Source organism: Panicum virgatum, chromosome 4N (assembly GCF_016808335.1).
Source record: "Panicum virgatum strain AP13 chromosome 4N, P.virgatum_v5, whole genome shotgun sequence".
In the NCBI taxonomy this organism is placed as follows: domain Eukaryota; kingdom Viridiplantae; phylum Streptophyta; class Magnoliopsida; order Poales; family Poaceae; genus Panicum; species Panicum virgatum.
Window position 1 is genome coordinate 22,542,835 of NC_053148.1, and position 143,470 is coordinate 22,686,304.

The 143,470-nt window shown below is 50.1% G+C and overlaps 5 protein-coding genes across 6 annotated transcripts; 4 read left to right on the forward strand and 1 right to left on the reverse strand.

Moving 5' to 3' along the window:
• Window positions 1-2,574: 2,574 nt before the first annotated feature.
• Window positions 2,575-82,911, forward strand: LOC120669239 (toMV resistance protein Tm-1(GCR237)-like). Its single transcript, XM_039949020.1, has 6 exons — window positions 2,575-2,718; window positions 2,804-3,006; window positions 81,724-81,971; window positions 82,051-82,229; window positions 82,386-82,479; window positions 82,906-82,911. The coding sequence occupies exons 2-6, from the start codon at window positions 2,913-2,915 to the stop codon at window positions 82,909-82,911; spliced, it is 621 nt and encodes a 206-aa protein (XP_039804954.1). The 5' UTR covers window positions 2,575-2,718; window positions 2,804-2,912.
• Window positions 82,912-116,783: 33,872 nt separating this feature from the next.
• Window positions 116,784-119,333, forward strand: LOC120669240. Its single transcript, XM_039949021.1, has 2 exons — window positions 116,784-117,399; window positions 117,616-119,333. The coding sequence occupies exons 1-2, from the start codon at window positions 116,784-116,786 to the stop codon at window positions 118,947-118,949; spliced, it is 1,950 nt and encodes a 649-aa protein (XP_039804955.1). The 3' UTR covers window positions 118,950-119,333.
• A 4,936-nt stretch (window positions 119,334-124,269) lies between these two features.
• LOC120671453 (protein POOR HOMOLOGOUS SYNAPSIS 1-like) lies at window positions 124,270-128,426 on the forward strand. Of its 2 annotated transcripts, none has more exons than XM_039951788.1 (10): window positions 124,270-124,630; window positions 124,961-125,077; window positions 125,228-125,293; window positions 126,373-126,476; window positions 126,550-126,743; window positions 126,830-126,879; window positions 126,956-126,983; window positions 127,065-127,165; window positions 127,257-127,284; window positions 127,817-128,426. In XM_039951788.1, exons 1-10 carry the CDS (start codon window positions 124,319-124,321, stop codon window positions 127,933-127,935), a joined length of 1,119 nt encoding a protein of 372 aa, XP_039807722.1. In that variant the 5' UTR covers window positions 124,270-124,318; the 3' UTR covers window positions 127,936-128,426. The 2 variants fall into 2 exon arrangements, with proteins under 2 accessions (XP_039807722.1, XP_039807723.1); XM_039951789.1 differs by lacking the exon at window positions 127,817-128,426 and adding an exon at window positions 127,456-127,782 and having other exon boundaries at window positions 124,272-124,630.
• On the reverse strand, window positions 128,420-129,971 carry LOC120671455 (peroxidase 5-like). Its single transcript, XM_039951790.1, has 2 exons — window positions 129,750-129,971; window positions 128,420-129,649 (listed from the first exon to the last, which is right to left on the reverse strand). Exons 1-2 carry the CDS (start codon window positions 129,969-129,971, stop codon window positions 128,696-128,698), a joined length of 1,176 nt encoding a protein of 391 aa, XP_039807724.1. The 3' UTR covers window positions 128,420-128,695.
• Window positions 129,972-136,810: 6,839 nt separating this feature from the next.
• On the forward strand, window positions 136,811-137,505 carry LOC120671142 (oleosin H2-like). The gene has a single exon (XM_039951398.1). The coding sequence runs from the start codon at window positions 136,824-136,826 to the stop codon at window positions 137,349-137,351; it is 528 nt and encodes a 175-aa protein (XP_039807332.1). The 5' UTR covers window positions 136,811-136,823; the 3' UTR covers window positions 137,352-137,505.
• Window positions 137,506-143,470: the final 5,965 nt, after the last annotated feature.

Below are 143,470 nucleotides of genomic sequence, written 5' to 3' on the forward strand. Positions count from 1 at the left end.
GGATCAGGAGGTCTCCTTGAACTGTACTAACTTGTCTCAAGACCTGGGCCAAGCCCCAGAAGCTTTTCTGCCTGACAGTGCCCAAGAAGGCAAGCCCCGGAGCATAATCCCACTATTTTCCGAATTATCATTCAGCTATCTATTTATTAATGTATGGTAATATTTTGTTTTCTGCATTTAAGTTTTCTAGGCGTTGATCGAAAACCTTAGATGCATGATCCCTAGGAAACCTATGTTTGATACCGGATCTTTTTATCGACTAGTTGCCATGCTAAATAGGTACGGTAGAAGTCGAGTGGTTCCCTGCCTCTCGCGAGCAAATAGGAATTGTACTGACTTTAATTCCTGTTGAAATGTAAGGACAACGGGCGGGGTTGTGTAGTTGTGATACCCCGCTGGTGTAGTCAAAAATGGCTAAGGTCGCGGTGTGTGGCTCATTTCGTTAAGCGTTTGAAAGTACTAGCCACATACCGAGAAATATGGTAATCGGTAAGCTGAAGTACCTGATTGGACCGGCGAGTGGAACGATCTCGCACCCTCCTGGTAGAAGTAGGGTTTATTTTTATGTCGCGACGTACGGGTACAGAGTGGTCGGACTCTGTAGTCGGGGAGGGTGTGCCGGATCCACGGACTGGAAAGAAAGGGGAAATGTTGTGTGGGTGACTTGGTTCCCATACGTGTGGTCTAGGTTCCCCTGGCCAGGTTGAAATTCGATTCGGAATCATCCGCCTCTCACGGCATGAGATTGCTTAATGATTTCGGTCACATAGAGTAACAAGTGGAACATGATGATGATAATACTGCTGGTTGATTAAATGATTGCTCTACCATGTTGGTGTAGAGTTAGTTGCAAATTTAGAATGGTTAATCCCACTAGAATCCAGCTAAGTAAAACCTGAAAGTAAGGATCAACACTTAGCGGCATTTTTGGCAAGCAAACCCCACCAACCAAAAAGCCTTGCATGTCTAGTTATCGGACTATGTTATATCCGGAGACGGGTCAGTCTTGCTGAGTATTAGTATACTCAGCCTTGCTTGTGGCACTATTTTTCAGGTACTAACTTTGAAGATCTGTTTGCAAGTCTTACTTGGCCTTGTACCTTGCCTCCGGGTTGGTCTGTTGAGTGGGATGGCCCTTCAGCTGGTGCTAATCGCCCTCCCGCTGAGTGACGCATTCGTACGGGCTTTATCGATGCGTCACTATATCTCGCTAGTTATCTTTTACTGCTTCCGCTGAACATGAGACTTGAATAATTGAGTAGTTGGAACTCCGTAGTACTTTGCTACTCTGAACATGGTTTGTAATAAATTTCCTTTCAACTGCAATCACTCTGAGATGTATGAAATATTCTGTGTTGTAATCTCTGGGCTCACCTTCAGTGTGAGTGTTGTCTGCTGATCCTGGAATAGCGTGGCTTTTATCGAGGCTTCACTCGAGGAACTACCGGTGAGTGCCAATTTGGGTCAGAGTTGCTTAGCAACAAAGATCAGTGCACCCGGGCCCAGTAGTTTTGGGTGGTTCCGCCACAACTAGGTCTGTCAAGGGGGTGTGTGGTGTGTGTGTCGGTCTATGTATGACTCTTTTCTTCTTCTATCAATACAATGATACGCAGTTCTCCTGCATGTTCGAGAAAAAAAAAGAACCATTCAAGAGAATTTGAGTCGAAGAGGAGGCAAGTAGACCACTAATAATGTCATGCCAAACAGGACCAAAAGCCTAGATATTGCAATACCTCTAAGAAAAAGGCCAGGAGACCGAATCAAAAGGTTTGGTGATTTACAACTTTTGGAGAATACGGGGTTGCTAGTCTAGCATGCCATAAGATACCGACTAGTCAAAGTATCTTATTGTAGGCTGTGTCAATGTCCTAATAGACTTATAGCTGGGGATTAGAGGAAGCATCTTCGAAATTTTTTCCCTGAAATTTCTATGTATGCTTGTGTTAGCGTGACAGTTTGGGCTGACCCTTTGGGCTGTGGGGCGCCGGCCTAATGGCAAGGCTGCAGTGGGCTTTGTGGTAGATTGATATGTATTAGGCAAGGATCATGGTTGATTGGGTGTGTTCTATAAACCCTAATCCTAGACGATCCTTGCCTATATAATGTACCCTGTACTCTCATTAATCAATCATCCAATTCCCAAGCCTTTCCCTGCTTTTATGTTGTATGTCAAAATAGTGCTCTGCCACCACAGGAGTATCTTTGGGGATTTGGCTATGCAGAATGATGTTAGATAAATCATAAGGGTGTTCTTGTTACAAATGCATGTCGGTTGTCTTAATGGCTCTCCTAGCTAGGTGCACTTTCTTAAGTAATTAATCTAAGACTTACAAGCACTGCCTTTAGAGCAACTGTTAAAACATAAAATGCGACTGACTGGCTAGACGATCTATGAACATAAACTTTCCTTTGCAATTCTATCTTCAGTTATTTCCAAGAACTTTGTAGTTTGTACATGTTCTATTTCTTGTACCATCACTAACAACCGTTTAACTATTGAAGGTTTCATTGATGCGGACGACTGTGGAAGAGAACAAGAAATTTGCTAAGTTCATTGCTGATAAGATAAACAGATCTTCATCCAAAGTTACTGTTTGCCTTCCCCAGAAGGGCATATCTGCACTAGATGCTCCAGGAATGCCATTCTATGATCCAGAAGCTACGTTGACACTATTGGGTGAATTAAAGACCCTTATACAGATAAATGACATCCGAGAGGTTAGTCCATGTTCCATAGTTATCAATGCCGATGCATCTTTAGGGTGTCTATAGATGAACTGAGTTTTTTTTGGCTTTTGGATAGGTTAAGCTGCTTCCTTATCACATAAATGATCCTGAATTTGCAAATGCATTGGTAGATGCATTCTTAGGTATGGATGTAAAGGCCTCTAGTAAGGCGCAACCTCAGCAAGATGGGAAGAGAAAAAAAATCCAGTTCAGGACAGAAAAGTTCAGATAGTTCCATTATATGGAGGCCTCCTGTCGATTTTCCAGATGCGAAACCAGGTTAGTTATGATTTAACCCCAGAGGATTGTGATTCTATTTACATCTCATATGCCCTCATTGTGAATATGACTGTCACTTAAAAATACTGTCAAGTGCATGGACAAATATGCACTAATTAATTGGTTTGAACCAATGAAATCACTAGCAAAACTCAGAAACCACACAGTAACCCCTAGTACATGATACTATAATAGGCATCTTCGTACTTCCATAAGTTTCTTATAATACCAATAATCAACCATGGCACAATAGATAATTACTAGATTCTTTTTGTGGCCTTGTCATCTGTTGTGGACACTATATTCGGCAAGAAGTACCAGCGCAGGAGCAAGACAAGGGTGTCCACAACAGAATAGGTGCTTAGTTTGGTTAATTCCGGTTTGTTAGGCTTAAGTTTAGGAGGTCTGTTAAGATAGAGTCTCTATATTCAGGGAATAGAGGTGAGTCTTGGCAAGTAGAAGGATAGCCTTTAGAACTCAGAGCCTCCTGCGTGAGGGCGAGTTAGGGTTCTATCCAACTACCGAACCTGTTATCTGTGATTTGGGATTGATTAATATAGCAGTCCGCATCATTTGGTATCCGCTAGGTCTTTCCTCCGCCTATTTCATCTACTATCGCCTGCCCACAACCCTCTCCCCTACGCGCCGCTAAACCCATCGCTCCACCGCCATGTTCGACAACGACGATCAAACGCCAGCCACCCAAGCCTCCATGGAATCCATGTTCGACAAGCTCGTCAAGATGGTCGGCGATCTTGGCAAACGTATGGACAGCGAAATCTCTGTCGTCTGCCAGGAAACAAGCCTCATCTCTGCATCCGTGAAGAACGTCCAGACCCAGATCCTGGACAAGCAAGGCCGCTTCGACACCCATGATGCATCCTCATCCGGCACGCCGCCGATGTCGGGCCACAAGCAGTGTTTCCCCAAGAACGATGGCGGCGATGATCCCATCACGTGGCTGCACAAGGGGGAGCAGTTCTTCTGCGCCTATGGTACACCGAAACATCTCATGGTTCCAACGGCGTCCTTCTACCTCGACGGCGCCGCCAGCCAATGGTACTATCGTTTGGAGAAGAACCAGGGCGTTCCATCTTGGACGCAATTCGTCGACGGCATCAACCGACGTTTCAGGCCACCGCTCCGCAGCAACCCCCTGGGCGAGCTCACCCAACTCCGCCGAACGTCGACCTATGACGACTATTAGGAGCAGTTCCTTGTGCTCCTGGCGCGCTGCGAAGACGTCACAGAGTCGCAGCAGATCTCCATCTTCATGGCGGGACTCCAGCAGCCCCTCAGCACGGACGTCGAGTTGCAAAAGCCGGCAACACTAGAGGACGCCATGGCTCTCGCCCGTACGTACGAGCGTCGTTAGCACGTGACCACGGAGCTGACCGCCGGTGGCGGCCGCCCGACGTCGCGCCCCCTCCCAACGCGCATCGGCCTCCTCGTCGCGGTCCACACCGGCAATGGCCACCACGGGTTCTTCATCAGCCCTGCCCGCAGCCGCGCCCAAACCACCATCGCCACCGGACGACCGTTTCAAGCGCCTCTCACCGGAGGAGATGGCGCAACACCATCTTGAAGGGCTTTGTTTCAACTGCCCAGAAAAGTTCTCCAAGGAACACGCCAAGATTTGCTCCGGCAAAGGGATCTACTACCTGGAACTTGACGACGGGGACGCAGCGGAGAACACCGAAGTGGACGACGACGTCACCATCTCGGTGCATGCCGTCACAGGGATCCGCATGAGCTCCACGCTACAACTCCGAGCCACGATCCGTGGCGCTACCATGGTCGCGTTGATCGACTCCGGGTCGACGCACTCCTTCATCTCCGACGCCGCGGCGTGTCGCGTCAGCCTCGTTCCCACCCCACGACCGGGTCTATCCGAGGGCATCGCGAATGGCGATCGCGTGGCCACATCCGGCGTCTATCGTGGCATGCCCATGACCATCGAGGATGAACAGTTCTCGGCCGACCTCTACGTCCCCCCGCTGGTCGACTACGACCTCATCCTAGGCTGCGAGTGGCTGCGCACCCTGGGACCTATCGTCTGGGACCTCTCCAAGCTCTCCAAGACGCTCTGGCGCCATGATCAAAAGGTGCACTGGACAGGAGTGAATGTCTCACCATCGCCACGCATGGCGGCCACGCAGGCCGTCAATCCCCTGACGGCCCTCCTCGCTGAGTTCGACGACTTGTTTACGACACCGTCCGGTTTGCCACTGCCTCGACAACTGGATCACCGGATCCATCTCCTCCCCAACACCCCTCCGGTGGCCGTCATACCATATCGGTACGCCCAAATGCTCAAGGATGAAATCGAGACCCAGTGCCAAGCAATACTGAAGCAAGGGATTATTCGGGCCAGCACCTCGGCGTTCTCGTCACCAGTGTTGCTAGTTCACAAGCGTGATGACTCTTGGCGCTTCTGTGTCACTATAGAGCGCTCAACAGCAAGACGGTCCGGGACAAGTTTCCAATTCCGATCGTGGAGGAGCTCCTAGACGAGCTTAAGGATGCTGTGTTCTTCACAAAGCTTGATCTACACAGCGGGTACCATCAGGTCAGGATGCATCCGGATGACATTGCCAAAACAGCGTTCCGAACTCACCATGGGCACTTTGAGTTCTTAGTGATGCCATTCGGCCTCACCAACGCACCATCGACATTCCAGGCCCTCATGAACGAGGTGCTGCAGCCGTTCCTCCGCCGGTGCGTATTGGTCTTCTTCGACGACATCCTCATATTCAGCCGCACTGAGACAGAACACTTGCAGCATGTTCGGGCGGTCCTCAGCACACTTCGACAGCACGGCCTCGTCCTCAAGCGTTCCAAGTGCTCCTTCGGTGCACGCCGGATCCACTACCTCGGCCATGTCATCGAGAACGGCGTGGTCGCCATGGACGTCGACAAGGTTCAGGCCATCCAGGATTGGCCGTTACCGCGCTCCATCAAGGCGCTCCGTGCGTTTCTTGGGCTCACGGGGTACTATCGGCGCTTCATCCACAACTACGACATCATCGCTGCGCCACTGACGGCCCTCCTCAAGAGGGATGCGTTCCAGTGTGTTGACGCGGCCACGGCGGCGTTCCACGACCTCAAGCGCGCGCTGACAACGGCTCCAGTTCTGCAGATACCCGACTTCACCAAGGCGTTCGTCGTGGACTGTGACGCATCGTGATCCGGCTTCGGCGCGGTGCTACATCAAGGGCATGGGCCAATAGCCTTCTTTAGCTGCACCGTCGCGCCATAGCATGCCAAGTTGGCAGCATATGAGCGTGAGCTTATTGGACTCGTGCAGGCCGTGCGCCACTGGCGGCCCTACCTGTGGACAGCGGAGTTCGTCGTGTGGACGGACCATTGCAGTCTCAAGCACCTCTTGGATCAGCGTCTCGACAATACCTCAGCACACCTGGGTAAGCAAACTCTTTGGGTATAGTTTTCAGGTGGAGTACAAACCTGGGAAGCAGAACGCGGCAGCTGACGCCTTGTCGCGGCGTGGCGAGCATGAGCTGGGCGCACGCGTTCATGCCCAGTCCATGTCGCGGCCGGAGTTTCCCCTCTTCGACGCATTTCGACGTGAGGCGCAGTCTCTCCCTGAGATAGTCGCCAAGTGCCAGGAGATCCACGACGGTGTCGCTGACGCGGTATGGTCTGAGGCCAACGGCTTCGTGCTACACCAAGGCTGCATCTACGTTCCGGCATCGTCCTCGCTCTGGCCGCAGCTGCTCGACCATGCGCATGGCGCCGGCCATGAGGGGATCCAGAAGACGCTCGGGCGTCTACGCTCCTACTTCTACTGCCCACAGGCGGCCAAGCTTGTCCGCGACTACATCCATGGGAGCCTCGTCTGTCAACGGAACAAGACGGAACATCTGCACCCGGCCGGTCTACTACAGCCCCTCAAAGTTCCATCGTCCGTGTAGAGCGACATCGCCATGGACTTCGTCGAGGGTTTTCCCAAGGTCGGCGGCAAGTCCGTTGTTCTTACGGTGGTGGAGCGTTTCTCCAAGATGGTCCACTTTGTTCCCCTCAGCCACCCCTACACGGCTCTCTCCGTTGCGCAGGCGTTCTTCGACAATATCGTACTCCTACATGGGTTCCCGTGCTCCATTGTGAGTGACAGGGATCCGGTGTTCACTAGCACACTGTGGACGGAGCTCTTCTCACTCGCTGGCGTGAAGCTACGCCTCAGTTCTACGTTCCGGCCGCAGACTGACGGCCAATCGGAGGTGGCCAACCGCGTTCTCGGCGTCTACCTGCGGTGCTTGGCTGGCGATCGGCCGCGCAGCTGGCTTCGCTGGTTGCCCTGGGCGGAGTACTGCTTCAACACATTGTACCAATCTGCTCTGCGCGCTACGCCGTTCGAGGTTGTCTATGGCTGGCCGCCCTCATCACTGGTGCAGTATGACCCTGGCATGGCGCGTGTTGTCGCGGTGGACAAGCAGCTTCAACATCGCGACATGTTCTGGGCGGAGATCCGAGAACGACTCCTTCAGGCACAGGATTATATGAACTCGTCCCATGACAAGCTTCACAAGGACCTTTCGTTCCAGGTGAATGATTGGGTGTGGCTGCGTTTGCATCAGTGCACCGCATCCGGCATCACAGATGGTTCCAAGTCCAAGCTTTCTCCACGTTCTACGGGCCATTCCAGGTGGTGGAGACGGCCATTCATGGTGATCCACCAACGGCCATGGGAGCGTTGCCGTCCATCGCAAATGGTCGTGCATTGCCAGTGCCTGCCAAGGTCCTTCGAGCGATGCCCAGCAGGAACTCTTGGGACTTGCTCGTTCAGTGGGACGGACGCAGTACTACAGAGCCTACCTGGGAGCCACTCCAGGAGTTCAAGGAGTGTCACCCTGATTTCAAGCTCGAGGACGAGCTTTTTGGTCGGGGGAAGTGTTGTGGACACTATATTCGGCAAGAAGTACCAGCGCAGGAGAAAGACAAGGGCGTCCACAACAGAATAGGCGCTTAGTTTGGTTAATTCCGGTTTGTTAGGCTTAAGTTTAGGAGGTCTGTTAAGATAGAGTCTTTATATTCAGGGAATAGAGGAGAGTCTTGGCAAGTAGAAGGATAGCCTTTAGAACTCAGAGCCTCCTGTGTGAGGGCGAGTTAGGGTTCTATCCAACTACCGAACCTATTATCTGTGATTTGGGATTGATTAATATAGCAATCCGCATCATCGTTGTCGGTACCCTGTAGCAGGGATACCCACTCTTACTGCGGCAAGGCAGGACCCGCGTAGTTATCCATAACTGCGCGGAAAGGGCAGAGTAGCCAGGCCCCACGGGTCAGGCTCTTCCCTCACCAGGCCAACGGCCTCGGACCCATTCCCTGCCTGGGGATGGGTCCGGAGAAACCACGTGTCTCTAATGAAGGGAAGCTCCGAGCTGACAACTGAGGCCTCGGACCCCCATAGGGGTCCAGGACCTCCTGCGTCCGTCCGGACCCCCCCTTTTACCGCGTGGGGGTCCGAAACCGCCACATGTCCCGGAGGCGCGGGCTCATGTGCGAGTCTTCCGCTGGGAGACTCGCCCACCCACCGCATTTAATGCGGATGGTTGCGGCGTGCTCTGTCGCCGCGGCACGCGGGACAGCCTTTGTCAGGCCTCACTGTGCATCGTGTATTACCAGGGTGCACAGTGCAGCCGCCTGTGCCGCACCCGCGCAGAGCCCGTCTGCAGCATTAAATAGATACGACGGCACGTCACTTTTCCATCATGCCGCCTACACCGCAAGCTACACAGCCCGTTAAGCTACGTGGCAGGCGACGCCACTAGCTGCGTCTGGCATCATCCCGACAAGACAGCGCCTGGACATGATGAACGAGGGACTCCAGGAGCAGGCAAGGGAATCCAGGAGAGAGATCTCCTTTGCCTGCGACGCCATAATGTATGAACAATACGTTATCTTATACTACATCGTTGGGCCCACCTGTCGGGGACCCAACAGCCATGTACGCGCCTCCCTTGAGATATAAAAGGGAGGCGCTCGCTGTGCACTACAAGCTCTCCGGACACACCAGCTCTCGCGAACTCTCTCTCTCTCTCTCGAGGGAAGGCAATACAACACACAGTGGATGTAGGGTATTACGCTCCGGCGGCCCGAACCACTCTAATCCCGCGGTGTTCATCGTGTTCTTGGGAGAGATCGAACTAGGACTAGCTAACCCCCGAGTATACACCCTCTGGGCTAGGGCGGGTGCCTTCCGCCACCCGGCTGTGGTTTGCAGCACCACGACATTTGGCGCGCCAGGTAGGGGAGCTTTAGCTGGTCGCAGCCCATCTCTTCCTCGTCTCGATGGTTCGTGTGGATGACGTGGAGATGACAGAGGGTGTGGCGTCCTCCACGCCACGTGCCTCTCGCATCCCTGCTCCAGGGGCAACTGTACCTGTGGAGCAGCCACCAGCGATGGCGGCGTGCGCTGCTCGGCAGCAAGAGTCAGGGCGCCCATCAAGGCCCCCCTCACAAGCTACGAGCGGCGGAGCGCTGACGGCAGCTAGGGAGTTGCTCCGCAACCCCCCGGCTGAGGCAGCCTCGCCAGACGCCCTGAGGCAGTGGCGGGATGACGTTGACCGTCTCCTCCACCTGGCTCAGGCCTCCCCCAGTTCTGCAAGGACTGGGCAACGACCTCCGCCCGGCAACGCGGTGGTACCTTACCGCCAGCGTCAGGGCGGTGCGTCGGCGTCCGTGCGCTCCCCCACCGTGAGGGGTGCACGAATGGAAGACCTGCGAGCGGAGCTCAACCGCCGGCACATGGGAGAGGATGCCCGCATCTCCGTCGAAAGGGCGCGAGAGCGCCGTCTTAACATTGAGGGCCGCAACCTCAACGCCGACTTGGATGTGGTGGTGACCAAGCCCCCAGTCAATGCCCGGATACAGTCAGGCGCACCGATGGCTGGGGTGGGCTGTGCTGCACTGGCAGAGCACCTCCGCGCCGTGGTATGGCCATCCAAGTTCCGCCCGCACCTACCGGAGAAGTACGACGGTACCACTAACCCGTCGGAATTCCTGCAGGTGTACGTTACCGCCATCACAGCTGCTGGTGGTAACGGTGCCGTCATGGCGAGCTACTTTCATGTAGCCTTGTCTGGGCCAGCCTGGACTTGGCTCATGAACCTTACACCTGGGACGATCCAGTCCTGGGAAGAGCTCTGTGCGAGGTTCACAGCGAACTTCGCCAGCGCATACCAGCAGCATGGTGTGGAGGCACACCTTCACGCCGTGAGGCAAAAACCTGGAGAAACGCTCCGGGCCTTCATCTCGCGCTTCACCAAGGTACGGGGTACCATTCCTCGTATCTCAGATGCATCTATTATCACTGCTTTCCGTCAGGGGGTACGTGACGAGAAGATGCTCGAGAAGCTAGCGACGCATGAGGTGGAAAGCATCACTACGCTTTTCTCCCTGGCAGACAAGTGTGCCAGGGCCGCTGAGGGCCGTGCATGGCACTCAGCCCCCCAAGACAGAGACACCAAGGCTGGTGGCTCCGGAGCTACCACTCAGGATGGTGGCAAGAAGAAGAAGAACAAGAACCGGAGCCGTGGGGAACTGCATTCTGGCAGACCAGTCGTTGCAGCAGCAGCGCAGCGGCGCCAGCTGCGGCAGCAGCGGCTGGGGGCCAGAATGCACATGGCAAACGCCCTCGCCCGCAAGGTGGAAGCGGAGGTTCATGCCCAGTGCATCCCACCGCTCGCCACAGCGCCGCTGACTGCCGTGAGATCCAGAAGCTCGCAAAGCGGGTCAGTGGGCGGCGTGAGCAGTCCTCCAAGGATGGTTCACCCCCTCCTCGCCAGCGGCCTGGCAAGGAGAAGGCCTCCGACAGCGGAGCCGCTGCTGGGGAGAAGGAGCTGGGGTACCAGTCCCTCGCTCGGGAGCTGAAGGGCGTCTACCACGACGATGACTACGATTCCGACAACGGCGGGAGCTGGGAGCTTGTCTCCCGACGGGACATGAAGACCCTTCGCCGAGAGGTCCTTTCGGTGAAGCCGGGGTCCCGAAGGCGGCGCCTCAACAGAGGTGGATGAACACCACCATCTCTTTCGGGCCATCCGACTGCCCGGAGAATATGGCCGGAGCTGGTGTACTACCCCTAGTCACCGCTCCTGTCATATCCAACGTGAGGCTCTACCACGTGCTGATCGACGGTGGGGCTGGCCTCAACGTCATCAGCTATGCAGCATTCAAGTAGCTGCAGATCCCGGAGTCCAAGCTAACTCCCTCTCGCCCATTCTCCGGAGTGGGCCCACATCCGGTGTTCCCTCTGGGGAGCATCACACTACCGGTCACGTTCGGGACCGAGGAGAACTTCAGCACAGAGAGCGTTCTGTTCGATGTTGCGGAAGTAAACCTCCCGTTCAACGCCATCATTGGCCGACTGGCACTCTACCGCTTCATGGCCATTGCTCATTACGGGTATTTGGTCTTGAAGATGCCTTCCCCTGCCGGAGTCCTCACCGTGCAGGGCGATCGCACCGCTGCTGTTGCGGCAGTTGAAAGACTGCATGCTCTGGCGGCGGAGGCTGCATGTTCCGAGGAGGATCCATCCACCTCGCAACCCAGGGTGCCTGCAAAGGCTCCTAAGGTCCAACCGTCCGATCCGGACCATGTTCCCGTGAAGACGGTGCAGATTGGAGCAGACTCCACCAGGACCACCCGCATTGCGGGGAACCTGGAGGAGAAATAGGAAGACACGCTCATCGCTTTCCTCCGGGCAAATGTCGACGTGTTTGCCTGGGAACCGTCACAGATGCCCGGGATCCCCAGGGAAGTGATCGAGCACAATATGAGGATCTACCCCGACGCCACGCCGGTGCGCCAAAAGCCTCGAAAGCAGTCCGTGGAGCGGCAGAACTTCATCCGCGAAGAAATCCGCAAGCTCCTTCACGCTGGCTTCATCGAGGAGGTCCACCACCCCGAGTGGTTGGCCAATCCGGTCGTCGTCCCAAAGGCCAACGGGAAGCTTCGGATGTGCATCGACTACACCAGCCTCAACAAGGCATGTCCTAGAGACCCCTATCCTCTTCCACGTATCGATCAAATCGTGGACTCCACCTCCGGGTGTGACCTTTTGTCTTTCCTAGATGCATACTCTGGTTTCCACCAAATTCAGATGTCTAGAGGGGATAGGAAGCATACTGCCTTTGTAACAGTAGATGGGCTTTATTACTACATTGTCATGCCATATGTTCTATGGAATGCCTTACCCACGTTTGTACGAGCTATGAACAAAACCTTCTGTAATCTAATTAGAGACATTGTTGAGGTTTATGTCGATGACATTGTGGTCAAGACTAAGGTAGGGTCAACACTAGTGGAGGACCTGTCCCTCGTCTTCGACCGGCTCCGCGCCACGCGCACGAAGCTGAACCCCGAGAAGTGCATCTTCGGCGTCTCAGCAGGGAAGCTGCTGGGTTTCCTGGTCTCACATCGAGGCATTGAGGCAAACCCAGCCAAAATCAAGGCAATCGAAGCAATGAGGCCTCCTGGCCGCATCAAGGACGTCCAGAAGCTTACTGGATCTCTCGCTGCTCTTAGCCGCTTCATATCGAGGCTGGCTGAGAGGGCCCTTCCCTTCTTCAAACTATTGAGGAGGACTGGTCCATTTTCTTGGACCAAAGAGGCTGAACAGGCCTTCTAGGAACTGAAGCAGCACCTCACCTTGCTGCCAGTATTGGTGGCTCCAGAGCCCGGTGAGCCGTTGTTTCTGTATCTTGCTGCATCTGCGGAGGCAGTCAGCATGGTGCTGGTCGCCGAAAGGACGGAGCAAGCTCGCCAGGGGAACACCAGGGTCTCCTCGGCCAAGGATGGTGAGCCGGACCTCGGACACGGGGGCCCGTCAGCCTCACCCCAGCTTGAAGGTCCAGACCCCGCACAAGCGGGTCCGGAGGATCCTCGTCCCAGTGGGAACCCAGAACTGCTGGGGGCCCAAGGGCTTGATGTGGTGGATAAGGGAGAGCCGGACCCGGTAACTAGGGTCCGGACCGTCCAAAAGCCAGTTTACTACGTCAGCGAAGTCCTCCACGAGGCGAAGGCCAGGTATCTTGAGACGCATAAGCTTATCTATGCGATACTTATTGCGTCCAGTAAACTGCGCCACTACTTTCAGGCACACCGAGTTGTCGTAGTGACCTCTTACCCGCTAAGAGCGATCCTACACAACTCCAACGCCACAGGCAATATCGCCAAGTGGGCGGCAGAGCTGGCTGAGTTCCAACTGGACTTCCAGCCTCGCCATGCAGTCAAGAGCCAGATCCTGGCTGATTTCATAGCAGAGTGGACTCCTTCCCCAAGCAATTCTGGGGGTCCGGACATCAACGCCGGACCCCCGGAGCCGGAAATCAGGACACCAGTCTTCACCGAGCCCTACTGGACACTCTTCTTCGACGGGCCCGCCCGCGAGAAGTGGGCCGGAGCTGGTGTGGTCCTCATCGACCCAACCGGAGATCAGCTGAAGTACATGGTGCACCTTGAGTTCAAGGCCACCAACAACATGGCGGAGTACGAAGCTCTGATCTTTGGCCTGACGCAAGCCCTCTCATTGGGGGTCTGGCAGCTTCTGGTGAAGGGGGATTCCCAGCTAATCATCAAGCAGGACCGAGGGGATTGTAGCTGCAACAATCCCCAGCTCGCGGCGTACCTCATGCACGTGAGGAAGCTCGAGAAGGACTTCGACGCCCTGGAACTGCAACATGTTCCCCGCGAACTCAACTCAGCAGCAGATGATCTCTCCGCGAGAGCATCTACCTGGGCATCCGTGCACGGGGGTGTCTTCGAAAGGCGGCTACTGAGACCTACCGCCCGGCCTGCCGAACTGGGTGAAGGGGATCAAGCTAGCACCTCGAAGCTAGCAATCCCGGCGGCATCCCACCTATGGTGCCCAGCCTGGGCTGTGTGCTCTGTTGAGGACCCTGGTGACCTCGCAGAGCCACTCCCACCTGCTCAGGAAGCTCCCGATGCATGGATCTCCGAGATCCGGGGCTACCTGAAAGATAACATCCTCCCTGATGACGATGTGTCCGCTGAGCGCATAGTCCGATTGGCTAAACGCTACGCGGTGGTAGAAGGGGATCTCTACCGCCGTGGCGCCAATGGTGTCCTCATGCGGTGCATTTCCCAGGGAGAGGGCCGCGAGTTGCTTGCGGAGATCCATGGAGGCGAGTGTGGAAGTCATTCCTCATCTCGCACACTTGTTGGCAAGGCCTTTCGGCATGGCTTCTACTGGCCAACAGCACTCCAGGATGCGGCTGAGCTGGTAAAGTCCTGCAAAGCATGCCAATTCCACGCGAAGCAAATACACACACCGGCTCATGCTCTGCAGATGATTCCGCCCTCATGGCCGTTCGCTGTGTGGGGTGTGGACATCCTGGGGCCATTCCCCCGGGCCGTCGGCGGGTACCGGTTCCTCTACGTCGCCATCGACAAGTTCACAAAGTGGCCGGAGGTTACCCCTGTGGTGAATATCACAAAGAAATCAGCAGTCGCATTCCTCAAGTCCATTGTGTGCAGATTCGGCGTCCCAAACCGCATCATCGCGGACAACGGGACCCAATTCAAAAGCAGACTCTTCCAAGAGTACTGCGAGGACATCGGCATCCAGCTATGCTTTGCATCCGTGGCACATCCCCGCAGCAATGGGTAGGTTGAGAGAGCGAATGCAGAAATCCTCAGGGGACTCAAGACCCGCACCTACAATTGCTTGAAGAAGCATGATACCAAATGGGTTGACGAGCTTCCGTGCGTACTATGGGGCAACTGGACGACACCCAACCGAGCCACCGGGGAGACTCCATTCTTCCTGGTCTACGGGGCTGAAGCATGCCTTCCCCCAAAAATTCACCTGTGCTCACCACGAGTCCAAGCTTTTGACGAATCCATGCAGGAGTAGCTGCGGCGAGACGACGTTGACATTGTTGACGAACGAAGATGGCAGGCAGCAATCCGAAACGCACGCTACAACCAGGCGCTCCGGCGCTATCACCAACGGTTCGTGCACAGTAGGGAGCTCCGGGCTGGCGACCTCGTCCTCAGACGGATCCTGAACCGAGCAGGGCTCCACAAACTTTCCTTCAGCTGGGAGGGGCCCTTCAGGGTCACAGAGGTATGCCGGCCCGGATGCGTTCGCCTCGCCACAGAAGATGGAGTGCCGCTGCCCAACCCATGGAACATAGAGCATCTGCGTAAGTTTTACACCTAGGCAGAGCAGGGAAATAAACTTTTCCTTTGTAATAAGATAGAGTTAGCGTGCGGCCCAGAGCGGTTGGGGGCCACCCTCGTAAACCCGACCTCTGGCATCCATCGCAACACCGGCTAACGCGCGGCTCAGAGCGGTGGAGGTCCGACCTCGTAAACCCGGCCTCTGGCATCCATCGCGCAAGCCATGTACATCAAGATTGCAAAGGAAATAATTTCTCCCAGTTCTGTCTAGGTGTAAAAATTTAAATTCGCATTCCGATTCTCAAGTTTTTACTTTTCTAACCCCCGCGGGGACCTCTACTCTTGTTGCTACAACTAAGATCTGCATTGAGCTGCTGGACGGCCGTACAGATCCGGACCCTCTTGCTGCTGGAGAGGGGTCCGGACCCCTAGGGACCTACTCTGGAGAGCGGGTGCTTGTTTCCTGGGGTGGTCCGGAGCCCTGTGTAGCCGCTTAGCTGGTTCTGTACCCAAAGCCTACACACTCAACCACCCTGTAACGAGTGCTCTAGTACCTGGAGCCAGGTAATTAGGGGCCCGGACCTCGTTCCAGCTCAAGAGTTGGCTTTCTAAGTCCTACACGGCATGTCCAGCCCTATATCTCAAAGGATCGAGTACAACAAAGTGACCTCACCCACTGCTGCGAAGGGTCCAGGACGGTGAAGCCAGGTCCGGAAGGATCGTGCTTGTTTCCTGCAGTGGTCCGGAGCCCTATGTAACGCCTTAGCCTGGTTCCGTACCCTAAGCCTACGCACTCCACCACTCGGTAACAAGCACTGAGCTACCTGGACCTGTGCATCTAGAGCCCCGGACCTGGTACCAGCCTGGGACCGGTCCAGGATGACTCCCGCGGGCCTGCTACTAAGCTGTAACTTTGAAGTGGTACACAGGCCAAACCTTGAATGGTGGTAGCCAGTCTCAACCATTGAGCCTACCTACCAGGGGGTCCCGGCATCCGCTTTAAAATTTCATGCAGATCAAGATCTAGTCTCAGTGGTAGACAGACTCAAAAACAACTGAGACTATCTCCCAGGGGGCCGGGGCATTCGCTTTATGCCACGACATCTGCATGTGACAAACAGCTAAGTTGCAGTATCATTACTATCGTATAAGCGAATTCGATCTTCCTCTCTGTAGTTCTATATGCTACACAGGGAACAAGACGCTTGCTCGCCTTACAAACTATGCGGCACCTAAGCCCAAGGAGGTCCTGTGGCGGAACCACCCAAAACTACTGGGCCCGGGTGCACTGATCTTCGTTGCTAAGCAACTCTGACCCAATTTGGCACTCACCGGTAGTTTCTCGAGTGAAGCCTCGATAAAAGCCACGCTATTCCAGGATCAGCAGACAACACTCACACGAAGGTGAGCCCAGAGATTACAACACAAACCATTTCTTACATCTTAGAGTGATTGCAGCGGAAAGAAAAAATTTATTACAAACCATGTTCAGACTAGTGAAGTACTACGGAGTTCCAGCTCCTCACATTATTCAAGTCTCAAAGTTCAGCGGAAGCATTAAAAGATAACTAACGAAATAATGTGACGCATCGGTAAAGCCCGTACGAATGCGTCACTCAGCGGGAGGGTGATTAGCACCAGCTGAAGGGCCATCCCACTCAACAGACCAACCCGGAGGCAGAGTGCAAGGCCAAGTAAGACTCACAAACAGATCTTCAAAGTTAGTACCTGAAAAACAGTGCCACAAGCAAGGCTGAGTATACTAATACTCAGCAAGACTGACCCGTCTCCGGATATAACATAGTCCGATAGCTAGACATGCAAGCTTTTTGGTTGGTAAGGTTTGTTTGCCCAAAATGCCGCTAAGTGTTGATCCTTACTTTCAGGTTTTACTTAGCCAGATTCTAGTGGAATTAACCATTCTAAATTTGCAACTAACTCTACTCAAACATGGTAGAGCAACCATTTAATCAACCAGCAGTATTTTCATCATCGTATTCCACTTGTTACTCTATGTGACCGAAATCATTAAGCAAATCTCATGCCGTGAGAGGCGGACGATTCTGAATCGAATTTCAACCTGGCCAGGGGAACCTAGACCACACGCATGGGGATCGACTTCGCTTCCGCCCACGCTACTTTTCCCCTTTCTTTCCAGTCCGTGGATCCGGAACACCCTCCCCGACTACAGAGTCCGACCACTCTGCACCCGTACATCGCGACATAAAATAAACCCTACTTCTACCAGGAGGGTGCGAGATCGTTCCACTCGCCGGTCCAATCAGGTACTTAAGCTTACCGATTACCATATTTCTCGGTATGTGGCTAGTACTTTCAAACGCTTAACGAAATGAGCCACACACCGCGACCTTAGCCATTTTTGACTACACCAGCGGGGTATCACAACTACACAACCCCGCCCGTTGTCCTTACATTTCAACAGGAATTAAAGTCAGTACAATTCCTATTTGCTCGCGAGAGGCAGGGAACCACTCGACTTCTACCGTACCTATTTAGCATGGCAACTAGTCGATAAAAAGATCCGGTATCAAACATAGGTTCCTATGGATCATGCATCTAGGGTTTTCGATCAACGCCTAGAGAACTTAAATGCAGAAAACCAACTGTTACCATACATTAATAAATAGATAGCAGAATGGTAATTCGGAAAAATAGTGGGATTATGCTCCGGGGCTTGCCTTCTTGGGCACTGTCAGGCAGAAAAGCTTCTGGGGCTTGGCCCAGGTCTTGAGACAAGTTAGTACAGTTCAGATTAACCTCCTGCTCCGCACGAGAGTCCGCGGGCACCAGTTCGTAGTCTCCGTCCGCGAGGTTAACCGTTTCTATATGCAATGCAAGATTTTGAGTTACTCAGGGATATAATTTCTTTCCTTCACGATAAAGTTGTAGTCCACAAAAGTTAATTTAGTGATGATTTCACATTTCATTGCATGGGCAATCGTTTATAGAGTAGCAAGCATAACTACGGTTATTCATGAATGAGTGGGGTTTTGGGTTTTCATTTTCAATTTCAACACATAGCATGCTTTCATTATTTCTTAACAACACAACTACTAAAGAGCTAGTGATGAAACACTAAAGTAACTCAGATTCAAACTTGAACATTCAGGGTATAAATTTCAGCATCTATCATAGAGCAAAAACTATAACTATTCATGCAAATGGATTACTCTAGTTGCTTCATTTTTTTGTACAGAATGTTCAACATGGGTTCTGGTGCTACAAATTTTATGCAAGCAACTTCAAAGCATAAACTCAGTACTGAAATTTTTCCAGATTTTATACACTTATATAGAAGAGGTGATAAAAAGATTAAAAACAGCAAGCCATTAACAAAGATTAATTCTACAGAAAGTTTTACTAAGGATTTGGTTCTCAAATTTTTACCAGAGACTAGTCCTGAGCTAAACATACTCCAGAAAATTTTTCAAGATTTAACTCACTATAGTAAATTAGTTATTCAGTTAACTTAACATGAGTTTGCATGAATTTCTCAAGATGCATTTGACCAGTATTGCATCTGAACTTTTTATCACAGGTAGAACATACTCTAAACAAGATCATGCCCAAAAATAAAGATCAGAAACATTGTAGATTACTAAGAACAAAAAATAGTAAATCTAGCCCTAAGATACTAAGCATGATTATTCACCAAGGCAAAACTCAGAAAATGCAGCTCAAAATTCTTAGACAGGAACACAGAGCTAAAAAGAGACTCCAAAAATAAACATGGATTTTGCTGAGCATAAGAACTATATATAAGGAATTAAGTTGATTAAACAAGCATAAATCATGGTATATAGCAAATGAACTCTAATAAATTTGAAATTTAGAGATTTGCAGGGATTCAGTGGCACAAGACTGTAGTAAAATTTCAGAGCAATTTCATGTACATATTTTCCAGAATTAAATCGAGAATGCTAACAACAGATTAGAGAATCTTGATTGTTCTAACCTGATAACTGTTTTGGTTTGGTGTCATCTTTTTACTGTGATCTTAGCATCCCATTAGTTATAACATATCCAAAAATCAAGGTTATTTGATGAGCAGAACTTCATGAACATGCATAAGGTGATTTTCGTACTCTTTTCCCTAGATTAAATTCGGTTGAGTTTCTGCAAATGTGAATGTTACAAAATTTGTAGATTTCGTTACAAGGATTCCAGATCAGTTGAGTTTGCATTTTTCTGATTTTTCTGTGATTTGTTTCGCATTTTAGAAGTTCACTGGTATACACTGTAAAACTTGCAGAGACACCCTTGAACAAAAAAAAGAAAATACAACCGGGTCCTTCGCCGGCCTTCTCCGCCGTGGCATCTTGCCGGTGGTGTTCTGCGGTGCAGGGCTTACCGGGGCTGCCGCGGGGAGGCGCGTGGGGGAGAAAGGATCGAGGAACACCTACCCTGGTCGACGTTCGAGCGTTTGGAGCACAGGTTCAAGCTCGTCGGCGTTGATGGCGGGTCGGTTGTTCGGTTCGCCGGCGCTGGAGGCGAAGGAGGGCTCGGGGTAGGGGAACAAGGCGCGCACGAGCACCGCGTGAGCTCGTGGATGCTTCTGGGGTAGCTGTCGGGCTCGGTCTTCCCCGGAGCTGGCCGGTCCGCGGTGAGCCTGAGCTCGCCGGCGGCGGCGCAAAAGGGGAACAGCTTCGGGAGGGGGTTTGGATTCGATTCCGCGCGCGTGGAGCTTAACTGGGAGGTGGCGAAGCTGCTGCGGTGGTCAGAGGGGGCAATGTGGGGCTGGGCTAGCCGGTCCGCGCGAGCTGGATCTCGGCGGCCATGGCGGAGCGGCGGGAGGAGGAAGAAGGGGAAGAAGGGGCGCGACTGTGGGGGTTCTGGGGGTCTTTATAGGCCAAAGAGCTCCTGGGTGAGGGATGGAGTGACTGGGGGCGGTTCGATTTGGCCTGGGCGAGTCGACGGCGAGCGGGCGGAGGAGGCAGCGGCGCGGCGCATGGCGGAGGGTGTCGTGGCGGCACGGGAAGCGGCCTGGGACGCGTGTGCGCGCGAGGAGATGCCAAGGGGCGGGCCAGGTGGCGCTAAACGGTTTCCCCGGGTCCATTTGGCCGCTGGCGCGCGGTGGACTGAAGTCCACCGGCGGCGTACGGCGGGCGGCGCGAACAGAGCAGGCCGGGAAAGAGAGAGATGGAGATAAGGGCATATTTGTGATTTCTGAAATTCCAGGGACCTCTCGGTAAACAAAAATTATCTCCTTATTGGAGGGCTCAAATGGAAAAGTGTTGAATACCACTTTTGCATAACTTTTCAAGATCTACAACTTTTGTGTTATGCAAAATTTCATTTGAAACTCATATTTTGAACTATTGGTACATTTGCATATTTGCACAAAAGGACTTTAGTTTTATTCAGTTTTTGAATTGATTTTGGCTGAAGTTCAATTGAGCACATGTCAATTGAAACACCTCTCATGAGCAACTAAAATTTTGTGCACATTTTTGAAATAAATTTTGAGTTGCTTCCCACTCTTTTTTCTTTTTCCTTTAATTTCCTTTGTATGATTTGTCTTTTATTTGATCCTTTCTTTTTGAATTAATTTCTCAAATGTTTCTTTTAACTTTAACTAAGGTACCTTGATTGTATTAGATGTGCTAACACCTGAGGTGTCACAACCTACCCCCCTTAACAAGAATCTCGTCCCGAGATTGGATGATTGAATTGAGGTGGGGAAAATGATATACCTGAGGTAGAGCTAAGGAAACCCGGATAGTGTCGATTAAGATAATCCTCCGTCTCCCAAGTGGCTTCTTCTTCAGTGTGATGAGACCACTGAATTTTATACATTTTTACCACCTTTCGACGAGTACCTCTCTCTTTTTGATCCAGAATTTTGAGTGGGTATTCGGTATATGAGAGATCGGGCTCCACTAAAATTTCCTGTTGATCAATGATTTCCGTAGGAACTCGAACACATTTCTTGAGTTGGGATATGTGGAAAACATTATGGATGGCGGCAAGTCGTGAAGGAAGTCGCAAACGATAAGCCACGGGTCCACATTCTTCAATGATTTCATATGGCCCGACATAGCGAGGTGCGAGCTTACCCCTAACTCCGAAACGTTGAACGCCTCGAGTTGGAGACACTCGTAAATAGACGTGGTTACCAACCATGAACTTCAAAGGATCCCTTCTTTTATCGAAATAACTCTTTTGCCGAGACTGAGCTGCTCGGAGATTAGCTTGTACTATTTTGACTTTCTCCTCAGCCTCGACCACTAATTCGGGTCCAAATATTTGACAGTTCCCCAGTCTGAGACCAACTCAAAGGAGTTCGACACCGTCGACCATACAAGGCCTCGAAGGGTGCCATCTTCAGACTGGCCTGATAGCTGTTGTTATAAGAAAACTCCGCCAAGGATAAACATTTGTCCCAGTTCTTGTCATAATGGATGACACATGCTCGAAGCATATCTTCAAGAATTTGATTAACCCTTTCGGTCTGTCCGTCAGTCTGTGGATGGTAAGCTGAGCTTCGAATTAATTTAGTTCCGAGAGCCTCTTGGAGTTGCTCCCAAAACCTTGCCACAAACTGAGGACCACGATCCGATATAATTGTTTTGGGTATACCGTGTAGGCAGACAATCCGATCCATATAGAGCTCAGCATATTTCTTGGCTCGATATTCAGTATGTACTGGAATAAAATGAGCAGTCTTTGTGAGCCTATCAACAATGACCCAAATGGAATCATGGTGCTGAGAAGTATTTGGTAAGCCCACGATGAAATCCATGCTGATATCTTCCCATTTCCAAGACGGAATTGGTAGAGGTTGGAGAGTTCCAGCAACTTTCAAGTGACTAGCTTTCACTCTCTGGCAGGTGTCACATTCTGCGACATATTTGGCAATCTCTCTCTTCATGCGAGTCCACCAAAAATTTTGTCTGAGATCTTGGTACATCTTGGTGCTACCCGGATGAATAGAAAATTTAGAGAGATGTGTTTCGTCCAGGATTTGTTTCCGCAGCTCATGATTCTTTGGAACGACTAGGCGATCCTCGAACCACAAAATTCCTTTATGGTCCACTCGGAAACACTTATATTTATTTTCACCTTCTACTACTTGCTGCTTGATGATACCAACACTTTTGTCGTGTAATTGTGCCATGATGACCTGGTCATAGAGTGTCGGTTCCACCGAAATATGATTCAAAGAGCCCTGAGGAATAATTTCTAATTTCAGCCTTTGCATTTCAGCACACAATGTGTCATTATATGACTCCATTGATAGGCAATTGCAGTGAACCTTGCGACTGAGCGCATCGGCTACAACATTCGCCTTGCCCGGATGATAATGAACCTCCAGATCATAATCTTTGATTAATTCCAGCCATCTTCGTTGCCTCATATTCAGCTCACTTTGAGTGAAAATGTATTTGAGACTCTTATGGTAGGTATAGATATTGCAATGAGTGCCCATAAGATAATGTCTCCAAAGCTTGAGAGCATGAATAACGGCGGCTAGTTCCAGATCATGAGTGGGATAATTCAGCTCGTGTGGCCGAAGAGCTCGGGAAGCATAAGCTATTACCCGATTGTCTTGCATTAGAACACAACCAAGACCAGTGCCTGAAGCATCACAATAAACGTCGTATGGTTTATTGTTGTCAGGTTGAGCCAAGACTGGTGCAGTGGTTAGATGTGCTCTCAATGTATGGAATGCTTCATCACACTTCGTGTTCCATTTAAACTTGACATCTTTCCTTAGTAGTTCTGTCATGGGCTTAGCAATTCTGGAGAAGTCCGGAATAAATCTGCGGTAATACCCCGCCAAGCCGAGAAAACTACGGATCTGATGAACCGAAGTAGGAGGTTTCCAGTCCATCACTTCTTGTACTTTGCTGGGATCAACTGAAATGCCTTCACTAGATATAGTGTGACCTAGAAATTTGACTGTGTCCAGCCAGAATTCACACTTGGAGAATTTTGCGTACAGCTTATGATCTCTGAGACGTTGAAGAACAATGCGCAGATGTTGCTCATGTTCTGCCTCATTTTTGGAATAGATCATAATGTCGTCAATAAAAACCACGACAAACTTGTCAAGTTCCGGCATAAATACCGAGTTCATGAGATACATAAAATAAGCCGGAGCATTGGTAAGACCGAAAGACATAACCAAATATTCATAGAGACCATATCGGGTTGAGAAGGCGGTCTTGGGAATATCGCAAGGCCGGATTTTAATTTGATGATAACCCGAACGAAGATCAATCTTGGAGAAAATCTTTGCTCCAGCCAATTGATCAAACAATACATCAATTCGGGGAAGTGGATATTTATTTTTGATGGTCACCGCATTGAGAGGCCGGTAATCAACACACAACCTCAGACTATCATCTTTCTTCTTTACGAACAATGCTGGACAGCCCCAAGGTGAAGCACTTGGGCGGATAAAACCCTTGTCCAACAGTTCTTGTAGCTGGATTTTTAGTTCAGCCAATTCTTTAGGCGGCATTCGGTATGGCCTTTTTGAAATAGGTGCTGTACCAGGCTGAAGTTCAATGACAAATTCGATATCCCGGTCTGGCGGCATACCAGGTAAATCCTCCGGAAAAACATCTACATATTCACGGACTACCGGAATATCTTCGAGACGAATATCTTTCATGGTATAGGCACAAGAGTTGTTGCATTGGTGATGAGGTAAATATAGAACCGAATGACCATGAGTTGGAGAATTTATTTCAACGGCTCGGGAAGAGATATCTAACATTACTCCATGTCTTTTCATCCAATCCATTCCCAGAATAATGTCCATACCTTCTAGTGGCAACAAGATTAAAGTGGTAGGAACAGTTTTACTACCCAAACTAAGTGGCGCATTATGAACGATTTGGTTTGATGCGACTTTAAAACCCGGGGTAGATATCATAAATGACCCCTTTGTGTGACAGAAATCTAACCCAACCCTTGCTCCGAATTTAGAACTAATGAAGCTATGAGAGGCACCAGAATCGAATAAGATAACTCTGGGGTGTTGGTTTATAGAGAATGTACCCGACATGATTGGTGCTCCCTCGGGTAGTTCAGCAAGGTTGGTGAAGTTAAGTCGGCCCTGCCTGACTTGAATGGTTTGCCTCTTGCCCTTGTTCTGATCATTCCTGCGAGAAGCCTGCCCTTGAGATTGTCCCGCCTGGGGGCACATCTTGGCAAAGTGATCCGGACTCCCGCATCTGAAACAGCGGTTATTATTATCGGGGCGAGCGGCTGGCTGAGCATTCGGCCTAGGGCCGTTCTGCTGCTGCTGAGGTGCAAATCGAGCTTGCTGGGGAAGCCCGAATCGAGTCTGCTGCTGCTGTTGAGGAGGCCTAATAATCCAACGCCCTGGCTGAGGGGCCTTCTGAGAGGATGCGGGTGGGTTATTTTGCACAATACGATACCTCGGTGCAGAGGCACTCGAGGGTCCAGCAGGTGCCTTGCGCTTCTTTTCAGCGCGGTGTGCAGAAATTAGATCCTCCTGAGATATAGCCATATTCACCAATTCATTGAATGAGTCTGCTCGGACAAGATTTAGCCTCTCCTGTAATTTGGTACTAAGGCCTCGACGGAAGCGTTCACGCTTCTTAGCGTCGGTGTCCGCGTGATGTCCAGCATATTGACACAATTGATGGAATACTTGGGCATACTGCACCACAGTACGAGTGCCCTGAGTCAAGGCCAAGAACTCGTTGAGCTTGCGGTCAAGAAGTCCAGCTGGAATATGATGATCTCGAAAAGCCAATTTGAATTCATTCCAATTCACCACATGATCAGCCAGTAGCATCCCGTGGTAATGATCCCACCACATACGAGCTGATCCGCGAAGCTGCTGCGCGGCATAGCGAGTCTTGTTCGCTTCGGAACAAGGAGTAGTCAATAGAGAAAACTTGGACTCGATCGTGCGAATCCAAGCGTCAGCGTCCAGAGGCTCATCCGCTTTATTGAACAGCGGAGGCTGAGTACTGAGGAAATCTTGGTAGCTCGCTTCTTGTGCGTGATGAGCATGATGCCCACCCCGCGGTTGTTGCTGAGCTTGAACCAACTGCCGCAAAATCTCTGTCTGGGCAGCAAGAACCTCAGCAATACCCACTGGTGGAGGAGGTGGAGGTGGATCGCCATTCCCTCCGGCTCCAAAACCACTAGGGGTGCCTCGAGTTGATCCAACCATCTGAAATGTGAGTACTTTTGCATTAGGCTCATCATTATCATCATTTCAAATAGAAGATACAACTCAAAATGACATGGAAGTACTGGAAATTGCTTAATCAGGTTGTGCAGCAAAACCAGCGATACGAAAACGCTCATAACTGGAGTTCGGTACATGATATGGACTTGAAATTTTTACAAGAGATAGGAAATTTCATGATCTACAACTTTGGTAGTCATCACAAAGTCAGATTTCCAGAGTAGGTTAGTCGAAAAATTCAATTACTCCTCCTCTGGTTTTTCTGCTTCACAGAAAACAGAGCTTCTGTAATTTGCGATTATCTCCTGCAATACCAATCCGTTTGGGCTGAAATTTTGCGAGCAGGGTCCTGATGAAATTTGGAACAACTTTGGTATTCAACTCAGGAGCTAAATCCGAAAGGAAAAGAGGATAAAAATTCGAACTAACTGCTGCCTTCAGCTTTTTGCAGATCACTGATAATTAACACTAGTAGCATTAGGGGTTCATTACATCCATCGTTCTCTCATTTCTACTTGGTCACTCCTAACATCAGTACTAAGGGGGTTACTCAACTCTAAGTTAGCCTAGTAGCCATGATCCAAAAGTAGGCCACACTAAGAGGAGTCTACAAAAGCTAAGAAACAGCGCCTCGGTCTACATGTTGACCGATGCCTCACTCGCCGCGGGAGTGTGAACCTCAACCGGTGCGGGCTGCGGCGCCTGGTCCTCGGAGTCCATCTCTGAAACGCCCTCTATCTCCTGGGGCTTGTCCTCCTCGTCCAGCTGCATCTCGTCGGGAGGTGCGTGAAGGGCATCCTGCGCGTGCTGTATCGCGTGGAGCTGCCCCTGAGCCTCGTCCATCTCAAGCTGCAGGTCGTGAAACTGGTCCTCCAGAAAGTTGATCGTAGCGTCACGATCCGACACAGTGTCCTGAAGCTCGTGAACCTGGCCGTGGAGCTGGGCGATAAGAGTAGCCCTGCTCTCGAGCTCGGTACTAGCCTCCTGAAGCTGCCCATCTCTCAGCTGGACCGCCAGGTGCAAGGCCTGAGCGTGGTCCACCAACTGAGCGACGGCGTAACTCTGGTAAGTGTGAAGTCTGTAAAGGCCGTCCAAGCACATCGCTGTCGTCCGAAGTGCCCCGACCGGGTCAAGGGTAGCGACCACGTCCACGTGTGCCATCCGGTCGAGCCAAAGCGGGTCTGCCGGGTCAGGTGCAGGGAACAACCCGAATGCGGTCAGAACCACCTCCAGAGGGTGCGAAGAGCAAAAAGCGGTCATCGCCCTCATGGCGGTAAGCTCCCAGGTGTCCAGCAGGTAGTGGCCGACCATCTGAGTCACGATCGGCTCCCACCCGTTGAGCGGGTGCTGTGGGATCACCATCGTCACACTGCAACGACGAACTCCGTCCTCCACAAACTCGTGGCCATCGTAAACCGGTGGCTGGAGGTAACCGGCTGCACTCAAAAGCTCCCAAAGACTGGCGGGGAAACCCGTCCCAGTGCAGGCAAGCGGAGTGCACGTGCCCCTGCGCGTCAACGACCAGCAGCTCTTCCATCTGTCCCAACAAAAGACCGATGGATCAGCTGATGGTAACAAGAACTACTAACTCTGGAACAGTGAAAGAAATGGCCAAAACTGTAGAGAACTTGCTTCAAAAATTCTCAAAAATTTACACAAGATCCCTCTGATATTAAGGAACAATTCATCTAGTCACCACTAAGATCAATTCGGACTCCATGGGGGTGATATGATCAGGTATTCGGAGTGACGTCAACCAGGAAAACTGAGTGTCCAGAGAGGGTGTATTTTGACTATAACTCTCAACCTAGACGTCAAAAATTCTTCAAATTTTTATGGTAAGCTCATCACTTAGTTGTCTACAACTTTCATGTTGAACGATTTTTAGTTTGAGCAACTTATAAAGGTCGAAAAATTTCAGTTGTATAGACGGTTCAGAGTTAACAGTTTAACACAGGGTTGATCCAAAAATACAAATACCATGCTAGAAGGCTTCAAAACTTTTCAAATTTTTACAGCAGCTTGATAACTTAGGAAACATCATTTAGTCTTACTACCTCAAGTCGATTTGAGTAACTTATCAGAAGGTTAAAATTCGTGGAAAGCAGATTGCAGACTTTCTGGATACTCCCTAGGATAGTGTTTTAACGGATTTGCTTGCGATTTCCCCAGAGATTTATTTGCTAATCTTTTTGAGAATGAATGCAGAGCCTATACGCCCTCACCAAGGAAAAATTGCCAAGTAACCTTGGTCTTACGCAATGACTTTGGTGGCATACATATTACGTCTCTCACTATATAGCTCCTCGATATAGCTAGATAGCCTATAATTCGATTTCGAGTTAGCGTACCTGCAGAAGATTGACAGTATATAAAATGAACCTTTCGTGCCAGCACTCACGAAAGCGTCCCCATACATTACCGATCACTAGTAGAATCGACATCCATACCATTACCGCCGTATGGACAACGTTAAGCATACGTTATCGAAACAACGTATTGACTAAGTACCGTCTTTGACGGGGAATTGAATTCCAATTTCGAACCATTACTCCCCATATACTCAACCGAAGTTGGTATATGGGCAGCAGCTCAAGTAGGCCACTGCTTGAGCTCCAGTGTTCGGCTCGCATCACCGACGGGAAGGTCAGACTCCCTCAGCTGACTGAGTAAGCATACCTCCGCGGCGACGATGTAGTTGCAGAATTTAAATTGCGGAATTTAAATACTGAAAAGTAATGTGCTGGAAGTTAGCCATACAAAATAAGCCACCTGATTGTACCCATAAGATTCCCTAGGGCTTTACATCCTAGACTTGTCCTTAGAGATCCTAAACTCTTTCAAAACTTTAGTAGCTTTGAAGTCAAGTTTTAAGTCGTTGTTGTGAAAACCGAGGTTGCCATCCCTGGTAGGCTGTCTGCGAGCTCTGATGCCAGCTGTGGCGGAACCACCCAAAACTACTGGGCCCGGGTGCACTGATCTTCGTTGCTAAGCAACTCTGACCCAATTTGGCACTCACCGGTAGTTCCTCGAGTGAAGCCTCGATAAAAGCCACGCTATTCCAGGATCAGCAGACAACACTCACACGAAGGTGAGCCCAGAGATTACAACACAAACCATTTCTTACATCTCAGAGTGATTGCAGCGGAAAGAAAAAATTTATTACAAACCATGTTCAGACTAGTGAAGTACTACGGAGTTCCAGCTCCTCACATTATTCAAGTCTCAAAGTTCAGCGGAAGCATTAAAAGATAACTAACGAAATAATGTGACGCATCGGTAAAGCCCGTACGAATGCGTCACTCAGCGGGAGGGTGATTAGCACCAGCTGAAGGGCCATCCCACTCAACAGACCAACCCGGAGGCAGAGTGCAAGGCCAAGTAAGACTCGCAAACAGATCTTCAAAGTTAGTACCTGAAAAACAGTGCCACAAGCAAGGCTGAGTATACTAATACTCAGCAAGACTGACCCGTCTCCGGATATAACATAGTCCGATAGCTAGACATGCAAGCTTTTTGGTTGGTAAGGTTTGTTTGCCCAAAATGCCGCTAAGTGTTGATCCTTACTTTCAGGTTTTACTTAGCCAGATTCTAGTGGAATTAACCATTCTAAATTTGCAACTAACTCTACTCAAACATGGTAGAGCAACCATTTAATCAACCAGCAGTATTTTCATCATCGTATTCCACTTGTTACTCTATGTGACCGAAATCATTAAGCAATCTCATGCCGTGAGAGGCGGACGATTCTGAATCGAATTTCAACCTGGCCAGGGGAACCTAGACCACACGCATGGGGATCGACTTCGCTTCCGCCCACGCTACTTTTCCCCTTTCTTTCCAGTCCGTGGATCCGGAACACCCTCCCCGACTACAGAGTCCGACCACTCTGCACCCGTACGTCGCGACATAAAATAAACCCTACTTCTACCAGGAGGGTGCGAGATCGTTCCACTCGCCGGTCCAATCAGGTACTTAAGCTTACCGATTACCATATTTCTCGGTATGTGGCTAGTACTTTCAAACGCTTAACGAAATGAGCCACACACCGCGACCTTAGCCATTTTTGACTACACCAGCGGGGTATCACAACTACACAACCCCGCCCGTTGTCCTTACATTTCAACAGGAATTAAAGTCAGTACAATTCCTATTTGCTCGCGAGAGGCAGGGAACCACTCGACTTCTACCGTACCTATTTAGCATGGCAACTAGTCGATAAAAAGATCCGGTATCAAACATAGGTTCCTATGGATCATGCATCTAGGGTTTTCGATCAACGCCTAGAGAACTTAAATGCAGAAAACCAACTGTTACCATACATTAATAAATAGATAGCAGAATGGTAATTCGGAAAAATAGTGGGATTATGCTCCGGGGCTTGCCTTCTTGGGCACTGTCAGGCAGAAAAGCTTCTGGGGCTTGGCCCAGGTCTTGAGACAAGTTAGTACAGTTCAGATTAACCTCCTGCTCCGCACGAGAGTCCGCGGGCACCAGTTCGTAGTCTCCGTCCGCGAGGTTAACCGTTTCTATATGCAATGCAAGATTTTGAGTTACTCAGGGATATAATTTCTTTCCTTCACGATAAAGTTGTAGTCCACGAAAGTTAATTTAGTGATGATTTCACATTTCATTGCATGGGCAATCGTTTATAGAGTAGCAAGCATAACTACGGTTATTCATGAATGAGTGGGGTTTTGGGTTTTCATTTTCAATTTCAACACATAGCATGCTTTCATTATTTCTTAACAACACAACTACTAAAGAGCTAGTGATGAAACACTAAAGTAACTCAGATTCAAACTTGAACATTCAGGGTATAAATTTCAGCATCTATCATAGAGCAAAAACTATAACTATTCATGCAAATGGATTACTCTAGTTGCTTCATTTTTTTGTACAGAATGTTCAACATGGGTTCTGGTGCTACAAATTTTATGCAAGCAACTTCAAAGCATAAACTCAGTACTGAAATTTTTCCAGATTTTATACACTTATATAGAAGAGGTGATAAAAAGATTAAAAACAGCAAGCCATTAACAAAGATTAATTCTACAGAAAGTTTTACTAAGGATTTGGTTCTCAAATTTTTACCAGAGACTAGTCCTGAGTTAAACATACTCCAGAAAATTTTTCAAGATTTAACTCGCTATACTAAATTAGTTATTCAGTTAACTTAACATGAGTTTGCATGAATTTCTCAAGATGCATTTGACCAGTATTGCATCTGAACTTTTTATCACAGGTAGAAAATACTCTAAACAAGATCATGCCCAAAAATAAAGATCAGAAACATTGTAGATTACTAAGAACAAAAAATAGTAAATCTAGCCCTAAGATACTAAGCATGATTATTCACCAAGGCAAAACTCAGAAAATGCAGCTCAAAATTCTTAGACAGGAACACAGAGCTAAAAAGAGACTCCAGAAATAAACATGGATTTTTCTGAGCATAAGAACTATATATAAGGAATTAAGTTGATTAAACAAGCATAAATCATGGTATATAGCAAATGAACTCTAATAAATTTGAAATTTATAGATTTGCAGGGATTCAGTGGCACAAGACTGTAGTAAAATTTTCAGAGCAAGTTCATGTACATATTTTCCAGAATTAAATCGAGAATGCTAACAACAGATTAGAGAATCTTGATTGTTCTAACCTGATAACTGTTTTTGTTTGGTGTCATCTTTTTACTGTGATCTTAGCATCCCATTAGTTATAACATATCCAAAAATCAAGGTTATTTGATGAGCAGAACTTCATGAACATGCATAAGGTGATTTTCTTACTCTTTTCCCTAGATTAAATTCGGTTGAGTTTCTGCAAATGTGAATGTTACAAAATTTGTAGATTTCGTTACAAGGATTCCAGATCAGTTGAGTTTACATTTTTCTGATTTTTGTGTAATTTGTTTCGCATTTTAGAAGTTCACTGGTATACACTGTAAAACTTGCAGAGACACCCTTGAACAAAAAAAAGAAAATACAACCGGGTCCTTCGCCGGCCTTCTCCGCCGTGGCATCTTGCCGGTGGTGTTCTGCGGTGCAGGGCTTACCGGGGCTGCCACGGGGAGGCGCGTGGGGGAGAAAGGATCGAGGAACACCTACCCTGGTCGACGTTCGAGCGTTTGGAGCACAGGTTCAAGCTCGTCGGCGTTGATGGCGGGTCGGTTGTTCGGTTCGCCGGCGCTGGAGGCGAAGGAGGGCTCGGGGTAGGGGAACAAGGCGCGCACGAGCACCGCGTGAGCTCGTGGATGCTTCTGGGGTAGCTGTCGGGCTCGGTCTTCCCCGGAGCTGGCCGGTCCGCGGTGAGCCTGAGCTCGCCGGCGGCGGCGCAAAAGGGGAACAGCTTCGGGAGGGGGTTTGGATTCGATTCCGCGCGCGTGGAGCTTAACTGGCAGGTGGCGAAGCTGCTGCGGTGGTCAGAGGGGGCAATGTGGGGCTGGGCTAGCCGGTCCGCGCGAGCTGGATCTCGGCGGCCATGGCGGAGCGGCGGGAGGAGGAAGAAGGGGAAGAAGGGGCGCGACTGTGGGGGTTCTGGGGGTCTTTATAGGCCAAAGAGCTCCTGGGTGAGGGATGGAGTGACTGGGGGCGGTCGATTTGGCCTGGGCGAGTCGACGGCGAGCGGGCGGAGGAGGCAGCGGCGCGGCGCATGGCGGAGGGTGTCGTGGCGGCACGGGAAGCGGCCTGGGACGCGTGTAGCGCGCGAGGAGATGCCAAGGGGTGGGCCAGGTGGCGCTAAACGGTTTCCCCGGGTCCATTTGGCCGCTGGCGCGCGGTGGACGAAGTCCACCGGCGGCGTACGGCGGGCGGCGCGAACAGAGTAGGCCGGGAAAGAGAGAGATGGAGATAAGGGCATATTTGTGATTTCTGAAATTCTAGGGACCTCTCGGTAAACAAAAATTATCTCCTGATTGGAGGGCTCAAATGGAAAAGTGTTGAATACCACTTTTGCATAACTTTTCAAGATCTATAACTTTTGTGTTATGCAAAATTTCATTTGAAACTCACATTTTGAACTATTGGTACATTTGCATATTTGCACAAAAGGACTTTAGTTTTATTCAGTTTTTGAATTGATTTTGGCTGAAGTTCAATTGAGCACATGTCAATTGAAACACCTCTCATGAGCAACTAAAATTTTGTGCACATTTTTGAAATAAATTTTGAGTTGCTTCCCACTCTTTTTTCTTTTTCCTTTAATTTCCTTTGTATGATTTGTCTTTTATTTGATCCTTTCTTTTTGAATTAATTTCTCAAATGTTTCTTTTAACTTTAACTAAGGTACCTTGATTGTATTAGATGTGCTAACACCTGAGGTGTCACAGGTCCGGAGTATCTTCTACGGCTCAGGTGGCAGACAGGTCCAAACAACTGAACCTATCCGCTAGGGGGCCAGGGCGCCGGGGTGCTGCATACCGCAAATCAACAACTGACAAACAGCTAAGTTGAAGTTTCTTCTATTTCAAAAATTTCAACTAATACAGTGTTTGTTACATAATGCAAAAGACACAAAGATAAAATCCCCAGCTCAAGGGTCTGCAGGCTCCCGCTTGAAGAAGGCGGCAACGAAGTCGACGACCTCCCGCACGCTGTCCCGAGCGGCGGCCTCCGTCTCCGCTACAGGACCATCGACCACGGGCGTCAGCGAGATGGCCGGGTCATGGCTCCGGAGGCAGGTCAGGATGTGCTCCGCCACCATCCGGATCAGCTCGCAACCCTCGGCTTCAAGCTGACCAGCAAGGACCGGCTCCAGACGATGGAGCCTATCCGAAGCAGAACTCAGCACTGGGAAGGCGTCAGCTATCGAAGCTGGCGGCTCCGCCACCTGGATTGGGCTCATTCCAAATGGCACCAGTGCAAGGCTCGCTTCGGCCGCCCAGTCAGTGATCCGCTGGGCTCCCACGCGCTGGTCCTCCTGGTGCTTCCGGACCGCGTCCTGGACCATGTAACACCCTAATTTAAATTTCAGCATTTATTAATAAATTTAATTGGCTTTATTTAATTTTCTAAGGTTTATTGTGTTTAGTTGGCATTTAAATTAATTTTGTTTCACAAGTAATTAAAAATTTGTCTAGGTTTAATTTTTTTGTGTTGCATTCATGCTGATGCATTGTTTTCATTGTTTGATTTCATAGGGGTTTGAATTCAAAATTTCTTTTGAATTCAAATAGTTGAGCTTGAGTGAGAAATAGAATAGAAATAGAAGTAGAAAAGGAAAAACCCAAAGCAAAAACCCAAACCCAACTTCCCAAGCCCAGCCCAACACTCAGCCCAAACCCGTCGGCCCAATCCCTCCCCGCACTCCGCACGGCCCACACCGCGGCCTGCCTCAGCCCGCTCCCCGGCCTGCCTCACGCCACTCGGCCCACTTCCCCCCCGCTCGCCTCCGCACTCCTGCGCCAGGCCCAGCGCCAGCAACGCGCCCCACCTGTCGGCGCCGCAGTCGAGCGCTCGCCCGCCCCCGTCTCGCTGCGCCCCGGGCCCGCCTGTCATCCCTCTCCTTCCGCGTATCTCGCCGCGCAGCAGAGTCCGGCCGCGATCCCCGCGGCCCTCCCATCCCTCCTTCCTCGCCGAGACCTACGGCCCTTGCCCTTTAAACACCCCGCGGACCCCTGCGCCCCCTCCCATCCACCCGCGCCGCCCCAGAACCCTAGTAGCGGCCGCCGCTACCCGGAGCTCGGAGCGGAACCACCCGCCGCCGCCGGTGAGCTTTTCCTCTCACGAATTCTTGCCGCCGGCCTGATTTCTGGCCACGCTGACCCCCTGGCTCGCTTCGCAGGGCCACCAACCGTCGATCCGTGCGGCCCAGGAGCCGGAGACGCCCAGCAGCAGCCCTCCTTCGAGCTCCGTCTGCGCGCCTCCGCCTGAGCTCGCCGCCGGCTCGTCTGCGTCGCGCGCCGTCCGATTCCACGCCCGGTGAGCCTCGCCCATACCCCCTCTTCCTTTTTGCACGAGTTGTCGTAGCCCGTAGACCACCCTCGCGGCACGAACACGCTCGCCGGCGCTGTTTCACCGCCGCCGAGCCGCCCTCGCCGGTGAGAACCCCTCTCCCTATCCCGCACCGCCTCTCCGAGTGTTCCAGTGCATCACGCATGCCGTTCTCGAGCGTTTGGGCTAAATCCCAAGCCAAACCATACACCGGGGCGCCTTTTTGGCCTTCTCCGGTGAGATCGCTGCCGCGGAACTCTGTTCCGGCGAGAACCCGCCGCCGCCCGCACCCCAACCGCCCGTGGCCGCCCGATCCCGAATCAACGCGCCAGATTAGATCCAAGCCCGAGCCATCCTGAGCCGCTAGATCGCGATCCAACGGCCCATATCCAAAGATACCGGTTCGGCTTGGTAAAATTGTTAAAGAGACCCTCGGTTTACTAGATATCAACCCGCAGTCCTAGCGCGTTGAAAAATAATTATATCCAGGTCCAGTTTTTAACACTTTAGCCCCTGAGCTTTGTAGTTTTTGAACCCGCGATCCAGACCTGTCCTTTTTGCGAGTTAGACCCCAGGAATAAGGTTTAATTACGTCTAGGCCCTCGGTTTTAGCAGAAAACCCCCTGGAACTTCAGTTTTCTTACAAATAAGCCCCTGAACCCTGTTTTAGGCCTAGTTTATGCGTTTTAGCTCCGATTTTAGCGTTCTTTATGTCCACGCGATCGTTGTAACGAGTAGAATAGTTTTAGCTTAGTTTTTCTTGCTGTTTTTATGTATTGATGTACTGTTCTTTAGCTTTTTGTTAGAGTTTGCTTGTATGCTTATTGTTGTGCATTGTTTTGGCCATGTGTTCGTGAGTAGACGCTGATCCAGTTGAGGAGCCCCAGTACCAGTACCCGGAGCACCCGTCTTCTGACCACTTTGAGCAGCAGCAGGAGCCTCATAGTTTGTGTTATACTTGTTGAGTACAAGTTGTGTACTCACTCTTGCCTCTTCTCTACTTTTTCCTCTTGGCTACGCTACTGCTGCTCAGTTCCTGCCGACACGAGGGAGTTCGTCCAGCGCTACCAGGACTACGAGGACTTCTAGGTGTTCGTCTCCCAGTCGACGTCCCTGTGGCGCCCTGCTCCAGCTTCGGAGAGCTTTATTCGTATTTTGTACTTCGCTTCCGCTGTATCAGACATTTTGTCATTATTGTAATAAATAACATTCGTATTCGCTTTATTATATCTTTTTACGTGATATGTGCTATGATATATTGTTCATTCTGTTGTATATACGTGTGACTTGATCCTGGCACGTATATGATTGCTCGGTTTATGTCCTTTTATAAACCGGGTGTTACAGAGTGGTATCAGAGCCGTATTGACTGTAGGACGAAGCCTAGATAGAACTGGTCGAGTTTTAGGACTTCTTCTCACCAATCCTTGACTGCTGAAATTATTTTACTATTATACCCCTTGACTTCTTTGACTTTTTACCCTTCTTGCCTCGATTTCTCACTCTGAAGAATAGTTTTCGTAGATTTTGGCCTGAATCAGTCATCTGACCACCATGAGTTAGCTAGGTGACCCTTTTATAATAATACGATAGCACGTTCTGCGACGCGTTGTGTTAGTCGAGTCGTATGTTAAACTCGGCTAAATCGTGAAATTGTCTGCTTGTTATTATGCTTCATGCTTGTTTTGGATTTTTGAATGATTGCATAGTTTAGTAGCTTAAATTTGTTTAAAGAAAATCACTCTGATGTTAAAGTTAACTAATTAATAAAATGAGTTAGATCGTTGGGGGTAAAACAGTCAACTCTATCCTGTCTACTTTATCATGGCTGAGTCTTTTTCCGCAAAGAGTTATCATATCCATCTGAGTTTATTCTTGCAATATCCTTACTCGTGAAATCTTTTGTCCAAAAATCAGATGGTGAACACCAGGCGTGGTTCTGACCAGCAGGGGCAGAACAACCAGGGTCAGAACACCCAGGGGACCGGGATCCCGATGCCGCCTCCTTTGACTCCGGAGCAGTACTTCCAGCTCCAGATGCAGATGATGGCTACCCTGAACAACACTGTTCAGGCTCTTCAGCAGGCTCACACTCAGCCTCCGCCTCCTCCACCGCCGCAGCCTCGCGACAGGCGTGCAGAGTTCCTGAGGGGTCACCCGCCGACGTTCTCTCACACGTCCGACCCCCTTCAGGCTGACGACTGGCTCCGTGCAGTGGAGCGTCAGCTGGACATCGCCCAGTGTGATGATCGGGAGCGAGTTCTGTACGCAGCAGGATAGCTGCGAGGGGCAGCTTTGGACTGGTGGGAGTCCCACCCAGTTCATGATCGCTAGTCTCTTACTTGGCTCCAGTTCAGGGAGCGTTTCCGCAGCCACAACGTCCCCGCGGGCGTTATGAAGATGAAGCAGAAGGAGTTCCTTGCACTGAAGCAGGTTACCTTAAATATAATCATTCAGCGGTTTCTTTTGAGCTAATGCCCCTTGAATCTTGAGTTAATCTTTCAATATCTATCTGTCTTTGTCACTTCAGGGGACCATGTCGGTCACGGAGTATCGTGATCGCTTCTTGCAGCTCGCTCGCTACGCCCCTGCCGAGGTTGCGGATGACCGCAAGAAGCAGGAGCACTTCATGGAGGGCCTTGTGGACTACCTCCAGTACGCGCTGCTCAACCTCCGCTTCGACGACTTCAACCATCTGGTTGACAGCGCGCTCAACACTGAGCGCAAGCACTTGGAGATGGAGGACAAGAAGAGGAAGATTGTCCCCGTTGCTTCCGGCAGCAACACTCGTCCTCGACTCCAGCAGCCCCAGCAGTACAAGCCTCAGTACCGGCCTCCTCAGCAGTACCAGCAGAGGCCACCGCAGCAGTACCCGCCTCGACAGCAGCAGCAGGCGGGGCAGGGTCAGAGGTTACCGGCACCTCCGGCTCGTGCTGCTCCACCGGTACCGCAGGCTCCACGTCCAGCAGCTCCTACCGGACAGCAGGCTCAGGGACCTCCTCGCACCTGCTTTCACTGCGGCCAGCCGGGGCACTACGCCAACGCTTGCCCCCGGAAGGCGCAGGCGGGACAGCAGGGGCGCCCAGCTCAGCCCAGGGCGCCAGCACAGGGCAGGGTGAACCACTTGACGGCCGAGTCAGCGGCCGAGGCTCCCAACGTGGTTATTGGTACGTTCATGGTTAATTCATATCCAGCTACAGTGCTTTTTGATACTGGTGCTACGCATTCCTTTATTACTCAGTCTTTTGTCGAGCATCATGGTATTCATACTAGCACATTAAAGAGGTGCCTGTTAGTATCTTCACCGGGAGGACAGTTGAGGTCTCACACTTACTGCCCGAGAGTCAGTGTTTCTTTGAGGGGAGTAGAGTTCTGTACTGATCTGATGGTGCTAGACACCAAGGGCATTGATGTCATTCTGGGAATGGAGACTCTGGCCAAATGGGGAGTTCGGATAGATTGTGCTCAGAGGACAGTCTTGCTATCAGCTTCCAGTGGCCAAGAGGTTGTTATCAGTGCAGTAGAGCCTTCTGGATTTCTTCATCAGATGGAGGCTAGACCCACGGACGGTATTCGCGTGGTGTCTGAATTCCCGGATGTCTTTCCGGATGATCTGCCAGGTATGCCGCCTGAACGCGCCATTGAGTTTTGTATTGATCTCTTGCCTGGCACAGCTCCTATTGCAAAGCGGCCCTACCGTATGGCACCTATAGAGCATGAGGAAGTTAAGAAGACTATTGATGAGTTGCTAGCCAAGGGCTATATCCGTCGCAGCTTCTCTCCTTGGGCTTTTCCATTGTTGCTGGTAGATAAGAAGGATGGCTCGAAGAGGATGTGTGTCGATTATCGGGAGCTGAATGCAGTTACTATCAAGAACAAGCATCCACTGCCCCGTATTGAGGATCTCTTTGATTTGCTTCGAGGTGCTCGTATATTCTCTAAGATTGATCTTCGTTCGGGCTATTTTCAGCTGAGGATCCGTCCTGGGGATATTCCGAAGACGGCATTCACCTGCAAGTACGGGCTATATGAGTATACGGTCATGTCCTTCGGCTTGACTAATGCCCCGGCTTACTTCATGCATCTGATGAACATGGTCTTCATGGATTATCTGGATGTCTTTGTGGTGATTTTCATTGATGATATTCTGCATCTTCTCCAAGACGGAAGAAGAGCATGAGGAGCATTTGAGGCTCGTGTTGCAGAGGCTGAGAGAGCATCAGTTGTATGCCAAGTTCAGCAAGTGTGAGTTCTGGATTGACGAGGTTCCATTCCTCGGTCATGTTATCTCTCAGGGAGGCATTGCTGTTGATCCGAGCAAGGTGAAGGATGTGCTCGAGTGGGAGACACCGCAGACAGTGAAGGAAGTCAGGTCTTTCTTGGGCTTAGCTGGATATTATCGGAGGTTCATTGAGAATTTCTCCAAGATCGCGAAGCCTTTGACTTCTTTGCTGGAGAAAAATGTGGCTTTCGTGTGGACTGATGAGCGTCAGAGGGCCTTTGATGAGCTGAAGAAAAGGTTGACTACGGCGCCAGTCCTGACTCTGCCAGACCAGACGAAGAGGTTCACGGTATATTGTGATGCTTCGAAGGATGGTCTTGGGTGTGTTCTGATGCAGGAGGGCAGAGTGATTGCTTATGCTTCACGGCAGCTACGTCGGCACGAGCTGAACTATCCTACTCATGATCTTGAGTTAGCCGCAGTTGTGCATGCTCTGAAGATTTGGTGGCACTACTTGTATGGGCAGCGTTGTGATATCTACACTGATCACAAGAGCCTCAAGTACATTTTCACACAGAATGAGCTGAACATGCGGCAGAGGAGATGGTTAGAGTTGGTTAAGGATTATGATCTGGAGATTCACTACCATCCGGGCAAGGCCAATGTTGTAGCAGATGCTCTGAGCAGAAGAAGTTATGTCAATATGGCCGTGGCTTTCCAGATGCCTCCAGAGTTATGTGAGGAGTTCGAGCAGTTGAGTCTGGGCTTCTTGCATCATACTTCTAGTGCAGCATTCGAGGCAGTACCGACTCTAGAGTCAGAGATCAGGCAGCATCAGAAAGATGATGAGAAGCTGCAGGAGATTCGTGAGTTGCTCAGAAAGGGCAAGGCTCCTCATTTCAGAGAGGATGATCAGGGTACTTTGTGGTACAAGAACCGGATCTGTGTGCCAGATGTGAAGGATCTCCGGAGGTTGATTCTGTGTGAGGCCCATGATACAGCATACTCTATTCATCCGGGCAGCACGAAGATGTACTATGATCTGAAGGAACGTTTCTGGTGGTATGGGATGAAGCGTTCAGTGGCAGAGTACGTGGCTATTTGTGACACCTGTCAGCGTGTCAAGGCTGAGCATCAGAGGCCAGCAGGTCTGTTATAGCCTTTGAAGATTCCAGAGTGGAAATGGGAGGAGATCACTATGGACTTCATTGTTGGATTGCCCCGTACTCAGAAAGGGTACAACTCCATTTGGGTAGTAGTGGATCGACTGACGAAAGTTGCTCACTTCATTCCGGTGAACACTACTTACTCCGGCGCTAGACTTGCAGAGTTGTACATCTCTCGGATTGTCTGCTTGCATGGTGTGCCCAAGAAGATCATATCTGACAGAGGGTCTCAGTTCACTTCTCGATTCTGGGAGCAGCTCCATGATTCGTTGGATACGAAGCTGCGTTTCAGTACAGCTTATCACCCTCAGACAGATGGGCAGACAGAGAGAACCAACCAAGTGTTGGAGGATATGCTGAGAGCTTGTGCTATTCAGTACGGTACTAGTTGGGATAAGTGCCTGTCATATGCTGAGTTCTCATATAACAACAGCTATCAGGCCAGTCTGAAAAAGTCCCCCTTTGAGGCATTGTATGGCAGAAAGTGCAGGACTCCTCTCTATTGGGATCAGATTGGTGAAAAGCAGCTCTTTGGCCCGGAGATCATAGATGATGCAGAGCAGATGGTCCAGGCTGTGCGAGAAAATCTGAGGATTGCACAGAGCAGACAGAAGAGCTATGCTGATGGCAAACGGAGAGACCTGACTTTCAGTGTTGGTGATTATGTGTACCTGAAGGTGTCTCCGATGAGAGGAATCTGCAGATTCAATGTAAAAGGGAAGTTAGCACCTCGGTATGTGGGGCCATTCAAGGTGCTAGAGCGGAAAGGCGAAGTTGTTTATCGCTTGGAGTTACCTCTCAGCCTCTCAGGAGTTCATGATGTATTCCATATATCTCAGCTGAAGAGGTGTTTGCGAGTACCCGAGGAGCAGGCACCCCTGGATGGAGTAGATGTCCAGGAGGATCTGACTTATACTGAGCATCCGGTGAAGATTCTGGAGACATCAGAGAGGGTCACTCGGAACAAGCGCATCAAGATGTGCAGAGTTCAGTGGAGTCATCACAGTGAAGCTGAGGCTACATGGGAGCGAGAAGATGAGTTGAAGAAGACATATCCAGATCTCTTTGCTAGCCAGCCCAGCTAAATCTCGGGGACGAGATTTCTTTAAGGGGGTAGGGTCTGTAACACCCTAATTTAAATTTCAGCATTTATTAATAAATTTAATTGGCTTTATTTAATTTTCTAAGGTTTATTGTGTTTAGTTGGCATTTAAATTAATTTTGTTTCACAAGTAATTAAAAATTTGTCTAGGTTTAATTTTTTTGTGTTGCATTCATGCTGATGCATTGTTTTCATTGTTTGATTTCATAGGGGTTTGAATTCAAAATTTCTTTTGAATTCAAATAGTTGAGCTTGAGTGAGAAATAGAATAGAAATAGAAGTAGAAAAGGAAAAACCCAAAGCAAAAACCCAAACCCAACTTCCCAAGCCCAGCCCAACACTCAACCCAAACCCGTCGGCCCAATCCCTCCCCGCACTCCGCACGGCCCACACCGCGGCCTGCCTCAGCCCGCTCCCCGGCCTGCCTCACGCCACTCGGCCCACTTCCCCCCCGCTCGGCTCCGCACTCCGCGCCAGGCCCAGCGCCAGCAACGCGCCCCACCTGTCGGCGCCGCAGTCGAGCGCTCGCCCGCCCCCGTCTCGCTGCGCCCCGGGCCCGCCTGTCATCCCTCTCCTTCCGCGTATCTCGCCGCGCAGCAGAGTCCGGCCGCGATCCCCGCGGCCCTCCCATCCCTCCTTCCTCGCCGAGACCTACGGCCCTTGCCCTTTAAACACCCCGCGGACCCCTGCGCCCCCTCCCATCCACCCGCGCCGCCCCAGAACCCTAGTAGCGGCCGCCGCTACCCGGAGCTCGGAGCGGAACCACCCGCCGCCGCCGGTGAGCTTTTCCTCTCACGAATTCTTGCCGCCGGCCTGATTTCTGGCCACGCTGACCCCCTGGCTCGCTTCGCAGGGCCACCAACCGTCGATCCGTGCGGCCCAGGAGCCGGAGACGCCCAGCAGCAGCCCTCCTTCGAGCTCCGTCTGCGCGCCTCCGCCTGAGCTCGCCGCTGGCTCGTCTGCGTCGCGCCCCGTCCGATTCCACGCCCGGTGAGCCTCGCCCATACCCCCTCTTCCTTTTTGCACGAGTTGTCGTAGCCCGTAGACCACCCTCGCGGCACGAACACGCTCGCCGGCGCTGTTTCACCGCCGCCGAGCCGCCCTCGCCGGTGAGAACCCCTCTCCCTGTCCCGCACCGCCTCTCCGAGTGTTCCAGTGCATCACGCATGCTGTTCTCGAGCGTTTGGGCTAAATCCCAGGCCAAACCATGCATCGGGGCACCTTTTTGGACTTCTCCGGTGAGATCGCCGCCGCGGAACTCTGTTCCGGCGAGAACCCGCCGCCGCCCGCACCCCAACCGCCCGTGGCCGCCCGATCCCGAATCAACGCGCCAGATTAGATCCAAGCCCGAGCCATCCTGAGCCGCTAGATCGCGATCCAACGGCCCATATCCAAAGATACCGGTTCGGCTTGGTAAAATTGTTAAAGAGACCCTCGGTTTACTAGATATCAACCCGCAGTCCTAGCGCGTTGAAAAATAATTATATCCAGGTCCAGTTTTTAACACTTTAGCCCCTGAGCTTTGTAGTTTTTGAACCCGCGATCCAGACCTGTCCTTTTTGCGAGTTAGACCCCAGGAATAAGGTTTAATTACGTCTAGGCCCTCGGTTTTAGCAGAAAACCCCCTGGAACTTCAGTTTTCTTACAAATAAGCCCCTGAACCCTGTTTTAGGCCTAGTTTATGCGTTTTAGCTCCGATTTTAGCGTTCTTTATGTCCACGCGATCGTTGTAACGAGTAGAATAGTTTTAGCTTAGTTTTTCTTGCTGTTTTTATGTATTGATGTACTGTTCTTTAGCTTTTTGTTAGAGTTTGCTTGTATGCTTATTGTTGTGCATTGTTTTGGCCATGTGTTCGTGAGTAGACGCTGATCCAGTTGAGGAGCCCCAGTACCAGTACCCGGAGCACCCGTCTTCTGACCACTTTGAGCAGCAGCAGGAGCAGTACGAGGAAGGCAAGTATAACATGAACAACCCATCACTTTTAAATACATTTTCATACTGCATTTTAATACTGTATGCCTTTAAGGATTTCCTAGCCAGTTTATATCCTTTAAATATACCTTTGGGTTGCATTTTAGTTAGTTGTGCTAGGTTGCTGCGCTATAACACACTCTGGTCCTTTTTAATTAATTTGATTAATGGTTTACTTGAACTTAATTCTGAGAGTGGCCCTCTGTGTGGATGAGTGGCTCACGTCTCGTTAAAAGATGGTTTTTGTAGAAACATGGTTTAGGGGGCCAGCACGGTGCTTAGTGCTTGGTTGGCCACTCTCCATAAGGACCGGTTCATAGAGCGACAACCTGGGACAACAGCGCTACCACAAGGCTAGAATGGGATAGACTTGGCGTAATAATTAGATCTTTTTGGTTTGGAGTAACTTACCTGCGGGGCAAGAGTAGTAAGCTTCAATGGGCCCTGCTCCTCCGGCTGGTCTGTGCTTGGTTTGCGTACCTGTGCTTGTACCCCCGTGAGGTGGGCCCCATCGTCGCCGACCTAACTCTCGCGGTTACGCCTTACCAACGAGATTCTTTGTAAAGGCCTCGTAGTGAGTCGCTGGCCATCTCACCTAAGGAAGTGTGATGAACAACTGGCGTAGCTCACGACTTGTGGGTAAAGATGTGCAACCTCTGCAGAGTGTAAAACTGGTATACTAGCCGTGCTCACGGTTATGAGCGGCCCAGATCCTCCTTTTGATTAGTGGAGTTATCTCTTTCCGACGAGGGAGGTGCTTCTCGGGGTTACCTTGGTGGCTTGGTTTTGGTTTGGTTTCTCAGTAGTTACATGATTAAACTTGATTAATTACTATGTAACTGGGTTAATGGCAATTCATCAACTCGTAGTAAATAGTTTTAATAAAATTTTGCCAACACTTAAAAGCTAATGCAGTTGAGTCAGCCAACCTTAGAGCCTCATAGTTTGTGTTATACTTGTTGAGTACAAGTTGTGTACTCACTCTTGCCTCTTCTCTACTTTTTCCTCTTGGCTACGCTACTGCTGCTCAGTTCCTGCCGACACGAGGGAGTTCGTCCAGCGCTACCAGGACTACGAGGACTTCTAGGTGTTCGTCTCCCAGTCGACGTCCCTGTGGCGCCCTGCTCCAGCTTCGGAGAGCTTTATTCATATTTTGTACTTCGCTTCCGCTGTATCAGACATTTTGTCATTATTGTAATAAATAACATTCGTATTCGCTTTATTATATCTTTTTACGTGATATGTGCTATGATATATTGTTCATTCTGTTGTATATACGTGTGACTTGATCCTGGCACGTATATGATTGCTCGGTTTATGTCCTTTTATAAACCGGGTGTTATAGACCGCCTCTTGCACCCGGGTGTCCAGAGCCGCCTTGGCCGCCTCCACCTCGCGGGACCTCTCCTCGAACTCGCGGGACCTCTCATCGAGCTCAGCCTTCCTCTTCTCCGACCACTCCTTCAGCTTCTTGAGGGAGTCCCGCTAGCGCCCAAGTTCCTTCTCTATGCCGGTGGCGTGGGCCTCCCGCTTATAGAGGGACTTCCGATCCTCCTCTAGCTCCGCCTCGGCAACAGTCAGCTTGCCTGCTCCCTCCTGCAGTTGCTCGCGCAATCCCTACAGAGTTGCAGAGAAGATGTCGAGCTCTTGCCTCTGGACCTCGAGACTCTGGCTACGAGTCTCCAGCTCGGTCTGTTGGGCCGCGAGGCGAGTCTCGAGGTTAGACCGCTCAGCCGCGAAGCCAACAACCTCTAGGGCGAAATCCTTCTCCCGCTGCGCCAGGGCTTTCTCCCGGTTCGACACTGCGAACTCTCGGTCAAACACCTTCTTAAGGTTGGCTCGGTAGGCCTCTTGGTCCGCCTTGAGCTTCGACCGGGCTTCCGCAGCGCAGGAGGCTTCAGCCTTCGTGTGTGCTTCCAGGCGGGTGTGCCAGTCGGAGAGGCGCTGGCGCTCGCTCTCTAGAGCAGACCACTCCCGCCGGAAGGCCGCCTCGGCGGAGGTGGTTGCCTCCTCGATTGGCCGCCGGACCTAAAACAACACTTGGGGGAGGGGAGTCACCTCCTCCTCCGGGAGTTGGAGCTGCAGGAGCTGCCTGCCAAAGACCACCTCCAACTCCTCCTCTGCAATAGGACCGGAGCTGGAGGTGGGGGCCTCCGCTGCAGCACTTGTCTCCGGTGCCTCCGCTGCCGCCGTGTCGGGTGCGGCTGTGCCAGCTCTGGCGCTTCCGCCGCCGCAGCGTCGGGTGCGGCTGCGCCCAGCACCGGCGCATCCGCCGCCGCCGCGTCAGGAGCGGCTGCGCCCAGCACTGGTGCCTCCGCTGCCGCAGCATCGGGGGCGGCAGCGCCCAGAGCCGGCATCTCAGCCGCCGCAGCGTTGGGTGCGGATGTCCCCAGCGCCTGTGCCTCTGCCATCGCTGCGTCGAGTGCGGCAGCACCCAGCAATGGCGCTTCCGCCGCCGCCACGTCGGGTACGACTGCGTCCGGCGCCGGTGCCCCCGCCGTCGCTGCGTCGGGTGCGGCTGCGCCCAGCATCGGCGTCTCCGCTGCTGCTGCGTCGGCTGCGCCCGCCACAGGTTCCCCCGCCGCAGCAGCGTTGTGTGCTGCTGAGTCTGGCAATAATGCTCCTGTCAGTACCACATCGCTGTACCTGAGGATCCCGCACCCGCCGTCGCCGCTGCTATCGCGGCCGAGGCCGCGGTCGCCTGGCCACCACCCGACGAGCCGGCGATGGTGGAAGAGCTGCTGGGGCCACAAGTCCTGGCAACAAAGTGGAGAAGCCTTCAGCAAAAAGCAGGGCACCTGACACAAGGGAAGAGAGCAGAATAACACTAACCCAGAAGTGCCGGGTACCCAGCGTCCACGGAGGCCCGACCTCCGCTCCTGCTGCTGCTCCCACAGCTGCGATGCAGGCGCAACCCGGGCTTGCTCCTGCTGCTGCTGCTGATCCCGTGGCTACGGTACGGGCGCAACTCGGGGTTGCACCTGTTGCTGCTGTTGCCGCTCTCGCGCTCGCTGCAGCTACTCCTGCGGCTGCTGCTGCTGCTGTTGCTGCCGGCGGGAGGTATCTCTCGGCGGCGATGGTGGCGGCGTAGTCGCCCCGGAGGACCCGCGAGGGCCGGCGGCCCGGGAGCTACCCTGGCCCGCGCCCTCAGAGGTCCTCTGACGCTTCGCGGCGGACTCCGAGACCAGGGTCCCGTCGCCCCTGAGTAGCCTGCGCCAGCCTGCATCTCCCGACGACGCACCGGAGCTGCTCTGTACCTGGCTAGTTCCGGCTGTGGCCGCGCTACTGGCCACGGCCTGCTTCCCCTTCGTGGTGGCGCCGGACCCCACGGTGCTCAGTGTAGCTTGATCCCCTGACGCGCCAGGGATCCGGAGCCCACGGTTCGGATCGCCCCCGGTCTGGCGTGGGGCCAGCCCCCCATCGTCAGGAGTTGGCAGGGTAGCCAGCACCGCCACCCTCGCGGAGTCCTTGCAGAGGGGGACAATTCCCTGGGGGAGGATCAGGTTCTCCGGGATGAAGGCGTCTCCCGTCACGGCCCGCACCAGGACCTCCAAGGCTTCCTGGGTCAGGTCGCTCCCGGCTGTGCTTTGCAGCACCACGACATTGTGGTGGGCTAGGGCTTGTGCCTTCCGCCACCCGACTGTGGTTTGCAGCACCACGACATTTGGAACAATGTTGGGTCCCCGACAGGTGGGCCCAACGATGTAGTATAAGATAACGTACTGTTCATACATTATGGCGTCGCAGGCAAAGGAGATCTCTCTCCTGGATTCCCTTGCCTACTCCTGGAGTCCCTCGTTCATCATGTCCAGGTGCGGTCTTGTCGGGACGATGCCAGACGCAGCTAGTGGCGTCGCCTGCCACGTAGCTTAACGGGCTATGTAGCTTGCGGTGTAGGCGGCATGATGGAAAAGTGTCGTGCCGTCGTATCTATTTAATGCTGCAGACGGGCTCTGCGCGGGTGCGGCACAGGCGGCTGCACTGTGCACCTTGGTAATACGCGATGCATAGTGAGGCCTGACAAAGGCTGTCCCGCATGCCGCGGCGATAGAGCACGCCTCAACCATCTGCATTAAATGCGGTGGGTGGGCGAGTCTCCCAGCGGAAGACTCGCACACGAGCCCGCGCCTCCAGGGCACGTGGCGGTTCCGGACCCCCACGCGGTAAAAGGAGGGTCCGGACGGACGCAGGAGGTCCCGGACCCCTATGGGGGGTCCGAGGCCTCAGTTGTCAGCTCGGAGCTTCCCTTCATTAGAGACACGTGGCCTCTCCGGACCCATCCCCAGGCGGGGAACGGGTCCGGGGCCGTTGGCCTGGTGAGGGAAGAGCCTGACCCGTGGGGCCTGGCTACTCCGCCCTTTCCGCACAGTTACGGATAACTACGCGGGTCCTGCCTTGCCGCAGTAAGAGTGGGTATCCCTGCTACAGGGTACCGACAGTGGCCCCCGGGCCCACCTTGGGGGAGGTACGAGCCCACAGGTGGGGCCACTACTGCGATTTGGCTCTGCATAGCTTGAAGCTTCTTACTGCAGGGGTCTTGACCGGCTTCGACCATCCATCGGGTTGTTTGCTGCCTCATCACATCGCAACGGCTTACTGACTCATGGGCCCCACGCACAGTGGTTCACCTAGTCACGCGCGCGACGCTCGGCATTGTTGCGGCCGGAGTGAACGGATCATTTACCACCGGCGCAGTCCCCGAAAAGCTCGGCCACGCTAGCGCTTAATACGCGTACGTCAGCTCAGCTTCCGCCTCGCTTCACGCCTTTCCACACCTTTGATGGTTACTCGCTCACCCCGACAGGTGGGCCTGGGCCCCCATGTCATGGACTGGGCGGTTAACACTAGGTGCGGGCGTCGCTTGGGTTCCAGCGACGGTTCCGGGGCGTGCCGGTTGAGTCAGGCTTTATAACGGGACGAACCGCATACCGCGGTTACTTTCCCACATTCGCCTTCTTCCTTCCAACCTTTGCGTCCCTTTGCCTTCGAGCTTTTCTTGCCCCTTGTTCCCCCACGCAGATTGCTCCTCTCCTCCACAGAGAGATGGCATCCCTTGCTCATCCCCGCCATTTCCAGTCCGAGGAGGAGCTGAACATGGTGCGCCGACTGCTTGGTTGGAGTACTCAGGAGACCGGCTGGGGGGTCCGAGTAGGCTCGGTTCCCCTTGGCAACCTCCGCGCCGGGGAGTTTGTGCTATTTACCTCGCACATCTCCACCGGCGTGGGGCTGCCAATCTCTTCGTTCCTTCTACTATTGCTGGAGGACTTCGGCCTCCAACTTCAGCACCTGACGCCCCACTCCCTCCTCCTGGTGTCCATCTTTGTGCATTTGTGCGAGATGTTCGTGGGAGTGCAGCCCTACGTCATCCTCTTCCGCTACTTCTTCGTCTTGGTGAGGTCCGAAAGGAGTAAGGACGAAGTGGGGGTACTACTTCCAGATAAGGAGTGACCTGCTGACGCCTTACATCCCCGGCCTTACTGGCGGGAAGTGGGAGGAGTGGCGCAGGGATTGGGTGATCGCCACCACCGAAGCCAATGAGCGCCTTGCCCTGCCGACCGAGGGACCTGCCACCGACCATGGATCCTGGAGGGCCAAGCCGTCCCTGGAGCCGGAATTCGACTCCGTGCTGGGCAAGATCAGGTCGCTGGCGGAGAACGGCCTCATCTTGTGGCATGTGCTCGGAGACTTCTTGAAGCGCCGGATTGCCCCCCTGAAGCAGCGCCCGTGCCCCGCTTGGAGCTTCACCGGCCTCAACGACTGCAGCAGGACCCACCGCGGAGAGGGGAGCGACCTGACCCAGGAAGCCTTGGAGGTCCTGGTGCGGGCTGTGACGGGAGACGCCTTCATCCCAGAGAACCTGATCCTCCCCCAGGGAATTGTCCCCCTCTGCGAGGACTCCGCGAGGGTGGCGGTGCTGGCTACCCTGCCAACTCTTGACGACGGGGGGCTGGCCCCACGCCAGACCGGGGGCGATCCGAACCGTGGGCTCCGGATCCCTGGCGCGTCAGGGGATCAAGCTACACTGAGCACCGCGGGGTCCGGCGCCACCACGAAGAGGAAGCAGGCCGTGGCCAGTAGCGCGGCCACAGCCGGAACCAGCCAGGTACAGAGCAGCTCCGGTGCATCATCGGGAGATGCAGGCCGGCGCAGGCTACTCAGGGGCGACAGGACCCTGGTCTCAGAGTCCGCCGCGAAGCGTCAGAGGACCTCTGAGGGCGCGGGCCAGGGTAGCTCCCGGGCCGCCGGCCCTCGCGGGTCCTCCGGGGCGACTGCGCCGCCACCATCGCCGCCGAGAGATACCTCCCGCCGGCAGCAACAGCAGCAGCAGCAGTCGCAGGAGCAGCTGCAGCGGGCGCGAGAGCGGCAACAGCAGCAACAGGTGCAACCCCGAGTTGCGCCCGCACCGCAGCCATGGGATCAGCAGCAGCAGCAGCAGGAGCAAGCCCGGGTTGCGCCTGCATCGCAGCTGTGGGAGCAGCAGCAGCAGCAGGAGCGGAGGTCGGGCCTCCGTGGACTCTAGTTACCCGGCACTTCTGGATTAGTGTTATTCTGCTCTCTTCCCTTGTGCCAGGTGCCCTGCTTTTTGCTGAAGGCTTCTCCACTTTGTTGCCAGGACTCGTGGCCCCAGCAGCTCTTCCACCATCGCCGGCTCGTCGGGTGGTGGCCAGGCGACCGCGGCCTCAGCGGCGACAGCAGCGGCGACGGCGGGTGCGGGCCCTCAGGTACAGCAATCTCTACCGGCCCGGTGGTGCGCGATGTGGTGCTGACAGGCGCGTTATTGCCAGACTCAGCAGCACACTACGCTGCGGCGGTGGGGGCACCTGTGGCGGGCGCAGCCGACGCAGCAGCAGCGGAGACGCCAGTGCTGGGCGCAGCCGCACCCGACGCAGCGACGGCGGGGGCGCCGGCGCCAGACGCAGCCGTACCCGATGCTGCGGCAGCTGAGATGCCGGCTCTGGGCGCTGCCGCCCCCGATGCTGCGGCGGCAGAGGCACCAGTGCTGGGCGCAGCCGCTCCTGACGCGGTGGCGGCGGAGGCGCCGGTGCTGGGCGCAGCCGCACCCGACGCGGCGGCATCGGAGGTGCCGTAGACAAGTGCTGCAGCGGAGGCCCCCACCTCCAGCTCCGGTCCTGTTGCAGAGGAGGAGTTGGAGGTGGTCTTTGGCAGGCGGCTCCTGCAGCTCCAAATCACGGAGGAGGAGGTGACTCCCCTCCCACAAGTGCTGTTTCAGGTCCGGCGGTCAATCGAGGAGGCAACCTCCTCCGCCGAGGCGGCCTTCCGGTGGGAGTGGTCTGCTCTAGAGAGCGAGCACCAGCGCCTCTCCGACTGGCACACCCGCCTGGAAGCGCACACGAAGGCTGAAGCCTCCCGCGCTGCGGAAGCCCGGTCGAAGCTCAAGGCGGACCAAGAGGCCTACCGAGCCAACCTTAAGAAGGTGTTTGACTGGGAGTTCGCAGTGTCGAACCGGGAGAAAACCCTGGCGCAGCGGGAGAAGGATTTCTCCCTGGAGGTTGTTGGCTTCGCGGCTCAGCGGTCTAACCTCAAGACTCGCCTCGCAGCCCAGCAGACCGAGCTGGAGATTCGTAGCCAGAGTCTCGAGGTCCGGAGGCAAGAGCTCCACATCTTCTTTGCGACTCTACAGGGATTGCGCGAGCAACTGCAAGAGGGAGAAGGCAAGCTGACTGTTGCCGAGGCGGAGCTGGAGGAGGACCGGAAGTCCCTCTATAAGCGGGAGGCCCACGCCGCCGGCATAGAGAAGGAACTTGGGCGCCAGCGGGACTCCCTCAAGAAGCTGAAGGAGTGGTCGGAGAAGAGGAAGGCTGAGCTCGATGAGAGGTCCCGCGAGCTCGAAGAGAGGTCCCGCAAGGTGGAGGCGGCCAAGGCGGCTCTGGACACCCGGGTGCAAGAGGCAGTCCAGGAGGCGGTCCGGAAGCACCAGGAGGACCAGCGCGCGGGAGCCCAGCGGATCGCTGACTGGGCGGCCGAAGCGAGCCTCGCACTGGTGCCATTTGGAATGAGCCCAATCTAGGTGGCGGAGCTGCCAGCTTCGATAGCTGACGCCCTCCCAGTGCTGAGTTCTGCTTCGGATAGGCTCCATCGTCTGGAGCCGGTCCTTGTTGGTCAGCTTGAAGCCAAGGGTCGCGAGCTGATCCGGATGGTGGCGGACCACATCCTGACCTGCCTCCGGAGCCATGACCCGGCCATCTCGCTGACGCCCGTGGTCGATGGTCCTGTAGCGGAGACGGAGGCCGCCGCTCGGGACAGCGTGCGGGAGGTCGTCGACTTCATTGCCACCTTCTTCAAGCGGGAGCCTGCAGACCCTTGAGCTGGGGATTGTATCTTTGTGTCTTTTGCATTATGTTACAAACACTGTATTAGTTGAAATTTTTGAAATAGAAGAAACTTCAACTTAGCTGTTTGTCAGTTGTTGATTTGCGGTATGCAGCACCCCGGCGCCCTGGCCCCCTGGCGGATAGGTTCAGTTGTTTGGACCTGTCTGCCACCTGAGCCGTAGAAGATACTCCGGACCTCCTTGGGCTTAGGTGCCGCATAGTTTGTAAGGCGAGCAAGCGTCTTGTTCCCTGTGTAGCATATAGAACTACAGAGAGGAAGATCGAATTCGCTTATACGATAGTAATGATACTACAACTTAGCTGTTTGTCACATGCAGATGTCGTGGCATAAAGCGAATGCCCCGGCCCCCTGGGAGATAGTCTCAGTTGTTTTTGAGTCTGTCTACCACTGAGACTGGATCTTGATCTGCATGAAATTTTAAAGCGGATGCCGGGACCCCCTGGTAGGTAGGCTCAATGGTTGAGACTGGCTACCACCATTCAAGGTTTGGCCTGTGTACCACTTCAAAGTTACAGCTTAGTAGCAGGCCCGCGGGAGTCATCCTGGACCGGTCCCAGGCTGGTACCAGGTCCGGGGCTCTAGATGCACAGGTCCAGGTAGCTCAGTGCTTGTTACCGAGTGGTGGAGTGCGTAGGCTTAGGGTACGGAACCAGGCTAAGGCGCTACATAGGGCTCCGGACCACTGCAGGAAACAAGCACGATCCTTCCGGACCTGGCTTCACCGTCCCGGACCCTTCGCAGCAGTGGGTGAAGTCACTTTGTTGTACTCGATCCTTTTAGATATAGGGCTGGACATTATGTGTAGGACTTAGGAAGCCAAATCTTGAGCTGGAACGAGGTCCGGGCCCCTAATTACCCGACTCTAGGTACTAGAGCACTCGTTACAGGGTGGTGGAGTGTGTAGGCTTTGGGTACAGAACCAGCTAAGCGGCTACACAGGGCTCCGGACCACCCCAGGAAACAAGCACCCGCTCTCCAGAGTAGGTCCCTAGGGGTCCGGACCCCTCTCCAGCAGCAAGAGGGTCCGGATCTGTATGGCAGTCCAGCAGCTCAATACAGATCTTAGTTGTAGCAACAAGAGTAGAGGTCCCCGCGGGGGTTAGAAAAGTAAAAACTTGAGAATCGGAATGCGAATTTAAATTTTTACACCTAGACAGAACTGGGAGAAATTATTTCCTTTGCAATCTTGATGTACATGGCTTGCGCGATGGATGCCAGAGGCCGGATTTACGAGGTCGGACCCCCACCGCTCTGAGCCGCGCGTTAGCCGGCGGTGCGATGGATGCCAGAGGTCGGGTTTACGAGGGTGGCCCCCAACCGCTCTGGGCCGGTCGGTACCCTGTGGCAGGGATACCCACTCTTACTGCAGCAAGGTAGGACCCGCGTAGTTATCCGTAACTACGCACAAGGACGGAATAGCCAGGCCCCACCGGTCAGGCTCTTTCTACACCAGGCCAACGGCCGCGGACCCGTTCCCCGCCTGGGGATGGGTCCGGAGACGCCACGTGTCTCTAAGAAGGGAAGCTCCGAGCTGACAGCCGAGGCCCCGGACCCCCCATAGGGGTACAGGACCTCCTGCGCCCATCCGGACCCCCCTTACCGCGTGGGGGTCCGGAGCTGCCACGTGTCCCGGAGGCACGGGCGCGGGCTCGAGCGCGAGTCCTCCGCAAGGAGACTCGCCCACCCACCGCATTTTATGCGGATGGTTGAGGCGTGCTCTATCGCCGCGGCATGCGGGACAGCCTTTGTCAGGCTTCACTGTGCACCGCGTATTACCAAGGTACACAGTGCAGCCGCCTGTGCCGCACCCGCGCAGGGCCCGTCTGCAGCATTAAATGGATACGACGGCACGGCACTTTTCCATCATGCCGCCTACGCCGCAAGCTACACAGCCCGTTCAGCTACGTGGCAGGCGACGCCGCTGGCAACGACTGGCGCCGTTCCGACAAGACAGCACCTGGACATGCTGAACGGGGGACCCCAAGAGCAGGCAAAGATATCCAGAGAAAGATCTCCTTTGCCTGCAACGCCATAATGTATGAACAATACGTTATTTTATACTGCATCGCTGGGCCCACTTGTCGGGGTCCCAGCAGCCATGTACGCGCCTCCCTTGAGATATAAAAGGGAGGCGCTCGCTGGACACGCGCATGGGCAGTCTGGCTCTCCGGACACACAAGCTCTCGCGAACTCTCTCACTCTCGTGGGAGGGCAATACAACACACAGTGGACGTAGGGTATTATGCTCCGGCGGCCCGAACCACTCTAAATATTGCTGTGTTCATCGTGTTCTTGAGTGAGATCTAACTGGGACTAGCTAACCCCCGAGTACACACCCTCTGGGCTAGGGCGGGTGCCTTCCGCCACCCGGCTGTGGTTTGCAGCACCACGACATTTGGCGCGCCAGGTAGGGGAGTTTAGCTGGTCGCAGTTCATCTCTTCTTCGTCCCCATGGTTCGTGTGGATGACGTGGAGATGACGGAGGGTGTGGCGTCCTCCATGCCACACGCCCCTCGTGTTCCTGCTCCAGGGGCAACTGTGCCTGCAGAGCAGCCACCGTCGGCGGCGGCGCGTGCTGCTCGCCGGCAAGAGTCAGGGCGCCCATCAAGGGCCCCCTCACAAGCTGCAAGCGGTGGGGCGCTGGCAGCGGCTACGGAGTTGCTTCGCAACCCCCCGGCTGAAGCAGCCTCGCCAGAAGCCCTGAAGTAGTGGCGGGATGACGTTGACCGTCTCCTCCACCTGGCTCAGGCCTCCCCCAGTTCTGCAAGGACTGGGCAACGACCTCCGCCCGGCAACGCGGTGGTACCTTACCGCCAGCGTCAGGGCGGTGCGTCGGCATCCGTGCACTCCCCTACCGTTAGGGGTGCACGAACAGAAGACCTGCGGGTGGAGCTCAACCGCCGGCGCGCGGGAGAGGATGCCCGCGTCTCCGTTGAGAGGGCGCGAGAGCGCCGTCTTAACATTGAGGGCCGCAACCTCAACGCCGACTTGGACGTGGTAGCACCCAAGCCGCCGGTGAACGCCCGGATACAGCCAGGCGCACCAGTTGCTGGGGTGGGTTGCGCTGTGCTGGCGGAGCACCTCCGCGCAGTGGCATGGCCATCCAAGTTTCGCCCCCACCTGCCGGAAAAGTACGACGGTACCACTAACCCGTCGGAGTTCCTGCAGGTGTACGTTACCGCCATCACAGCGGCTGGTGGTAACGGCGCTATCATGGCAAGCTACTTTCATGTAGCCTTGTCTGGGCCAGCCCGAACCTGGCTCATGAACCTCACACCTGGGACGATCCAGTCCTGGGAAGAGCTCTGTGCGAGGTTCACAGCGAACTTCGCCAGTGCGTACCAGCAGCATGGTGTGGAGGCACACTGTAACACCCGGTTTATAAAAGAACATAAACCGAGCAATCATATACGTGCCAGGATCAAGTCACACGTATATACAACAGAATGAACAGTATATCACAGCACATATCACGAATAAGTCATAATAAAGCGAATACGAATGTTATTTATTACATTAATGACAAAATGTCTGATACAGCGGAAGCGAAGTACAAATACGATAAAGACTCTCCGAAGCTGAAGCAGGGCGCCACAGGGACGTCGACTAGGAGACGAACGCCTAGAAGTCCTCGTAGTCCTGGTAGCGCTGAACGAACTCCCTCGTGTCGGCAGGAACTGAGCAGCAGTAGCATAGCCAAGAGGAAAAAGTAGAGAAGAGGCAAGAGTGAGTACACAACTTGTACTCAACAAGTATAACACAAACTATGAGGCTCTAAGGTTGGCTGACTCAACTGCATTAGCTTTTAAGTGTTGGCAAGATTTTATTTAAGCTATTTACTACTAGTTGATGAATTACCATTAACCCAGTTACATAGTAATTAGTCAAATTTAATCATGATACTACTGAGAACCAAACCAAAACCAAGCCACCAGGGTAACCCCGAGAAGCACCTCCCTCGTCGGAAGGAGATAACTCCACTAATCAAAAGGAGGATCTGGGCCGCTCATAACCGTGAGCACGGCTAGTATACCAGTTTTACACTCTGCAGAGGTTGCACATCTTTACCCACAAGTCGTGAGCTACGCCAGTTGTTCATCACACTTCCTTAGGTGAGATGGCTAGCGACTCACTACGAGGCCTTTACAAAGAATCTCGTTGGTAAGGCGTAACCGCGAGAGTTAGGTCAGCGACGATGGGGCCCACCTCCAGGGGTACAAGCACAGGAGCGCAATCCAAGCACAGACCAAGCCGGAGGAGCAGGGACCATTGAAGCTTACTACTCTTGCCCCGCAGGTAAGTTACTCCAAACCAAAAAGATCTAATTATTACGCCAAGTCTATCCCATTCTAGCCTTGTGGTAGCGCTGTTGTCCCAGGTTGTCGCTCTATGAACCGGTCCTTATGGAGAGTAGCCAACCAGGCAGTAAGCACCGTGCTGGCCCCCTAAACCATGTTTCTAACAAAACCAATTTTAACGAGAAGTGAGCCACTCAAGCCACACAGAGTGCCACTCTCAGAATTAAATTCAAGTAAACCATTAATCAATTTAATTAAAAAGGACCATTATGTGTGAGAGCGCAGCAACCTAGCACAACTAACCAAAATGCAACCCAAAGGTATATATAAAGGATATAAAGTGGCTAGGAATGTCCTTATAGGCATACAATATTAAAATGCAGTATGAAAATGTATTTAAAGTGATAGGTTGTTCATGTTACACTTGCCTTCCTCTTACTGCTCTGGCTGCTGCTCAAACTGCTCTGAAGACGGCTGCTCCTGGTACTGGTACTGGGGCTCCTCAGATGGATCAACGTCTACTCACGAACACATGGCCGAAACAATGCACCATAATAAGCATACAAGCAAACACTAACAAAAACTAAGAAACAGTACAACAATACATGAAAACAGCGCACAAAACTACTCTAGAACTATTCTACGTGTTACAACGATCGCGTGGGTATAAAGAACGCTAAAAACAGAGCTAAGACGCAAAATCTATGCCAAAAACAAGTTCTAGGGTCTTATTTGTAAGAAAAACAGGGTTCCAGGGACTTTTCTGCTAAAACCGAGGGCTAAAACACAATTAAACACTAACTCCAGGGTCTAACTCGCAAAAACTACCAGGCTGGACGGCGGGTACTAATACTGGAAAGTGCAGGGGCCTACGCGCTAAAATCTGGGCCTCAGTGTAAATATTTTTACACTAAATAGGACTGCGGGTTGAAACAGAGAAAGGGCAGGGGCTCTTTAACAAAACTTCCAGGCCGAACCGGTATGCACGTATCACGGCCGTCAGATCTGGATCGGAGGGCCAGGATTTTGTGAGCGCTGGATCTAATCTTGGGCGCAGGTTCTCGATCGGACGGCTCAGGGTCATCACGGCTACAGCGGCGGCGGGGATCGCCGGGGGACTCTTCCCCGCGGCGGCGCGTGGGGAAAAATCTCACCGGAGCTCTGGAATCCGGTGTTCTAGGGCTAGATTGGATCGGTTCTTTGGCCGGTAAGCATGGATGGGGCACGTGTGATCTACCTGGACGCTCAGATCGGCGGTTTAGGGTTCGACCGGGGCTCGCCGGGGTGACAGGCGGCACTGGGTTGCCGGCGAGCTGCGTTCCTGCAGTCCCGGTCTCGGCGTGGGATCTATTTTGGCCTAAAAGCATCTACACGGCACACGTAACCTACTCAGGGCATTGGTTTGGCTCTGCAGCAAGGGGACCAAGGCAGCCGCTACGGCGCGGCGGCGCTACTAACTCCGGTGAGCCCTACAACGCGCAACAGAGGGAGGAAACGAGGGGAAACAGGCCCGTCATGTGCATTACCCCCACGTGAAGCTTCTTCGGTGCGGCGTCGGTGCAGAACGGCGACGCCGAGGCAGGATTCTAGCGAGATCGTGGTGGCGCAGGGGCGGGTCGGCGGAGCTCCTCCTCGGAAATTCCCACACGCACAGGGCCGAAGTCGTGGAAGGAGGGCTCGGCGGAGTTCCTGATTCCACGGCGGAGCTCCTGCGTCAGCTGCGGTGGCGGAGGCGCGGTGGATCGGCGGGTGCTCGGAGGCGCAGGGTGCTCTGCTCAGCAGAGCAAGGTGAGGCGGGCGGAGCTAGGGTTTTGTGGCGGTTGTGGAGGCGAGGACGGGGTCCAGGGAGGCCGCAGGGGGCATTTATAAGGCGGCGGCCAACCTAGGCGTGCGCGCCCGGGTTTGGAAGGCCGGCATGGACTCCGCCGGAGATAGCGGGCGGGCAGTTGCGCGGGTGAGACGAACCTGCTAGGTGGGCCTGGGCGGTCAGCGAAGGCGGGGTCGGGCGAGCGCGGGGTGAGAGGCAACGCCAGGCAGGCCGGGCTGCGTGACGCGGGCGAGCGGTGCGGGCTGAGCGCGTTGCGTGATGCGGGCCGAAGCGGAGCAGGCCGGGGCGCGCGTGTGTGGAGGAAGTGGGCCGAGCGGGTTGAGCCGGCTGGGCCTGACTGGGCTGAGGGGTTTGCTGGGTTTTTGGGCTGAAGGGAAAGAAGGAGATGGAGATGGGCCGGCTGGTTTGGGGCTGTTTTGAGATGGGTTTGGGTTTTGTTTTGGGTTCCTTTTCTATTTCTTCTTCTCTTCTATTTCTAATTCAAACAAAGTTTGAATTCAAATATAAATTTGAATTCAAACCACACTCAAATAAAAGTATGCACCAGCATGAATGCAACAACAAAAATTAAACCTATGATAAATTTTAATTTCTTGAGGAACAAAATTGGATTAAATGCCAGTCTAACACAATAAACCTTAGAAAATTAAATAAAGCCAATTAAATTTATTATTAAATGCTGAAATTTAAATTAGGGTGTTACATACCCTACCCCCTTAAAGAAATCTCGTCCCCGAGATTTAGCTGGGCTGGCTAGCAAAGAGTTCTGGATATGTCTTCCTCAGCTCATCTTCTCACTCCCATGTAGCCTCAGCTTCACTGTGATGACTCCACTGAACTCTGCACATCCTGATGCGCTTGTTCCGAGTAACCCTCTCCGATGTCTCCAAAATCTTCACCGGACGCTCAGTATAAGTCAGATCTTCCTGCACATCCACTCCATCCAGTGGTGCCTGCTCCTCGGGTACTCGCAGACATCTCTTCAGCTGAGATATATGGAAGACATCATGAACTCCCGAGAGGCAGAGAGGTAACTCCAGGCGATAAGCAACTTCGCCTTTTCGCTCTAGCACCTTGAATGGTCCCACATACCGAGGTGCTAACTTCCCTTTGACATTAAATCTGCGGATTCCTCTCATCGGAGACACCTTCAGATACGCATAATCACCGACACTGAAGGTCAGATCTCTCCGTTTGCCATCTGCATAGCTCTTCTGTCTGCTCTGTGCAATCCTCAGATTTTCTCGCACAGCCTGAACCATCTGCTCTGCATCATCTATGATCTCAGGGCCAAAGAGCTGCTTCTCACCAATCTGATCCCAATATAGAGGAGTTCTACACTTTCTGCCGTACAAAGCCTCGAAGGGGGACTTCTTTAGACTGGCCTGATAGCTGTTGTTATATGAGAACTCAGCATATGACAGGCACTTATCCCAACTAGTACCGTACTGAATGGCACAAGCTCTCAGCATATCCTCCAACACTTGGTTGGTTCTCTCTGTCTGCCCATCTGTCTGAGGTTGATAAGCCGTACTGAAACGCAGCTTTGTATCCAACAAATCATGGAGCAGCTCCCAGAACCGAGAAGTGAACTGAGACCCTCTATCAGATATAATCTTCTTGGGCACACCATGCAAGCAGACAATCCGAGAGATGTACAACTCTGCAAGTCTAGCACCGGAGTAAGTAATGTTCACCGGAATGAAGTGAGCAACCTTCATCAATTGATCCACTACTACCCATATAGAGTTGTACCCTTTCTGAGTACGAGGCAATCCAACAATGAAGACCATAGTGATTTCCTCCCATTTCCACTCTGGAATCTTCAAAGGCTGTAACAGACCTGCTGGCCTCTGATGCTCAGCCTTGACACGCTGACAGGTGTCACAAATAGCCACGTACTCTGCCACTGAATGCTTCATCCCATACCACCAGAAACGTTCCTTCAGATCATAATACATCTTCGTGCTGCCCGGATGAATAGAGTAAGCTGTATCATGGGCCTCACTCAGAATCAACTTCCGGAGGTCCTTCACATCTGGCACACAGATCCGGTTCTTGTACCACAAGGCACCCTGATCATCCTCTCTGAAATGAGGTGCCTTGCCCTTCTTGAGCAACTCACGAATCTCCTGCAGCTTCTCATCATCTTTCTGATGCTGCCTAATCTCTGCCTCTAGAGTCGGTACTGCCTCAAACGCTGCACTGGAAGTATGATGCAAGAAGCCCAGACTCAACTGCTCAAACTCCTCGCATAACTCTGGAGGCATCTGGAAAGCCACGGCCATGTTGACATAACTTCTTCTGCTCAGAGCATCTGCTACAACATTGGCCTTGCCCGGATGGTAGTGAATCTCCAGATCATAATCCTTGACCAACTCTAGCCATCTTCTCTGCCGCATGTTCAGCTCATTCTGCGTGAAAATGTACTTGAGGCTCTTGTGATCAGTGTAGATATCACACCGCTGTCCATACAAGTAATGCCTCCAAATCTTCAGAGCATGCACAACTGCGGCTAACTCCAGATCATGGGTGGGATAATTCAGCTCATGCTGACGTAACTGCCGTGAAGCATAAGCAATCACTCTGCCCTCCTGCATCAGAACACACCCAAGACCATCCTTCGAAGCATCACAATATACCGTGAACCTCTTGGTCTGGTCTGGCAGAGTCAGGACTGGCGCCGTAGTCAACCTTTTCTTCAGCTCATCAAAGGCCATCTGGCGCTCATCGGTCCATACAAAAGCCACATTCTTCTCCAGCAAAGAAGTCAAAGGCTTCGCGATCTTGGAGAAATTCTCAATGAACCTCCGATAATATCTAGCTAAGCCCAAGAAAGACCTGACTTCCTTCACTGTCTGTGGTGTCTCCCACTCGAGCACATCCTTCACCTTGCTCGGATCAACAGCAATGCCTCCTTGAGAGATAACATGACCGAGGAATGGGACCTCGTCAATCCAGAACTCGCACTTACTGAACATGGCATACAACTGATGCTCTCTCAGTCTCTGCAACACGAGCCTCAAATGCTCCTCATGCTCTTCCTCTGTCTTGGAGAAGATCAGAATATCATCAATAAAGATCACCACGAAGACATCCAGATAATCCATGAAGACCATGTTCATCAGATGCATGAAGAAAGCCGGGGCATTAGTCAAGCCGAAGGACATGACCGTATACTCATATAGCCCGTACTTGCAGGTGAATGCCATCTTCGGAATATCCCCAGGACGGATCCTCAGCTGAAAATATCCCGAACGAAGATCAATCTTCGAGAATATACGAGCACCTCGAAGCAGATCGAAGAGATCCTCAATACGGGGCAGTGGATGCTTGTTCTTGATAGTAACTGCATTCAACTCCCGATAATCCACACACATCCTCTTCGAGCCATCCTTCTTATCTACCAGCAATAATGGAAAAGCCCAAGGAGAGAAGCTGCGACGGATATAGCCCTTGGCTAGCAACTCATCAATAGTCTCTTAACTTCTTCATGCTCTATAGGTGCCATACGGTAGGGCCGCTTTGCAATAGGAGCTGTGCCAGGCAAGAGATCAATACAAAACTCAATGGCGCGTTCAGGCGGCATACCTGGCAGATCATCCGGAAAGACATCCGGGAATTCAGACACCACGCGAATACCATCCGTGGGTCTAGCCTCCATATGATGAAGAAATCCCGAAGGCTCTACTGCACTGATAACAACCTCTTGGCCACTGGAAGCTGATAGCAAGACTGTCCTCTGAGCACAATCTATCCGTACTCCCCATTTGGCCAGAGTCTCCATTCCCAGAATGACATCAATGCCCTTGGTGTCTAGCACCATCAGATCCGTACAGAACTCTACTCCCCTCAAAGAAACACTGACTCTCGGGCAGTAAGTGTGAGACCTCAACTGTCCTCCCGGTGAAGATACTAACAGGCACCTCTTTAATGTGCTAGTATGAATACCATGATGCTCGACAAATGACTGAGTAATGAAGGAATGCGTAGCACCAGTATCAAAAAGCACTGTAGCTGGACATGAATTAACCATGAACGTACCAATAACCACGTTGGGAGCCTCGGCCGCTGACTCGGCCGTCACGTGGTTCACTCTGCCCTGAAGTGGCGCCCTGGGCTGAGCTGGGCGCCCCTGCTGTCCCGCCTGCGCCTTCCGGGGGCAAGCGTTGGCGTAGTGCCCCGGCTGGCCGCAGTGAAAGCAGGTGCGAGGAGGTCCCTGAACCTGCTGTCTGGTAGGAGCTGCCGGACGTGGAGCCTGCGGTGCTGGTGGAGCAGCACGAGCCGGAGGTGCCGGTAACCTCTGGCCCTGCCCTGCCTGGTGCTGCTGTCGAGGCAGGTACTGCTGCGGTGGCCTCTGCTGGTACTGCTGAGGAGGCCGGTACTGAGGCGGCTGGTACTGCTGAGGCTGCTGGAGTCGGGGACGAGTGTTGCTGCCGGAAGCAACGGGGACAATTTTCCTCTTCTTGTCCTCCATCTCCAGGTGCTTGCGCTCAGTGTTGAGCGCGCTGTCAACCAGATGGTTGAAGTCGTCGAAGCGGAGGTTGAGCAGCGCGTACTGGAGGTAGTCCTCAAGACCCTCCATGAAGTGCTCCTGCTTCTTGCGGTCATCCACAACATCGGCAGGGGCGTAGCGAGCAAGCTGCAGAAAGCGATCACGATACTCCGTGACCGACATAGTCCCCTGAAGTGACAAAGACGGATAGATATCGAAAGATTAACTCAAGATTCATAAGGATAGGACAAGGGGCATTAGCTCAGAAGAAACCGCTGAATGATTATATTTAAGATTACCTGCTTCAGTGCAAGGAACTCCTTCTGCTTCATCTTCATAACGCCCGCGGGGACGTTGTGGCTGCGGAAACGCTCCCTGAACTGGAGCCAAGTGAGAGCCTCGCGGTCGTGAACTGGGTGGGACTCCCACCAGTCCAAAGCTGCCCCTCGCAGCTGTCCTGCTGCATACAAGACGCGCTCACGATCATCGCACTGGGCGATGTCCAGCTGACGCTCCACTGCACGGAGCCGGTCGTCAGCCTGAAGAGGGTCGGACGTGTGAGAAAACGTCGGCGGGTGACCCCTCAGGAACTCAGCACGCCTGTCGCGAGGCTGCGGCGGTGGAGGAGGCGGAGGCTGAATGTGAGCCTGCTGAAGAGCCTGAACAGTGTTGTTCAGGGTGGCCATCATCTGCATCTGGAGCTGGAAGTACTGCTCCGGAGTCAAAGGCGGCGGCATCGGGATCCCGGTCCCTTGGGTGTTCTGACCCTGATTGTTCTGCCCCTGCTGGTCAGAACCACGCCTGGTGTTCACCATCTGATTTTGGACAAAAGATTTCACGAGTAAGGATATTGCAGGAATAAATTCAAATGGATATGATAACTCTTTGCGGAAAAAGACTCAGCCATGATAAAGTAGACAGGATAGAGTGGACTGTTTTACCCCCAACGATCTAACTCATTTTATTAATTAGTTAACTTCAACATAAGAGTGATTTTCTTTAAACAAAATTAAACTACTAAGCTATGCAATCATTCAAAAATCCAAATCAAACATGTAGCATAATAACAAGCAGACAATTTTCACGACTTAGCCGAGTTTAGCATACGACTCGACTAACACAACGCGTCGCAGAACGTGCTATCGTATTATTATAAAAGGGTTGCCTAGCTAATACTCATGGTGGTCAGATGACTGATTCAGGCCAAAGTCTACGAAAACTATTCTTCAAAGAGAGAAATCAAGGCAAGACGGGTAAAAAGTCATAGAAGTCAAGGGGTATAATAGCAAAATAGTTTCAACAAGCAAGGATTGGAGAGAAGAAGTCCTAAAACACGACCAGTTCTATCTAGGCTTCGTCCTACAGTCGATACGGCTCTGATACCACTCTGTAACACCCGGTTTATAAAAGAACATAAACCGAGCAATCATATACGTGCCAGGATCAAGTCACACGTATATACAACAGAATGAACAGTATATCACAGCACATATCATGAATAAGTCATAATAAAGCGAATACGAATGTTATTTATTACATTAATGACAAAATGTCTGATACAGCGGAAGCGAAGTACAAATACGATAAAGACTCTCCGAAGCTGAAGCAGGGTGCCACAGGGACGTCGACTGGGAGACGAACGCCTAGAAGTCCTCGTAGTCCTGGTAGCGCTGAACGAACTCCCTCGTGTCGGCAGGAACTGAGCAGCAGTAGCGTAGCCAAGAGGAAAAAGTAGAGAAGAGGCAAGAGTGAGTACACAACTTGTACTCAACAAGTATAACACAAACTATGAGGCTCTAAGGTTGGCTGACTCAACTGCATTAGCTTTTAAGTGTTGGCAAGATTTTATTTAAGCTATTTACTACTAGTTGATGAATTACCATTAACCCAGTTACATAGTAATTAGTCAAATTTAATCATGATACTACTGAGAACCAAACCAAAACCAAGCCACCTGGGTAACCCCGAGAAGCACCTCCCTCGTCGGAAGGAGATAACTCCACTAATCAAAAGGAGGATCTGGGCCGCTCATAACCGTGAGCATGGCTAGTATACCAGTTTTACACTCTGCAGAGGTTGCACATCTTTACCCACAAGTCGTGAGCTACGCCAGTTGTTCATCACACTTCCTTAGGTGAGATGGCTAGCGACTCACTACGAGGCCTTTACAAAGAATCTCGTTGGTAAGGCGTAACCGCGAGAGTTAGGTCAGCGATGATGGGGCCCACCTCCGGGGGTACAAGCACAGGAGCGCACTCCAAGCACAGACCAAGCCGGAGGAGCAGGGACCATTGAAGCTTACTACTCTTGCCCCGCAGGTAAGTTACTCCAAACCAAAAAGATCTAATTATTACGCCAAGTCTATCCCATTCTAGCCTTGTGGTAGCGCTGTTGTCCCAGGTTGTCGCTCTATGAACCGGTCCTTATGGAGAGTGGCCAACCAGGCAATAAGCACCGTGCTGGCCCCCTAAACCATGTTTCTAACAAAACCAATTTTAACGAGAAGTGAGCCACTCAAGCCACACAGAGTGCCACTCTCAGAATTAAATTCAAGTAAACCATTAATCAATTTAATTAAAAAGGACCATTATGTGTGAGAGCGCAGCAACCTAGCACAACTAACCAAAATGCAACCCAAAGGTATATATAAAGGATATAAAGTGGCTAGGAATGTCCTTATAGGCATACAGTATTAAAATGCAGTATGAAAATGTATTTAAAGTGATAGGATGTTCATGTTACACTTGCCTTCCTCTTACTGCTCTGGCTGCTGCTCAAACTGCTCCGAAGACGGCTGCTCCTGGTACTGGTACTGGGGCTCCTCAGATGGATCAACGTCTACTCACGAACACATGGCCAAAACAATGCACCATAATAAGCATACAAGCAAACACTAACAAAAACTAAGAAACAGTACAACAATACATGAAAACAGTGCACAAAACTACTCTAGAACTATTCTACGTGTTACAACGATCGCGTGGGTATAAAGAACGCTAAAAACAGAGCTAAGACGCAAAATCTAGGCCAAAAACAAGTTCTAGGGGCTTATTTGTAGGAAAAACAGGGTTCCAGGGACTTTTCTGCTAAAACCGAGGGCTAAAACACAATTAAACACTAACTCCAGGGTCTAACTCGCAAAAACTACCAGGCTGGACGGCGGGTACTAATACTGGAAAGTGCAGGGGCCTACGCGCTAAAATCTGGGCCTCAGTGTAAATATTTTTACAGTAAATAGGACTGCGGGTTGAAACAGAGAAAGGGCAGGGGCTCTTTAACAAAACTTCCAGGCCGAACCGGTACGCACGTATCACGGCCGTCAGATCTGGATCGGAGGGCCAGGATTTTGTGAGCGCTGGATCTAATCTTGGGCGCAGGTTCTCGATCGGACGGCTCAGGGTCATCACGGCTACAGCGGCGGCGGGGATCGCCGGGGGACTCTTCCCCGCGGCGGCACGTGGGGAAAAATCTCACCGGAGCTCTGGAATCCGGCGTTCCAGGGCTGGATTGGATCTGTTCTTTGGCCGGTAAGCATGGATGGGGCACGTGTGATCTACCTGGACGCTCAGATCGGCGGTTTAGGGTTCGACCGGGGCTCGCCGGGGTGACAGGCGGCACTGGGTTGCCGGCGAGCTGCGTTCCTGCAGTCCCGGTCCCGGCGTGGGATCTATTTTGGCCTAAAAGCATCTACACGGCACACGTAACCTACTCAGGGCATTGGTTTGGCTCTGCAGCAAGGGGACCAAGGCAGCCGCTACAGCGCGGCGGCGCTACTAACTCCGGTGAGCCCTACAACGCGCAACAGAGGGAGGAAACGAGGGGAAACAGGCCCGGCGTGTGCATTACCCCCACGTGAAGCTCCTTCGGTGCGGCATCGGTGCAGAACGGCGACGCCAAGGCAGGATTCTAGCGAGATCGTGGTGGCGCAGGGGCGGGTCGGCGGAGCTCCTCCTCGGAAATTCCCACGCGCGCAGGGCCGAAGTCGTGGAAGGAGGGCTCGGCGGAGTTCCTGATTCCACGGCGGAGCTCCTGCGTCAGCTGCGGTGGCGGAGGCGCGGTGGATCGGCGGGTGCTCGGAGGCGCAGGGTGCTCTGCTCAGCAGAGCAAGGTGAGGCGGGCGGAGCTAGGGTTTTGTGGCGGTTGTGGAGGCGAGGACGGGGTCCAGGGAGGCCGCAGGGGGCATTTATAAGGCGGCGGCCAACCTAGGCGTGCGCGCCCGGGTTTGGAAGGCCGGCGTGGACTCCGCCGGAGATAGCGAGCGGGCGGTTGCGCGGGTGAGACGAACCTGCTAGGTGGGCCCGGGCGGTCAGCGAAGGCGGGGTCGGGCGAGCGCGGGGTGAGAGGCAACGCCAGGCAGGCCGGGCTGCGTGACGCGGGCGAGCGGTGCGGGCTGAGCGCGTTGCGCGATGCGGGCCGAAGCGAAGCAGGCCGGGGCGCGCGTGTGTGGAGGAAGTGGGCCGAGCGGGTTGAGCCGGCTGGCCCTGACTGGGCTGAGGGGTTTGCTGGGTTTTTGGGCTGAAGGGAAAGAAGGAGATGGAGATGGGCCGGCTGGTTTGGGGCTGTTTTGAGATGGGTTTGGGTTTTGTTTTGGGTTCCTTTTCTATTTCTTCTTCTCTTCTATTTCTAATTCAAACAAAGTTTGAATTCAAATATAAATTTGAATTCAAACCACACTCAAATAAAAGTATGCACCAGCATGAATGCAACAACAAAAATTAAACCTATGATAAATTTTAATTTCTTGAGGAACAAAATTGGATTAAATGCCAGTCTAACACAATAAACCTTAGAAAATTAAATAAAGCCAATTAAATTTATTATTAAATGCTGAAATTTAAATTAGGGTGTTACACACACCTTCACGCCGTGAGGCAAAAACCCGGAGAAACGCTCTGGGCCTTCATCTCGCGCTTCACCAAGGTACGGGGTACCATTCCTCGTATCTCAGATGCATCTATCATCACTGCTTTCCGCCAGGGGGTACGTGACGAGAAGATGCTCGAGAAGCTGGCGACACACGAGGTGGAAAGCATCACTACGCTTTTCTCCCTGGCAGACAAGTGTGCCAGGGCCGCTGAGGGCCGAGCATGGCACTCAGCCCCCCAAGACGGAGACGCCAAGGCACGTTCGGGATCTCTGGGGAGCATCACATTGCCGGTCACGTTCGGGACCGAGGAGAACTTCCGCACAGAGAGCGTTCTGTTCGATGTTGCGGAAGTGAACCTCCTGTTCAACGCCATCATTGGCCGGCCGGCGCTCTACCGCTTCATGGCCATTGCTCATTATGGGTATTTGGTCTTGAAGATGCCTTCCCCTGCCGGAGTCCTCACCGTGCAGGGCGACCGCACCGCTGCCGTCGCTGCAGTTGAGAGACTGCATGCTCTGGCGGCAGAGGCTGCACGTTCCAAGGAGGATCCATCCACCTCGCAACCCAAGGCGCCTGCTAAGGCTCCCAAGGTCCAACCGTCCGATCCGGACCATGTTCCCGTGAAGACGGTGCAGATTGGAGCAGACTCCACCAGGACCACCCGCATTGCGGAGAACCTGGAGGAGAAATAGGAAGACGCGCTCATCACTTTCCTCCGGGCAAATGTCGACGTGTTCGCCTGGGAACCGTCACAGATGCCCGGGATCCCCAGGGAAGTGATCGAGCACAATCTGAGGATCTACCCCGACGCCACGCCGGTGCGCCAGAAGCCTCGGAAGCAGTCCGTGGAGCGACAGAACTTCATCCGCGAAGAAGTCCATAAGCTCCTACACGCCGTCTTCATCGAGGAGGTCCTACACCCCGAGTGGTTGGCCAATCCGGTCATTGTCCCAAAGGCCAACGGGAAGCTTCGGATGTGCATCGACTACACCAGCCTCAACAAGGCATGTCCTAGAGACCCCTACCCTCTTCCGCGCATCGATCAGATCGTGGACTCCACCTCCGGGTGTGACCTTTTGTCTTTCCTAGATGCATACTCTGGTTTCCACCAGATTCAGATGTCTAGAGAGGATAGGAAGCATACTGCCTTTGTAACAGTAGATGGGCTTTATTGCTATATTGTCATGCCGTATGGTCTAAGGAATGCCTTACCCACGTTTGTACGAGCTATCAACAAAACCTTCTGTAATCTAATTAGAGATATTGTTGAGGTTTATGTCGATGACATTGTGGTCAAGACTAAGGTAGGGTCGACATTAGTGGAGGACCTGTCCCTCGTCTTCGACCGGCTCCGCGCCACGCGCACGAAGCTGAACCCAGAGAAGTGCATCTTCGGCGTCTCAGCAGGGAAGCTGCTGGGTTTCCTAGTCTCACATCGAGGCATCGAGGCAAACCCAGCCAAGATCAAGGCGATCGAAGCGATGAGGCCTCCTGGCCGCATCAAGGACATCCAGAAGCTTACTGGATCTCTCGCTGCTCTTAGCCGCTTCGTATCGAGGCTAGCTGAGAGGGCCCTCCCCTTCTTCAAACTATTGAGGAGGTCCGGTCCATTTTCTTGGACCGAAGAGGCTGAACAGGCCTTCCAGGAACTGAAGCGGCACCTTACCTCGCTGCCAGTATTGGTGGCTCCAGAGCCCGGTGAGCCGTTGTTTCTGTATCTTGCTGCGTCTGCGAAAGCAGTCAGCATGGTGTTGGTCGCCGAAAGAACGGAGCAAGCTCGCCAGGGGGACAACAGGGTCTCCCTGGCCAAAGATGGTGAGCCGGACCCCGGACACGGGGGCCCGTCAGCCTTACCTCTGGCTGAAGCCCCGGACCCCGCACAAGGGGGTCCGGACGAGCCTTGTGCCAGTGGGAACCCAGAGCCGCTGGGGGGCCCAAGGACCTGATGTGGTAGATAAGGGCGAGCCGGACCCGGTAACCAGGGTCCGGACCGTCCAAAAGCCAGTTTACTACGTCAGTGAAGTCCTCCACGAGGCGAAGGCCAGGTACCTTGAGACGCATAAGCTTATCTATGCAATACTTATTGCGTCTAGGAAACTGCGCCACTACTTTCAGGCACACCGAGTTGTCGTAGTGACCTCTTACCCGTTAAGAGCGATCCTGCACAACTCCAACGCCACAGGCAATATCGCCAAGTGGGCGGCAGAGCTGGCTGAGTTCCAACTGGACTTCCAGCCACGCCATGCAGTCAAGAGCCAGATCCTGGCTGATTTCATAGCAGAGTGGACTCCTTCCCCAAGCAATTCTGGGGGTCCGGTCATCAACGCTGGACCCCCGGAGTCGGAAACCAGGGCACCAGTCTTCACCGAGCCCCACTGGACACTCTTCTTCGACGGGTCCGCCCGCGAAAACAGGGCCGGAGCTGGTGTGGTCCTTATCGACCCAAACGGAGATCAGCTGAAGTACATGGTGCACCTTGAGTTCAAGGCCACCAACAACATGGCGGAGTACGAAGCTCTGATATTTGGCTTGACACAAGCCCTCTCATTGGGGGTCCGGCAGCTTTTGGTGAAGGGGGGCTCCCAGCTAATCATCAAGCAGGTTCGAGGGGATTGCAACTGCAACAATCCCCAGCTCGCAGCATACCTCATACACGTGAGGAAGCTTGAGAAGGACTTCGACGCCTTGGAACTGCAACACGTTCCCCGCGAGCACAACTCAGCAGCAGATGATCTCCCTGCGAGAGCATCTACCTGGGCATCCGTGCCCGAGGGTGTCTTTGAAAGACGGCTGCTGAGACCTACCGCCCAGCCTGCCGAGCTGGGTGAAGGGGATCAAGCTAGCACCTCGAAGCCAGCGGTTCCGACAGCACTCCACCTGTGGTGCCCGACCTGGGCCGTGTGCCCTATTGAGGATCCTAGTGACCTCACAGAGCCACCCCCACCTACTCAGTGAGCTCCCGATGCATGGATCTCCGAGATCCGGGACTACCTAAAAGATAACGTCCTCCCTGATGACGATGTGTCCGCTGAGCGCATAGTCCGATTGGCTAAATGCTACGCGGTGGTAGAAGGGGATCTCTACCGCCGTGGCGCCAACGGTGTCCTCATGCGGTGCATTTCCCAGGGAGAGGGCCGCGAGTTGCTCGCGGAGATCCATGGAGGCGAGTGCGGAAGTCATTCCTCCTCTCGCACGCTTGTTGGCAAGGCCTTTCGGCATGGCTTCTACTGGCCAACAGCACTCCAGGATGCAGCTGAGCTGGTAAGGTCCTGCAAAGCATGCCAATTCCATGCAAAGCAAATACACACCCCGGCTCAAGCTCTACAGATGATTCCGCCCTCATGGCCATTCGCTGTGTGGGGTGTGGATATCCTGGGGCCATTCCCTTGGGCTGTCGGCGGGTACCGGTTCCTCTATGTCGCCATCGACAAGTTCACCAAGTGGCCGGAAGTTACCCCTGTGGTGAATATCACTAAGAAATCAGTAGTCGCATTCCTCAGGTCCATTGTGTGCAGATTTGGCATCCCAAACCGCATCATCGCGGATAACGGGACCCAATTTAAAAGCAGACTCTTCCAAGAGTACTGTGAGGACATCGGCATCCAGCTATGCTTTGCGTCCGTAGCACATCCCCGCAGCAATGGACAGGTTGAGAGAGCGAATGCAGAGATCCTCAGGGGACTCAAGACCCGCACCTACAACTGCTTGAAGAAGCATGGTGCTAAATGGGTTGACGAGCTTCCATGCGTACTATGGGGCAACCGGACCACACCCAGCCGAGCCACCGGGGAGACTCCGTTCTTCCTGGTCTACGGGGCTGAAGCATGCCTTCCCCCAGAAATTCACCTGGGCTCACCATGGGTCCAGGTCTTTGACGAATCCATGCAGGAACAGCTGCGGCGTGACGACGTGGACTTCGTTGATGAGCGAAGGTGGCGAGCAGCAATCCGAAATGCACGCTACAACCAGGCGCTCCGGCGCTATCATCAATGGTTCGTGCACAGAAGGGAGCTCCGGGCTGGCGACCTCGTCCTCAGACGGATCCTGAGCCGAGCAGGGCTCCACAAACTTTCCCCCAGCTGGGAGGGGCCTTCAGGGTTACAGAGGTATGCCGGCCCGGATGCGTTCGCCTCGCTACAGAAGATGGAGTGCCGCTGCCCAACCCATGGAACATAGAGCACCTGCGTAAGTTCTACACCTAGGCAGAGCCGGAAAATAAACTTTTCCTTTGTAATAAGATAGAGTTACCGTGCGGCCCAGAGCGGTTGGGGGCCACCCTCGTAAACCCGACCTCTGGCATCCATCGCACCGTCGGCTAACGCGCGGCTCAGAACGGTAGAGGTCCGACCTCGTAAACCCGGCCTCTGGCATCCATCGCGCAAGCCATGTACATCAAGATTGCAAAGGAAATAATTTCTCCCAGTTCTGTCTTTGTGTCAAAATTTAAATTTGCATTCCGATTCTCAAGTTTTTACTTCTCTAACCCCGCGGGGACCTCTACCCTTGTTGCTACAACTAAGATTTGAATTGAGTTGCTGGACTGCCGTACAGATCCGGACCCTCTTGCTGCTGGAGAGGAGTCCAGATCCCTAAGGACCTACTCTGGCGAGCGGGTGCTTGTTCCTGGGGTGGTCCGGAGTCCTGTGTAGCCGCTTAGCTGGTTCCGTACCCAAAAGCCTACACACTCCACCACCCTGTAACGAGTACTCTAGTACCTGGAGCTGGGTAATTAAGGGCCCGGACCCCGTTCCAGCTCAAGAGTTGGTTCCCTAAGTCCAATACGGCATGTCCAGTCCTATATCTCAAAGGATCGAGTACAACAAAGTAACCTTGCCCACTGCTGCGAGAGGCCTGGGTCGATGAAGCCAGGTCCGGAAAGATCGTGCTGTTTCCTCGAATGGTCTGGAGCCTTGTGTAGCGCCTTAGCCTGGTTCTGTATCCTAAGCCTACACACTCCACCACTCTGTAACAAGCACTGAGCAACCTAGACCTGCGCATCTAGAGCCCCAGACCTAGTACCAGCCTGGCGCTAGTCAGGGATAAGTCCCGCGGGCCTGCTACTAAGCTGTAAATTTGAAGTGGTACACAGGTTAAGTCCGGACTGGTGGTAGCCAGCCTCAAACCATTGAGCCTACCTACCAGGGGGTCCTAGTATCCACTTCAAAGCCTTCATGCAGATCAAGGTCCGGTCTCAATGGTAGACAGACTCAAAACAACTGAGTCTATCTCCCGGGGGGGGCCGGAGCATCCGCTTTGTCCCACACATCATGAACGGATTCTGCATGCGTTAAACAGCTAAGTTGCAGTATCATTGCTACTGTATAAGCGAACTTGATTCTTCTCCCTGTAGTTCTGTATGCTACACAGGGAACAAGGCGCTTGCTCGTCTTACAAACTATGCAGCCCTATGCCCAAGGAGGTCCGGAATATCTTCTACGGCTCAGGTGGCAGACAGGTCCAAGCAACTGAACCTATCCGCCAGGGGGCCAGGGCGCCGGGGTGCTGCATACCGCAAATCAACAACTGACAAACAGCTAACCTGAAACATCACCTGGGGGAGGGGAGTCACATCCTCCTCCGGGAGTTTGAGCTGCAGGAGCCGCCTGCCAAAGACCACCTCCAACTCCTCCTCTGCAACAGGACCGGAGCTGGAGGTGGGGGCTTCTGCTGCAGCACGTGTCCCCGCCGCCTCCGCTGCCGCCGCGTCAGATGCGGCTGTGCCCAGCACCGGCGCCGCCTCCGCCGCCGCAGCGTCGGGTGCGGCTGCGCCCAGCGCCGGCGCCTCGCCGCCGCCGCGTCGGGTGCGGCTGCGCCCAGCGGCATCTCAGCCGCCGCGGCATCGGGTGCGGATGTCCCCAGCGCCTGCGCCTCAGCCATCGCTGCGTCGGGTACGGCGGCACCCAACACCGGCGCCTCCGCCGTCGCTGCGTCGGGCGCGGCTGCGCCCAGCACCGGCGCTCCCACCACCGCTGTGTCTGCTGCCGCTGCCGCAGGTGCCTCCACCGCCGCAGCATTGTGTGCTACTGAATCTGGAAATAACGCGCCTGTCAACATCACGTCGCGCACCACCGGGCTGGTATATATCGCTGTACCTGAGGGTCCCGCACCCGCTGTCGCCGTTGCTGTCAATGCCGAGGTCGCGGCCGTCTGGGCACCAGCCGACGAGCCGGCGATGATAGAAGAACCGCTGGGGCGAGGAGCCCTGGTAACAAAGCAGAGAAGCCTTCAGAAAAAAAGCAGAGCACCGGCGTAAGGGAAGAAAGCAGGATAACACTAACCCAGACGTACTGGGTACCCAGCGTCCTCGGAGCCCCGGCCTCTTCTCCTGCAGCTGCTGTTGTTGCTGCTGCTGCCCCTGCAGCTGCGATGCAGGCGCAACCCGGGCTTGTTCCTGCTGCTGCTGTCCCCGTGGCTGCAGCACGGACGCGACCCGGGGTTGCACCTGTTGCTGCTGTTGCCGCCCTCGCGCCTGTTGCCGCTGCTCTTGCGGCTGCTGCTGCTGCTGCTGCTGTTGTTGCTGCCGGCGGGAGGAATTCCTCAGCGGTGATGGTGGTGGTACAGCCGCCCCGGAGGATGCGTGGGGGCAGGCGGCCCGGGAGCTACCCTGGCCCGCGCCCTCAGAAGGCCTCTGGCGCTTCGCAGCGGGCTCCGAGACCAGGGTCCCGTCGCCCCTGAGTAGCCTGCGCCGGCCTGCGTCTCCCGACGATGCACCGGAGCTGCTCTGTGCTCGGCTGGAACCGGCTGCGGCCGTGCTGCTAGCCGCGGCCTGCTTCCCCTTCGTGGTGGCGCCGGACCCCGCAGCGCTCAGCGTAGCTTGATCCCCGGACGCGCCAGGGATCCGAAGCCCACGGTTCGGGTCGCCTCCGGTCTGGCGTGGGGCCAGTCCCCCGTCGTCCAGAGTTGGCAGGGTAGCCAGCACCACCACCCTCGCGGGGTCCTCACAGAGGGGGACTATGATCAGGTTCTCCGGGATAAAGGCGTCCCCCGTCACGTTCCGCACCAGAACCTCCAAGGCCTCCTGGGTCAGATCGCTCCCCTCTCCGCGTTGGGTCCTGCTGCAGTCGTTGAGGCTGGTGAAGTTCCACGCAGGACGCGGTCGCTGCTTCAGGGTGGCGATCCGGCGCTTCACGAAGTCTCCGAGCACGTGCCATGAGGTGAAGCCGCTCTCCGCCAGCGACCTGATCTTGTCCAGCACGGAGTCGAACTCCGGCTGCAGCGACGGCTTGGCCCTCCAGGATGCCTTGTCGGAGGCGGGCCCCTCGGTTGGCAGGGCGAGGCGCTCATTGGCTTCGGTGGTGGCGATCACCCAATCCCTGCGCCACTCCTCCCACTTTCCGCCAGCAAGGCCGGGAATGTAAGGAGTCGCCAGGTCACTCCTCATCTGGAAGTAGTACCCCCCACCTCGTCCTTGCTCCTTCCGGACCTCACCAGAATGAAGAAGTAGCGGAAGAGGATGACGCAGGGCCGCACTCCCACGAACATCTCGCATAAGTGCACGAAGATGGACGTCAGGAGGAGGGAGTGGGGTGGCAGATGCTGAAGTTGGAGGCCGAAGTCTTCCAGCAGCAGCAGGAACGAAGAAATCGGCAGTCCCACGCCGGTGGAGATGTGCGAGGTGAATAGCACAAACTCCCCGGCGCGGAGGTTGCCAAGGGGAACCGAGCCTGCTCGCACCCCCCAGCCGGTCTCCTGAGCACTCCACCCAAGCAGGCGGCGCACTGTGTTCAACTCTCCCTCGGTCTGGTAGCGGCGGGGATGAACAAGGGATGCCATCTCTTGGTGGAATGAGGAGCAGCCTGCGTAGGGGAAATAAGGGCAAGGGAAGCTCGAAGGCAAAGGGGCGCAAAGGCTAGGAGGAAGAAGACGAATGCGGGAAAGTAACCGCGGAATGCGGTACGCCCCATTATAAAGCCTGACTCAACCGGCGCACCCCGGAACCGTTGCCGGAACCCAAGCGACGCCCGCACTTGGCGTTAACCGCCCAGTCCATGACATGGGGGCCCGGGCCCACCTGGCGGGGTGAGCGGGTAACCAACAAGGGTGCGAAAAAATAGGATCTGAACCGTCGCCCGTGCGCGCGCGGGGTGCGAGGCGAAAGCTGAGCTGACGTGCGCGTATTAAGCGTTGGCGTGGCCGAGCTTTTCGGGAACTGCGCCGGTGGTAAATGATCCGTTTACTCCGGCCGCAGAAATGTCGAGCATCGCGCGCGTGACTAGGTGTACCACTGTGCGTGGGGGCCGTGAGTCAATAAGCCGTTGCGAAGTGATGAGGCAGCAAATAACCCGATGGATGGTCAAAACCGGTCAAGACCTCTGCAGCAAGAAGCTTCAAGCTATGCAGAGCCAAATCGCAGTAGTGGCCCCACCTGCGGGTTCGTACCTCCCCCAAGGTGGGCCCGGGGGCCACTGTCGGTACCCTGTGGCAGGGATACCCACTCTTACTGCAGCAAGGCAGGACCCGCGTAGTTATCCGTAACTACGCGCAAGGACGGAATAGCCAGGCCCCACCGGTCAGGCCCTTTCTACACCAGGCCAACGGCCCCGGACCCGTTCCCCGCCTGGGGATGGGTCCGGAGACGCCACGTGTCTCTAAGAAGGGAAGCTCCGAGCTGACAGCCGAGGCCACGGACCCCCCATAGGGGTCCGGGACCTCATGCGCCCATCCGGACCCCCCTTACCGCGTGGGGGTCCGGAGCCGCCATGTGTCCCGGAGGCACGGGCGCGGGCTCGAGCGCGAGTCCTCCGCAAGGAGACTCGCCCACCCACCACATTTAATGCGGATGGTTGAGGCGTGCTCTATCGCCGCGGCACGCGGGACAGCCTTTGTCAGGCCTCACTGTGCACTGCGTATTACCAAGGTACACAGTGCAGCCGCCTGTGCCGCACCCGCGCAGGGCCCGTCTACAGCATTAAATGGATACGACGACACGGCACTTTTCCATCATGCCGCCTACGCCGCAAGCTACACAGCCCGTTCAGCTACGTGGCAGGCGACGCCGCTGGCAACGACTGGCGCCGTTCTGACAAGACAGCGCCTGGACATGCTGAACGGGGGACCCCAAGAGCAGGCAAAGATATCCAGAGAAAGATCTCCTTTGCCTGCAACGCCATAATGTATGAACAATATGTTATTTTATACTGCATCGCTGGGCCCACTTGTTGGGGTCCCAGCAGCCATGTACGCGCCTCCCTTGAGATATAAAAGGGAGGCGCTCGCTGGACACGCGCATGGGCAGTCTGGCTCTCCGGACACACAAGCTCTCGCGAACTCTCTCACTCTCGTGGGAGGGCAATACAACACACAGTGGACGTAGGGTATTACGCTCCGGCGGCCCGAACCACTCTAAATATTGCTGTGTTCATCGTGTTCTTGAGTGAGATCTAGCTGGGACTAGCTAACCCCCGAGTACACACCCTCTGGGCTAGGGCGGGTGCCTTCCGCCACCCGGCTGTAGTTTGCAGCACCACGACACACGCTAACTCTATCTTATTACAAAGGAAAAGTTTATTTCCCTGCTCTGCCTAGGTGTAAAACTTACGCAGATGCTCTATGTTCCATGGGTTGGGCAGCGGCACTCCATCTTCTGTGGCGAGGCGAACGCATCCGGGCCGGCATACCTCTGTGACCTTGAAGGGCCCCTCCCAGCTGGGGGAAAGTTTGTGGAGCCCTACTCGGTTCAGGATCCGTCTGAGGACGAGGTCGCCAGCCCGGAGCTCCCTACTGTGCACGAACCGTTTATGATAGCGCCGGAGCGCCTGGTTGTAGCGTGCATTTTGGATTGCTGCTCGCCACCTTCGCTCATCAACGAAGTCCACGTCGTCACGCTGCAGCTGTTCCTGCATGGATTCGTCAAAGGCCTGGACCCGTGGTGAGGCCAGGTGAATTTCTGGGGGAAGGCATGCTTCAGCCCCGTAGACCAGGAAGAACGGAGTCTCCCCGGTGGCTCGGCTGGGTGTGGTCCGGTTGCCCCATAGTACGCATGGAAGCTCGTCAACCCATTTGGTACCATGCTTCTTCAAGCAGTTGTAGGTGCGGGTCTTGAGTCCCCTGTGGATTTCTGCATTCACTCTCTCAACCTGCCCATTGCTGCGGGGATGTGCCACGGACGCAAAGCATAGCTGGATGCCGATGTCCTTGCAGTACTCTTGGAAGAGTCTGCTTTTGAATTGGGTCCTGTTGTCCGCGATGATGCGGTTTGGGATGCCGAATCTGCACACAATGGACTTGAGGAATGCGACTGCTGATTTCTTTGTGATATTCACCACAGGGGTAACCTCCGGCCACTTTGTGAACTTGTCGATAGCGACGTAGAGGAACCGGTACCCGCCGACGGCCCGGGGGAATGGCCCCAGGATGTCCACACCCCACACAACGAACGGCCATGAGGGCGGAATCATCTGCAGAGCTTGAGCCGGTGTGTGTATTTGCTTCGCGTGGAATTGGCATGCTTTGCAGGACTTTACCAGCTCAGCCGCATCCTGGAGTGCTGTTGGCCAGTAGAAGCCATGCCGAAAGGCCTTGCCAACAAGCGTGCGAGATGAGGAATGACTTCCACACTCGCCTCCATGGATCTCCGCGAGCAACTTGCGGCCCTCTCCCTGGAAAATGCACCGCATGAGGACACCATTGGCGCCACGGTGGTAGAGATCCCCTTCTACCACCGCGTAGCGTTTAGCCAATCGGACTATGCGCTCAGCGGACACATCGTCATCAGGGAGGATGTTATCTTTCAGGTAGCCCCGGATCTCGGAGATCCATGCATCGGGAGCTTCTTGAGCAGGTGGGAGTGGCTCTGCGAGGTCACCAAGATCCTCAACAGAGCACACGGCCCAGGTCGGGCACCACAGGTGGAGTGCTGTCGGAACCGCTGGCTTCGAGGTGCTAGCTTGATCCCCTTCACCCAGTTCGGCAGGCCGGGCGGTAGGTCTCAGCAGCCGCCTTTCGAAGACACCCCCGGGCGGGGGGTCCGGCGTTGATGTCCGGACCCCCAGAATTGCTTGGGGAAGGAGTCCACTCTGCTATGAAATCAGCCAGGATCTGGCTCTTGACTGCATGGCGAGGCTGGAAGTCCAGTTGGAACTCAGCCAGCTCTGCCGCCCACTTGGCGATATTGCCTGTGGCATTGGAGTTGTGTAGGATCGCTCTTAGCGGGTAAGAGGTCACTACGACAACTCGGTGTGCCTGAAAGTAGTGGCGCAGTTTCCTGGACGCAATAAGTAACGCATAGATAAGCTTATGCGTCTCAAGATACCTGGCCTTCGCCTCGTGGAGGACTTCGCTGACGTAGTAAACTGGCTTTTGGACGGTCCGGACCCTAGTTACCGGGTCCGGCTCTCCCTTATCCACCACATCAGGCCCTTGGGCCCCCAGCGGTTCTGGGTTCCCACTGGGACGAGGCTCCTCCGGACCCGCTTGTGCGGGGTCTGGACCTTCAAGCTGGGGTGAGGCTGACGGGCCCCTGTGTCCAGGGTCCGGCTCACCATCCTTGGCCGAGGAGACCCTGGTGTTCCCCTGGCGAGCTTGCTCCGTCCTTTTCGGCGACCAGCACCATGCTGACTGCCTCCGCAGACGCAGCAAGATACAGAATCAACGGCTCACCGGGCTCTGGAGCCACCAATACTGGCAGCGAGGTGAGGTGCTGCTTCAGTTCCTGGAAGGCCTGTTCAGCCTCTTTGGTCCAAGAAAATGGACCGGTCCTCCTCAATAGTTTGAAGAAGGGAATGGCCCTCTCAGCCAGCCTCGATATGAAGCGGCTAAGAGCAGCGAGAGATCCAGTAAGCTTCTGGACGTCCTTGATGCGGCCAGGAGGCCTCATCGCTTCGATTGCCTTGATTTTGGCTGGGTTTGCCTCGATGCCTCGATGTGAGACCAGGAAACCCAGCAGCTTCCCTGCTGAGACGCCGAAGATGCACTTCTCGGGGTTCAGCTTCGTGCGCGTGGCGCGGAGCCGGTCAAAGACGAGGGACAGGTCCTCCACTAGTGTTGACCCTACCTTAGTCTTGACCACAGTGTCATCGACATAAACCTCAACAATGTCTCTAATTAGATTACAGAAGGTTTTGTCATATCTCGTACAAACGTGGGTAAGGCATTCCTTAGACCATATGGCATGACAATGTAGCAATAAAGCCCATCTACTGTTACAAAGGTTGTATGCTTCCTATCCCCTCTAGACATCTGAATTTGGTGGAAACCAGAGTATGCATCTAGGAAAGACAAAAGGTCACACCCAGAGGTGGAGTCCACGATCTGATCGATACGTGGAAGAGGATAGGGGTCTCTAGGACATGCCTTGTTGAGGCTGGTGTAGTCAATGCACATCCGAAGCTTCCCGTTGGCCTTTGGGACGACGACCGGATTGGCCAACCACTCGGGGTGGTGGACCTCCTCGATGAAGCCAGCATGAAGGAGCTTGCGGATTTCTTTGCGGATGAAGTTCTACCGCTCCACGGACTGCTTTCGAGGCTTTTGGCGCACCGGCGTGGCGTCGGGGTAGATCCTCAGATTGTGCTCGATCACTTCCCTGGGGATCCCGGGCATCTGTGACGGTTCCCAGGCGAACACGTCGACATTTGCCCGGAGGAAAGTGATGAGCGCGTCTTCCTATTTCTCCTCCAGGTTCCCCGCAATGCGGGTGGTCCTGGTGGAGTCCTCTCCAATCTGCACCGTCTTCACGGGAACATGGTCTGGATCGGACGGTTGGACCTTGGGAGCCTTTGCAGGTGCCCTGGGTTGCGAGGTGGATGGATCCTCCTCGGAACGTGCAGCCTTCCGCCGCCAGAGCATGCAGTCTTTCAACTGCCGCGACAGCAGCGGTGCGATCGCCCTGCACGGTGAGGACTCCGGCAGGGGAAGGCATCTTCAAGACCAAATACCCGTAATGAGCAATGGCCATGAAGCGGTAGAGTGCCGGTCGGCCAATGATGGCGTTGAACGGGAGGTTTACTTCCGCAACATCGAACAGAACGCTCTCTGTGCGGAAGTTCTCGGTCCCAAACGTGACCGGTAGTGTGATGCTCCCCAGAGGGAACACCGGATGTGGGCCCACTCCGGAGAATGGGCGAGAGGGAGTCAGCTTGGACTCCGGGATCTGCAGCTACTTGAATGCTGCATAGCTGATGACGTTGAGGCCAGCCCCACCGTCGGTGGAGATGTGCGAACAGTAGCAGGAACGAAGAGATTGGCAGCCCCACGCCAGTGGAGATGTGCGAGGTAAATAGCACAAACTCCTCGGCGCGGAGGTTGCCAAGGGGAACCGAGCCTGCTCGGACCCCCCAGCCGGTCTCCTGAGTACTCCAACCAAGCAGCCGGCGCACCGTGTTCAGCTCCTCCTCGGACTGGAAATGGCGGGGATGAGCAAGGGATGCCATCTCTCTGTGGAGGAGAGGAGCAATCTGCGTGGGGGAACAAGGGGCAAGAAAAGCTCGAAGGCAAAGGGACGCAAAGGTTGGAAGGAAGAAGGCGAATGCGGGAAAGTAACCGCGGTATGCGGTTCGTCCCGTTATAAAGCCTGACTCAACCGGCACGCCCCGTAACCGTCGCTGGAACCCAAGCGACGCCCGCACCTGGTGTTAACCGTCCAGTCCATGACATGGGGGGCCAGGCCCACCTGTCGGGGTGAGCGGGTAACCAACAAAGGTGTGGAAAGGCGGGATCTGAACCGTCGCCCACGCGCGAAGCGAGGCGGAAGCTGAGCTGACGTACGCGTATTAAGCGCTAGCGTGGCCGAGCTTTTCGGGGACTGCGCCGGTGGTAAATGATCCGTTCACTCCGGCCGCAACAATGCCGAGCGTCGCGCGCGTGACTAGGTGAACCACTGTGCGTGGGGCCCATGAGTCAGTAAGCCGTTGCGATGTGATGAGGCAGCAAACAACCCGATGGATGGTCGAAGCCGGTCAAGACACCTGCAGTAAGAAGCTTCAAGCTATGCAGAGCCAAATCGCAGTAGTGGCCCCACCTGTGGACTCGTACCTCCCCCAAGGTGGGCCCGGGGGCCACTGTCGGTACCCTGTAGCAGGGATACCCACTCTTACTGCGGCAAGGCAGGACCCGCGTAGTTATCCGTAACTGCGCGGAAAGGGCGGAGTAGCCAGGCCCCACGGGTCAGGCTCTTCCCTCACCAGGCCAACGGCCCCGGACCCGTTCCCCGCCTGGGGATGGGTCCGGAGACGCCACGTGTCTCTAATGAAGGGAAGCTCCGAGCTGACAACTGAGGCCTCGGACCCCCCATAGGGGTCCGGGACCTCCTGCGTCCGTCCGGACCCCTCTTTTACCACGTGGGGGTCCGGAACCGCCACGTGTCCCGGAGGCGCGGGCTCGTGTGCGAGTCTTCCGCTGGGAGACTCGCCCACCCACCGCATTTAATGCGAATGGTTGAGGCGTGCTCTGTCGCCGCGGCACGCGGGACAGCCTTTGTCAGGCCTCACTGTGCATCGCGTATTACCAAGGTGCACAGTGCAGCCTCCTGTGCCGCACCCGCGCAGAGCCCGTCTGCAGCATTAAATAGATACGACGGCATGGCACTTTTCCATCATGCCGCCTACACCGCAAGCTACACAGCCCGTTAAGCTACGTGGCAGTCAACGCCACTAGCTGCGTCTGGCATCGTCCCGACAAGACAGCGCCTGGACATGATGAACGAGGGACTCCAGGAGCAGGCAAGGGAATCCAGGAGAGAGATCTCCTTTGCCTGCGACGCCATAATGTATGAACAGTACGTTATCTTATACTACATCGTTGGGCCCACCTGTCGGGGACCCAACAGCCATGTACGCGCCTCCCTTGAGATATAAAAGGGAGGCGCTCGCTGTGCACTACAAGCTCTCCGGACACACCAGCTCTCGCGAACTCTCTCTCTCGAGGGAAGGCAATACAACACACAGTGGATGTAGGGTATTACGCTCCGGCGGCCCGAACCACTCTAATCCCGCGGTGTTCATCGTGTTCTTGGGAGAGATCGAACTAGGACTAGCTAACCCCCGAGTATACACCCTCTGGGCTAGGGCGGGTGCCTTCCGCCACCCGGCTGTGGTTTGCAGCACCACGACAATCATCATGTTTCATAAAACTTGGAATGTCTAATGGATTGAGTTTCCGTGCTGAGTAATGACAGAAACATTGCAGAAGACGAGGTCAATACTAAATAAACTAAAACAGTACATCACTGAGGGTATTCCAGTTATCGGAGCTGGTGCTGGCACAGGCATATCTGTAAAGTTCGAAGAAGCTGGTGGGGTTGATCTTGTAGTGGTGTACAACTCTGGGCGGTTTCGAATGGCTGGAAGGGGCTCACTGGCAGGCCTCTTGCCATTTGCTGATGCAAATGCCATTGTACTTGAGATGGCCAATGAAGTGTTGCCTGTAAGTAGTTTAGAACCCAATTGCTCTTATGTTTGTTAACTTTATTGTGCCCAACTATTGATATCTGATCTAAATTTAGGTGGTTAAAGGAGTTCCAGTTCTTGCTGGGGTTTGTGCTACTGATCCGTTCCGTAGAATGGAATACTTTCTCAGGCAACTAGAAAATGTTGGATTTTGTGGTGTGCAAAACTTCCCGACAGTTGGTCTGTTTGATGGGAATTTTAGAAAGAACTTGGAGGAAACTGGAATGGGCTACAGGTATAAGTTCATCATGTTCTAAATTTGGGAACTGCATCCTCTCCATGCTTTACTAATATTATCATGAGTTGTCGTCTGAGCACCGCTTTGAGTTTTCGCATAAGGGAAGGACACGATTATTATAGATTGTATTAACTTGATTTTATTGTTTGCTAGTCTGGAAGTGGAGATGATCTCAAGGGCACATAACATGGGTTTCCTTACTACTACATATGCTTTCAATCCAGAAGAAGCTGCTGCCATGGCCAAGGTAGGAGCTCATATCATAGTGGCACATATGGGTCTGACAACTGCAGGGTCTATCGGGGCAAAGACAACTGTCACTTTAGATGACAGTGCTGTACGTGTTCAGGCCATTGCCGATGCAGCACTTACGATTAATCCTGACATAATTGTTCTCTGTCATGGAGGTACACTTCTTGTTTTCTGGAGGCCACTTGTTATATATTGTTCTTGGTACTCGCTTTTCGTTGTGCAAAAAATCTAACTCGCATGCACGATTTCATAGGTCCCATTTCTGGTCCACAAGAAGCGTAGTTCATCTTAAAGAATACTAACACTATCCATGGATTCTATGGTGCATCAAGCATGGAAAGATTGCCAGTGGAGCAAGCTATCACAAACACCATGAGGCAATACAAACGAATTTCCTTAAAATGAATATCGTTGTTTACAGGTGTGATTTACAGGAATGACCATGCCTGTTGTTGATCTTTCGGTTCACTTGGCAGATGTTTCTGACATTCAATCTGCCTTGCTATTTTGGCTTCTCTGAAAAGCTCGGCTTTTATAACTATGTTGTATTATGTACATTATTTCCAATGTGCCGTTCTTGTTGAAACTTGACCATGAAGGATAATGAATATTCCCTTTTCCTAATCTGTATTGCTGTTTGTTCGTAGAGGATACCTTATGTAAAAATTATTAAAGAATGATGCCATAAATAAAATTCCATCTTCAGGTTCTTGGGTGTCTTATTTGACGAACATAAGTTTCATAAATGATGCTTCTTTTCCTTATGAGCATCTACAAGAGATCGGGCTGGCTCTTGAGATTGACAAAGCCACGATAGGGGAACGTGCAAGGTTAAAGACTTGAATCTGGATTTAAAGGTTCACCTTAGCTCAGTTTGCAATGGTTACATGCTATTTTATCAGGATTTTCCTGAAGGATTCTCCATTACATAAGAATGACTGTCGTGTCTCATCTCGTTTCGCATTTTAATATTCACAAGGAGATAAAAGAATTGCACAAGGAAATAAAAAAAATAAAGTTTTGTATCCGCGACTCCTATTGTTCCAAACTATAGGTCGTTCTTACTTTTTTAAATACATAGCATTTGTTATTCACTTAGATATATGTTATTATATGTATATATACATAGAAAAATTATGTGTCTATAGAAGACTAAAATGATCTATAATTTGAAATAGAGTAGTTAGAAAACATGACTAAAATCTAAACAATTAATTGCTGCAATTATAAAAATGCATAACTAGCATTACTATGGGTATAACTATGCTTGTGGTGGATTATGTCCAGCTCATCAGTCTTTAGACTTTATTAGTCCTAGATTCACACAGCCAACGTTCGGCGCGGGGCAGGCGAGCAGGCTCGCCGCATGCGCTTCGTGTAGCCGCCAAATGGGAGAAGAAAGAAGTTGGTGCGTGCTGGGTTGCTGGCCTGCTGCTAAGCTCATCTTGATACTTGGGTCATTACGGGTGCGGGAGCGGCTGGGTTGGACCGAGCCAAGTTATTAGAATTAGGCCTTTTCCATTACAAAACTATTTATAGTTTATATTATATTGTAACATCCTAGGAAAATAGCAATATTTTAAAAGTAATTACTACATTACATCCGGCTGTAAGACAAATATTAGCAGTCACACGTGCGACTAACAGTCAAACCATCATAAATGGCAGAACAATTTTTTGTGCTGGAGCAAACTTATTTTATTGTTGGAACAATTGTTCAAGCACTAAAAAAATTATTCCACGTTCAAAAAAAAATATTCCAAAATTTTTTATTTTACATTACTATGATCTGATATATTGGATCAATCTAACTTTTTATTTTCCGACCATTTAAGAAGGAAGCACTGAGGGTGAGTAGCGCTCGGCTGTAATGTAATTTATGTGTACCTACACCTCATTTATTACATCAATCATCTCACACATCAAGTAGACTAGATCACACAACGTGGAATCATCTCATCCTCTCATTTCTCATATAAAATACATTTCGCATTGAATTCTAATTTAAAGATAGCTGCTCAACAGAGGAATCATTATCATCCACGACAGCAGAAGCAAGCAATCTTAAAACTTAAAATATTATAATTCTTAAACAGATCATCAAATTCAAATTCAGATCGTACAATTATATTTTTTTCGAAAAAACCTTCAAAATAAGAAGTTATTTATATAGTTTTAACAATGTTTTTAAAGACATAAATTTCTTACGTAGAATAGAAAAATACCAAAATAAATTAGTAAAAATGCTTAATAAATTTGCTAAAGTTATCTATAACTAATCATGTAATAAACATACGCCTATCCCAACACAATTATTTCCATAATCCTCTAATCACTTAACTAAAGCAATATTTTGTAAAGCAACAGCAAATTTTGCTAAGTCATAAATAAATTAGAATGCAATGAAAAGTATTGTCGGTGTTTACCGCCAAGCCTGCTCAGGGATACCCTTAGCAGTAGGGTTTGTAGGTAGGGATCGACGGCTCTGAAACTCGATGGTGCAAGGAACACAAAGATTTAGATAGGTTCGGGCCACGAGTTGCGTAATACCCTACGTCCTGTGTGGTGGTTTGTATTGCCTTAGGTGTTGATGTGTTTCGAGAGAGTCCCTTCCCACTCTTATATATCCGGGGGGACAAGGTTACATAGAAAGTCCTAGCCGAGTACAGATAGAGTCCTACTACAGCACGATCGGGTAGTTTTCTTTGTACTGCAGCTAGTTCTACGCCTATTCGGATATTTTACAAGAGAGGTAAGGTACATCCATGAGCTATCCCTTACTCTAGAACATTCTATGCCTATAAGCAGTCCCGCTGCCCCGGGTCTGACAAGCCCCCGAGCTCTTCATAGCCGTGTCCTGCAGGCGTCGAGTACTTGGCTAGGCATCTTCGAGTACTTCAAGTGGTCAGAATATCCTTCTGGCTGCTTCTAGGCCTTCCTCCAGGTATGTCGAGTAGTCCTCCAAGTACTTCCGTTTGCTTTGAGACTGTGAGGTGCTCAAGCCCCGAAATCTTGATCATATATGGTGCGCGAAGTACTCGCGCTCCATATGGAGTAGCCCCCGAGCCTTAGGTTGAAACGCAGAATCAAGCTGAGGGTCACTTCAGTCTTTTTCTCTTCTTTATTTCCCAAAAAAATTTAAAAATAAATCTCTGATATATATATTCCGCAGTCCCCGAGTCTTGATTTAAATCTCTCCATTTAGATTTAAGAATCAAAGTAAACTCGTGGCAAAATGGAAACTTTTTTGAAAAGAAAAGAATCCGTTGATATTCCAAATATTCATGGAATTGCCACCAGAGACCATATAAAGCCATCTAAAAACTTCTGAGGGTTCTACCCCTTGAACTCCTAGCCGCCGTCAAACTTAGATTCACACTTGTCCCTTCTCAGTGAGATTCATAGCCCCTCTCGTAGCCCCCGAGTCAAAACTCGTGACTTTGAGATGGCTCCCAAGAAGAACAAATCCAAGGTTGAAGATGAATCCGTCGCCAATATGTCAACCGGTTGGTACAAGAGCAAAATGTCTGAAGCAGCAGTGCAGGAATTGGAGAATTTGGGTCTACTCCAGGCTCAAGGTGTGATCAATGGCGTGCAGGGGAAGGAGAGGATTACCCCATGGAAGGTACCCTCGAGACCATTGTATTCCGTGACTTCGTGGAACGTGGTCTTGCGCTTCTCGTATCAGAATTTTTCTATGCTCTTCTGCAGTTTTGGGGAATCCAACTGCATCATCTAACTCCTCATTCCATTTTGCATCTTTCCATTTTTACCCATTTCTGCGAAACATTCCTTGGCATTCTTCCATATTTTCACCTTTTCCAACACTTTTTCACCCTTGTCCCCGTTCCGAATTCCACCAAACCCGCCGTTGTCGGGGGTTGTGAATTAGTACTCCGTCCTGAGACCCGAGACGAGTACTTGGCTTATGGTCCATCGGGCAAAGGAGTCGAGTGGAAAAAATTCTGGTTTCATGTTGGAAACTTCGAATCTCCCCTCCCAGAAAGAATTCCTGGGCCCCCCAAGTCCAAGAGAGCTGGTTTAGTAAAGGACCTGGTGGCGAGCAAGTTGACTGCATCCTGAAAGCCATTGCTCATTTGAAAAATAAAGGAATCACTAGTGATCATGTAGTCTTTTCTTTTGTAAGCAGTCGGGTCCAGCCTCTCCAGCATCGGAAGCATCCTGCCTTCAGATATGAAGGCACACAAGACCCTACCAGAATGTCTCCAGAACCAATGACTCAGTCGGAGGTAGTCAAGAGGTGCTGCAAGGTACTCGACAACTTTGACAAGTCTCTGAAGCTTCCAACGCTCTTCTGGGTAAACAATCCTCCCGAGAATGCATGGGTATGTGGTTTGAAAACCATGTTGAGTACTTGTAGTTAACATTTTTTATCTTCTAATGAAATCTTTGCTACTTTTGCAGAAAAATTATAAGTCCTGGTATTGTATGCCTCCGACGTCTATAGATGCTGACTCTGATGGCAGTAAGAAACGGAAGGCAACTCCCGGATCTTTGTTGCAGAGAAAAGTTCCTCGTCTCGATGCCTGCCAGTAAGGACCTGATATTCTTTTGATTTCATCCTATTTGCCCCAGCTTTTTATTCAGAATCTCGCTTGGCTAGGATCCAATATCTCCCGGTGCATGAGAAGGAACAGATCCAAGATTTCCACAACTGGGTGTCGAGTAGTTCAGAGGGAACTAGTCGATCAGCCCCCGAGTCACCTATAATTGGGTTAATCGAGAACCCAGTTGCCGGTTTGCCAAATGTAGACATGGCTGGAAAATCAAACGAGCCTAACCCTAAAGCACCTGATCATACTCTTGCGGCTGCTAAAGGAGCCTCCACTGCCGGTGGGACTGGTAGTAGTGGAGCTGAAGGATCGAGAGGTCCTGCCGTTCGACTAGTGCCTTTTCAATCTATGCCTCAGTCAACCCAGGAGGAGTTGGGGAAAGAACTGTTTGATGATCCACTGCTGTCTATAGACAACGTGAAGAAGCTTGCTGATTGTATGCAATGGAGCTTCAAATATACCAAGGTGAGTATTCTGCTGCTATTTGTTTTTCTCGAGTAGTTATTGACATCTGACCAGTCTTGCCTTGTATGTCATAGCATGTTGCCAATCGATCTTTCCTGAAGTCTCAGGCTTTGTATAAGACTGTAGATAATCGAAAAACCGTAGAGCAACAAAATGCCATGATTGCCAAACGACTGGATGAATCTCTTGCTGCTCGGAACAAGCTTTATGAAGCAAACCAACAGCATCATCTGGAACTTTGTGATATGAAGCGGCAAATTAAGAGCCTTGAAGAAGAAAGGTCAAAGCTTCATGAAGAAAATTCCAGGCTTCAAGAACAATTGCAGACTAATCAAGCTTGTGAGTACTCGGTCTGTTGTCTTGATATTTGCTTTGTCAATAATAATTACTAAAATATCCTTCGACCAGGTTCTCCAGATGATCACGCTCGATTGATAGCAGCAGCTCAAGTCCTTGTGGAGATGATTGATTCTGAAGAGGGGTCGTCAAATAGCAAGTCTTTGGTGGAGCGCTTAGAAGAAGCTCCCAAGAAGATTTTTGATGTTATGACGCCTACCTCCAAGAATTATCTGACCTATATGATAGGAGTTGTCAAATCTTACTTGCCTCAGTTTAATTTAGCTCCGATAGCTAAAGGAATAGCTTCCAATTGCTCTGATTAGAAATTCCGGGACTATTGTAAAGAATCAGAGGTGATTGCTAAGGAAATTCTGTAGAATATGGCAGAGTAAACTGCTTGTAACAACTCTTGTAATCTTCAGTAAGATTTCGTCGCTGTTCATAGCTTGTATCCTGTTGGTGTGTCTTCAGAAGCATGTTCTAATATCGTAGGATAAGTATGAACTACTCGATCAATCAAGTAGAATACTCGTATGGAGTAATCTTTAAAGTTAATCAGTTAGGATGAGTCCCGTCGGACTATCCAAATAGAAAAAACATGTAAAGATATCCATAAACTACTCGAGCAAGCGAGTAGTGTGTCCTGACCAAGGACTGGAGTAATCCATAAGACAAAACTGTTAGGTACGAACCCCGTCGGGTTGCCCAAGATGTAAATATCGAAGAGATATCCATAAATTACTCGAGCAAGGCGAGTAAGGTGTCCTTTATCTAAGGACTAGAGAAATCCATAAGGCGGAACTGTTAGGTATGAACCCCGTCGGGCTATCCAAGACGTAAATGCCAGAAAGATATCAAAAAATTACCCGAGCGGAGCGAGGAAGGTGTCTAACTTTTAGACTGGAGTAACTGCTAAGATTGACCTGTTAAGACGAACCCCGTCGGGTTGCCCAAGATGGACAAAATATAGTAGTATCCATAACATACTCGAGCAAGCGAGTACTTTTGCCTATACAGCAAGGCTGGAGTTCCTTATAGTTGACCTGTGAGGATGAACTCCATCGAGTTACCCAAGATGGACAACTAGTAAAGGTATCCATACACCTTCTCGAGCTAGGCGAGTAGGTTGTGCCCTTATATTAAGGACAAGGATGCGGCTTGTGTAGTTTTCCTGATGAAAAACTGTGTAAGCTATCCTAGATTGGTGATGCTGTCAGATAGAGAAATTGTCTTTAATGTAGTCAATATACTGGTAAAGACCCTTGCTTTATTAAAGAAATCAACTGACATCACCATATTGCTTGGATCAAGGATAGAACTTGCACAAGTGCTCAATATTCCAGGAATTCGGTACATCATTGCCATCTGCATCAGTGATTCTGTATGATCCTGGTCTTGTAACCTTGATTACGATGAAAGGACCTTCCCATCTGGAATTTAACTTGTGCAGCCCCGTCTCGTCTTGGATCCTTCATAATACTAGATCTCCGACATTGAAAGATCTTTGCTGGACATTGTGGTCATGATAGCGTCTAATCCCTTGAAGATATCTAGCCGATTGAGTTAAAGCATTGACTCTGGCTTCTTCGACTGAATCCAGCTCGAGTTGTCGAGCTTCATCTGCTTCTCCTTCTTGGTAGGCTTCTACTCTTGGAGATTTCCACATGATATCAGCGGGTAGTATAGCCTCTGACCCATAAGTGAGGAATAAAGGAGATTGTCCAGTTGCTTTGGTTGGCTGGGTTCGCAGCCCCCAGACTACATGAGGTAATTTTTGAATTCACTTGCCACCTTTCTTGGTGTTGGCGTCGTAGAGTCTTTTCTTCAAGCCATCAAGTACTAAACCATTGATGCGCTCAACTTGACCGTTTGCTCGAGGATGAGCCACTGAAGCATATTTGACCTCGATGCAGGAGTTATAGCAGAAATCCCAAAAAGATTGTGACGTGAAATTAGAGCCAAGATCTGTGATGATGGTGTGAGAAAAGCCGAATTGGTGGATAATGTTAGAGATGAAATCCACTTCTCTGTCGGATGAAATCTTGACAATGGGCTTGTACTCGATCCACTTGGTGAACTTGTCGACTGCTACCAGCACATGATTGAATCCTCCTGGAGCTACGGTTAAAGGTCCGATCATGTCCAAACTCCAATAGACGAATGGCCATGATGGAGAGATTGTTATCAGGTTGTGTGCTGGGACGTGAGTCTTTTTGCCGAAAAATTGGCATCTAGGGCATCGTCTGACAAGGTCTTCTGTGTCTGAAATAGCTGTTGGCCTCTGAAACAGCTATTGGCCAGAAGAAACCTAACCTATACGCCTTGCCGACTAGTGTCCTTGATGCGGCGTGATTGCCGCAAACTCCTTCGTGTATTTCTCTAAGGATGTCTTTGCCTTCTTCAAGGGTAACACACTTCATGAGGATGCCTGAAGCAGAGCGCTTGTATAGGTTGTCGCCAACCAGGACGAAACCCTTGCTACGCCTGATGATGCGGGCAGCTTCAGCGCTTTTAGGATCGACATGTGGTGGAAGCTTGAACTCCTTGATGAAGTCGATAAGTTGAGTCCGCCAATCTTCTTAAATCATCAGCACGTCACTGACTGTGGCCGGGGCCTCCATGTCAGTGGCTTGTTGGCTTTGTACCTTGACTGATGGGTGGTGAAGTTCATGGACAAAAACTCCCGGTGGAACAGCTGCTCGAGTGGACCCAAGTTTGGAGAGGACATCGGCTCCCACGTTGTTGTCTCGGTCTACATGGTGGATTTCCAATTCTGAGAACTTGTTTTCGAGCTTTCTGATTTCTTCAGCGTATGCATCCACTGTATCCTTGTTGATGTCCCATTCTTTATTGACTTGTTGGACGACGAGTAGAGAATCGCCGTAAACGAGTAGTCGCTTGATGCCAAGAGAAACTGCTAGTCGAAGACCGTGTAGCAGTGCCTCGTTTTCAGCTTCATTGTTGGAGACCTTGAACAGGATTTGGAACACATACTTCAATTGCTCTCCTTTGGGGAGATGAATAGAACTCCCGCGCCGCCTCCGTCGAGCTTAAGTGAGCCATCGAAATACATCACCCAATGCTCTGGACTTGATTTTCCCACCATTCAGCTAAGAAGTCAACTAGTGCCTGTGACTTGATTGCTGTTCTTGGCTTGAAGTTGATTTCCAAGGCTCCCAGTTCAACTGCCCACTTTGAAATTCGTCCAGTGGCATCCCGATTGTGGAGTATATCCCCCAATGGGAAGTCAGTTATGATTGAGATCTTGTACTCGTTGAAGTAATGTCGGAGCTTCCTGGAGGTGATTAGAATTCCATACAGAAGTTTCTGAATTGATGGATATCTAACCTTTGATTCAGAGAGTACTTTGCTGATGAAGTAGACCGGTTTCTGAACGCCGTAGGCGTGGCCTTCCTCCGGGAGTTCAACTATTATCGCCGTACTGACTACATGGGTAGTCGCAGCGATGTAGAGGAGTAATTCCTCGCCGGGTAGTGGAGCTGTTAGAATCGGCGGTGACTGGAGATGATGTTTGAGGTTCTCGAGTGCTGCCGCGGCTTTTGTAGTCCACTGGAATTTATCTTGTCGCTTTAGGAGCTTGAAGAAGGGTAAGCCCCATTCGCCAAGCCTGGACAAGAATCAATTCAAAGCTGCCATGCAGCCTGTAAGCTTTTGGACGTCCTTGATGGTAGCTGGAGCATCCATGGCCATGATGGCGTTGATCTTTTCTGGATTGGCTTCAATTCCTTGGTTACTGACGATAAATCCGAGTAGTTTTCTAGAGGGTACGCCAAAGACGCACTTGGTTGGGTTGAGCTTCCAGCGGAATTTTCGGAGGATGTTGAAGGTGTCTTCCAGGTTAGTAATGAATTAATCCTGGGTCTTGGTTTTGACAACGACATCGCCAACATAGGCTTCAACATTGCGATGTAGCTGTTCGGTGAAGAACAAATGTATCGCACGCTGGTAGGTGGCACCAGCGTTCTTCAACCCGAAGGACATGGTCTTGTAGGCGTATGCCCCGTATGGTGGGATGAAGGCTGTCTTGATTTGGTCTTCATCTTTCAGGGCGATCTGATGATACCTTGAGTAGCAGTCGAGGAAGGATAACATGACACATCCTACTATCGAGTCGATTACTTGATCAATACATGGTAGCCCGAAAGGATCCTTTGGACAGTGCTTGTTTAGATCGATGTAGTCGACGTACATCCTCCACTCATTGTTGTTTTTCTTCTGGACGAGCACAGGGTTAGCCAGCCATTCGGGATGGTAGACTTCTTTGATAAACCCTGCTGCGAGTAGTTTTGCTAGTTCTTTCTTAATGGCCTCTCGCTTGTCTGGTGAGAAACGCCGCAACCGTTGCTTTTTTGGTGTGGCTTTAGGGTCAATCTTCAAGGCATGCTCGATCAACTCCTTGGGCACTCCTGTCATATCCGCTGGTTTCCACGCGAACATGTCTCGGTTGGCCCTAAGGAAGTTGACGAGCTCGAGTTCCTATTTGTCGCCCAGTCCTGCTCTGATGATGGCTGTTTTGGAGTCGCCTCCCTCTTGTAGCTGGATAGTTTTGGTGCCAACATCACTGTTGATGCTCACTAATGACCATTTCTAGGCGTCAACTTGATCAGAAAATCATGAGAGTTTGCATTTCTTACATGCATCCTTATCCAATAAAGTCCCTAAACCACACTTTACCTTTTAGAATATGCAAGTTGTGTTTTCAAGCTAATATGCAGGTTACAAGCACACTTTGGCCCAACATAAAATAACAGAAATTATCAAAGCACCGATTCAGGCTCAGATGGACCAAAAGTGATGCAAGAACCCAATTCAAACAAGTCAAGACAGGTCAATCCCAATGTGGATCAGACAAGGAGGCCCAAGACAGCCTGCCAGAAGAAGTTGGGGGCGGTTGGTGGCCAGGGCAGGCCGACCGACCTACCTGGTCGGCCGACCTGGCCCGTGGGCCCCACTGCCTCAACTAGGGCACATGGCGTCTCCCCATTGGTCCCCTACGTCGGTTGTGAAGGCTTCACCCCGTGGCTCCCTGCTATAAATACAAGGGGCGTGGAGAATAGGACACACACACACACCTCATCTCCTCTCTTGCATTCCTTGCATAGTCTTTAGGATTAGTGGAGTTTAGGAGAAGTCTAGGAGTCATCGAGTCGCCGGAGTTGCTCGAGAGTCTGGTATGAGTTCATCTCAAGCTCTCTCTTGTAATATTCGGTCGTTTGTAATAGAATTAGACTATGGTTACCGATATCTGCTTGAAGTATATTCGGAGTTATCGAGTATATGGTTGTGTTATTATTCAATGCTTGCATTGCATGATCGCCCTGTGCTGGAGATGGTTAGTCTTTTGTTCTTAGAACTCTATCAGCTGCTCCAGTATTCGTATGATTGCTCTACTGTGATGTATGTCCATCCGGAGGGTGGGGGCTCCGTGCGGGACACTAGAGTATCCCTTACTAGTGTAGACGTGGTGTCTAGATTAGCTAAGAGTTGTTGGATGTCAACTATACCCATGGTTTGTAGAGGTAGCCGACAGGTGGTGACAGCCCTGTTCAAGCCTTTTAGTAATCCGCCACGTTCGGTATGGGGGGTAGGAGGTACATAAAGTCGTCGGGGTGTATGGGCTCCTCCCGTTACTTCGATACCGATCTCCCTGTTGTGTAGTTTAATCTCAAACAAGCTAACTAATGAGAAAGTGTAGATATAGCTAGCCTAGCATAGCTGACTCGAGCTCTGACTTTTATCTTGCTCCCGGCCTAAAGCATGTTTTATCTTTTTTTTATCTTTTATTTATCCAAGAGAGTAGTTTGTGTGTGTGTCACACTACCTCCTACCATGTTATTATCTTATCCCTATTTATGCATTAGAATATCCAATCTAGATAGAGTTCACCAACTAATCTATATATCTTCTCACTCATCGTCTTCCCTGTGGAAATATAAATGACACCCCAGTATACTTCCGGGTAAAATATTACAGCGGTATTCTGTGCGCTTGATCCGAGTCTAAGTTGTTGTGAGTTCAGATATGGTAAATAAGGTTATGCAAGCTTGTTCTAGTGATGCTTGAAGTCTGGAGTTGTTTTCAAAAAAAGAAAAAAAAGTAAAAGGCAAATTCCCTAGCGATATGCAATGTCCTACCAGAGCCATATGCCATATTCCATGAAAAAAAATCTTATACATATGTTGCTTGATGTTCTGTTGAGTTTTGTCAAATTGGGTGACCCTAGTGAGATACTCTTCATGCTTTCTCGATCATAAGCACGTACACGTTCCATCCATTTGCTATATTCCTACACTGGGAATTAGCACCACCATCCATTCCACATCAATAAATACTCCATGTCTCGGTGATCTCTCTCGTAGAATATCCCTGAAATAAAATAAAGTCAGATTATGGTTGCCCCAAAAAGAAGAGAAAGATGGCATGCCAAAGAAGCATGACCCAAAAAAAAAGAGGGAGAGAGAGAAAAAGGGGTAACCATGTCTCAAAAATAAAGAGAGAGAGAGACAGGGATGATTCGAGAGAGAAAAGCCATTACCTCAAGGAATAAGCCATATTCATCCATCCATCCATCCACTCATACACTTGCACCTTTTGGTCGAGATTGCATGACTTGTTTCTCCATGGGTCCTCTCTTTGACTTTACAATAAATAGAATACAAGTGTGCCCTGTTCTTATCCTACCTTGAGCTCCACAAAGGCTTGTAGTAGTAGGGAAGATCAGAGGCAAACACTGCCCTGGTAAGGAAATACAAGATGAGTGCCTCGAGAGAGTTATCTTGGGAGCTTTGCCATGTTTTCAAAAATCTTTCAAAAAAGTGTCTCTAGATGGATTGCGGATCTATGAACAAGTAAGTACTACTTTATACACCGTTCTAACTCTCAACAGCCCAAGACAAGGAGACAGCTAAAAAACCCCATGAGAGAGTAAGGTAATTGAGCAAAGGTATGCTAACCAACGTATTTAAGCTTATAGATGAATCTCTTTGCTTCAGACTATGACATGACAGGTAAGGTACGAGTCAAAGTGATTTTCTAATCAACAACCTGATTTGTCCTACTTTGCTCGGGACGAGCAAAGGACAACTTGGGGGATCTTGTTGACGCTCACTAATGACCATTTCCAGGCGTCAACTTGATTAGAAAATCATGAGTTTGCATTTCTTACACGCATCCTTATCCAATAAAGTCCCTAAACCACACTTTACCTTTTAGAATATGCACGTTGTGCTTTCAAGCTAATATGCAGGTTACAAGCACACTTTGGCCCGACATAAAATCACAGAAATTATCAGAGCACCGATTCAGGCTCAGATGGACCAAAAGTGATGCAAGAACCCAATTCAAACAAGTCAAGACAGGCCAACCCCAACATGGATCAGACAAGGAGGCCCAAGATAGCCTGCCAGAAGAAGTCGGGGGCGGTAGGTGGCCCAGGCAGGCCGACCGACCTATCTGGTTGGCCGACCTGGCCTGTGGGCCCCACTGCCTCAACCAGGGCACGTGGCGTCTCTCCGTTGGTCCCCTACATCGGTTGTGAAGGCTTCACCCCGTGGATCTCTACTATAAATACAAGGGGGGTGGAGAATAGGACACACACACACACCACACACATCTCATGTCCTCTCTTGCATTCCTTGCATAGTCTTTAGGATTAGTGGAGTTTAGGAGAATTCTAAGAGTCATCGAGTCGCTGGAGTTGCTCAAGAGTCTGGTATGGGTTCATCTCTAGCTCTCTCTTATAATATTCGGTCGTTTGTAATAGAATTAGACTATGGTTACCGATATCTGCTTGAAGTATATTCTGAGTTATCGAGTATATGGTTGTGTTATTATTCAATGCTTGCATTGCATGATCAGCCTGTGCTGGAGATGGTTAGTCTTTTGTTCTTAGAACTCTATCAACTGCTCCAGTATTCGTATGATTCCTCTAGTGTGATGTCTGTCCATCCGGAGGGTGGGGGCTCCGCGCGGAACACTAGAGTATCCCTTACTAGTGTAGAAGTGGTGTCTATATTAGCTAAGAGTTGTTGGATGTCAACTATACCCACGGTTTGTAGAGGTAGCCAGCAGATGGTGACAGCCCTGTTCGAGCCTTTTAGTAATCCTCCATGTTCGGTATGTGGGGTAGGAGGTACATAAAGTCGCCAGGGTGTACGGGCTCCTCCCGTTACTTCGATACCGACCTTCTTGTTGTGTAGTTTAATCTCTGACGAGCTAACCAATGAGAAAGTGTAAATATAGCTAGCCTAGCACAGCTGACTCAAGCTTTAACTTTTACCTTGCTCCCAGCCTAAAGCATCTTTTATCTTTCTTTTATCTTTTATTTATCCAAGAGGGTAGTTTGTGTGTGTGTCACACTATCTCCTACCATGTTATTATCTTACCCCTATATATGCATGAGAATATCCAATCTAGATAGAGTTCACCAAATAATCTATATATCTTCTCACTCATCGTCTTCCCTGCGGAAATATAAATGACACCCCGATATACTCCCGGGTAAAATGCTACAGCGGTATACCGTGCGCTTACGGATTTATTCATGGTTCATGAAATACTGCCACCCCAAATTGGCGTCTGCGGGCATCATCGCTGGTGGCGTTGGTAGGCGCCAACAATCACCAGTTGGTTTAACCGATGATTGGCTTGGCTTCTTGGAAGGCATCGACTCCTTGAGTGAGAGTTTCTTAGCAGCAGCAAGTATTTCACTGCAGAGCTAGGGACCCGGATTGTGGCAGCATGATCTATTGCTTCCTTGTCACACTCGAAGGACTTGAGAAGGTCTCCATGCAATGAAAGTACTCCTGTGTTGCCTGGCATCTTGAGGAGCAGGTAGACATAGTGCGGTACTGCCATGAACTTGGCTAGAGCAGGTCTTCCCAAGATAGCATGGTAAGAAGATTCGAAGTCGGCTACTTCGAACTTGATGTATTCTGTCCGAAAGTTCTATTCTGTACCAAATGTAACTGGGAGAGTAACCGAGCCGATTGGTGTAGAGGAATTCCCGGGGACGATTCCGTAGAATGGAGCCTTGCTTAGATTAAGCAGACTCATGTAGTTGAGGCCCATCTTTACTAAAGTACTTGCAAAGATCAGGTTGAGCCCACTTCCGCCGTCAGTGAGTACTTGAGTAAACTTGGAGCCCTAGACGACTGGATCGAGTACTAGCGGGAACTTTTCAGGTTCAGAGAAGCTGGTCCATTGATCTTCCCTAGAGAAGGTAATGGGGACCTCACTGTATTTCAGTGGCCTCTGAATTGCTGGCTCGACTGAGAGGATCTCTCTGAGTAGGAGCTTTTGAGCTCGCTTGGAGAAGCTGGGATCTCCTCCGAATATGGCATTGACGACATTTTGTTGCTGTTGGAAACCGTCGTGGTCTTTCTTGTCGTCTTCGTCATCTTTGTCTTGTTTTTTCTTAGGAGCTTCTGCAGGTGCCTATTGGAAGGATTGCGCAGGATCGTGCATTCCCACATCGAGTGATTGCTCTTGGGGTGAATTGGGCATCTCTTGTTGTGGAGACTTGTCGAACTGGTCCTACGGCTTGTCGTCCTTCTTACCACGTGGGGTGCGATCCATAGTGCCGACTGTATCGTCAGACTTACGCTTGCGCGTAGGATCCCGCTGGTTGCTAGGCCCTCCACGGTCGTTGTGGCGCTTCCCATTGTTGTCGTTGTTGCGACGCGGGAAGCGGCTGCGTTCTTGCTCGTCTTCGTCCGCCCAGCGCTGCATCATGTCTCGTAGCTCCACTACCATTTTGGGGCGATTATGCCCAAAATCACGGTATAGAGACTGGACGGTGATGCCGCTCTGGAAGTAGTCGATGACATCATCGTCGGCGACGTTGGGGATGGTGGCCCTTGTGTTGAAGAAGCGCTTGATGTAGGATCTGATCGACTCAGCTTGCTCCTGCTTGCACATGGACAGGGCATGGCGAGTAGCCACTCGATGTAGTGACCCTTGAAAGTTGTCGACGAACGCCTTCTTGAGGTCCTCCCATGAGTGTATCGACTCGCGCGCCAAGCTTTCGAGCCACGTGAGGGGTGCAGGCTCCAGGGCCATCGGGAAGTAGAGGACCTTGGTGTTGGTGTCTCCCCCTGCAACACTAACAGCGGTCGAATATAAATGTAACCATTGGGCAGGGTCTTGCTTACCATCGTACTTTTGGATGTTCGTGGGTTTGAAATCCTTCGGGTACTCAGCGTTGTCGAATACTCTGCTAAGGGCTTGGAAGCGGTCGGAGTTGTCTACGAGCTGCGATCTGCGTCTTGCATTGATGATGTCCCGTGCATCCACTATGGAATCGGCTATTTCCTCCCTGTTGCGCCCGCGGTTGTTGTTGTTGCGATTTGGCTGAGGCCTAGGGGCTTGGTTTGCCCTGGGTCGATGGTTACTTGCAACATCTTGATCCTCCTAGTTTCTTTGATTTTGCTCCTCCAACTGTTGTTGTTAGTGATGGCCTCCAGGAGTGCGACTTGCTTGAGGTATGACTGTTGCAGTGGCCTTTGACCGGGTGCCATGGAGTGAGGACAATGGGTTTTATCTCTCGAGTTGTTCAACAACGTTCTTGGCAAGGTGTATGACACGCTCCATCTCCGGGTTTTGAGGCACCTGCATGAGTTGCAGGGTCGCTTCTGTCATCACAACAATTGGTGTTCTGAAGACAGGGTCAGCGATATTGTTGAATTCGTGGTTGAGGCTGTGGGGAGGAAGACGGGCGCGTTCAGCTGCATGAACCCTGCGCTCCTCTTTGCGTCGATTCCTTGCCCTGCGGGCCATGCGAGTGGCTTCATCTTCATCTGGTGGAGCATCTTGGGTCAGATTGTCTACTGAAATCTGATCCAAGGCTTCGTTTGGATCGTGCTGGCTAGGTTCTGGTTGTTGGATGATCACTGGAACTAGTCATTCGGTAGAGAAGCTTTCCAGGTCTGAATTGTAGTCAGCTAGGACAGCTCCTCCGGACCCAGTTTCCCTCTCGGTTGCGAGGGGAGTACCGTGTTGGAATGGAAGATCATCGATGCTGGCGACTTCTCACAGGTTGTCGAGTAGTTCTGCGAGGGTATGGTTTGGCAAGATTTGAGTTGCATCTTAGCCAGCGCATTGGTGATGAAATCCAGGCTGTCTTGAGGTGACTCGACTGGATCTGGGTATATGTTGAAAACGGGTGCCTCCCGACTAGCGGTGACTGAGTGGTTTTCGACGCGGAGTAGATGATCCAAGCTATTTTCATATATGGATTTAACCATCTGTTTGTAAGCAGATGATGAATTGCGCAAGCCGAAGATGGGTTGCGCAAGAGGAGTCCCAATCCGAGTAGATTTTGGTTTGAGATCAATCTGAGTCCGAGTGGAACTCGAGTTGTTTTCGAGTTTCGTCTCGATCTCCTTGGCGAGGTCGGGAAGCAACATAACGCCACGATCGTGAGATCTGGCGAGTTTGTTGGAATCTTTCGACGTAGAGATCTTCAGTGTGGGAGAGTTGGTTAGGTGGCTGTCGAAGCCGCCCGAACCATTGGCGACGCAGACCCATGAGCCGAAGATGAAGGTGGCGCCTCGGGGAGGCGTCATGGTACTGAGAGCGAAGGTGGCCATCGAACTCGCCGATTAACTCGCCGAGTCCCCTACCTGGCGCGCCAGCTGTCGGTGTTTACCGCCAAGCCTGCTCAGGGATACCCTTAGCAGTAGGGTTTGTAGGTAGGGATCGACGGCTCTGGAACTCGATGGTGCAAGGAACACAAAGATTTAGACAGGTTTGGGCCGCGAGTTACGTCTTAGGTGTTGATGTGTTTCGAGGGGGTCCCTTCCCGCCCTTATATATCCGGGGTGGACAGGGTTATATGGAAAGTCCTAGCCGAGTACAGATAGAGTCCTACTACAGCACGATTGGGTAGTTTCATTTGTATTGCAGCTAATTCTATGCTTATTCGGGTAGTTTACAAGAGAGGTACGGTACATCCATGAGCTATCCCTTACTCTAGAACATTCTATGCCTATAAGCAGTCCCGCTGCCTCGGGTTTTACAAGTATTTTCTCACACAAAACATATATCATTGAAACATAGAGATGTGTGATTTTCTATTGAAGCTCTTACAAAAACGAACGCAACCGTATCACTAGATTTTTATTTGGACACTCAATTTTGAAACTACAATCATTTTTTGTGTTTGAAATTGTATACATGCACATGACAGTCCATTCTCTTTCTTCTTAGCAAATAAGGTTCTACTTCTGCTCAAAGCCTCGAGCACCATCAGTCCGTTCGGATGCACTGAAACTCGCTGCCTGGACGGGTCTGGTTGGCTGGATGAACAGTATCATCTGGTTTTTACTGTTGCCGCTGGTTTGAACGCTGGTTGGCGGGCGGAAGTGCCGAACGGTTGGGCTTATCAGCCCAGCCAAATTCACCCCAGCCAGCAACTTTCAGTGCATTCGAACGGGCCCATATTACTGGTGCTCTATTTTTTTTGTTTCATGTGACTTGTGACTTGGGGTAATGTGAAATATTGGGGGAGGCAGATCTTTTTGTTGCTTTGTCTGAAACTACAACTTTATTTGGTATTTTTATATTGTATCTATTTTTCATATTCGGTTAGTTTTAACATTTTTGTTTTATTGATCAATTTCTAAAGGAAAAATTCATTTAGCTTAGCACTTTTTTACTTTAGTTTAGCAGTTATACTAGATGCTTTGTGGTTGGTTCTGTAGTATGTTTCGATGGAGGCAGTCCATGCTTTTATTTTGATGCTAGAGGATGAGATTTGAAGACGTCTTTTGTGAATGTTTAGAATTTAGATTGGTGAAAATATTTTGTATGTATTATAATTTGCTTAGAACTTAGTTTTGCTTATGAATTTCCGAGTAGTTGCTTTTTACATCGTAACTGTTGTGTTGATTTGCCAATATTATGAAGTTAGCAATGTCTAGAAGCATGACCAGCCTGTTGCAGTCGCAGCATTTTATCTTGTGCAATTTTTTTGTTATTTTATCTTGTGCTAGTTTTTTAAGAAAGAGAAAAAAATGAACTTGCAGATTTTATTCTTTTTAAAAACAGGGTGGCCGTACAGCCGGTCTAACTTACAACCGACCATATGCTGCACCGCCAACGCGCTCGTAGCGTGGTGGTGAGCGCTCCCGTCATGGAGGCCACCCACCCGGGTTCGATCCCAGTCTGGGACGAATAACCGGGTGTGACACGGGGGTATTTCCCCAGAGAGGGTACCGGGTGCGAGTGTGTGGGTGGGTGTGTGTGCGCGTGTGTGTGCATCCCGGTAGGCGCGTCCTCGGACTTTCCGGCAGCCCATTTGCGTTGAGCGCGCGGTCAGTGTGGGTGTCCAACTAGAGTTCTTAAATGCCGGCCAGTGCTCCTGGCAATGTTCAAACTTTTCAAAAAAAAAAACCATATGCTGCACCCATAAATTTTTACTATAAACTTCAGTGGAATGTACGATTTTCTCAATCTTTCCCCCTGCCAAGCAGAAAGGCAATCAAACGCCACGCTCCCCCCACCCCCCACTCGACTCTTTTTTTTAAGGAATTATGCATTCCATTAAACTAGAGATGCAGTGATATCACTAGTCACAAGGTCCTCGATGCCAATCGGCACACCATCCCAAGATAAGCTTGTATCTTGAAAGCAATTACATCCAAGCGCCGCCACAGCGTGCGCAACTCTATTACATTCTCTAGGTGAAAAAGACACAACTACTGTAGTAAAGAGTAAGTTCATCAGGGTTTTTATTTCATAGACAATTCCCCCTGCCGGCGCTAGCACAAACGAGTTCGACTCCAAAACCAAACGAGCCATCATAGAATTAGGGGTGGTAATGAGTCATGGCCCTAGTGGCCTCTTCACAGCCCAACAAGGTCCTTAAATTATTTAATTCAAAATTGTATAAGATTAGAGCCCGGCTCTTTTAGAGTCCGACCCTTAGATTTTCTAGTTCAAAATCTTGGGCTCTTTACCACCCCTACATAGAATCCGTTTCAATTATCACCTTGCTTATTCTCAGTTCACCAGCCGCTCGAACCCCAGCCAAGCAAGCTAACAGTTCAGCATGTAAAGCGTCTAGCAGATGTGAGCACTTGCCGGCCCAAGCCTTGATTACTTGCCCATCACAATCTCGAATCACAAACCCCCAGCCACCAGTCGAGGTCACACTCCTGTATGCCTCATCACAATTTATTTTTAGCACATCTTCAGGTGACCTTGTCCATCTTTTCATACTATTTGCAGCTGAGACAGGGTGCTGGCTTCCCATTGCCAGAAATTCGTCAGAGGTTTTCCTGACAATGTAAGCCAAGTGATCCGGCTCCATTCTCCTTTCTCCTCTCACACGATTCCTCTCAACCCACCAATTCCAGAGCAAAGTAACCACTTGCACACTAATCTTTTCGCCCAACTCCAGGATCTTTCTTACTGAGACGGAACCGCCAAATTAAAACTCTAATTAAACGTAATGGCCGTCATTTGAACACATCGGGCTCATTAGCTTAACGGCTTAATTTGGCGATCCTTTCTCAACCCACGTCCCGATCGAAACATCACCGAAAGTCCCACACGAAGGTGGGCGCAGATGGTACAAGCACGACACATAATTGAAAATACAACAAATATACATAAGATTTTACCTTAAGTTTTACAAACCAAGTTTGAATAAATACATAATTTACAAACTTCGCCTTACTGAAAACCGAGTTCAACTAGAGGAAAGGGCCTACAACTACCAAAAATGTGCCCTAGGGAGATCCCTAAATAAACGTCTGGCTCCACGACCTCCCATCCCTCGGAATCCCGACGGATGAACTTGGCGCAGCAGGGGCAGAAGTCTATGTCTGCGTGTCCTGAAATAATGTTGGCAACAAACCCTGAGTATTCTAATACTCAGAAAGACTTTCAATGTTTTAACCACAAGTTTTATATGGAAAGACCCTCATCTAATGTTGGCATATCTACTCAATCATGTTGGAGCAATAAAATAATGATTCAAAATAGTTCCATCATTTATCACTAACACTCCTAAATCATTGCTACGAGGTGACAAAGAGATCAAGGCCCTCATAACCGCGAGACACGGCGAATCGATCCGATTTAACCTTGCAAGGTGGACCTAACCAACACGGCGCGCATAAGCCCCGTCGGACCACAAGCACCAACCCTTCCCCTCCCCGCCTCGAACTACAAGACCGCCCCACCATCATATGGTCAGCCGAGCTCAACATGAGACCACCAAAAGTAATACATGCATCCCCATTTCTCTGCGACTACTCGACTACCCCAGGAGGTGAGATGGAGTCCTGTACTTTCAAAGCAAGGCAGTACTAGGCTTACCGGTTTCGACTACCTCCTACTCCCGGCATGCGGTTAGTACAATTCAATCCCCGATCAGCACTGCCACAACGACCGGTCCTTAAACGACACAGACGGGGCTAAGGCACTCAGAAACCCTGTCCTGCTGCCATCCCTAAACATTCTCATCATTCCCCGTCCGGTCTCAATTTTCATATCAAAATCAATAACTCATGTACTGGAATATGAATATATATATATATATATATATATATATATATATATATATATATATATATATATATATATATATATATATATATATATATATATCGCGAGTAACCGGAAATTACTCGACTCCTAACATCCTACATCTCGCGAGTGCAGGAGACCACTCGTCTTCTACCGGTAACATTAAGCATAGCACTTCTATCGTCCTATACATGCTAGTATAACTCAGGGAATCCTATGGATCATGCAACTAGGGTTCCAAACAATTCCTGAACTTAATGCACAATTAGTAGAAACATACATAGGTGTCATAATTTAAAATACTAGGATGTGCACCGGGGCTTGCCTTGCGCCTGTTGCTCAACACTGGGGTCAGACAGGCCTTGGGCCGGGTGCTCACACCTCTCCTCTTGGGCTTGCGTCGGCTGCTCCTACAGTGCCGCGATCACCTCAAATATGGCGCCCTCAGATGCGGATGCTACACATATGCATATGAAACAAATGAGTGCAGCCCAAAGATGTAACTATTTTACTTTAACTGAAATACCCTGCGGACTGTCCGCTCCCAAGTGGCGGACCGTCCGCCGTACTATCCTACCGACCCATCAGAGACAACAACGTCTCTGGAACACTTTCCAATTCTACCTGTAGACCGTCCGGCCAACCCTGGCGGACCGTCCGCAGTTCAAGTACTCATTCCACCAGAGACGGCAACGTCTCTGGACAATTTCCGAGACTCTACTGCGGACTGTCCGCGCCCAAGTGGCGGACCGTCCGCAGTTCCCTCCTGCGAACTTCCAGAGACGACATCGTCTCTGGACAAACCTCAAGCTTCAATGGCGGACCGTCCGCTCCCCTATAGCGGACTGTCCGCAATCAATCCTGCCCAACAACCAGAGGCAACATCGCCTCTGGACAAAACCTACCCTGACCGGCGGACCGTCCGCGCCTCCCAGGCGGACCGTCCGCGATACCTAATTTCTGACCCTCGGCCCAGGCGGCAGCAGCAAGGGCGGCGGCGACGGCGGCGGCCGTGCTCCGGCGCCGGCGACGCGCCATGGAAGGGGAAAAAGACTGGGAAGCACAAGGAACTCACCACGAATCCATTCCCGCGGTCGGTTCGAGTGGAGGACGACCGGAGAGGCGGATCGACGGTGAAGCAAGCTTCAAGCACCTCCAATGGTGTCCGGCGGTGGCGGGGGCGATTCCGGCCGTAAGAAGCCGGTCTAGGGGTTTGGGAAGGTGGAGGAGGGGCTAGGGAAGGTACTCACGCAGGGAATCGAGTTAGGATGGCCGGAGGAGGGAGATCGAGGGGAGGGGGCGACGTCGAGGCGAGCGATCGAGCTCCGCTCGTTTCGGGACGGAGTGAGTAGAGGGAGGAGGAAGATATGATAGGAGGGTCCCACAAGGGGGTAAATATCTGGGCATCACCTCGGGCGGACCGTCCGCCGGCCCAGTGCGGACTGTCCGCGAGGTGATTGTTACAATCCTACCCCCTAAAAGAAATCTCGCCCCGAGATTTAACGAATGGCAAAAAAGGAAGAGCTAAAAATTGGTGTGTACCTCGATAGGCTTGTAGAAATTCCGGACATTTAGCCCGAACAAATTCCTCCGTCTCCCACGTAGCTTCCCGCTCGGAGTGATTGCTCCATTGCACTTTATAGAAGTCAGTGGTTTGATTCCGAGTGACCCTGGTCTTGTGATCAACAATTTTGATGGGATACTCGGGATAGACAAGATCGGGCTCCAGTTGCAATTTTTCTATGTCAATCACCTCTGGAACACAGAGGCATTTCCGGAGCTGAGAGACATGAAAAATATTATGAACCCCGGATAAGTGAGCAGGAAGCTCTAGGCGGTATGCCACTAGTCCACACTGCTCACTAATAAGAAAAGGCCCAACATAGCGAGGTGCGAGCTTTCCCTTCACACCGAAACATTGAACCCCTTTCATTGGAGATACCCGCAAATAGACATGATCCCCCACTTGAAACAGGATAGACTGACGCTTCTTGTCCGCGTAACTCTTTTGTCGGGATTGGGCAATCTTCAAATTTTCCTGAATAACCTGAACCAGCTCTTCTGCTTCATTTACCATATCGGGCCCAAAGAAAGTTCTATCCCCAGCATCTGACCAATTCAAAGGCGTTCTGCATTTCATTCCATATAAGGCCTCAAATGGAGCCATCTTGATGCTTTCTTGATAACTATTGTTATAAGCAAACTCGGCCAATGGTAAGCACTCATCCCATTTTTGATTGTAGGTGAGCACACATGCTCTAAGCATGTCCTCTAATATTTGATTTATTCTCTCCGTCTGACCGTCAGTCTGGGGATGATAAGCCGAGCTGCGGAGGAGCTGAGTGCCGAGGGCGGCGTGAAAATGCTCCCAAAACCGGGCTATGAATTGAGTACCCCGGTCCGAAATGATTGTCTTTGGAATTCCATGGAGGCTCACTATACGGTCCATATACAATTGTGAATATTGTTTTGCCATATGTGTTGTCTTTACCGGTAGAAAGTGGGCCGACTTGGTGAGACGATCTACAATAACCCATATCGAGTCATACCCCTTGGAAGTTTTGGGTAGACCGACGATGAAATCCATACCAATGTCTTCCCACTTCCAGGATGGAATACTCAATGGCTGCAAGGGGCCGGCTGATCTCAAGTGGCTAGCCTTAACCCTCCGACAGGTGTGACACTCGGACACATATTTCGCGATTTCCTGTTTCATTCTTGTCCACCAAAACTGCTGTTTCAGATCCTGATACATCTTGTTGCTGCTAGGATGGATAGAATACCTAGAGAGGTGAGCCTCATCAAAAATCTGCTTCCGAAGTTCCAAATCCTTAGGTACTATCAGCCGGTTCTTAAACCATAACACACCTTCACCATCAAACTGAAAACATGCCACACGAGGGTCACTTTCCTTGAGCCTCTGCCTAATCTTTTCCATGCCAATATTATTTCTCTGAGCAGCAATAATTTGATCTCGCAGTGTGGGAGTGAGGGTAATATTGGTAAGTGTACCCTCAACTACTATAGCCAAATTCAACTTCTCCATCTCTTGGCATAGAGTTGCATGCATAGATGTTGCTGTGATGCAGTTGCAACTTGCCTTTCTGCTCAATGCATCTGCTACCACATTAGCCTTGCCCGGGTGATAGTGAATTTCCAGATCATAATCCTTAATCAATTCCAACCACCGTCTCTGGCGCAAGTTCAGCTCATTCTGAGTAAAAATATACTTTAGGCTCTTGTGGTCGGAGTATATATGCACAGGATTACCCAGAAGATAATGGCGCCAGATCTTCAGCGCATGCACCACTGCTGCTAATTCCAAATCATGAATGGCATAATTCTCTTCGTGTCGCCTAAGTGCTCTAGAAGCATAAGCTATCACCTGCTGATCTTGCATAAGGACGCAGCCGAGGCCCGTACCTAATGCATTATATACAAACATCAAGGCCAGAGTAATACCTGGCTAAGTCAAAGGCAGAAATGAGAATGCGGCCAAGACTCATACCTGATGCATCACAATAAACATCAAATGGTCGAGTGATATCTGGCTGAGCCAGAACAGGGGCCGAGGTTAAAAGCTTTCTCAAAGTCTGGAAAGCCTGATCACACTGGTTATCCCAAACAAACTTCACCCCTTTCCTAAGCAATTCTGTCATGGGCCTAGCAATCTTGGAGAAGTCGGGTACAAACCGGCGATAATATCCTGCTAGCCCAAGAAAACTTCGAATCTCTGGAACAGAGGTAGGAGCCTGCCAATTCAGGACATCCTGAATCTTGCTAGGATCAACAGAAATCCCTTTGTCCGAGATGATGTGGCCCAAGAACTGGACTTTCTTGAGCCAAAAATCGCATTTGCTGAATTTGGCATACAGCTTGTGCTCCCGCAAGCGCTGAAGCACAATGCGGAGATGCTCTGCGTGCTCTTCTTCATTCTTAGAAAATATAATAATATCATCGATGAAAACCACGACAAACTTATCGAGCTCAGGCATAAACACTGAGTTCATGAGATACATGAAGTGAGCAGGTGCATTGGTTAGCCCGAAAGACATGACCAGGTATTCATAAAGCCCGTATCTGGTGGAGAAAGCCGTCTTGGGAATATCCTCAGCCCTAATCTTTATCTGATAATAACCCGAGCGGAGATCAATTTTTGAAAATACCCGGGCTCCGAATAGCTAATCAAACAGGATGTCAATCCGGGGAAGTGGGTATTTATTCTTGATTGTGACGGCATTCAAAAGTCTATAATCCACGCACAACCTGAGGCTTTCATCTTTCTTTTTTACAAAGAGTGCCGGACAGCCCCATGGTGACGTGCTAGGACGGATATAGCCTTTATCAAGCAGTTTCTGCAATTGTTTCTTTAGCTCTGCTAGCTCATTGGGTGGCATCCGGTAAGGTCTCCTAGATATCGGTGCCGTACCCGGTTGCAATTCAATGGCAAATTCCACATCACGGTTAGGTGGCATCCCAGATAGATCCTCCGGAAAAACGTCCGGGTACTCACGCACCACTGGTATGTCAGCCAAAACTTTGCCCTCAGTGTGATTCACAGTGAAAGTGGTTGACTCAAGGTTCTTTAAAGATAAGGTCATAGACTCTTGGTCAGATGATTTTATGTGCACCGAATGTGCATTAGTGTCCAAAAGAACTCCTTGTTCCTTCATCCAGTTCATGCCAAGTATAATATCCACTCTTTGAGTTGGGAGTACTATAAGATGTGCTATAAATCCTTTTCCTTGTAACTGGAGAGGTACTCGCCTGACAACTTGGTTGGTAATTAATTGACCCCCGGGCGAATGAATATTGTATGGATTTGGCATGTTCTCTATTTTCAATCCCAGCCTAATGGCGCACTCCTTGCTAATGAACGTATGAGATGCCCCAGAGTCAAACAATATAGTGACGGGATGATCGTTTACAGAAAACGTACCCGCCATCACCGGAGCTCCCTCAGGAATACCCTCGAGGGTGGTGTAGTGCACTTGCCCAGGCTTGAAGTGGGCCACACTCTGCTTCTGACCCTGCTGACTCGATTGCTGGCCTTGCTTGGGTGGCATTGGATAGTTCCGTGCAAAATGACCCAGCTGTCCGCAGTTGTAACACGGAAACAGGTTGGGGCGCAACCCCGGCTGCTGCACCCAGACCTTCTGCTCATTCTGCTGAGGAGCAGGAGGCCTGACCGTCCCCTGTGGCTGAGTGTACTGAGGGGGCCTGTATCCTCACTGCTGCTGTGGCTGGTGCTGAAAAGGGGCTCGCTGTGGGCCCAACTGCACCAAGCGAAACCTCTGAGGGGCACTGCTAGAAGATCCCGCTGCCGGCACCTTTCTCTTCTTTTCTACCTTGTGAGCTAGGTGGGCGTCCTCCTGTATGATAGCCCCATTGACTAGCTCACTGAAACTGTCGAACCTGACCATCGCCAAGTGATCCTGGAGCTTGGTACTGAGCCCCTGCCTGAAACAGGCCTGCTTCTTCTCATCAGTGTCCACATGGTACCCGGCATACTGTGATAGAGTGTTGAAAGCCTGGGAATACTGCATCACACTGTTATTGCCCTACTTCAGAGCCAAGAACTCTGTGAGCTTCCTTCTAATCACCCCTGCTGGAATGTGATGTGCCCTGAAGGCTTCCTCGAACTGTGCCCAAGTGAAACGGGTGTCCGCGGGAAACATTGCCACATGATTGTCCCACCATGTGCGTGCTGGGCCCCTAAGCTGCTGAGCGGCAAATCCTGCCTTGTCCCCATCATTGTACTGGTGCAGGGTGAATTTGGACTCGATAGTCCGAAGCCAACTGTCTGCCTCCAGTGGTTCATCCGTCTTATGGAAGAGCGGAGGTTGAGTAGCCAGAAACTCTAGATATCCAGGAGCAGGCGGCGGGTGGTGATGTCCAGGCTGCGGCGCTCTGCCCTGCGCCACAAGCTCACGGAGGAGTGCCGTCTGCTCATCGCGCCCGGTAAGCATGGCCGCAATGGCCTGGGCCAACTCAGGAGGGTTCGGTGGTTCTCCCATTCTGCATTCAACCATGACGAGGTTAGTTCCATCACCCAGATAAATTAAGACAAAATCGATAGCAACTAATCCTTGCTAGTCATGGCACAATGCAGAGTGTAGGGCTTCAAAACGATTCTGAATGATGCTTGTAGGCGGGGCCAGGCGATCGATCGGTGCATCCAATTGGTCTGACCGATCTGCCCTGGTCCAGCCGAAAATGGTATGGCGGACCGTCCGTAGTACATGGGCGGACCGTCCGCAGTAACAAAAATCCAGCTAACCGGACTGTCCGCAGAGAGTCCGCGGACCGTCCGCTGTACACAATGCCAACCAGACTCAGTTCCAACCGGTTCTGGTAAATTTTTCTCAATGTCCGGCGGACCGTCCGCGGCACCTGACCGGACTGTCCGCTGAACACACTTTAAACTACGCGACAGTGCCTCCGGTCCGGCCGACGACACTTTCGCAACCTTTCACGCCTCCCCACCGGCTCCTACAGAAAAACCCAAAAATACTACAATAAAGAGATGCATGCTCGCCCTACGTTCTTTCTAATAACAATTGTTATACCTTTGAAAAATTTTAAACTAGTCATGCCCGTACCATCCTTGGTGCGTTTCGGCTCTGATACTAGCTGAGACAGAACCGCCAAATTAAAACTCTAATTAAGCGTAATGGCCGTCATTTGAACACATCGGGCTCATTAGCTTAACGGCTTAATTTGGCGATCCTTTCTCAACCCACGTCCCGATCGAAACATCACCGAAAGTCCCACACGAAGGTGGGCGCAGATGGTACAAGCACGACACATAATTGAAAATACAACAAATATACATAAGACTTTACCTTAAATTTTACAAACCAAGTTTGAATAAATACATAATTTACAAACTTTGCCTTACTGAAAACCGAGTTCAACTAGAGGAAAGGGCCTACAACTACCAAAAATGTGCCCTAGGGAGATCCCTAACTAAACGTCTGGCTCCACAACCTCCCATCCCTCGGAATCCCGATGGATGAACTTGGCGCAGCAGGGGCAGAAGTCTATGTCTGCGTGTCCTGAAATAATGTTGGCAACAAACCCTGAGTATTCTAATACTCAGCAAGGCTTACCCGACCTAGTGGGTATAACTTAGCCCACATAGCTAGACATGCAAGGCTTTTGGCTGGTGGTTATTTTGCAGAAAAAGCATCTAGGGTTGAATCCTTACTTTCAATGTTTTAACCACAAGTTTTATATGGAAAGACCCTCATCTAATGTTGGCATATCTACTCAATCATGTTGGAGCAATACAATAATGATTCAAAATAGTTCCATCATTTATCACTAACACTCCTAAATCATTGCTACGAGGTGACAAAGAGATCAAGGCCCTCATAACCGCGAGACACGGCAAATCGATCCGATTTAACCTTGCAAGGTGGACCTAACCAACACGGCGCGCATAAGCCCCGTCGGACCACACGCACCAACCCTTCCCCTCCCCGCCTCGAACTACAGGACCGCCCCACCATCATATGGTCAGCCGAGCTCAACATGAGACCACCAAAAGTAATACATGCATCCCCATTTCTCTGCGACTACTCGACTACCCCAGGAGGTGAGATGGAGTCCTGTACTTTCGAAGCAAGGCAGTACTAGGCTTACCGGTTTCGACTACCTCCTACTCCCGGCATGTGGTTAGTACAATTCAATCCCCGATCAGCACTGCCACAACGACCGGTCCTTAAACGACACAGACGGGGCTAAGGCACTCAGAAACCCTGTCCTGTTGCCATCCCTAAACATTCTCATCATTCCCCGTCCGGTCTCAATTTGCCATATCAAAATCAATAACTCATGTACTGGAATATGAATATATATATATATATATATATATATATATATATATATATATATATATATATATATATATATATATATATATATATATATATCTCGCGAGTGCAGGAGACCACTCGTCTTCTACCGGTAACATTAAGCATAGCACTTCTATCGTCCTATACATGCTAGTATAACTCAGGGAATCTATGGATCATGCAACTAGGGTTCCAAACAATTCCTGAACTTAATGCACAATTAGTAGAAACATACATAGGTGTCATAATTTAAAATACTAGGATGTGCACCGGGGCTTGCCTTGCGCCTGTTGCTCAACACTGGGGTCAGACAGGCCTTGGGCCGGGTGCTCACACCTCTCCTCTTGGGCTTGCGTCGGCTGCTCCTGCAGTGCCGCGATCACCTCAAATATGGCGCCCTCAGATGCGGATGCTACACGTATGCATATGAAACAAATGAGTGCAGCCCAAAGATGTAACTATTTTACTTTAACTGAAATACCCTGCGGACTGTCCGCTCCCAAGTGGCGGACCATTCGCCGTACTATCCTACAGACCCATCAGAGACAACAACGTCTCTGGAACACTTTCCAATTCTACCTGCGGACTGTCCGGCCAACCCTGGCGGACCGTCCGCAATTCAAGTACTCATTCCACCAGAGACGGCAACGTCTCTGGACAATTTCTGAGACTCTACTGCGGACTGTCCGCGCCCAAGTGGCGGACCGTCCGCAGTTCCCTCCTGCGAACTTCCAGAGACGACAACGTCTCTGGACAAACCTCAAGCTTCAATGGCGGACCGTCCGCTCCCCTATAGCGGACTGTCCGCAATCAATCCTGCCCAAAAACCATAGGCAACATCGCCTCTGGACAAAACCTACCCTGACCGGCGGACCGTCCGCGCATCCCAGGCGGACCGTCCGCGCATCCCAGGCGGACCGTCCGCGATACCTAATTTCTGACCCTCGGCCCAGGCGGCAGCAGCAAGGGCGGCGGCCGTGCTCCGGCGCCGGCGACGCGCCATGGAAGGGGAAAAAGACTGGGAAGCACAAGGAACTCACCACGAATCCATTCCCGCGGTCGGTTCGAGTGGAGGACGACCGGAGAGGCGGATCGACGGTGAAGCAAGCTTCAAGCACCTCCAATGGTGTCCGGCGGTGGCGGGGGCGATTCCGGCCGTAAGAAGCCGGTCTAGGGGTTTGGGAAGGTGGAGGAGGGGCTAGGGAAGGTACTCACGCAAGGAATCGAGTTAGGATGGCCGGAGGAGGGAGATCGAGGGGAGGGGGCGACGTCGAGGCGAGCGGTCGAGCTCCGCTCGTTTCGGGACGGAGTGAGTAGAGGGAGGAGGAAGATATGATAGGCGGGTCCCACAAGGGGGTAAATATCTGGGCGTCACCTCGGGCGGACCGTCCGCGAGGTGGTTGTTACACTTACTGCGTCCCTGGCAGATGATGTTTTGCTCAGCATCTCACGCACTGTTTCCAGTCCCAATATTTGCCAGATAGGTCGGACCATTTTGCAGGAAAAGAACAGGTGACCCCCTTCTTCTCCTAGGCGATTGCAGATCACACAGCGTGTATCCATCTCCATTCCCCTGCGCTCCAAATTAATTCGCAGAGCTAAGGAATCATGAGCGAATCTCCAGAAAAAGTGCTTAACCTTCCCCGGGCATTTTAGCTTCCACAGGTCTCTCTAGTGTTCATTCCCAAGCGTTGAACCGCTTGATGACGACTGACACCCCCTACTACTACTCCTCTGAAGGTGTTCTTTATGGACCTTGTAAGCTGAACGAACAGAGAACAAACCTCTAGCGTCATAGTGCCATGCCGGCACATCCTCCAAGTCCGCATGGGTCGGGATGGCAAGGATGATATCAGCGTCTTGTGGCCAGAAGGTTTGATGTACTAGTTGTCTGTCCCACTCACCCGTATCTGGGTCAATTAGTTCATCCACTTTGCAGATCAGATTATTTCCTTTTGGGGTTACCGGACGCTTTGACCACTCTCTGGGGATCCAAGGGTCTCTCCATATGCTAACACTTCTCCCATTGCCAATTCTCCAGATCATGCCATTCCTCAAGACCTGCAACCCTCTATGTATGCTCCTCCATGTATATGATGGTCCAGAGCAGCACTTCGCCTCCAAAACATTGCCTGCCGGGAAGTATTTAGCTTTTAGAACTTGGGCACATAAGGAGTCAGGATTTTGTAGAAGCCGCCATCCCTGCTCGGCCAGCATGGATAAATTGAAAGTATGTATGTCCCTGAAACCAAGCCCTCCATCCTTCTTTGACTGAGTGAGTGTTTCCCAGCTAATCCAGTGCATCTTTTTTTTCCTTATCTTGACTGCTCCACCAGAATTTACCAATCATGGAACTGATCTGGTCACAGATATCTTTTGTGATATCAAAGCATCCCATAGAAAAAGTGGGAATGGCTTGTGCTACAGCTTTAATGAGAACTTCCTTGCCAGCTCTTGACAATAATTTTTCCTTCCAACCCTGTATTCTCTGCCACACTCTGTCTTTCAAGTACCCAAATACAGAGCTTCTAGATTTGCCCACGTGCACTGGTAATCCCAAATACCTCTCATTCATTGTCTCCTTTGTAATCCCAAGCACATTCATCACCTCCTCCCTTTTATCTGCTGCAGTGTTTCTGCTGAACATGATTGCTGATTTGTCCTTATTAATCATCTGGCCTGAGCAAAACTCATAGATGTGTAAAATGTTCTGCACTTCTTCTGCATTACCCCTGTCTGCCCGGAACAACAGCAGTGAGTAATCCGCAAATAGCAGGTGTGACACGCATGGGCCCGACTGCAAACCTTGACACCTTTAATTTGGCCATCTTCTTCAGCCTTCTGCAGCAATGCCGAGAATCCCTCCGCACATAGGAGAAACAAATATGGTGACAGTGGATCACCTTGACGTAGTCCCCTTTCCGGTGCAAAAGACTCAGTACTCCATTCACTTTAATTCTTTATGTCACTGAACTGACACAAGTCATCACTCTATCTATCCATCGTTCATGGAAGCCCATCTTCTCCATCATCTGAGCTAAGAAAAGCCATTCAACTCTGTCATAAGCTTTACTCATGTCTAGTTTCACCGCTGCAAATCCCTCCTGACCTCTTCTCTTATTCATCATGTAATGTGTCAGTTCATATCATACGCAATCAAGATATTATCAGAGATAAGCCGACCTGGTACAAAAGCACTCTGGGCAGGAGAAATAATATCCGGGAGGATCAGTTTAAGTCTATTTGCAAGGAATTTAGAAACAATCTTATACACAACGTTGCACAAGCTAATTGGCCTTAAGTCTTTTAGTTTGTCTGGATTTTTGACCTTCGGGATCAGAACAATAGTTGTCTCATTCCATCCCTCTGGCAGCTGGCCACCATTCAGGACATTCAGAGCTTCTTGAGTCACCTTCTCTCCAACTATCTCCCAAAAATTCTTGTAGAAAAGCGCCCACATCCCATCGGGGCCCGGAGCTTTCAGGTCTCCTATTGCCATCAGAGCAGATTTCACCTCCTCCGGAGTAAACTCAGCCACCAGTGAATTATTCATTTCGTCAGTAACTCGACTCGACACGATGTCAGTGAGTTCGTGTGAGTCAACCACACCTCCTGACCTGAAAAGATCACGAAAATAGTTAGTGATAAACCTCCTTTTCTCCTCCTCCTCCTCCACCCATCCCCCATCATCCTTCTTAAGCCTCCCAATTCTGTTACTTCTCCTTCTTTCCGAGCACACCGCATGAAAGAAAGATGTGTTTCGATCTCCCTTCTCCAGTAATGAGGACATTCCTAGCATTCACTCATCTCCAAATGAAACTACACTTGATATAGCTGGTCCAATTACAAGGAGTAGAACTAAACAATTGGAGAAGGACATTCATTCTGAGGTGAACGCTAACCTTATGCTTAATAATCAGATTACATTGAATGAACCTATGCTTTTGAGTACTTGTTTCAATGTTCTTAGGAATGGTGGAGTGCATGAACAAGCATGGGATGATGATGGATTCTGCCCACCAAATATATGCCAGGAACCTGGATGTGCATGAAAGAAGAAAGGCCATTCAGCTACCACGAATATCAGCCGTTGAAGTGCAAGCAAATAATTCAGGAGTTAGGAACGCATGCAACCAGCAACTGGGTTGCTGTCCACGCACGCGCCAGCCTGCATGCAGAGAATACCAACTAGCCAGGCGCCCCACTAGGCTTCGTTATTAATAAAAGTAGTGCTGCAACTTTCCACTACATTTCTCAATTACTTTCCACCAAACTGAAACTCCACTAGTGATATATATCCCTGTAATGGACGACGTGAACAGTAACTCGTGATTGCAATTTCAGAAGTAACAACTCTTGGAATTCTTGTTCCAGCGTGAGTCTCGAGAGGCTTGCAAACTTGTTCTTTCGATTCCTGAGGGAGTTGTAGAACGCCGAACTGCGGTACACCCAGTTTGTGCCTTCACGTCTATACGACGTGATTGCGTGGGCTGTTCGTCGGTACGTGGAAGGGTGATTGTCTCGGTAGTTCGTCGCGTGGACAGCCTCGCGGTGCATTGCCTCTTCACCAGGTCACGCAGCGACAATTTATCAAGATCGCAGATCCTTCGAGAAGATCGGGACACAACTATTTGTCACACGTGTTCCCTAGACGTGTGCCCATCATCTGGTACCAAAGCCTCCGTTTACTCGGTAGGATCGTTCTTATTTTGGTAGGATAGTTTGTTCCTTGTCCTATAGTCCACAAATAGCCACACCACCAGCAGATTATATTACCTATCATTTAAATTTTGCATCTGAACTTAGTTTGCAGCTTCGAGTTTTAATCCGTTGAGTCTTGTCTAGTTGCTGGTTCCCCTTTGTTCTTTCCTGCAGTTGATCATAAATCACATCTGCTGCAAATTTTTTTTCTTCTTTTCCTTGTGATTTTGCATCGCTATCCCTAGTTCCCAAATACCTAAACCTGATAATTCAGTCCTCTATTTTATCTTTTCATGTAACGCTTTGCATCAAGTTCCTTTGTTGTTTCTCACGCCAACCTGCAATCCTTTTTAGTAGTACTGCATCCATATTGAAGCAAAAAAAAAAGAAAAAGGAAGTGTTCCTATTCTGAAAAAAAAGAGGTACTGAAAAAAAAAGAGAGTGTGTGTTTAACATGTGATTCTGTTGCTGCTAAGTGTATCACCTCTAATTTTGGGTGCGAGTTTCTGTCCATCCACATAATTCTTCCTTCTACCAGCAACTTAGGCTTGTGGTTCACTTGGATTATTATTCGATTTTGCATCACTAAAGTTTCAGATTGCAGTGACGTTACATCCCACCCAGCCCCACCCAAAGCATCGTGAGCTGTTGCACCGTCGTCTCTGCTACAATCACTCTTCCACTGCAGATTGCTGCCCCGGTTCTTGCTCGTGCAGGAAGAGAAAGATCTTGTTCAGCAAGTGGTGAGGGAGTGACTCCACATATATTCCACATATATATATATATATATTCCTTTTTAATCTAACATGGCAGATCCTACAATTTCGGTGGCAGAGTTTCAACAAATGCGTGCACAACTGAACCAATTGACACAACAACTGCAAGCACTTCAGCATAATTTAGGTCGTGCACCAAACAGGGAGGACCAACATGATGATGAACAACATGTTGAGGATGATGATCCTGCTGCCTTGGAGGCCGGGGCTGCTCGTCTTCAGGCTGAGGCAGGTGGTGGTGGTGGCCGTGGCTACGGTGCTGGTTGTGGCCGAGGCTATGGTGGTGGCCGTAATTTTGGTGGACCTAATATGAGGCCACATTTCTTTGGTCGTGCCCGGCGTGTTCCTGTTCTAGGGGCTGCAGGTCTTCATGGTGGTTATGAAGGCTGTGGAGGTGCTAACTTTGGTGGTTTTGGTGGCCACCAGTTTGCTGGTCATGATGGCCATCGTGACCGGCGACGTGGAGGTCCTGAACGCCACCGAGATGAAGATGGTTTGGGTAAAGTGAAAGTGTCCATTCCCCCTTTCAGTGGGAAGGAGAATGCTGATGCTTACTTTGAATGGGAGACTAAGGTGGACCAGATATTTGATTTGTATGATTACCCTGCTGAAAAGAAGGCAAAGCTTGCTGCCATTGAGTTTAAAGGTTATGCCATAACTTGGTGGAATCAAGTTCATACAGAATACCATCGAGTTGGACATGATCGTATCACATGGGACGAAATGAAGAGGGAAATGCGACGCCGTTTTGTTCCAGCATACTATTCCCGTGACTTACATTTGCGGCTCAAACGCCTTGTGCAAGGTACTCGCAGTGTTGATGAATATTTTCAAGACATGGAAATGTGTCTACTTCGTACAGGAATAACTGAGGATGAGGAATCCACGATGGCTCGGTTCTTGGTTGGATTGAATAAACCTATTGCTGATAAAGTGGATATGACTAATTACACCAATCTAACAGAATTAGTTCATTTTGCCAAAAGGGCAGAAAGACAGCTTGCTGTGTCTTATAAAAATAGTGTTTCATTTTCATCTCATAACAGTTCTACTCCATGGCGCCATTCACAACAGCAAGGGTTAGGATCGCACACACCTTCACCTCACGGAGCTCCTCGTTCTGTTTCATCTTCCGCCAAACAATTTGATGTGAAAGGCAAAGCTGTGAGTTCCACTCAGTCCAACTCCTCTACTGCAGCAGTCCAAAGGAAGACAAGTAAGATTGAGTGTTTTAAGTGTGGTGGACATGGGCATAAGCAAGCTGAATGCCCCAATAGGCGTGCAATTGTAGCACTTGCTGATGGTTCTTATGACTCTCAAAGTGAAGAGGAGGACGAGCATAATGCCCTGGCATTAGAAGATGGGAATCTTGAAACTTGTGAGTATCAAGCTGAGGATGGTGAATATAAGCTGGGCTTGAATTGTTTGGCCATTCAGTCTATTCCACATGTTGTTCCATATGACATACCACAAGTTATTATTCCTCTGAATCCAGAGGAGATCACAAGTGCTGATTTTGATGATTTGCTTGTTGATACTAATTATTTGGAGGCTCCTACTTCGTCCCGACATGGTACTCCATTTGGGTCTGCTACAAGTTCTACTGTGACTGCTTATGTGTTGCATGCACCAGACCATTCTTTGGTGGTTCGGCGAGTTCTTTCTACACAATTACTTGCAGCTGAGCAAGGGCAGCGCCATAATTTGTTTCAATCACGCTGCAAAGTAAAAGGACAGGTGTGCAGATTCATAATTGATGGTGGGAGCTGCAACAATATTGTCAGTGCCTTGTTGGTTGACAAACTTGGCCTGCCAACACGTCGCCATCCACACCCGTACCATATGCAATGGCTGAATAATTCCGGGCCAGTGAAAGTTTCATCCATGGTCCGTTTATCATTCTCAGTTGGTGATTATCATGGAGAGGTTGATTGTGATATTGTCCCCATGCAAGCATGCCATTTGCTGCTTGGTCGGACCTGGCAATTTGATGTGGACTCGGTGCATTTTGGACGGTCTAACAAATACACTTTCATTCACAATGACAAGAAGGTGGTTCTTGTTCCATTATCTCCAGAGGAGATACATACTTCAGATATGGCTCGCAAGAAAAGAGAGGAATCTGACAAAAGAAAATTGAGTGATATCGCCAACCCAAGTAAGGGAGAGAGTTCTAACCCATCCAACCACATATAGCCTCATACCAATCTTAAACAGCCACGCCACACTGAGTGTCTCTTTGTGAGCAAGAGTGATTTGAGAGAAGTGAGAAACACCACAGCTCCATTCTTTGTGCTCTTGCACAAGGAGGTCCTCCTTTCAACTAACGATTTACCTTCCTCGCTGCCTAGTGTTGTTCTTGATCTCTTACAGGATTTCAAAGATGTTTTTCCCGATGAGATACTAGCTGGACTTCCTCCACTCCGTGGAATTGAGCATCATATTGATTTGGTACCAGGTGCTTCTCTTCCAAATCGTCCAGCCTACCGCACCAATCCCGAAGAGACAAAGGAAATTCAGCGACAGGTAAAAGAGCTTTTGGATAAAGGGTATATTCGTGAATCCTTATCACCATGTGCTGTTCCTGTTCTTTTAGTCCCAAAAAAAGATGGTTCTTGGCGCATGTGTGTTGATTGTCGTGCTATCAATGCTATAACTGTTCGATATCGCCATTCCATTCCACGACTTGATGACATGTTAGATGAATTGAGTGGTTCCATCATTTTCACCAAGATTGATTTGCGTAGTGGCTATCATCAAATCTGCATGAAACTTGGTGATGAATGGAAAACAACGTTTAAAACTAAAATTGGTCTCTATGAATGGCTTGTGATGCCGTTTGGTTTGACAAATGCTCCTTCCACTTTTATGCGCTTAATGAATCATGTTTTACGAGCTTTCATTGGCAAGTTTGTAGTTGTTTATTTTGATGATATTCTGATATATAGCAAATCATTTGATGAACATCTTGATCATATCCGTCAAGTACTTGCTGTTTTGAGGGAAGAGAAATTGTATGGCAATATTGCTAAGTGCACCTTTTGCACAGACCGTGTTGTTTTCCTTGGCTTTGTTGTTTCCGCATATGGTATTCAGGTTGATGAAGAGAAGGTTAAAGCAATAAAGGATTGGCCTACACCGGTAAATGTGAGCCAAGTTCGAAGCTTTCATGGTCTTGCAAGTTTCTATAGGTGTTTTGTCAAAGATTTCAGCACTCTCGCTGCACCCCTTAACAATCTCACAAAGAAGGATGTTCCATTCAAGTGGGGACATGATGAAGACCAAGCATTTCATACACTGAAAACAAAGCTTTGTGAAGCACCGCTGCTACAACTTCCTGATTTTGGTAAGACATTTGAGATCGAATGTGATGCAAGTGGTATTGGCATAGGAGGTGTACTGCTGCAAGAAGGTAAACCTGTTGCCTATTTTTCTGAAAAGCTACATGGTCCACATCTGAATTACTCAGTTTATGACAAAGAGCTTTATGCCTTAGTTCGCATTTTGGAAGTTTGGCAACATTACTTGTTACCTAAAGAATTTGTAATCCATTCTGATCATGAAGCTTTGAAATATCTTAAAAGCCAAGGCAAGCTGAACCGTCGGCATGATAAATGGATTGAGTTCATTGAAACGTTTCCCTATGTTGTCAAACATAAGCGTGGTAAAGATAACATTGTTGCTGATGCCTTGTCTCGAAGATGTGCGTTGATTACACAACTAGATACAAAAGTACTTGGCTTGGAATCCATTAAAACACTTTATGATGTTGATGCTAATTTTAAAGAACCTTTCTCTCGTTGCAATGATGGAAAAGGTTGGGATAAATATTATGTGCATGATGGCTTCTTGTTTCGGACTAACAAAATATGCATTCCAGCTTGTTCGATTCGTCAAGTTCTTTTGCAGGAAGCACATGCCAGTGGACTTGCTGGCCATTTTGGTGTCAAAAAGACATTGGATATGCTCTCTGATCATTTCTTTTGGCCACATATGCGACGTGATGTCCAGCTGCACGTTGGCTGCTGCATCGTTTGCTTGAAAGCTAAGTCCCGCCTCAATCCCCATGGTTTATATACTCCATTACCCATTCCACATGTACCTTGGGAAGATATATCTATGGACTTTGTTCTGGGGTTACCTCGATCTCAGAGGGGAAGGGATTCTATTTTTGTTGTTGTCGATCGCTTTTCTAAAATGGCACATTTTATCCCATGTCATAAGAGCGATGATGCTTCACACGTTGCTGATTTGTTTTTCAGGGAGATCGTTCGTTTACATGGAGTTCCAAAGACTATTGTTTCAGACCAGGATACCAAATTTCTCAGCTACTTTTGGAAGACATTGTGGGCTAAGCTTGGCACAAAGTTGTTATTTTCAACCACTTGTCATCCACAAACGGATGGGCAAACTGAAGTTGTCAACCGTACTTTGTCAACCATGTTGCGTGCTGTGTTGAAGAAGAATTTAAAGCTCTGAGAAGACTGCCTTCCACATGTTGAATTTGCTTATAATAGGGTAGTCCATTCTACAACAAACTCTTGTCCATTTGAAATTATTTATGGGTTTAAACCGCATACTCCCATGGATCTTTTTCCTTTACCATTACAGGAACAAGTTAACTTGGATGCCACGAAAAGATTGGAGTTTATCAAGCGGTTACATGCGGAGACAAGAAAGAATATTGAGCAGAAATCAGCACAATATGCAAAGCAAGCAAGCAAAGGTAAGAAGAAGGTTACATTTCAGCCAGGCGATCTTGTATGGTTGCATCTACGCAAGGATCGTTTTCCCCAACAGCGCAAGAGTAAGTTATCTCCTAGAGGTGATGGTCCGTTCAAGGTTTTACAAAAGATAAATGATAATGCTTACAAAATTGAGCTGCCACCTGAATATTCCAATGTGAGTACAACATTCAATGTCAAGGACTTGCTTCCATTTGTTGGTGAGGCTGAGTCGAGGACGACTCCTCAAGAAGGGGAGGCTAATGAGGACATTCCTAGCATTCACTCATCTCCAAATGAAACTACACTTGATATAGCTGGTCCAATTACAAGGAGTAGAACTAAACAATTGGAGAAGGACATTCATTCTGAGGTGAACGCTAACCTTATGCTTAATAATCAGATTACATTGAATGAACCTATGCTTTTGAGTACTTGTTTCAATGTTCTTAGGAATGGTGGACTGCATGAACAAGCATGGGATGATGATGGATTCTGCCCACCAAATATATGCCAGGAACCTGGACGTGCATGAAAGAAGAAAGGCCATTCAGCTACCACGAATATCAGCCGTTGAAGTGCAAGCAAATAATTCAGGAGTTAGGAACGCATGCAACCAGCAACTGGGTTGCTGTCCACGCACGCGCCAGCCTGCATGCAGAGAATACCAACCAGCCAGGCGCCCCCGTTATTAATAAAAGTAGTGCTGCAACTTCCCACTACATGTTCTCAATTACTTTCCACCAAACTGAAACTCCACTAGTAATATATATCCCTGTAATGGACGACGTGAACAGTAACTCGTGATTGCAATTTCAGAAGTAACAACTCTTGGAATTCTTGTTCCAGCGTGAGTCTCGAGAGGCTTGCAAACTTGTTCTTTCGATTCCTGAGGGAGTTGTAGAACGCCGAACTGCGGTACACCCAGTTTGTGCCTTCACGTCTATACGACGTGATTGCGTGGGCTGTTCGTCGGTACGTGGAAGGGTGATTGTCTCGGTAGTTCGTCGCGTGGACAGCCTCGCGGTGCATTGCCTCTTCACCAGGTCACGCAGCGATAATTTATCAAGATCGCAGATCCTTCGAGAAGATCGGGACACAACTATTTGTCACACGTGTTCCCTAGATGTGTGCCCATCATCCAGCCACCTCACGTGCGCTCTCTGGCGCCAATAAACATCAATCTGTTCCTAGACTTTTTCAAGCTTGTATTTGAGGATCTCTTCTCTCGCCACCTGGTTTTGTGAGATACTTGATTTTCTGCAATGTTCCAACTCCTTTTTCAACTTCTTGACCCTTTTTTCCATATCACCCAAGATGTTGTGACTCCAATCAGATAAACTTCCTACCACCGCCATGACTGCTTCATGTACCGAAGCAGTTCCTCCATCCATCGCCACCTTCCATGAATCAGCCACCACTTCTGCACACTTTTCCTCCGCAAGCTAGCTTGCCTCAAAGAGAAATGGTTTCCCCATGCTCCCAACAGCGTGTACATCTGGTGGGCGATCCGTTACAATGATCAGCGGACGGTGGTCAGAATGTCGTGGGTCACCATGAATGACCCGAGCAGCAGGAAAATGGCCCCTCCACAAATCATTCGCCACCGCCCTATCTAGGCGCTCCCGGATATAATCCTTGGCATTGTGGCTGTGATTGCGCCACGTGAATATGTCCCCCTCAAAGCCTAGATCGTGTAACTGACACTCCTCCAGAACATCACGAAAACAATCCATATCTGACTGGCTTTTGGGACGCCCTCCTTCCTTCTCATGTGCAAGCAGAATTTCATTGAAATCTCCCGCACACAGCCACCGCTTTATTGGTGTTACTCTGAGACTCCTGAGATCCTCCCATGTTTTGTGCTTCTGACCATGCTGTGCTTCCCCGTACACACCAGTGAAGCGCCACTGGAAACCGTCTTGTCCCTTCACATCCATGTCAATGTGATACTTCGAGATATTACGACGCATAACATCGACTCCTCTCCGCCAAAACACTGCAACCCCCCCCCCCCCTCTCCAACCGCCTCCTTAAAAACCAAGTTCATCAGACCCAACATCCACCGAAATCATTCAATCCTTCGCCTGTCCATTTTAGTCTCTGACAGGAAAAGAATATCTGCGTCTTCAGTCTTCTGCAACTCCAGAAGACTGCAAACTGCCGGACGGTTTCCCAACCCCCGGCAGTAAGCCACTAGCTTCATTGCTTGGTGCAGGACTGGTTCGCCAGTCCCGCCTTCTTTGCTCTCTTTGGTGCCCCTTCCTTCACCGGCACCTCCTCCCCATCCTCCTCATCAGACCCTACCGCCACCTCTTCCAGATCTTGGCCTGACCTCTTTGTCCCAATTTCAGCAAAAACCTCCACATTGGGGGCATCAGCCAGTGATTCTCGCACTCTCCTTTTGTATGTACATCTCCTCTTTTCCTTTGTCCCTCTCTCCATCTGCATGTTCTTCATGTCCTCCCACTTGACTCGGGATTTGTTTAGATGCACTCAAAATTTCAAAACATTACAAGATTCTCTATTATATCGAATCTTTGAATACAACCATGAAGTATTAAATGTAGCTAAATAAAATAACTAATTACACAGTTTGACTATAATTTGCGAGACGAATTTTTTGAGCCTAGTTAACCCATGGTGGGACAATAATTACCAAATACAAACGAAAATGTTATGGTACTTTACATCCAAAATTTTTCACATTTAAACAAGGTCTCAATTTCACTACAGCCACACTCTGTTTTCCACACCACACCTCCGCTACAAAAACCCCAGCTCCCCCAATAGGAAAGGCAAAACCCCATTCCTCCTCCCCTCGTCACGATCGCCGTGGCCATGGCGGACGCCGGCAACGACAGCAGGGCGCTGGTGCCCGCGCGCCCGTGCGCCTATGCTGTGGCGCCGCCGCGGACGCGGACGCGGACGCGCAATCAGAAGTGGGAGGTGGAGTACGCGCGCTACTTCGGCACGCCGCGGCGGGACCCCTCCGCGCCGCCGCCCCCCGGGCTCCGCCACATTACCCGGGGCGTCCAGCGCCACCAAGGCACCTGGCTCCCCGCGTCATCCCCCGCCGCGCTCTGCATCTCCCGCTCCACCCTCCCCTCCGCGGTCCCCGTCCTCACCGTCTCCATCGGCGACGTTGTCTTCGTCCGTACCGAATCCCCCTCCCTTCACCCCTTCCTTGTTTATACTGGCGTCGAGTGTTTTTGTCGTGTGATCGGTAGATCGTTTAGGTGTCCGCTTTTTTTGGGCGAATTTGGGGAGAAGTTGTCCTGGTCTGTGCTATTGGGATTTATTGATTGTTTTGCCACTTGGGTGAAGTTAGGCCTTTATTTGTGAATACTCTGCCATTCTCTCGTTTTGTGACTAGTCCTGTATCTTTTATCAGTTGTTTTTACCAGTAACACTTATGTGGTTCCTTAGTTTTGTTTTGACGAAGTATTCCTTTTCTTACTGAACTACTTTCCCATGGCACAGGAGGAGCACTTTGTGTCGATTCTCAACTTTTCATGGCCTCAGGTTACTTGTGTGACGCAGTGCCCCATCAGAGGTAGCAGGGTGGTGTTCATGAGCTTTTGTGATAAGTCTAAACAGGTACGTCTTGGGGTACCATAAGAATAAGGCATGATTCTACCAACTGGTCAGTTGAAACAAATGATAGATAGTGTCATTGAGATGCGTATATGCATATATAGTTTGGTGGTCTCTTTTCTAACAGCAGAAATTTTTGCGATGTCTATGTAGATCCAGAAGTTTGCTGTACGCTTCCCACAGCTATGTGATGCAGAGTCATTCTTAAATTGTGTGAAGGTGAGTTTTGATGCAGGGTCTTTCTCAAATTGTATGAAGATGGAGCCTGTTAGTTTCCAGATACATTCAAATGCCATTTTGCTAATCATGTGGCCTTCTATGTGCCCCTATGTGCATTCCATTTGCAATGGATGCCTTATGTTTCTTTGTGTTCTCTTTTCATGTTTACTAGGATACTGTATCCTCTTTTTTTTCAGACAGGATACTGTATCCTGTTATATTTAGCAATTGAAGTGTATGCTATGTAGTATCATTTTTTTAGATAAAGGACAAACCGGCGTCTATATCCACATGGTTTATATATACACCCAGCTAGTATCATGCACTGTTATGTTTAAAAGTGATAGATGGAGGCATCGATGAATTCCATGAGAATATTTTGTAATACTATGATGACAGCTGTTGATAGCTCATCTTGCATGCCTGTTTAAAAATTGAGAAAAATGTAATTACCATAATTTTGTTGAAAACATGAATTCCATTCATTGGGAAAGAAACGTATCATCAGACAAAAATATTTTAGAACAATGAGGTTTATTTAAGTACTGAAGAATCCCCAGCAATTGTAAGTCGACAATACTTGTCACATACTAACAATACATGCATTTGTAGATCAAAAACCCTTAGTGTTTTTCTTTTCTCAAGTATTCAACATATGTATGTTTTTCTGATGTTTTTCCTACATTCAAACCTTGATGGATCTATAAATTTCATTTTCTTACACAATACATGCCAGGTGAATATTCCAGTATGTTTTTCTGAAGTTTTTCCTACATTAAAACCTTGATGGATCTATAAATTTCATTTTTGTTACACAATACATGCCAGCTGAATATTCCAAATGATTGCCAACTGGTGCCAGATTGCATTTCAGATGCTGTTTACATACTGCATCTCTTTGACAAAAGTTTAGTTGATATAGACTGCAGCAATGCTAGATACCTTTGTGATAATACCTGTGCCAAATTCATATGTTCGTGGACAAATAGGCAAGGAAGATTAAGAGTTAAACTAGGTTTTCTTTTTGCTTTGGGAAAGGTTTTTGAACTACCAACTTAATGTATTTATTTGATATAAAGGAGTGTTCATGCGAAACCCTGGACATCATACCATCTGGAAGTGATTATTTGTGTGAATATTCATCAGCATCTGAATATTTTGCTTCTAATGGACTTCACCGCAGGTAAGGGTAGAACTGTTTCAGGTTTGTAAGTTGCAAGATGTGTTTGTTTTCCAACATATTATGTTGTGCCTAGGCCTGATGATGCTTCAAGCTTTGAGGAGCAAGCTTCTGATCACATGATTGAGGCTCCAACAACAAGCTACCATGAGGAACCGTACCTGCCTGTTATTGAACCTCTCACTGGTAGCAACACTAATAACAGCTACTCTGGTTTCCCTCCTAGTTTCAGTCAAATGCTGACAAATTGTTCAACTCAGAATGCACATGGTAAACTAATTCCCCATGAAGATTCACATACTATATTTATTTTGATTTCGTTAGTCTACCCCCCTAATAACACGGATGTAAATCAGATACAGAGGAACCCTATGCAGTGGGTGCAACAAATCATGCTCCTCAAGAGGTAATGTTTGCATCTATATTTGAAAATCCTGCAAACAGTCTCTGCTAAGAATGTTGATATTTTCTAAATTTTTCAGGTATATGCACTGGATACTTCTCATGATGGTAAGGGCAACCTCTACTTCATTTGTGAGCATATTGATATCGATGTATTTCCTCCCTTGATATGTAAAAAATTTTCTGCAGTTTTAGTTGCCACTGAAGAAACGACTGCTGATAAAGGAATACATGCTGGTGAGGGAATCGATACCAGTATATTAACAGGTGACATAATGGCACGGATAAAGGTATCATTCTTGTTAGCAATCTTTTGGTTGTTTTTTCCTGTTGTCAAATATATATTTGAATCTAATAACATTATGTTTTTTGCGTCTGCAGACATATATGGCTGATGACTCCTTTAATGGTATGTTTTCTCTACCTCGATGTTGAAAATTAATCATACAATGGTTTCTCAGCATTTCCATTACTCATACGTACTAATCAGGAATCCAGCATTTGTTTTAGTTGTCACGCGTACATGAAGTCCTTCCCCATTTTATGCGCTGGTGTTGATTCGGTGCTTTTCTTTCTCTAGATATGTTGTTCAAGCTTGAGAAAGTCATTGATGAGCTTGGCGGGGACATGTCGCTGTAGATAGCAAAACCTCTTCTGTGCTATGTAGTATGTAGCAATAGCTCACGTAGTATCCATTGCAACTACTGCGCCTGCCAAAAACATCCATGTCTGTTCACGGGATTCGTAAGGAAAAATACGAAGTATGCACTTCTCTGGCTACCTACATTATGCCTAGATAAAATGCAGCACAGCAACTTCGGACACCGGCTGTGTTTGTAAACAGTATCTATATCGTGGACGTCGTTATATATATGTGCTCTGTACCGCTTAAGCATGACTTTGTTTATATGGGCGTTGAAGTTTCTGCTATGCATTTTCAGAGCGGTGCGTGGGTGTTTATGTAAAGCTCCTGTTGCCCATCATGTGCGACGAACATCTGTGCCCATGTTCATCTGTTCAGCTTCATGGCAAGGGTAACCTCATGGCCGTCGAAATCTGATGCCCGTGCATCTGTTTGTTGGTATCTAGGCTGGCGTAACAGTTCTATCAGCCCAAGTGCGTGCTATGGTGCTGAGGGATAGCGATGTTGGTCAACATGGCTCTCAACCTGGGGAGAGAACGCAAGTGCTCAACCGCCTGGAAGGCCCCTATGGAACAAACTGTTTGCTCCTGGGGTGCGGGAAAACTCTGAAGGCCACCTTGCCGTTTCTGGGTGGCCGGGGTGGCCATGGCAGAGCGAAACGTGCTGCAGTGACTGCTCGCGCCGGTGACTGCACGGCCAGCCGTCGGAGGAGGGCTGGTGCATTGGTGCTAGCTCCTCCCATCTGGCCGTGCATACTTCTCCGGGCGGGGGAATCGCCGGACGACCGCGAGGGCACTGCCCTTTCTTCTTTTCTTGGGGGGAAGGGTGGGCTCTCATTCATCAACATGTGCGACGAATTGATTTCAGCTGGATTCCTTATCGGAGATTCAAAGGTGGGACTGTGCCTTAACAAAAATAAATTAATAAAAACATGTACTCCCATGTTGTATGGCAAATACAAGAATTTCTTTCTTTCAAAAAAAAAAGACAGCAAAGCAAAGCAGGTATGTTCCTACTAATTAGGGTGATGCATAACTTGACTCGTTTTGGTGATCGACGTTCCTGAGCACTTAGCTAAGTAACGGACCTCTGGCGCAAATTGAATGTACGTATAGGGAGTAGTAAAGTAACACGGCCGCTCCAACCCCATTACCCCAAGACGGCGAGAATACTGGCCTCAGTGGAAACCACGGAAGAATCCGTTGATGAGATCGCCCATCGGATGGCGCGGGAGCGGTCGTGGTGGCTGCCGCTGCCGGAACCACGGGAAGTGCGGCCGGAACCACGGGAGCTGCTGCTGCAGTTGCTGCTGCTGCTGCGGTTGCGGTTGCTGCTGCTGCTCCTGCCCGTTCACCAGCCGGCACTGCCTCCTCACCTGGCCCTTGTCCCCGCCGATGAGCACGTCCAGCATGCCGACCTTCTGCATCGCCTCCGCGAACTTCTGCTGCCACATGGCCTCGTCCCGGGCGAAGGCCTCCACCATCGCCCTCGTTTGCGCGTCCTCGATGAGCGCGTTGTCCGAGGTCAGCAGGCCGCGCCTCGCGAGCAGCTCCGAGTAGTAGGCGGTGTCGAGCCTCTCCCCGGTTCGCGCGTCGAACTTCACCTTGGGCGCCTGCTGCGGGTCGTTGTTGGGGTTCTTGGGCGGGCACACCTGGCGGAGCCGCGCGGCGTAGTCCGGGTCCAGCGAGGGGTCCACGTCGGCGTCCTTGGAGAAGCCGTAGATGCGGTTGGAGAACATGAAGCAGTGGGCGCCGCCGATGGAGTGCGCGCCGGAGAGCGCCACGAGGTCCTCCTGGGTGAGCCCCCGCTGGCCGAAGAGCTCGGTGAGGCGCGGGACGTGGTGGCCCGGCACGGGGAAGTTGCCGGGGAGGTCGTCCATGTTGGAGCGCATGCCGTCGCGGCGCCCGGCCGCGACGTCGTAGCTGGGGAGGCCCGCGGCCACGGCGGCGTCGCGCGCCGCGAAGGCCAGGATGTCGGCGCAGGAGACCGTGCGCGGGCACATGGCCTCCACGGTTGACTTGGCAATGTCAATCGTCCTCAGGCCGACGAGGGTGAACCCGTTGGCCGACGACTCCTTCTCCGGGACGTCGCCGGCCGGCGACTCGTCCAGGAGGATGGAAGCGTCGCAGCCCTGCAAGCACGCACAGACATGCATGGTAATACGGTGCTGTGTGCATGCCATGTCGGCATGATACACATAAGGATCCGAGCAAATAAATGATGTCCGTTACCGTGATGAAGCAATCGTGGAAGAAGAGGCGGATGAGCCCGGGGGCGATGCCGCGGTTCATGCTGATCTCATTGTTGACAACGTCGCGGATGGCGGCCTCGGCCTCCGGGCACGTCTGGCCATAGAACCCAACCTCCAGGCCGTCGACGATCGACGCGTCGACGACGGCGCACCGGCGGGCTGCCGACGCGAGCAGGGCGATAAGGAACAGCAACCGCGGCATGACGAGTTCTGGCTGCGCGCGTGTTAGCTCGCACGACTGGGAGAGCGAGCGAGGAGGCAGAGTTGGGTGACGCTGAAATTAATTGCTGCAGAGGCAGGCAAGCTTAACGACGAGCTTGATTGCAGGGGAGGAGCCACGCAATGGCCTCACATTGTTTAGCCGCTTCCTTTCTGTATAGACCCTGCTAATAATAGGCGCCAAAGGACCATTTTGCGTCGCTCCTTGCCATCCATACATGGTAGTTTATAGTGTGTACAACCGAACCATTGCAATAGAAAAGAAATTCTCGAGCGAACTGCAGGACGAGAAAAAAAGTTTTTTTTTTAGCATCGACGAGAAAAAAAAGTTAGGAAGTCCAAAATGAACAACCAAAGTTGAGGACGAGAAAAATCCATTACGCTGATCAGATCAGCGCTCCGTTCTCGTGTAGACACGACGCAGTGCAAGTCGTAGTTGAGGCAGCGCAGAACGTCTTCGATCGGCCTCGAGCGATCGTGCAGTTGCGCTGCCCAGAAATCTTATTGTCGTCCCTTATGCAGGCTCCACAACAGCAACGGGTCGGAGATACCACTCACTCTTCTCTTTAGTGCACGCCAAGAAGAAGAGCTGGCGAGAACCAGTAGCTCAGTACCACAACACAGTTTAATAGATGGAAAAGAGAAGGATGTAGGGGATTTTGTATATCTATTTCTGGACGTCTTCAGGACTTCTTATAGAAAGCAGCCCTCTGTTGACCGTTTTCGCTATAAATTCACCGTTAATTAGCAGTAATAATCCCTCAAATAACTCAGATTAATACTTCACATTTTGCTTAGAATTATGGCATCAACTACATAGTAATCGTGTCTAATAACTGTTGTCAAAAGATTAATACCTAGATGACAAAAGATTCACACCAACTTGACCTGGTTGCTCGCTGCATCACAAGTCACAAGTCACACAGATCCTCATGCCAAAACATACGCGCATATGCATGCGCATGCGTTGTGTAAACTAGCCTCATTCTTCCCTTTATTGTTCTTTCAACAACATGGGAGAGCTCTCCTATTTAAGTTGGCTTGCACCAACTCAAACTAGTAGTATGGGACTACTGGATGCCATGCACTCTTGCTTTGGAATTTCTGAAATGGACCTCTTTATGGGCTTATTTTTCGGCAATCCCCCACCAATGCCAAAGTAAAAATAAGGACAAAGGATCAATGTGTTACAATATTATTAATATACCAGCGTTTTAGCATAAGTCATGTACGGGTTGAACTTACACCTTGAACAACAAGATTCATCCACCTCCTGCCGGAGAGTGGACTAGGCCTTGAATTCCCAGCTTTAGTGCAGTCAGACTTCACTTGATGTCATAGCCGATACTAGGCTGACCTCGCCTAACCGGAGTGTTAAAGGTCTGCTCCCATATCTTTTAGTGAGTTTTCAATGAGAGCGCACTGTCTCAAGAACTGCGACCTATAGTTAAACTCGCGTAGATGTTCCCCTTCAATAATATCCTACTGGCTATCTTTTCAATCGAAAATATTAAGATTTTATCTCATCCTTCCAAACAGTAAAGAGTACTATAGGTGTCACTTGGACATGGGTACATTTTATTATTTTTAATATACTCGTTAAGTTACACCCTCAACTTGTTCTTCCTATTTTCTACTTCACGAGATCTCCGATCACATAGGATAGATTACCATTGTGGTGTAACATACTCAAATGTGCCTCATACCCATGTCCTTATACATCATAGAAATCACATTCCATGATAATCCCTTTGTGAAAGGGTCGGCCAGATTATTTTCAGTCTTCACATAGCTGACAGCTATTACTCCGAAAGTTTCTCATTTTTCTGAAACTTTTAAGTCTCCACTTAATATGCTTGTTGGACCAAGAACTATCCTTTGTATTCATAACCCGAGCTAGCATTGATTGGTTATCGCAATACATTAGGATGGGTGGTACTGGCTTTTCAAGCAAAGGCAAGTCCATAAGCAGCTCTCTAAGCCACTCAGCCTCATTAGTGGCAGTCTCTAGTGCTACAAATTCTGCTTCAGTCGTTGATTTTTGTCAAGACTGTTTGTTTGCAGGACCTCCAAGCAACTACAACACCCGCTAGATTAAATATATAGCCACTAGTAGCTTTGATCTCGTCCGCATCTGAGATCCAATTGGAATCACTACACCCCTCTAACATAGGTGGGTATCCCGAGTAGTGAATTTCATAATCTGAAGTACCTATCAGATAACGACACACTCGCTCGAGTGCTTTCCAATGATCATCTCATGGGTTTGATGTGAACCGGCTCAATTTGCTCACAGCATAGGAGATGTTTGGTCTGCACACCAGTGAAATACATAAGGGATCCAATTATTTGTGAATATCTCAATTGATCTCTTACCTGTCCTTCAAATTTTTGAAGTTTTACACTTGCGTGATAGGGAGTTGGAGTGATCTTACAGTCTGCAAAGCCAAAGCGACTAAGGACCTTCTCTGTATAATGGGATTGACTCAATGTAATCTCATTCTCTTTTTTTAATCAACTTAATATTTAAAATTACATCGGCTGGACCCAAGTCTATTATATGAAAACACCGAGATAGGAAAGTCATGATTTAATCAATCACAGCAGAGTTGGTCCCAAATATAAGTATGCCATCGACATACGAATACAATATAATACCTTCACCACCACCATAATGGTAGTACACACACTTATCTGCCTTATTCACACTGAATCATGCAGATGTTAGAGTGGTGTCGAATTTTTCATGCCATTGTTTAGATGCTTGCTTTAGACCATATAAGGATTTTATCAATCTATACACTTTGTTGTCCTCTCTAGGGACAGCAAAACCATTCGGTTGCTCCATATATATTTCTTCCTCCATCTCTCCATAAAGGAAAGTTGTTTTTGTGTCTATTTGATGAACATGTAAACCATAGGAAGCTGCTAATGCAATAGTTGCAATCCTGGCTACTGAAGACTAAGTATCAAAGAAATCCTCTCCTTTCTTTTGGGTATAACCCTTGGCCACAAGTCTTGTCTTATACTTTCAATAGTACCATCAGGTCTCATTTTCTTTTTAAAGATCCACTTGCATCCTACGGGTTTGCACCTGCTTGGACAATCAGTGATCTCCCAAGTGCCTCTTTTAAATATTGTGCATCAAGAGATGCATAAGCCTCTGGAAGTGATTTTGGCATGTCATCCACAAGATAATCAATAAAGTCATCACCAAAAGATTTAACAATCCTTTGTCTCTTACTTCTGCGTGGAGAATCATTGACTTTTTCATTATCTTCGTCGTATGTAACTGGTTTACTATTTGGTTCTGGTGGAGCAATTGATTCAGATTGGGTGTAAATCTGAGTTTCACTATTGCTTACTGATCTCATGAGATAAACTTTCTCAAAGAATGAAGCATCACGCGACTCCATGATTGTGTATACGCTCACATCAGGAGAATCTGATTTCACAACTAAAAAGCTATAAGCTGTGTTGTTTTGTGCATAACCCAAAAACACACAATCAAATGTCTTGGGTCCAACCTTTCTCTTTTTCGGTGCTGGTATATTGACTTTTGCCAAACAACCCCATGTACGCAGAAATTGATATTAGGCTTACGCCCTTTCCATCCCTCATAAGGAGTGATGTCTTTGTTCCTTATCACAACCCGATTAAGGACAAAGTTTGCTGTCAAAATAACTTCCCCCACCATTCATAGGATAGAACTAAACTCTCTAACATAGCAATTACCAAGTCTATAAGTGTCCGATTTTTTCTCTCAACCGTCCCATTTGATTGAGGTGAATATGGTGGTGTGACCTCATGAATTATACCATGTTCAACACATTATTGAGAGAACCCATTGGAGAGGAATTCTCCTCGACGATCATCGCGTAAACACTTGATCCTTCTCTCACTTTAATTCTCAACCTCGGCCTTAAAAATTTTAAAGTAATAAAAAGCTTTATCTTTTATTTTCAGCAAGTAAACATAGCAATAATGTGTAGCATCATCTATCAAGGTCATGAAGTATCTCTTGCCTCCTCTAGTCAACAATCATTCATCTCGCACAGATCTGAATGAATAAGATCTAATGGTGCCAAAACTCTCTTTTTCTCTAAACTCTTGAAAAGTTTTCGAGGTTGTTTTGCTTGTACACATGATTGGCACTTTGATCCTTTGACTACTTTGAATTTTAGAATAAACTCTAATCTAAACATTCTAGCAATGGTGCCAAAATTGATATGACAAAAATGAGAGTGCCAGACATTGGACTCACAAATTTTATTCATGGATGCAATATTCAGATGGAAATTTGGCTAAATAGTATTTAAGCGGAACAAGCCTCCGCTATCATAGCCTTCACCAACAAAGTTCCCGAATTTAGAAATTACAACTTTATTGGACTCAACACTAACTTATAACCATATCGACATAACAAGGACCCGTAAATAAGGTTTCTGTTTATTGACGGAGCATGTTGAATGTTCTTCAAGAACGAATGCAGCTGATCTATTTCGCATCTTCCCTGAGCTAAGCTTCGGTTCGACTGTACCAACGCCAAGAACAAATGCTGCTGATCCCTTTCCCATCAAGATGGAGGAAGTCTGTGGTTCATGGTAAGAAGTAAACAAGGACATGTCAGAACATACATGTATATTTGCTCCAGTATCAACCCACCAATTTGTAGATTGAAGTACTAAAAACACAACTGGAAAATTACCATATCGAGATCCACCGGCCTCATTGCCGTCACCAATGGTGATGTTCACCTTCTTATTAGGCTTGCCATCATCTTGGTCCTTGTGGTAGCGGCAATTCTTCGCAAGATGCCCTTCTTTGCCCCACATATAACATGCTCTGACCTTCTCATCCTTCTCAGATTTCTTCTAAGTTAGTGGTTTTTTTAGGCTTTCCATCATAGTTCATCTTACCTGTTGCCTTACCCTTGTAAGTGGGCTTGCTCACTATGATATTTGTATTTGCACCTTGAGTGGACGTTCCTGGAACGTCCTTTGCCCTTGCCTTTTCTTAAAGATCGAGGGCTATAATCAGATCCTTGTTGGAGATATCCTCTCTTATGGGTTTTAGGGATGTGCCAAAATCCCTCCATGATGCAAGGAGTTTGGAAATAATGCCCGCTGCCACAAACCTGTCCGATAAAGGACAACCCAAACTAGCAATCTCCCCAACCAGTAGTTGCATCTAATGCACTGTGCAACTATCGACTTTGTAGCGTCAATGCTAAAGTCATAGAACTGCTCACAGGTTACCGTATATTTGCTCTCAAGTGCATCCCACAACTCTGTGTACAGATTGTAAAGCTGATCTGATAACAGGGATATGATACATCTGAGTGTTGTATCACTGTCATCTGAAAAAGTTGCGGTCTGTTCAACCGTGAATGGCATCACTGCGTGGATCACCCACCACAGTCCCATAGACATGTGCCAAAATTTGACTCTAGTCTGCCATCTGCGGAAGTTACCACTGGCAAATCTCTCAGGTTTCATTGCATCAGAAGCATCAGCTATTGCTGAATTACAATAAACGTATACATAAGGTTCCTGGATGGTTGGAAATATACGATTAATGAGATCAGATTTTAACTTGAGGCAAATTACATAAAACAATGCTACAGCTATGTATGTCAGATCGAAAAGCAAATAGAGCAAAACGAGCTGAAGTAAAACCATGAAAAAAATCCATTACATGTACAGATCAGCGCTCCGTCCTCGTGTAGACACGACACAGTGCAGGTCGTAGTTGAGACAACGCATGACATAGTCGATCGGCCTCGAGCGGTCGCGCAGTTGCGCTGCCCAGAAACCTTATTGCTGTCCCTCATGCAGGCTTAACGACGGCAACGGCTCAAAGATACCGCTCACCCTTCTCCTCATTGTACGCCATGGAGAAGAGTCAGCAAGAACCAGCAGCTCAGTACCAGTTCACCGGATGGAAAAAGAAGAGAATGATGTAGGTGATTTTGTATATCTATTCCTAGACGTATCCAGAACTTCTTATAGCGACAAGGCAGCCCTCTGCTAACCGTTTTTGCTATAAATTCACCATTAATAGCAGTAGTAATCCCCAAATAACTCACATTAATACAACTCATTTTGCTCAGGATTATGGCATTAACTGCGTAATAATCATGTCTAGTGACTGTTATCGCAGATGGCAAAAGATTTACCCCAACTTTGACCTGATGCTTCATCGCAAGCCACGCGGTTCCTCACGTGAAAACATACGTGCATATGCTCGCGCATGCGTTGTGTAAACAGCCCAATTTTCCCTTTGTTGTTATTTCAACAGCAGAGAAGATATCTCCTATTTAAGTTGTCTTGCACCAAGTCAAACTAGCATTATGTAATTATTGGATGTCATGTACTATTGCTTTGGAATTTCTAAAATAAGCTACTAGATGCCATGCACTTTTGCTTTGGAAATTCTAAAATAGACCTGTTCGTGAGCCTATTTTCCAGCACAGTACGCCGCCAGGCGTGGAAACTTTTGTTGCCAGCAATGTCGCTGAGTCATTACGTTATTGGGAATCTTTTTCCACTAAAAAAATTAGTAGCATGCGTAGTGGCAAATCGCGATGGCACCGATAAACGTAGTTCGTGTACGCTCGAGTAAGCAGCAGCAAGCCGACGAGATCGTCAGCGGTCACACCCCACGAGAGGAGCCTCGCTCTGAATACAGATGGATGACACCGCACCATGTACGTGTCAGGTGCCTCTCCATGCACCCATCCCACGCGTCGCACCTCGCTGATCCAGGCATCCAGATAAATTAAAGGCCGCCTCCTCATCGTACCCGTGCTCCACGCCACGCCTCTCGGCTCGCCATGGCCACGGCATCGACGCGGGCGCACGGCGGCGGCCACCACCACCAGCAGCTGCCGCCGCCGCAATCCCACGGGCTGCGATACGAGCCGCTGCGCCGCATGCAGGGCCTGGACCTGAAGGCCGCGCTCCGTGCCAGGAGCCCGCGCGCGTCCACCGTGGCCACGGCCGCGCTCCTCGTCCCGCTCGGCGCCGCGCTGCTGGGCGCCTCGGGGTTCGCGCTGGCTGCGACCCTGGCGGGGCTCGCGCTGGCCGCGCCGCTCCTCGTGCTCTTCAGACCGGTGATCGTGCCCGCCGCGCTGGCCGCGGCTCTCGCCGTGTCGGCCTTCCTGGCGTCGGGCGGGCTCGGCGTCGCGGGCGTCTCGGTGCTCGCGTGGGCCTCCGGGTACGTATGGCGGGGCGGCGGAGGCACCGGTGGGGGCCTCACCGGGATGGTGGTGCAGCCGCTGGACCACGGGGAAAAGCGGCGCGGCGCGGAAGGCCCCGCGGCGTTCGTCGGCCACCGGCCCCGGGACATCGACATCGCCTAGGCGCGCGGCGTGTCCTCGGTGTTGGAGGGTCTGATTTGGATATATGCGTGATCCATTACTCCATCATGTTGTAGATTCTAGCTCGGATGATATATGATGTAAATGTTGTTTTAATTAAGATCTCGAATAAAAACGGATTTGTGCTACTTGAAAAGTTCACCGGAAAATGAAAGAAAATGTGAGAGACGCAACAAAAGAGGCCAGTGATGTAGCACAAATACAACCCATGGCTTTAAAAAAAAATACTTTGACAACACAAGACAACATCCTGCAAAATGGGATCTTTTACATTTTTACCATTATTTTGAATCGTACTCATTATATTGTCATTTTTAGAATGTCATCTACATCTATAGCATCAGTGGGAAATTTTACTTACAAATTTGCCACATTTGCGCACGTGGCAGCCACGGTAGCAGGCCGCACGAGCACTGAGTCAGCCGGGTCCCTACGATGTGCTCCCGCTGTTACTGCGTGATGGGCCTGACCCACCACCGCTAGCCCTATCCCGTTCGCCTTCCATCCCCTCTCCGCCGCATTCTTCTTCTTCCTTCTTCCTGCTTGCTTCTTCCCCGCCTCACCCGAGCCGCCGCCACCTCCAGCTGCCCTCCCCCTGTCCCTGCACCACGGTGTCGCACAGGGCGAAGTCTTCCAGCGGCAGTAGGTCGGTGAGGAGACAGGAACGAGGCGGGAGCTCCATTGGCACGAATGATGTGGCATATGCAACATGCAAAGAATCCGTGCTTCCTTTGATTGAGTGCCCCGACTGCAATTTGGCCCGTGTGATCAAGCTTCGCGCAAAGAAGGATACACCCAACAACAGGTGAACCTTCTTCAAGTGTCCATGGAATGGTGTCAGTGTCACCACTCCCTCTGTTACTTTGTTTGCCGATTTAGAGTTTGACAAATTGGAAGTGGTGGTGTTTGCAGGTTCCGAAGCTATGTGGCTTCTACCGATTTCAGAAGGTGTAACACCCTAGAAATTAGAGCGGTCTTCTATGTCCAACATAGAAAATAGATTAGTGATGATTACAAATTTAACTTGACTCGCTGGAGTACATATTAGATCAAAATACATTTTTTATGTTGAAAAGCATAAAGAGTTCAAAGTTTGACCAGGAGTTTGAAAAAGGCAAAAAGTTGACTTTTTGAATGGCTGCTCGGATGGATGATCAGAGACCATGGATGTGTAGATCTCGTCGAGAGCATTCCATTTGATATCTCATATGTGATATTCAGAGTTATGATCATAGTGTAATAATAGATCAAAATTTGGACGGATGAGATGATCCAAATAACAAAGAGAGAAAACCTAATCTAATGTGACCTCCCCAAGCCGCCTCCTCTGAGTGCGGCATTCTCCCTCTCCCTCACATTCTCTGCCTCTCACGGATGGGAGAAAACCTCCCCTCTCCCCCTCCTACTGCAGCCCCAAGATCCAAGGGAGAAAATAAGGGAAAGGAAGGGAAAAAGAAGAAAACGGATTTAGGAGAATAAGAAGATCAAGAAGAGGTGCATATATAGCATCTTCCCCACCATTGGCTCATTGCTCTCCAAGGGAAAACCCTAGTTAAGACTCCATGGACGTCTCCCCCTCTTCTTGGATGAGATTTAGGGCCTGAATTTAGTTTTTTTTCGTTGGATTAGTGGGGGGGATTTAGAGATGGATTTCGTTATTAGTCTGCTGGTTGACAGATTTGGCAGATTCTGTTCCTAGCAGTTTTCGTGCTTTTATTGATCTCAAAAAATATTAAACCTTTAAATTAGTTGGAGAAGAGTTAGATATCTTTCCGTGGCTGTAGAGAACACCTCAATCGGATTTAAGATGAGGGAGAAATTAAGGTTGGAATCTGACAGTTTTTCAGTCTCGAAATTCTGGGCAGCGTCTGTTAACATGAAATTTAGCATAACATAATGGCCGAATTGGAATTTCTGGTAGTTATAAGAGTTGTAGATAATTTCACAAGCTTTCCATATTGGTAAAGTTAATATTCATAAGAATTTTGGAGCTTCAGTTATGATCGTTTTAGTAGGACTGTTCTGCAGGATCTGTCTGATTGTCAGATTAAGATTCACCTCAAATTTACCCAATGATCATGATTTTTCCTCTACTTTTGGATAACTAGAAAGTTGTAGGTTATGGAATTATCTTTCATGTGGCAAAAGACCAGAAATTTTGTCCATCAGGATTTAAGTATATAAAAAGAATAAGCGGCAGTGCTGCTGTTATGTCTAGATTGGAGTGTTTTGTGTGAGGATGTTAGGTTCGGGCGTAGGAATGCTTTACTCGATGTATTTACTTATGAAGTGTATTTGTTTTGGTGCTGATACATGTTTGTGAACAGGTGGTACACCTTCGGACAGTGCTAAGGTCACGTTCTTGATCTTCGGTGAAGGCAAGTAAATGTGTAGCGGTTGATTTTCTACTATTTTAACATGTTATTTCTATCACCTATACTTTAATTTAAGAATGTGAAACCCGAATATTGCTCGAATGTATCTATCTTTATGGTGTTGCATTCCCATCATGAAATATTTTATATTTTGCTATTGTAGAATGAAGAAGAGACTTTTGGCAATATTCATTGTCATGTTGTATTTTGTTGCATGCATTTGCATCACATATGCATTTGAAGAAGATCACGATCCTATGAATGTTAATGTACCGGTACACATCGTGCGTTTCCCGAGGAGGGGTGCGATGTAAAAGAAGTCATGGCATTGCATTCATATGCATTCATGGAAGACATTGCAATTTATTTTATAATCTTTGTGGACTTTACCAGCAGTTCTTGTCTTTGTAGACAAACTTACGACAATTGATTCTATCTTTATTATGTAACTCGAATATCACTATGTTAAATCATATGCCTAATCAATCTGTGATTTAAAGAGCTTGTTAAAATAAGTTTGCTTGCTGAGATTTGTTTCAAGTCTCACTCTTGCTTTACTCTTTCCAGGAACTTGAATGAGATGCGGGTTGGGGAGTAGCAGCACGTTCGCACTTCATAATTTCATCTCTCTTTTATTGTGTGCTGTAATAATAAAAGAACTTAATATGTAACGATGTTGGTTTAAATTCGAAGTGTGTTCATGATGTTAAACTTGATGTCTTACTTTGAGTTTCTTGTTAAGATGATCTTATGCTAGTGTGTTAAAACTTACATGTTTTATCTTCTTGTTATCTTTTGCTTCCGCGTTGTTCAAAATACAAATAAGGTGCTGCTGAATTTTTCCTAAATTCAGCTGAAGGTTGTGTTTTAAGTGGCATTTCAGATTTGTGTGGTCTGGGGTGTTACAGAAGGAGTACCTGGATGAGTTGATGGACAAAAAGATTGTCATTATCAAGTATGAGCAGGTCGACCAAGTGGAAGAAAGATGTCATGGCAGCGTCCAGGATGAGGACCGCAATAGGCTTGGGAAGAAATTGGAGAATCTGACATGGAAAATGAACTGTGTCTTTGTTGTTTTTGGTATTGTTGTATTAGCAATGGTTGGGAGATCAGTTGTAATGGCTTGAGTTGAGCACTGTGTAATGGCTTGAGGTGAGCAGTTGTAGAAGCAGAAATGAACTAGATGTTTGAACCTTTTGCAATGAAATGAACCAGATGTGCGAACCAGTTGCAATGAAAAATATCCTGGCAACTTGAGTCTATAACATACCTAACATTAGATAGCAAATTCTGGACACAGTAAAGTTTTGTGCCATTGCGGACCATTCTCTAGCAAATTGTCAGCTTACATACCATTACACAGCACAAGTGAAACATACCATTACACAGAACAAGTGAAACTTGGGCCATTATAGAGTGGGTTTCTGCCCACCATTACATAATAAGGCTATGCAAAAGATAGTTTTGGCTGTTCAAAAGACTAGTTTTGCAAAACCATAAGAGTGAGGCTGCTCAGTTCTTCTTTGATCCTCTTTTCTTCTGAGGTGTCTTCTTCACCTTAGTTGCCAACTACTTCTTTCTAGGAGTCGTCTTCCTAGGTGGTTGTACCTCAACCTCCAGAGCATCTCCAGGAAATAAGGATATGTGCAAAACAAAGTTATTTTGATGCTTCATGCATTACAAAGTTAATCCTAACACAAGTAATCCAATGTTAGTTGGAGAAGGACAATACCTCCTAGCTCTTGGTATTTCATTACTAGCATCTGGTACTACTACGTCTAAGGCCATCACATCCATGACCTCATCATGAGGTTTTGTTGCTGAAAATGCAAGCCTTGCAGCCACTGCTTCCTGCCTTGCTGCCGCTTCTACTGCTTCTCTTGTTGGTATCTCAATCTTGTACTTGTACTTCAGCTCTTCTTGGAGTTCTTTTGCCCCCATTTGTGTGTCCTTCTTGAGAAGTGGATTGCTCACTCTGCCACCCAACCTATATTGGCCATCTTGCTTACAACCCTTTGGGTAGATGCACAAATATGCTCACCCTCATTGATTTGTATCTGCCATTTTGAAAACACAAATAAGACAGAAATGAGCTCAATAAAATAGCAACAGGGTACACATAAAAATATTAAATTGTACTTCCAAAAAAATATACACTGACACTACCATCATGTTGTGTTCTAGCTCTAATGATCCATGGGCAGCCAACAGCGGAACAATTAGCTCTGAACCTGTCTTTATCTGAATGCTCAGTATCATACTCAAACTCATGCACTATAGCATGCTGCCTAACAGCTAGCCTAAACTCCTTCATGCTGGGATATAATGTGCCAACACTCATATCTGGATTATCCCTATCCCATTCATGCATTGGTTCTTCATCAACAGTGTCATCAACATTAACAGCTGCTTCAGCCATGTTAGCCTACATCTCTGCTGACATTGCTGGTATGGGCACCTCTTGTGTACCTTCCTGTGGTGTTGGCTCTGACTCCTTGAATCCCATTGCCTTGTAAAGCTTGTCCTCATCAACAACTGCTTTTGCTGCTCTATCATCATCAGCCCGCCCTATTATTGTTAGTGTACTCCAATCAATTGCTATAGGCAAATCACTAGGTATTTGTTGTGGGAAACTGAATGTATCACCACAACCTTAAGCATCATCTACCACAACACTAGGCCCTCCATTACGATCACTAGTGACACTAGAGACACATTTTCCTTTTGAAGCACCAGAGCTAGCATTTTCAGTATGGCCATCCTTCCTCACAACATCTACTGCAATAACAGCCACCCTCTCATCCCATCTGTCCTTAATCATCTGGTCGAAGTGCTCATCCCTCCTAATCTTCCACTCAGACCCAGTATCTTGGTCAAGAACCCACACTGAAAGTGTTTGAGATGGCCCCCAGATTATCTTTGTTGATAAGTCCTCCTGGAACTGGGCCAGAGAATAATGACAGTTCCTATCCAACCAAATCCCATGTTCCTGCTCTGCCATTTCAACTAGTCCGTACTCGCCATCAGCAATGAATTTAGCAACCTTAACGACTAGTCTAAATGCATTGCCAGGATCGATCCTGGCATCAGGGCAAACAATCAAAGAAATGATGAATTAGACGCTACTCAACTCATCCAATTCATCCTACACAGCTCGGTTCAAGAAGCACTTACCAAGGAGAGCATTCACTACTACCCATTGCTACATGGCCACCTCTCCCCACTACATCACGAGCCTACGAAACAATGGAAATTGATCAATCAAGGAATGCAAAGGAGCAAGATAAAAGTAGCATCCATGACCCCTAACCCTAAGCCTAATGCACACTGGAACTGGGTGAATAGCAGGCGAGTTAAGGTTACATACCTTTGATCCGTCGCGGAAGGAACAATTGCCGGCCACCAAGGTTACCAGATGCGGCCACCGTGGTGCAGGGACGGGGGGATGGCAGCTGGAGGCGGCGGCGGCGGCTCGGGGCAGGTGGCAAAGAAGCAAGCAGGAAGAAGGAAGAAGAAGAATGCGGCGGGGAGGGGATGGGGGGCAAACGGGATAGGGTTAGTGGCAGTGGGTCGGGCCCAGCACGTAGTAATGGCGGGAGCACAACGTAGGGGCCCTGCTGACTCGGCGTTCGCGTGGCATTCTACCGTTGCTGCCACATGTGTAAATGTGGCAAATTTGTAAGTAAAGCTTCCCACTGCTGCTATAGATGTAGGTGGTATTCTAAT

Bases quoted from the DNA above. Each gene is read 5' to 3' on its own strand.
- LOC120669239 (XM_039949020.1), top strand. From the start codon at position 2,913: ATGGGAAGAGAAAAAAAATCCAGTTCAGGACAGAAAAGTTCAGATAGT. The intron at 3,007-81,723 runs GTTAGTTATGAT...GAGTAATGACAG, and splicing joins TTTTCCAGATGCGAAACCAG to AAACATTGCAGAAGACGAGG. The intron at 81,972-82,050 runs GTAAGTAGTTTA...ATCTAAATTTAG, and splicing joins TGGCCAATGAAGTGTTGCCT to GTGGTTAAAGGAGTTCCAGT.
- LOC120669240 (XM_039949021.1), top strand. From the start codon at position 116,784: ATGGCAGATCCTACAATTTCGGTGGCAGAGTTTCAACAAATGCGTGCA. The intron at 117,400-117,615 runs GTTATGCCATAA...TACTTCGTACAG, and splicing joins TGCTGCCATTGAGTTTAAAG to GAATAACTGAGGATGAGGAA.
- LOC120671453 (XM_039951788.1), top strand. From the start codon at position 124,319: ATGGCGGACGCCGGCAACGACAGCAGGGCGCTGGTGCCCGCGCGCCCG. The intron at 126,477-126,549 runs GTAAGGGTAGAA...TGTTGTGCCTAG, and splicing joins TCTAATGGACTTCACCGCAG to GCCTGATGATGCTTCAAGCT. The intron at 126,880-126,955 runs GTAATGTTTGCA...TAAATTTTTCAG, and splicing joins CAAATCATGCTCCTCAAGAG to GTATATGCACTGGATACTTC.
- LOC120671455 (XM_039951790.1), bottom strand. From the start codon at position 129,971: ATGCCGCGGTTGCTGTTCCTTATCGCCCTGCTCGCGTCGGCAGCCCGC. The intron at 129,650-129,749 runs GTAACGGACATC...GCGTGCTTGCAG, and splicing joins TCCACGATTGCTTCATCACG to GGCTGCGACGCTTCCATCCT.
- LOC120671142 (XM_039951398.1), top strand. From the start codon at position 136,824: ATGGCCACGGCATCGACGCGGGCGCACGGCGGCGGCCACCACCACCAG.